The 142,581-nt window shown below is 35.0% G+C and overlaps 13 protein-coding genes, 4 long non-coding RNA genes, 1 other non-coding gene and 5 pseudogenes across 27 annotated transcripts in view; 14 read left to right on the plus strand and 9 right to left on the minus strand.

Moving 5' to 3' along the window:
• The first annotated feature begins 1,701 nt into the window (after positions 1–1,701).
• LOC147945856 (small nucleolar RNA R71) lies at positions 1,702–1,808 on the plus strand. Its single transcript, XR_015597819.1, has one exon. It is a non-coding gene; the product is annotated as a small nucleolar RNA R71 (small nucleolar RNA).
• A 1,597-nt stretch (positions 1,809–3,405) lies between these two features.
• LOC104783783 (cytosolic sulfotransferase 6 pseudogene) lies at positions 3,406–4,998 on the minus strand (annotated as a pseudogene). The gene has a single exon (XR_015596151.1). The product of XR_015596151.1 is annotated as a cytosolic sulfotransferase 6 pseudogene (transcript).
• Positions 4,999–5,594: 596 nt separating this feature from the next.
• On the plus strand, positions 5,595–9,058 carry LOC104783784 (phenylalanine--tRNA ligase alpha subunit, cytoplasmic-like). Its single transcript, XM_087510244.1, has 17 exons — positions 5,595–5,856; positions 6,004–6,129; positions 6,222–6,311; positions 6,498–6,554; positions 6,635–6,693; positions 6,780–6,875; positions 6,964–7,077; positions 7,262–7,300; positions 7,395–7,471; positions 7,567–7,651; positions 7,736–7,832; positions 7,920–8,016; positions 8,104–8,175; positions 8,257–8,323; positions 8,424–8,549; positions 8,655–8,709; positions 8,814–9,058. Exons 1-17 carry the CDS (start codon positions 5,704–5,706, stop codon positions 8,862–8,864), a joined length of 1,461 nt encoding a protein of 486 aa, XP_087366370.1. The 5' UTR covers positions 5,595–5,703; the 3' UTR covers positions 8,865–9,058.
• A 187-nt stretch (positions 9,059–9,245) lies between these two features.
• LOC104790762 (P-loop NTPase domain-containing protein LPA1 homolog 2) lies at positions 9,246–13,428 on the minus strand. Its single transcript, XM_087510243.1, is given in 9 exon segments — positions 9,246–9,462; positions 9,464–9,823; positions 9,906–10,025; positions 10,106–10,825; positions 10,923–11,315; positions 11,472–11,553; positions 12,040–12,341; positions 12,857–13,011; positions 13,108–13,428. Coding segments are annotated over 8 exon segments (2,154 nt in total). The 5' UTR covers positions 13,010–13,011; positions 13,108–13,428; the 3' UTR covers positions 9,246–9,438.
• A 6,099-nt stretch (positions 13,429–19,527) lies between these two features.
• LOC104777955 (uncharacterized) lies at positions 19,528–27,137 on the plus strand. 2 transcript variants are annotated; one of them, XR_015596152.1, is made up of 4 exons: positions 19,528–19,663; positions 19,789–19,831; positions 25,519–25,645; positions 26,581–27,137. It is a non-coding gene; the product is annotated as an uncharacterized LOC104777955 (long non-coding RNA). The 2 variants fall into 2 exon arrangements; XR_766731.3 differs by lacking the exon at positions 19,528–19,663 and having other exon boundaries at positions 19,696–19,831; positions 26,581–26,748.
• On the minus strand, positions 20,925–21,955 carry LOC147945857 (uncharacterized). The gene is made up of 2 exons (XM_087511325.1): positions 21,088–21,955; positions 20,925–21,007 (listed from the first exon to the last, which is right to left on the minus strand). Exons 1-2 carry the CDS (start codon positions 21,953–21,955, stop codon positions 20,925–20,927), a joined length of 951 nt encoding a protein of 316 aa, XP_087367451.1.
• LOC147945858 (uncharacterized) lies at positions 22,565–24,968 on the minus strand. Its single transcript, XM_087511326.1, has 4 exons — positions 24,766–24,968; positions 23,701–24,662; positions 23,219–23,609; positions 22,565–22,763 (listed from the first exon to the last, which is right to left on the minus strand). The coding sequence occupies exons 1-4, from the start codon at positions 24,966–24,968 to the stop codon at positions 22,565–22,567; spliced, it is 1,755 nt and encodes a 584-aa protein (XP_087367452.1).
• A 12,149-nt stretch (positions 27,138–39,286) lies between the features above and the next one.
• Positions 39,287–42,199, plus strand: LOC104780360 (phosphatidylinositol N-acetylglucosaminyltransferase subunit A). 5 transcript variants are annotated; one of them, XR_015596783.1, is made up of 9 exons: positions 39,287–39,441; positions 39,568–39,719; positions 40,196–40,768; positions 40,863–41,017; positions 41,125–41,206; positions 41,291–41,407; positions 41,500–41,603; positions 41,692–41,782; positions 41,858–42,199. XR_015596783.1 is itself a non-coding variant. In XM_010504858.3 (9 exons), exons 2-9 carry the CDS (start codon positions 39,600–39,602, stop codon positions 41,960–41,962), a joined length of 1,356 nt encoding a protein of 451 aa, XP_010503160.2. In that variant the 5' UTR covers positions 39,287–39,441; positions 39,568–39,599; the 3' UTR covers positions 41,963–42,199. The 5 variants fall into 5 exon arrangements, 3 of the variants coding, with proteins under 3 accessions (XP_010503160.2, XP_087366371.1, XP_010503161.2); XM_010504858.3 differs by having other exon boundaries at positions 41,114–41,204; XR_015596784.1 differs by having other exon boundaries at positions 39,376–39,445.
• A 2,224-nt stretch (positions 42,200–44,423) lies between these two features.
• On the plus strand, positions 44,424–45,209 carry LOC104780362 (transcription factor TCP16-like). The gene has a single exon (XM_010504860.3). The coding sequence runs from the start codon at positions 44,471–44,473 to the stop codon at positions 45,044–45,046; it is 576 nt and encodes a 191-aa protein (XP_010503162.2). The 5' UTR covers positions 44,424–44,470; the 3' UTR covers positions 45,047–45,209.
• A 17,348-nt stretch (positions 45,210–62,557) lies between these two features.
• Positions 62,558–64,555, minus strand: LOC147945859 (uncharacterized). Its single transcript, XM_087509390.1, has 3 exons — positions 64,145–64,555; positions 62,778–63,731; positions 62,558–62,572 (listed from the first exon to the last, which is right to left on the minus strand). Exons 1-3 carry the CDS (start codon positions 64,553–64,555, stop codon positions 62,558–62,560), a joined length of 1,380 nt encoding a protein of 459 aa, XP_087365516.1.
• A 3,513-nt stretch (positions 64,556–68,068) lies between these two features.
• On the plus strand, positions 68,069–68,833 carry LOC147945860 (uncharacterized). The gene is made up of 3 exons (XR_015596220.1): positions 68,069–68,140; positions 68,313–68,538; positions 68,649–68,833. It is a non-coding gene; the product is annotated as an uncharacterized LOC147945860 (long non-coding RNA).
• A 1,316-nt stretch (positions 68,834–70,149) lies between these two features.
• On the plus strand, positions 70,150–76,282 carry LOC104780364 (lipoxygenase 2, chloroplastic). The gene is made up of 7 exons (XM_010504862.3): positions 70,150–70,801; positions 71,156–71,974; positions 72,067–72,152; positions 74,393–74,503; positions 74,583–74,884; positions 75,008–75,274; positions 75,378–76,282. The coding sequence occupies exons 1-7, from the start codon at positions 70,450–70,452 to the stop codon at positions 76,135–76,137; spliced, it is 2,697 nt and encodes an 898-aa protein (XP_010503164.2). The 5' UTR covers positions 70,150–70,449; the 3' UTR covers positions 76,138–76,282.
• A 6,996-nt stretch (positions 76,283–83,278) lies between these two features.
• LOC147945861 (uncharacterized) lies at positions 83,279–83,770 on the minus strand. The gene has a single exon (XM_087509391.1). It carries the CDS (start codon positions 83,768–83,770, stop codon positions 83,279–83,281), a length of 492 nt encoding a protein of 163 aa, XP_087365517.1.
• A 7,026-nt stretch (positions 83,771–90,796) lies between these two features.
• On the plus strand, positions 90,797–94,922 carry LOC104780363 (lipoxygenase 2, chloroplastic). Its single transcript, XM_010504861.3, has 7 exons — positions 90,797–91,550; positions 91,644–92,471; positions 92,575–92,660; positions 93,063–93,173; positions 93,279–93,580; positions 93,689–93,955; positions 94,056–94,922. The coding sequence occupies exons 1-7, from the start codon at positions 91,211–91,213 to the stop codon at positions 94,813–94,815; spliced, it is 2,694 nt and encodes an 897-aa protein (XP_010503163.2). The 5' UTR covers positions 90,797–91,210; the 3' UTR covers positions 94,816–94,922.
• A 459-nt stretch (positions 94,923–95,381) lies between these two features.
• On the plus strand, positions 95,382–96,109 carry LOC109132482 (uncharacterized; annotated as a pseudogene).
• Positions 96,110–96,526: 417 nt separating this feature from the next.
• Positions 96,527–98,053, plus strand: LOC104780365 (uncharacterized). Of its 2 annotated transcripts, none has more exons than XR_766732.3 (3): positions 96,527–96,901; positions 97,318–97,637; positions 97,719–98,053. It is a non-coding gene; the product is annotated as an uncharacterized LOC104780365 (long non-coding RNA). The 2 variants fall into 2 exon arrangements; XR_015596787.1 differs by having other exon boundaries at positions 96,553–96,901; positions 97,360–97,637.
• A 4,588-nt stretch (positions 98,054–102,641) lies between these two features.
• Positions 102,642–103,577, plus strand: LOC147945862 (uncharacterized). Its single transcript, XR_015596225.1, has 3 exons — positions 102,642–102,793; positions 102,912–103,130; positions 103,219–103,577. It is a non-coding gene; the product is annotated as an uncharacterized LOC147945862 (long non-coding RNA).
• A 3,800-nt stretch (positions 103,578–107,377) lies between these two features.
• LOC104780366 (transcription factor TCP16 pseudogene) lies at positions 107,378–108,254 on the plus strand (annotated as a pseudogene). Its single transcript, XR_015596788.1, has one exon. The product of XR_015596788.1 is annotated as a transcription factor TCP16 pseudogene (transcript).
• Positions 108,255–114,292: 6,038 nt separating this feature from the next.
• On the minus strand, positions 114,293–115,936 carry LOC109132483 (uncharacterized). Its single transcript, XM_087509392.1, has 3 exons — positions 115,742–115,936; positions 114,518–115,691; positions 114,293–114,402 (listed from the first exon to the last, which is right to left on the minus strand). Exons 1-3 carry the CDS (start codon positions 115,934–115,936, stop codon positions 114,293–114,295), a joined length of 1,479 nt encoding a protein of 492 aa, XP_087365518.1.
• Positions 115,747–116,503, minus strand: LOC104780367 (uncharacterized; annotated as a pseudogene). Its single transcript, XR_015596785.1, has 2 exons — positions 116,165–116,503; positions 115,747–116,041 (listed from the first exon to the last, which is right to left on the minus strand). The product of XR_015596785.1 is annotated as an uncharacterized LOC104780367 (transcript).
• Positions 116,504–124,406: 7,903 nt separating this feature from the next.
• Positions 124,407–125,347, plus strand: LOC104780368 (GATA transcription factor 14-like). Its single transcript, XM_010504865.3, has 2 exons — positions 124,407–124,592; positions 124,680–125,347. Exons 1-2 carry the CDS (start codon positions 124,431–124,433, stop codon positions 125,127–125,129), a joined length of 612 nt encoding a protein of 203 aa, XP_010503167.1. The 5' UTR covers positions 124,407–124,430; the 3' UTR covers positions 125,130–125,347.
• Positions 125,348–138,962: 13,615 nt separating this feature from the next.
• Positions 138,963–139,958, plus strand: LOC147945863 (zinc finger BED domain-containing protein DAYSLEEPER-like; annotated as a pseudogene).
• Positions 139,959–140,512: 554 nt separating this feature from the next.
• Positions 140,513–142,581, minus strand: part of LOC104780369 (uncharacterized) — a 6,944-nt gene continuing 4,875 nt past the window's right edge. The window contains exons 15-19 of the mRNA XM_010504866.3: positions 142,197–142,279; positions 141,864–142,002; positions 141,761–141,790; positions 141,612–141,682; positions 140,513–141,522 (exon numbers count right to left, since the gene is read on the minus strand). Of these exons, the coding sequence (XP_010503168.2) occupies positions 140,871–141,522; positions 141,612–141,682; positions 141,761–141,790; positions 141,864–142,002; positions 142,197–142,279 (975 nt within the window). The 3' untranslated portion in view covers positions 140,513–140,870. The remainder of the gene's footprint in view (positions 141,523–141,611; positions 141,683–141,760; positions 141,791–141,863; positions 142,003–142,196; positions 142,280–142,581) is intronic.

Below are 142,581 nucleotides of genomic sequence, written 5' to 3' on the forward strand. Positions count from 1 at the left end.
ATCCCTCCTTATTTGTCAGCGCTGTTTGTAAACAATCCCCGATTGCAATCTCCTCAACTGCCTCCTCACACAGTCTTTCTAACTCCTCTATCCAGAAGGTTTGACCAGCTATTGTAGGTTTTTTCATAATTTCCGGAATGTCAAACTGCATAGTGAGGTATTCCCTGAGCTTCAGATCGATCTTCCCGTTTCTTACATCAATCATTGTCCCTGCGGTTGCTAAGAATGGTCGTCCTAAGATAAGCGGATCCCTTGGCTCGACATCCATTTCCAAAACTACAAAGTCGGTTGGTACGTCTACTGACCCTACCTTGACCGGCAAGTCTTCCAGAACTCCGCTTGGCAATCTCGTAGTTCGATCTGCCAAAACCAGTTGGATGTCGGTAGGCTTGAATTTCTCGAATCCAAGACGTTTGGCTACAGTTAGTGGCATTAGGCTGACAGATGCTCCCAAATCGCAAAGGCATCTTCCAAACTTCAGTGGTCCGATCGAGCAAGGTAAGGTAAACGATCCCGGGTTGCTCAGTTTCTTAGGTGCAACAGTCCTCTGGATTATGGCACTGCATTCATGATTGAGTATGACCATCCCTTGTACTTGCTTGATCCGCTCCATCACTGCATCTTTCAGAAATTTCTGGTAAGGAAGTATCAAGGTGAAAGTGTCCATTAGAGGCATGCGGAGTTCAAGTTCTTGCATCTGTTTCTCGAACAGTCCCTTGTATTTCTCCAGAAGTTCCTTGCGAAATCGTCCAAGGAATGGCAATGGTGGCTTGTAAGGTGGAGGGATGAATCTTCTTTCTTTATGTTTCTCTCCTCCTGGTTTGCCTGTAGGAGGTGGAGTTACCTGATTGTCAAACCCGATCATCTATTCGAGTAGTGTGGTCGGGTGTAGGGTTGGGTTGTTCTGGAGAGTGGGTTGGTGGTTCAGCAGAAATGGCCGGTTCACGGAGATCCTCCCCATCTAAATCATTGCTGTCCTCAGTGATGTTGAGTGGTATCGTTCGAGGTTGTAGTTGTCGTCCACTCTGTAAGGCTATCGCGTGTGCAGACTCCGTAGGACTTGTGGAGGTAGAAGCCGAGTTATCTGTGAGCACCTGAATTCGAGATCCCAAGGCATCAAACTTGCTATGTAATTCTTTGAAGTTGGCAGATAGATGGCAGGCGAGATCATCGAATCTTGTATTAATGTGTATTGTGTCGGTTTTTTGATTGGATAGGACTGTGTGCATCAGGGATAGCAAATCCAGCGATGATGAACTAGATGGGGTCATCGGGTTGTGTATCGGGTTTCGGTAAGACAGATTTGGATTCGGCTTGTAGTTGTTGTACCCTTTGTTTTAACCTCCCTGATTGTTGATGTAGTGAACATCCTCTATCTGTATAGTCTCCCCATCTTGTTGTAGAAACTGCTCTTCCTCTGATATTGAATGAACATGCTTCTACTGGTTGAGGAGCTTGTCGAGCTTGTCATTGAGGGCTTGCATGTCCCTCTTGTACTTTGCATCTTCCTCTCCTGTAGATCGCACATAGCGATCGTATTCCTCATTGTAATTGCCATCAGATTGAGCCAAGTTCTCCACTAGGTTCCAACCTTCATCAACATCCTTGTTGAGGAAGTTACCATTGCTTGTGGTGTCCAGCAACATCCGTATCTTGGGGACCACTCCTCTGTAAAGTGTGCTCAGCAATGAAGCATTGCTGAAACCGTGATGAGGACATCTGGTAGTGTATCCCTTGAAACGTTCCCAAGCTTCACTGAACGTTTCATTGTTCTTCTGTACAAAGCTTGAAATGTCATTTTGCAGCCTTACGGTTCTGGAGTTGGAGAAGAATTTGGCCAGGAATGCCTTCTTGCACGCTTCCCAAGTGGTGATGAACTCCTTGGGAAGTGATTTCTCCCAGATGTGTGCTTTGTCTGCCAAAGAGAATGGGAAAAGCCTGAGTTTGAATCCATCCTCACTAACTCCCTTGATCTTGGTGAGGCTACAGAGCCTATCAAATTCATCTAGATGATCCAATGGGTCCTCCATTGGCAATCCATGAAACTTATTACTGTATATCATCTGGATGAGACTACTCTTGATCTCAAAATTGTTGTTTTGCACAGCAGGTGGCACAATGCCATTCCTTTGAGTATGAGTAGATGGAGCATCGCCTGCTCCTATAGTGGTCCTTGCTTGAAGAGCTGGTGGACCGTTCTGATTACTCATTATCTCCTCAATGATTGCTGGTTCCGGTTGAGCTTGTTGTTGTCTGAGGAGCCTTGGTCTGTCAATGTTGTCGATGAAAGGACTCAGGTTCTGGCTACCTCTGGATCGTGTTTGCATGCACAGGTAGGTGTCCGAGTGTGTACACGAGAGTCTACTCAATCCAGGTGATTGAGTGACGGGTCAGGTGGGTGCTCGGGTTGTTCCTGAGATTCAAAACAAACAAGAGCGAAAGCAAACAAGTCAGATTTCCGAACCAATATAAACAAAAAGAACTTGATCTAGCAAGTGCTGAAATCCTAAACATAGCAAAATGAAATCAACCAAATGGCAACGACGCCAAATTGATAAACATGTTTTCACCTAGGGTATCAATTCCTTATGCAGTTGTAGTGCAAAGGGTTATCAATCCAAATGGTTGTCTATTGCTAGCAGGAAGGATGTGATCAGAACAGTGCAAGTCAAGCCAAGCAAATAGGGTTATGATCTAACAATCCTAAAATGACTAAAAGGAAAGAATATAAACAAGAAACCACACGACCTAAGCACTCGATGCAAGCATTCGAGTACAGGATCGGGTGGGGTGATCGAGTAAGCAAATGGGATATGAACAACTCGAGGTGTTACTCGATGCAGGTTATCGTGTACCTAATCGGGTAAGGGATCGAGTAATGAAAGAAAATGTAAAAAATTAAAATACGAAAGCTTCGAAGGATGAGGTAATCGAATCCTAAGTATTCTTGACTGGTACGGATGCCTTACATGCCTCAAGCAAATATTTCCTAGACAATGAATCTCTAAACCTTGTTACCACACTCTCGCACTAGCAACAATCAACCTTGATCACTCCCCTACCCAACTCTCGTTGGAGAAACATGACCAAGCAGGCATTAAGATCCGATTAATTATTGTCAGTAAACCCCTTACTCATCTAATCTCTTAGGCTAAGTGAGTAAACCTCTAGCATTGGTTGATTCAAGCATCTCATCTACACCTCTCGGTGGTAAAACACCTTAGATCTAATCTCAACCTCTCGGTCTATTGACAGCATTAAGAACACCAACCTATAAGGAAATCTATCAAACGTATACAATCAAGCTAAGGCATCCTAACCGATCAAGAACACAAAATCATCTATCCCATCCCTAGAAACTTTACTACACTACTCGGACATAATAACAAGAAACATAACAACGAATAAGAATGAAAATTGCATTATAACAAACGGTAGAGTAGAGTAGAAATAATACATGATAGAAATCTAAAAAAACGATAAAAAGTATGAAATAAAATGTAAAACAAAAAGGGAAAAATGTTTGAGTCGCTCAGTTCTCTCACAGAAGCTCTCGCTCTCTGGTTTGAGGGTCTGCGGCGTGCTCGTTTGCGAGCTAGGAGAGGAGGGGTTTATATATGGAAACCCCTTTGACCTAGCTTCCCAGACCTGCCCGATGGTCTACTCGATGGGGTACACGAGGATAAAGTCGGGTTACTCCTCGGGTAGATCTTCGGGTTGTTCTTCCGGCTCTTGGATCCTCCTCGATCGTGTTGGGGTTCGGACTTGTTCTTCCAGCTCGATGGCTCCTTCGGGTACATGCTCGGGTTTGTCCTTGTTTTTCCCCATTTTAGGCTCTTAAGCACCTGTTTTCATCCAAAACATGCAAATGCAAAAATGCAACACCCTAAATGGCCTAAAAGTGAATTCCTACAATAAATGACCTAAAAATGCTAAGTTAAGGGTATGAACAATGCAAAAATGGACAAAAAAGGATGCTAAAAACATGCAAATTAGAGAGTTATCAATGTGAAAGTGGAAAATGTTATGGAAATTTTTTTTGTTCTTTTATTTTTAAGATCGTTGATTCTAAAGCTATTTGATTCTAAAATTCCTAAAAATATATGATATCAATATACAATTAGCATATACTACTCAAAACTATAGAAGTCAAATTAATCAGATATATAAGAACTCAGCAAGTCTCTTGATCTGCTCACGAGGTTCTGCTTTCATCTCCTCATACTTCATAAAAAGCACATGATTGGGATCTTCTAAGCTTCCTCTCCAGTAGCTTAAGACTTGATCCCAAAAAGGTCCAAAAAGGTTGTCTCCCCTGCAAAAAGACTCAAACGTATCCTCGAAACTACTTATTACTTCATCGTTCATTTGTTTCTTACAAAAGAAGTGCCAATATGAAACCAAAGTGTCTTTCACGTTCCTGCACATATACACAATTTTACAAGTAGCATCTTTGAGACCTTCTTGCAGGGTATGTGATGGCATGTGTGTCGCGAACAGCCTCGGAGATGACGAGAACTTGGTTAGGTCCGGTTCTTCGCTATAGTAATAGAGATTCATCTCAAGATAGGGTACAAGAACATGCGGGTTATTATAAAGAAGAGGATGATGATGATCATGAAGAGAAGAGTATTTTGATCTATGAAGGAGTGCGAATGTAAGTGCTTTGAGCCAAGTTGTACCACATTTAGGGAACGAAGCAACGATGACATCGCTGTCTTGAGGCTTGAAGTTTTTTTGGAAACTGAGGACAGCTTGTAGAGCATGGTGAGTATACCAACATCCTTGGTACTTACAAACATCTTTTCCACTGGAGTCTTTGTCTGAAGGAAGTGAAGAGATGAGAGTCTTTGTTTCTTCGTTTAACTCTTCGTTTCTCAAGTTCACCGAAATCTTTTGCTCATCCATTACAAACGTGTTTTGATTCTAAAGCGAATATAATAATGAAGCTAGCTAGTAATATTTGGTTTTTTGTTAATCGATCATGGTGGTTGGTAGGATTTGTTGTGGTAGTGAGGATTTTTTTGGCTTGGTTGGTTGTAGTTTTGGAGTCCTTCCACAATCATATTTTGATCTAAATCCACATCAACCATACATATTTTTCAAGTCTACCGCCTATTTCTGTTTCTTCCTTTTTCGGCTGTAGAAACATGAAAACGTACTACCATAACTTTTGGGTTGTGGAAACTAATATTTATTTATTTATAAAAATCTTATTTAAAAACAATTTCACAAGTACCCTAACTTAAAAACTTTATGTTAAACATTAGGAGCCATCAAGCTAAAAATAAGATTGCGTTTAATTGGTTTTAGTTTAAGCCCAACATTGTAGGAACTAAGCTTCTATGCCAATAAATATACATCAACCCTTCAAAAACTATTCAAGATACGACAAATTAGGTTCTGTAGAGCAACATGAACATTAGTTCGTCGACAGTGGAATTTACACTAGTATACTGTGTATACCTTTTAGGTGTAAATGAGTAATAATAATTTGCACCGCCTATTAAAACTCTTCTCATCACGTGTTTAGTGTTTAGAATGTAAACTTTACATACATATACATACATAGTTTTCTTCCCTTTGATCTATTTAACGAAACAGCACCGTTTTGGCTTTGTTGTGTCGCGCAACTCTCAACAAAGAAGAAACCTTTTATAAGTCGATCTTAGGGTTTTCTGCAATATTTCAGGAGACGAGATCATGGCAGAAACAGAGAGAGCGATACTAGGGTTCCTACAAAACAATGCGCAGATCCCTGATTCTGGTCAATTCTCTTCCGACCACAACCTTGACCATGATCAAGTCAAGAACGTCATCAAAAGGCTCCAAGCTTTTCGTTACATCGATGCTCAGGTACGTACTCTCTTTCGGCGTAATCGTAATCTTAGAGCTCTTGTATCCGTTTTTGTTCCAACAAAGGAGAGAACGTACAGGGTTCTCTATCATAATTAAAGAAGGTTAATTAAGTAGATTTTAATCTGAGTTATTTTATATCTACAGGAAATTACGAGGGTGACATGGGTTTTGACTGAAGTAGGAGAGAAGTATGCTGCACAAGGATCACCGGAGGTAAAACTTTTCTTAGCTGTACCAGAAGAAGGTAGCATATCAATGGTTGAGCTCAAGGTATTCACAGTGGGATTTGTAACCTTAGTCATCATCATGCTATTAAGAAAAGAAAAAAAAAAGGTCCTTAAAAATTCTTGCTAATTTTACAGAAAAAGCTAGGGCAATCGGTGGATTTTGCTTGGAAATATGCTAAAGAATACAAGTGGTTGGAAATGGAAAACAAGCAAGTCTCGAGGAAGGTAATTGTTAAAGACTGTTCTGAAGTTGTTAAGTTTAATGTTTCGTTTATTCTCTTTTTATCTCTTTGTTTAGATGTTTGGTTTGGTGTATCTTTGAATCAATTTAAGTCACACGTGTTCACTTTCGGTTTATTGTAGTCTAGTTACATCAATATCTCTCATCTCATGAGCCATATTTTATTGTAGGTTCAACATGTAGAAGATAAAGTGAAAAGAATGCTTCTCGAGATACAACAAGGGAAGGTTTGTATCATGTACATTAATTAAGTAGAGAGAATTCTATATATGTTGCTTTTGGCTTTATCATTGAGTGTCTCTTTCAGGTTATTGACAAAGACGGTATCAATTTTCTCAAAGGCAGAAATAAACTCATCAAAGAAGCGTAATTTGATTCTCTACTTTATCTTTTGTGTTTTGTTTAGACTATTTTTTATTATCAAGTTGTTTATATTCTTTCTAATTTTCCAGGAAGTGGAATGGGTTTTGTTCCATAATGAAAGGTCCTAACTATGCTCCCGAGAGAACGATAGTGTCCACCGATTTGACTCGAGAAAATCTACAAAAGTTTGTCCTATTTCCCTTGCCTCTTTTCAACTGTACTTATGTTAAAATTATTACAATAACATTGGTATGGTACACTGATCTCCTGCAGCTGGAAAGAGTTAGAGTTTAAAGAGTATAACTTCAATGCTAAAGGAGCTCCTGTTGAGGCTGGTCTTCTTCACCCTCTTCTCAAGGTAAAGCTGACAACAACAACAAAACTATTGTATGATCACTTTTGTTGTGTAGGCTTTTTTACTTAATAACAAACTTCTTAAACTCTGTCTCAGGTGAGGAAGCAGTTCAAAGACATATTTGTGAGACTCTTGGAATATAAAATGTAGTTTTTCTTTCAGTTTTCTTTATTGCTGGTCAATGTTAACTTAATGGTGACCCTTCTGTGGTAACAGGTACGAGGAGATGACAACAAATAATTTTGTTGAGAGCAGGTATATATATAAGGCTTAAGGAGATATTATTAGAGACACTTGCTATTGCTATTTTTGTGTACTGATCTGAACCTGTTTCCTTTTAAAATTGTAGCTGCTGGAATTTTGATGCATTGTTCCAGCCTCAGCAGCACCCTGCTCGTGATTCTCACGACACCTTCTTCCTAAAACGTTCAAATCTTTTGAGTACTTAAATGCCTCGGTTTCTTGATGGCAACCCAATAGTATCTATCTAACTCTTATAAATCTTTCTTTGATTAATGTAGCTCCTTGTACGACAAGGAAACTTCCAGAAGATTATGTTGAGAGGGTGAAACGCGTTCATGAGTCTGGTGGATATGGATCAAGAGGGTAAATAATAATGACTTGTATATATATTTCTGGTTGCAACTAATTTTATAATCACTCTGATGATATGACCTTTTTGCATTGAAGGTATGATTGTGATTGGAAGAGAGAAGAAGCAAACAAGAACCTTCTCCGAACTCACACAACAGCTGTTTCTTCTAGGATGCTTTATGCACTAGCACAGGTCTGACTAGACTACTAGCATATAGGCATTTCAATTTTCAATTCCATAACTGTGTTCTGTTTACTAAATTTTTGTATCTGTCTGTAGAAACCTTTTGTCCCGAAGAAGTATTTCTCGATTGATCGTGTTTTCAGAAACGAGGCTGTTGATCGGACCCATCTAGCAGAGTTCCATCAAATGGAAGGTATATATAGTACTACTGATTAACTTCAGTTGGTTCGGTAACTTTTCATGAATTTGTCATATTAATGTTGTCTCATATTTTGATCAGGTTTAATATGTGACCGGGGACTTACATTGGGAGACTTGATTGGTGTATTAAAAGACTTCTTCGCACGCTTAGGTAAACGCTTCCTTAGTTTCGCTGTTTGGTACTCATACACTCGAGAGAGAAACATAAATCTCATGCGTTTATGTTTTTTAGGTATGCCAAAGCTGCTGTTCAAGCCAGCTTACAACCCTTACACTGAGCCAAGTATGGAGATCTTCAGGTAACTACTGATGAAAACTACGATAAATTAATAGCGTCTAGACTAAGATATTTTATTAATTTACCGAGACATAACCCTGTCTGTTGTTAATGGATTTCAGTTACCATGAAAAGTTAGGGAAGTGGGTGGAGATTGGGAACTCCGGAATGTTCAGACCCGAAATGCTTCGACCTATGGGTCTACCTGAAGATGTCCAAGTCATAGCTTGGGGTCTTGGGCTTGAAAGGTAATGATTTTTGAATTTCACCCACAAACAACCAAACAACATCTCATGTGTTCATTGCTGATATATATTTTTTTTCTTTTGATTTGTGTTCATAAAACCAACCAGGCCAACAATGATATTATATGGTATCGACAACATACGAGATTTGTTCGGACACAAGGTAACTACAATATGTTTTTCTTCTTAAAGACATGTTTAAGTTAGCCATTCCCTTTTTTTCCATTGCCATATATACTCAATTCCACATTTCGTTTTCTGTCGCAGGTGGATCTCGGTCTCATTAAACGGAATCCGATCTGCCGAATTGGAATCTGAGGGAGATTTTATTCTTGATTCAAAATCTTTGAGTCTTTTTCCTATCACCTCTTGTGCATACTCGACTTCAATTGCATACAATGCAATCTTACTTTTCCTATGTTTGTTTGGTTATTGATGTATGTATAAAAGATCGTGCTTAATGCCAAATACCTTGCAGAGTAAAATGATACATGAAATAATTTATAGCTCTACCCCTGGGAAGTATCAGTGTCATGTTTTAACCAGACAAAAGTTAACGAATAAGTACCCAAAATCACACATAATAGTTTTCACATAAAACCACATCAAAATTTTAGTGATTAGAAGAAACATTAACTAGGATTCTTTGGTAAGTAGTTTCACAAAAACCAATATAGAATAAGTAAAATGGTGCAGAAATGGATAAGATTAGCAAATTTTATTTAAACACTTCAATCAGTTTTGGAAACCTAAGCTAACTGATAGGTTAAAAGTTGCTTAAAAGTTAAAACACAAAAAAAAAAAAGGAAAGGAAAAAAAAAACCGAAAAAAAAAACCGAAAAAAAAAACCAAAAAAGAAACAACACACACAGGTAAAGAGGTCACGATGCACTCAAGGAAATGGATCGGTCTGATTAAGCCAAAACCTGATCATCTATGGTTGAACAATGTTTCCTGAGAGCCGGAATACTAAGAGAACGTTTCCTCGTCTTTGCTTTATCCGAGGTGGGTACTCCCATTCTGTTCCCGTATTCACTTGTGAGCTCAAGGGATTCAGTTAATGGCTTGTTCGCTGTCCTGAGGAAGAGATCGAGGTTTTGGGAGTATTTGTCATCTTTGCTGGGCTTTGTAGCCTCGTTGTGATTGTTTTCGGACACCATGGAGATTGTGTCTCGAGATTCTTCTTCTTCGTTGTCTGTCCAGTAACTCTTGTCTTCCATTGCCAGATCATCGTACTCTTCATCTGACTTTGTCGATTCCTCATCCACCGATCCAACCTGGTTTAAGATTAATGTAAGAGTCTTACTAAAAACATGATAAATAGAATTAACATCTCCCAAGGAATCAGGATTTGGTTACCTCGTCACGGTTGCGTTCGTCATTGTTATCGTTGAGATCTTCATCAGAATCTGGCTCAGGAAAATCATCGTCGCCTTCTTCATCTTCATCGCTCCCATTTACAGACTGGTCCTCCTTCAGCTGCATGGAGGACATGGTAAACAACCTTCACAAAATGCAAAACAATTACGTCTTTACACATTGATTAGTGTAGGATATACCTCTTTCGAAGGCCCATCAGATATCCGTGGCGAACTGCAGCAAGAAGAGTAATGCCTGCTGCCGGTTTCAATTAAATCTGCTCTTGACTCATCCACACTCCCGGCATGGCTAGTTGCGCCATCACTGGGCCATGCGCTGATCCCAAAGTGACCAAACTGAAGATTCACTGGTTCAACTTTATGTAGCTGATGCTCTGATCTACCCTCTGTCTCAGTATCGACGACGGGCTTCCTGATCTTATCAAGAGAACCAACAGGCCAAGTTTTTGCTACAATACCATCAGTATTGCAAAGAGCCATAAAACGCCTAGAGGAGCCTTGTCTTTGGATCACCTGAAACATTCCCTTTGAACTTAATGAATTGGCTGCACATTGGTTTCTGTGCTCGTCGTCGATAACAGAAACGGTGTTTGTGGTTATATCGTAGAGCTTGTCTCCTGTTTCACGTCTACGCAGGCAACCAAAGACCGTCGCGTGAATTGTAGCCACACTCTTGTCAACATTTGTGTTGTTTATCTTAGGAACGAGATGTTTGTCAGCTCGTTTACATAGATAATCCTGTATTGTTCTGATGTTACGTATATATTTTACATACTTATTCTTCTCTGGGTCCAAGGTCATGTACTTGGCTCGGACTGCAAACCGTTCCAAGTGTTTCTCCTCGTTGGCGATGTATACCATGAAGGGGACAATCGAAGGGTGCTTTTTCATCAGTCCCATCTGCACAAAGGAAAAAAGAAAAGAAAAAGTTAGATTTAAAAGACCTAGTACTAGTAGCCATGATCACATTGTGTACTGAGATACAGATAAGACTTACCACAAAGTTAAGGCTTAAGTGGACCCCTTCAACAACTATCGATTCTTTCCTCTCTTCCCATGTGGTAATGAGCCTATCGAGACTGTCAATCACCATCTCGCTTTGTGCCTTATACCCTTCTACAGCCATCTGCTTATCACTTAACAAATCATTGGTGCTTGAGTTTGATCCAGCATCCGTCTTTAGGGTATTGGAGTTTACACCTCGAGAGCCTTTCAACTTTTTGGCTTTTCTTTTGGCTTTTGACTCAGCAACTGCCACAGGGTCAAGGCACTCTCCAGCATGGTATGTTGAAGCCCACAGCAAAGGATTCTGCTTCTCATCAGCAAAGCTCCGCATCATGTGCCTTATAGAGTCGGTTGATACCACAGTCGTAATCCCCAGCCTGCTACCCTGTAACACATATTTACATATTGCATCTGATTAAGAACACAATGAAACCAGATACACCTTACGACTTTTCACTCTGAAAAAATGTATATCAGAAAAGAAGAAGAGAGCTTCTTAGTGTCGATATAAAGCATACAAACAGAGGGAATGAAGACTTACCAGCAACGCAGACAATGTAGATTTACCACAGCCACTGGTGCCACAAAGTAACACAGTTACAGATTCTTTCCTTTCTCGGATTCTGCAAGAGATAAGAAGAGTTTGTAGAACAATGTGTAAAAAAGATGAAAAACGACAGTGTCAGGACATGATATATGAGTGGGAAATAGCAAATCCAATGCACAGCAAAATTTTATGGATAACAAATAAAATTACAGCCGTCCATGGGAAAGTATGAAGATAAATATGAGCATAGCATGAGAGAACAGTTGATATATAGGAAAAGCATGACCAGCTACGACTTTACAACAATAAAAGAGATCTACGTGCAAGATCACATCTCTTTACTGGTCGTTCAATAGAAACAGTCTGGCTACTATTTCATACTCATAGATACACTAGATAGCCATAAAAAGTCTACAGAATATCTTAGAAAGGCACATAAATATATTTTATGCATTTAAAAGAAGAAATTATGACAAAAACCAAAGACATATGCAGATTCCATATGCCATCACTTTTCCTGACATAGCATATCAAGATATATTCCAAAAGTTAAGAAATTTACCTGCATGCCAGAATCAAATCTGCCCTTTGGTCGCGACCAACGTACTTGTACTCAGCCAGGGCATCACACACAACATCTAAGAATATTTCTCGTGAAACAACAACAGTTGTCCGTCTTTTGTACATCTCAAATGGTTTACTTTTATTCTTGTCAACATCAACATCATCAGCAACCAAACGATTAAGTTTTTCTACACAAGTTGAACCACCATTTTCTTTTGCGAATTTAGGTTCCTTCCCATGCTCTGGTGAGGTACTACAAGATCCCTCACTTCTTATTAACTCAAACACCCTACGGCTGATCTGCCAACAGAGAAAAAAACACATACAGATTATCAGGAATACATCAAGGAATAAAAAACTGGTCACTTATGAATATATATATATATATATATATATGCCCACAAACTCCTTCTCCTGACCATCAACTCCAACACATATTAACTCATTCACATGCACAACAAGTCATGCCAGGGACACCAAAAGAGATTTTACATAAAAAGGTAATCGCTATTCTACAAAATAGAACTGAATCGAGACCACTCTAATCCTGAAACTTACTATGGGTTTAATTCTCGCAGCAGCAAGCTCAATACTAGTATACAAAATTTCGAAATCAGAGATAAACAAACAGACTCAGTCAAGTACATATACAAAATTTAGCATTAGACAAGTAAGAACAAATGTAAAAGAACATTCTAAACTCCTTTCTAGATCTATACACATCAGTGATCCAAACCTCAATTAACAATCGGGACAAGCAAAAATACACATAAGAGGCTCAACATTGATTAAAAAATCGAAATCGAAATAACCACCTTGAAGGCGTGACGAGCTTTACATCCCATAAGCTGAAGAGTACTCTGCAAAACAGGACGCGTATACCGAAACGAATCATCTCCATTATCATCATCATCATCACCTTCTTCGTCACGCACCACTATATACAAAACCTTCCTCGCCTCCGTCATCTCTACAAACCAAAAACAATTCAGAACCAAAACCAAAATCCAGAGAAAAATTCAAACAATGAGAGGATAAAATCGGAGAATGCAGATCAATCGATTACCCCTAGCCGGAGAAAAAAAAAATGGTATCGGAGATCGGAGAAGTTGTTAGAGAGGAAAGAAAACTGTGAGAAAATTAGGGTTTATAATGAGGATCGTGATAAGAAGAAGAAGAAGAAGAAGAAGAAGAGAGGAAAGATATTTTCGCCATTGTTTTGTTTTAAAGGTTGGTTGGTCTCACTCGCCTGCCTTCTTTCTCCCCTTTGTTCAACGCATCGTTCGAGAAGAGAGCCTTCACGACTTCTCTCTTTAAGATACCTTCTTTTCTCTCTCTCTTTCACAGACTCAACCAACAAAAAAAAAAAAAAAAAAAAAACACTTTTTATATCTTTTGGTTTTTGTTTTATGAACTCAATCAACCCCAGTATCTTACTTTTTTGACAAAGACGTACCTAGACTTTGTTTTGATATCAAATTGCCCCTCGTAGTTTATGAAATATCTTTTTTTTTTGTCGGTCACTCAAATGGAATCTGATTTTGAAGAAGTCATTACTCAATAGATTGATAAATCCAATTAGGAAAATTTTAAACTCACTAAAATAAATAAACAAGATACATTATGTTAGAAATTCGAGGATGTAATTTAGAATAGAAAAAGTTAATATGTGAATTTAAGAGATAATAAAAGTAGAGGGGGTTTATTGATAATTATATAGTTTTGGGTTTGTAAGATGGTCTTTGTCAGAATTTAACTACGTACAAGTATGTAACTAGAAAAGTGGATTCGATATCTAACCCTAAAATTAAGATCAATAATTTTTTTCTTTTTTTTTTGATCAATGATAATCGTTCCTTTGAAGAAAAGAGCTATGAATCAATTGAATAGATGACCAAAAAATAAGAAAACACCATGAATTTTTGTTTTGTGTTTTTGTTTTTACGAATATATATATATATATATATGCACTTTGAGGTTTGTATGAATTTCCAAATATATAAAGATATTGAGTTTGATTGCCAAAAAAAAAGAAAAAGATACTGAGTTTACTTCTATCGAGAGAAGAATATGTGCATGTACGTACCTTCACAAGAGTATGCCTTGCACAAGTCTATTATTTTGCAGAGACAGGTGAAGTTTGTGTTAAGTTTTTTTTTTTTTTTTGTGATGATGATTAAAACCATATTTATAGAGTTTGAGATTCTAAAGCATAGATAAGTTTTGGGTTTTTTTATAAAGTACATTAATGGAATGAAAATATTAATTTAAAACCATACGAAATCAATATTCATCATTTGATCACATAAATATATCTCTTATTTTTGTTATATAAGAAATGAAATGTTGAAATTAATTTTTGTTTAAAATAATTAATTTACAGTTTCTCCACTAATTTTTATGTAATTTATTTACGGTATCCCTACTAGTAAAAAATCATAGCAAATTAATTTCAAAAGTGAGAAGAAAAAAAGAATCACGGCAAATTGAAGTTTTGAAACTAAAAAGGTAAAAACAAAACTAAAAACATATTTCTTAGGGGAAAGAAAAAAAAACAAACTCTAAAAGCTAATGTAATGACAAATCACATGATTCAGATTCACCGTGTGGACCATAATAAACAGAATCAATAAGTGGTAAAAGTGTAAATCTGGTGTGGGAACAATGGTAATAAAAAGTTGAACATTTTACTTCTTCTGCGAATGATTTGTACTTTGTCGGGCAAGAATCTTAAAAGGACAAAGGAAGTGGGGTTCCATCGTTAAAGAACAAAACAAAATTCCAAACGTTACATCCATGAAGTTTTTAAGCCATCCATGGATTTAGTCAAAAAAATTCATATTAATTTCTTAGTGGATCAATAAATTATTAGAATCGCCGTTGTGTGCATTTTATATGTTACTACTAAAATTTAAACTAAATAAGACATGAGAAGAAATTTGTCTAATCATTTATATATTGTTATCATAATAATCTAAGAGCGCAATACCTGACAGATGAGAGATGGTAGACTATATGATACCAGCCACATGAGGTAGGGGTGAATGGATTAGTATGTTCGTCTCATACGATTGTGTCTATTCTAAGATCAATTTATACGTTCGTTTGTTCATTTGTTTATGCTCTATTTGTCTATTTATTCCAAATTTTGTTATATCTAAACTATAAAAATGGTGAATTTGAATATGAAACGCCAAGACCTATATTCCATCACGAGTTCGCCCTAGCCGCAAACTTTCTCTGGCACAATTCTCGAAGCTCCCACTTCTGGCGGCGTCGACGTCGGTCGGCATTACTAGGACACCGTTTCTTCCTCTTTGTCGTTTCATTTGTCTTTTAAGTTTGGTCTTTGCGTTTCTTGGTTCTATCGGAGTTCTGAGATCTCAAATCTCCGCTCCAAAATTTCTTCAGCTTCGGTCTCCCTTTCCTCAGCCTGTGGATCTTCTCGGCGAGTTCATCTTCTTGAGGCTCCCAGTGAAGAGGGTCTTTTTGGAGGCTGTTATCCTGTATCTCAGTCTTTCGCACCAAACCACCAACTTCAGATCCGATCTTAACGCTCTGCAACTTCCAGTCCCGATGCTTTGTTTCTCCGACCTAACTAGCCAAAGACTCCAACCTGGTCGGATGGCGACATCGAGACACGGGTTTTGCGTTCATCTCTCTCCTTATCTGATTCACCTCCCAGAACCACCGCCACTTAGCCTGATGAAGAGATCTCCAAATCGAACCAATTGCTAATGGTCGGCTCTCGTTATGGTTTTAACCCATGCGATTACTGACCCCCTCCTTTCAATCCTTCAACCAAACTATCACATTCCCTGCAAACTTAGCTGATTACAGCCCTTCTCCCCAATGGTCCATGTTTGTTCTTCACTCCTTTTCACGAACCCTGGCCAATAGTTTGTTTTTGATAGGTTTGATACATCTCTGATTTGGAAGCTGTTTAGACCCTCTTATGGTTTATTGAACCCAAATCTATTGGAACCTTTTATCCCTATTTTGTCTGGCGGCACACACCATGATAGCAAAGTAGAAGGCTCCTTAGGATGGTTAGATATTATTCCTGCCAAGGTCAGATTGAAAGCTTGCATCAAAACCTTAAAACCCACAACCCCAACCACCACCAATTGCCAAATGTTTCAACCTATGGTCAGTTTTTTTTTGTTTCAGTGTAACTCTGACTAAAAGCTTTGTGTGGAATTCTTTAACCTCTATGGCCAAGAGCTTCATGCGAGGGAGGACCCACCTGCTTTGTTACAGTTTTGCATATATCTTTTCAAGTATGCCCTCTGGACAAGCCGAACTCCCAACCCCCTTCCTCATTCGCCTATTAATGGTAAGCTTGGGTATGTATTACTATTCCAGTGTACAATCGACTACAAGCTTTGTGTGTAATTCCTTAACCTCCATGGCTGATGACTTCAAGTGAGGGAGGATCCACCTGCTCTGTTACGATATCACATATATCACTTGCGTTTCCCGCTTGTAGGTTCACCCACTGCCCTGAGACTTGAGTTTAAAAATATTGCAACTCTTGAACCTTTGTTCTCGATTAGTCTCTTATTGGTGAGCTACCTATCATGTACCTCCCTTGTGGAACACCTTTTTAACAGCCTGTATGCATGTATTGCGCGAGCTGTCTATGATCACTTGTTGGTCGAGGAATTCAAGAAGTCTATCTTCATGTTCGATTCCGCTTTGGTCCCAAAAGATCTTTCAAGCATTGCAAACCTATCAAGGTCAAGCACCCTCCTGGAAAACTCATGAAACCTCTCTCATTATCTGCTTTGTATTTGCTTAGCTTCAATTTGTATGAACTCACCTCTTTTGAGGGTTTAAGTTAATTAAAGCTTTGTTTTTCCAAAAAAAAAAAGAATATGAATCGCGGAAACGGTTGTTCGATTATTTTTACTGTAAAATTAATTGAGAGAACGATCCAAAGCAAACTCGAAAGGTAATGAAGCAAAAAAATTAATCTAAATATGTAGTTTCCAAGTGAGAAATAAAGTGCGAAAACGATTTTAGAGGCGCAAAAGTAAACAATTGGCACATATGAGAAATAAAAACCGTTAAATATTTGCATAAATCATGATCAAAGATCGTAGGGATATGGGAAAACGGAATTGAGAAAAATTCGTGGAGAATCTTAGATAGAAGCAATTGTCAAGTCAACTATTTTTTAAAAAAATTTGTGGAATCATTAGTATGAATGAATATTGATTAGTTAAGCATTAAACTGAAATTTTTTGTTAATATAAAATGCTACTTTAAAATATTTAGTCTGTATCTCATAATATATAGAGCTCTTCATGTTTTGATGCACAATCAAGACGTACAAACATTTTTTACGTTGGAAAAAGAACATTGATTACGTATAAAATAAAATGTGGCTGAGCATGGACATAATGTGTTAGTTTGTCCGCTTTTAACATAATCTATAAAACATCAATATCTTCTAAAACCAGACACCTCCAAGAAGGTCGAGACAATAAGTTGAATTTCTCGAATAACTTCTTCTTGAGCCGAAACTCATGTTCTTCCTTGATTCTCTGTGTAATTAATTTCATTAATTAGATAACTAAAGGTAGCATAAATAATTTTGATATTTATATATTACCAGCATGCTTCACACATGCTTAAAACTTTTATTATTATAATTTGAATGTTTTAGCAATAAAATATTTTAATCCTAATGAATTATACAGATGACTTCTTTCTGCTTCTTGATTAATTGCATTTGGAAAAGAAAGTTTTCTGTTAAATATTTCTATATTTTTTATCATGTACTTTATATCTATTGAACATACTAAATGCAAAGTGAATTTTAGTTTAAATTGAGTTAAAAAATGTTATTAATATATATTGATATATTATTATATCAAAAAAAATTTGCTTTTTTGTGTTATACTTTTCTGTTTATAGATATATATATAGATATGTTGTATAATACTCCAAATGACCAACAAAAAGAATAAAAACATACCATTGTATTATCGAGTTACTTTTTTTAGTGTTAACTGCATAACCTAAGAGAACATAAAATAATTGTTCACCAGATATTTTTTTTTCTTCTATGTTTTTATTTCTAAAAATCATGTAATGGATGGAAAAAGAGATAACTCAAATCTTCCTACTTCTCCAAGACATTGTTTTTCTCTATCGTTTCCTCCGTCTCTCTCTCTAGAATACAACTGGAATTAGCTTAGGTGATCTGTGGATCTTTCGACTTGATAAACATGTGGTTTTGAGTGCATACATGGTCAAATCTCATTGCCTTGCTCTGCTTGTAGGTAAACACTATCATCACATCACAATCGATCATGTCTAAGAAAAATAATGGAACATATGAGAAGAGGAAAAAAGTGCATACATAGTATAACCTAAACAATAATATTGTGAAAAGAAATTAGATGTTAATTATATTTTAAGAAAAAAATTCAGACTAAATTGTGTAAGAAAATAAAAATTGAATTTGGAAGAATCACATGGCTTTGGTACCCATATCATGAGTTATATATCACCTAGATGTCCAAATCTTCCTTGCCCCTAACCCCTAAACCATCACAAAACCTTTCTCATCAGAAGTCATAACCTATAAATAAAATAAAGGATTATGAAAATAGTTATCGGAAACAAAGTTAATAAATACATACAAACACAGTTCTAACATTAAGGAACAAATTAAAAGTAATATTATTTGAAACAGTTAATATTTGTTTAAACTCATTTTCATGGGTAATACATACAAACACACTTGTATAAAATATAGCATAGGTAATAAGTAGCATAAATATTGTGACTAAGATATAATATCTATTAGGATTTATGAATTACTAGATCCGGACCCGCACGTACGTGCGGGTTTGTTTACAAAAGCTAATTTTTCTTTTAATGGTTTTTTTATATAAGTTTTTCAAATATAGTTATTATTGCTTTAGACCTAAGTTGTTTATCTTGCAAAAAAACTGTTATTCATCATAGTTATTTTAGAGCTTATAATTTCTCTATCGAGAATAAGGGGAGAGTAGAAAATGTGTTGTGAATGTAGTATAGAAAAATTGTTGTGAATTTAGCGTACTTTGTTCGTTTAAGGAAAATCCTAACTTTCTCCATCTTCTATACTATTCAAATAGTTGAGTTTTATCAATTTAAATATGTTAGCGAGTGGAACTCGAAATCTACTTGCATGTTGTACTCTTTGTTATTCTCCAACTTAGTGTAAGACTTTATAAAACATATGATTAATATATAGATATATATCTATACTATATAATGGATTAATTACACTAACATTCCAAATTAACTGTATTTGATATAAACTATAACATAAACGTTAGGGCCTAACAGTTATGTTGGACTCGATTTAGTCTTCTACAATATCTATTTGTAATGCCCAATAAATAAAAGGTCCAAACCGAGATTGGATTTTACCTTTATCCCTACAAAACTCACGAAAAAAAAAAAAAAACTTCTCGGTGACTGTACGACTTGAAGAAGCGAAACAGATAACCTTCTTCTTCCACATGCTTCCCTTTCAATAGAAACATCAATCGACAACTAAGTTCATCAATAATATGCCGAATCCAGTGAGATCAACACTATGTGTGTTATTATAGTGCAAGGTAAGCAATTTCAATTTGTTAATTTGTATTTAAGCTGGGTTTTGGATTTCTATCAGGTTTTAATTCTTGTTTTTGAAATCCATTTCTCTTGCAAATAATCAATGGATCCAAATTGAGATGGGTAGTTCAAGATCCACGCCCAAAGAAAGGTTCGGCAATGTTTATCAGGTTCTTTTACTTTCTCAATTATCTGAGTTTTGTTTAAGATGCAAATTAGATTAAGGAAATATCAATATTTGGTTAATCAAATTAATCTCTATATTGTAATTATGATGACAAACCTAAAATCTAAATCACGACCTCCTCTTTTTGATTATATTGCTTTGTCATGTTCTGATTAACCAAAAAAATGATTACAAATTTTGACAATCAGCTCTACTTTTAAACTATTCTTGAATCCACAGACTCGCATATTGAAATTAAAATCTTGAAGCCTCATCAACATTTTTAGGATTAAATTTCTTATTCGAGATTTTTTCCTTAATAAATAAATCTGTGTACAAAACTCAGGAAATAATTGATTTCGACATGATACATAATGTAATGTTTGCCGAGATAATAAAATATTAAAAGCATGTATATAAACTTTAAAAAATTAGGTTTCATGTAAGAAGCATAATCCACCATTAATCATCACTCACGCCCTCACCAACACCTACCTGTAATTCAGCTAATAGAGAATTAGCTAAAACAATATAAAGTAAACCATGCGTTCTACAATTAGTGTAGTACTTAAAAAAATACATACCTAAGATACGCCGTCTCCAGAAATTGCCTATATGTTTTGAAAAACTTTTTTGAACACCACATTCATGGTTTTCTTTTGTGGTTTCCCATATTTATCAACGATTAGCACCTTAAGCCATTTCTTAGAAGTCACTCTTGACAAAGCAACATAAAGCTGGCCATGTGAAAAACATGGTCGGGGTAAATACAAACCAACGTTGCTCAACGACTGTCCCTGAATTTTATTAATCGTCATTGCAAAGGCAACAACCAATGGCAATTGTCTTCGACGCATCATAAAAGGAAGTTTTGTGTCCGAAGGAGTTAACAATAACCTAGGGATCAATACTTTATCTCCAACTCTATCCCCTGTAATGATAATAGCCTCTAAAACAAACTCTGCCATTTGTGTAATCTGTAAACGTGTACCATTCATTAGCCCTCCTCTTGCATCTATATTCCTTAATAGCATCACTGGACATCCAACCTTCAACCTATGGTTCGGAATCCCATAAACCTTTATGTTGTTCAAGAACTATGGAGTCATCACTGGATTGGTAGCAGAACCCTTATCAGAAGGATCAATAGAGTCTGAACTTAGGTATATACGTTCTTCACCTACAAAAAGATTCAAATAATTATATAAATAGCGGTAACTTGTCCAAAAAAAAAAACAGAATATAAGAATAGGTTCTTACCTTCTAGTTGGTCAAGCATAAAGTCATTGATAATGCCCACATCCTCATTGGTTGGACACAATATTGCTCTTTCTTGGAAAATTTTTGGATCAGTCTTCTCCTTCAATAATTTTGGATCTCCATAAACCTCCCTGGTTATTGCTTCTATAGGATCACTTGCATTGTTGATTAGTAACTCATCGGGAATATCAATCAAAACCTCACCATCCTTAGGCTCTAAGAGTTTACCTTCTCCAACAGCAAGAATCCACTCTGAGAACTCCTTAACCTCCTTTGCCTCAGTCGTACTCAACTTACCAGATATTAGGCACATATTTTTTGTAAGCTTTAGAACTTTACAATTATCCCAAATATAAGAAGCGTTTAGTGTAGCCATACAAATTTCTGCCCTCCTACCACCTTGAATGACTGGCAAAACTTGTCTAAAATCACCTCCAAACACAACGACTTTTCCACCAAAAGGCCTATTGTTTTCACATCTAATAATATCATATAAACTTCTATCTAATGACTCAAAACAATGTTTGCTCATCATTGGAGCTTCATCCCAAATTATTAAAGATGCTTCTTCCACTAAGTTTGCAAGATCACTTCCACGCTTAAGGTGACACACACTAAACTCATGAGGGTTTAAGGGGATACCAAACCTTGAGTGAGCTGTCCTCCCACCTGCTAACGGTAGTGAAGCAATCCCACTGGATGCCACGTTGAGTACAATAGACCCTCTACTTCTAAATGCAGCAGATAGAGTATTATAAACAAATGTTTTTCCAGTACCTCCAAAATCATAGACGAAGAATACACCATCAGTGTCGTTATCAACGGCGTTTACAATCTCTGTATAAATATGCTTCTGCTCTTCAGTCATCTGAAGCAACCATTGATCATGTTTTCTTTTCTGCTCTTCACGATCATAATTTTTTTCATCAATGATCTACACATTAGTGTTATCAACTATTTCTTCATCCAACTGCAGCATCGTTGTAAAAATTTTCAGAGCTGTTCCGTTCCTTCTCAATATGCTATCAATATCTTGGAGTGCATACCTTTGTTTATCTTCATCGGACAACAGTAAGTCTAAAAAAAAGAGTAAATATTATTTTTATGGAAATGTATGTATAGTAAATAAAAAGTTTACATTTGTGATTGAAATAATTTATTATTACCTGGCCGGTTAAAGTATAATCGCTTCTCCCTTTGAATATCATCACAAAGAAGTTCCCAAGTTTTTTCCCAAACCAATTCTGGCTGGGATAAACTGCTTGATTGTAGCATGACAACAAACATACAACGGAGGTATTGCCCAAAACCCCAAAGACTTGTCCTCAATATATCATCAATATATTCTTGATCATTATCTAGTAATCCTAGAGCAATAACATGCCTCTTTATAAGTTTTGTAAACAAACCCCTTGACCGTTTTCAGATCATCATAACTCTGTGGTCCTAATTGCACATTAAGAAGAACTCTTAGATACTAACCATCTTCAAACCCAATTGGGACATAATTTATCCTCCCTATAGCTTTCCCTGGTCGTTTGCGCAAATGAAATTGTCTCTCTTTCCCATCCCATGTGAAATATTCAGGAATTTGAACATAGGTTAAACCCCTTGCTATATCACTGACCTTGTTTAGTTCAAACCAAGCCAAAAACATAGAATCCAGTAATTCAGCTCTATGCAAAACATATTCAACCTCATCATCAGCTTTGAAGTATATCAGTTGCTGGCCCTCTAGGTGAAATGATAGCCTCTGAACAGAAACTCATCTATGATGTATTGGATTTTTTAAAAGCCTCCACCCTGCTTCGCAAGCAGATACATACCTGGGACACAAAAGACTTATTAATATATACCTTTCTTAATGTGAAATTTTATCTAGTATATTATCTTTATTAAAAATAGTATAGATAAGATCAACCTGCAATCAAAGAAATCTTGTATATCATTCCTCGGCTTCTCGACAGAAACATGATTTTTTGAACTTGCTTTAGTGTCACCTGTATATGTAGTTTTCTCTGAATGTTCAACAACAACAACTACCCGATCCTGACCTTTGGTTATATACTTGAATAAGTATTTTATAGAGCTTGATTGGTTGCACCACTCTACATTAATGTGAGCTCTGTACCTTAGCAACAAAGTTTTGTTGTAAGGTATAACATAGCGATTATCACACTTAAACCCATTTTTCTCAACAAAATTATTGGCCCCTCTTCTTCTGTAAACCGGAAATCCTTCTTTGTCAACAGTTGTATGCTCCACGTATTTCTTTGGATAAAACTTTGTACACTTCCCTTCCTCCATACATGGTGAATTTGGGTTAACAGCTCCACAAGGGCCATGAATCATTGTTTCCTTTACAATATCGAAAAGTATTGGATCTTTATTCTTGTTGGGGATTTCAGCGGATATCAACTTGTCAATGTCCTCAGCTTTTGGCAATTTTGAATCTGGGTGCATCCATAGCAAGATATGAGCATGTGGTAGACCTCTTTTCTGAAACTCAATGGTATACATGGCTACAATAATTGACTTACTTGTTTACAACACCTTCTTGAATAGTACTAAACAATAAAAATATTAAATAATAAGTAAGGCATGTAAACTTACAACAAACTGTCTTCCCTAGGATATGTTTTCTGGTAAAGTCGTCCATGAGAGAATTTAGTTTCATCTTGAAAACTCTACTTATAATATCTGGCCTGTCATCAGAATTAAGATTTCGAGCACCACAATATCTGACCAGCTCAGGCCATTTAGGGTTACACGTAAATGTGATGAATAAGTCTGGAAATCCATAGTGCTGACATATAGCCATTGCATCCAGATACATATTTCTCATATATCGCGGACCCCCAACAAAAGTAGCTGGCAAATAAAATTTGGAACCTTGTTCATTCAAATCTTTCTTTCCGGAGTTAAATGCATTCTTCACAGCCTCATAATTGTCAGCTCTAATCTTCGACTGATTTAGCTTGAAATAAGTAAGCCTGTTTACTTCAACTGTAGTGTAAGCATCAACCAAGAACTGTTGAAAAAGTCTTTTTGAACGTAGTAAATTCTGTGACTCATTCTTCCTCTCTTGTATTCTAAATGCAAACCACTGTCGTAAACTTATACAATCATTTTCCTTTGTTGTCGCCGCTTTCTTTTTTTTAATCCCCTTTTTCGGACCTTTTAGTATTCCTGGCCTAAAACCCTCTTCACCCTTTGGGAATAACAATGGATATTGTAAAGCAAGATAAGATGGATGAATTTCACTAATCCGTTTTAAACCACCAGATTTTTCTTCAACAACAATGTCATGGGTAGGCATATCAACACTAAAATCATAAGGAATTAATGCAGCTACCTGAGAAGCAGTTGGAATATCATATTTTCTTCCATCTTTTAAACGGTCACTGACGATTCGCATGTGAAAACTTTTTTTTGGATTAGTATCTAGCCTATCCCTAGCAGACCTAAAACTCTCAGCATATGGATTCACCTCATTCAACAGCTTAATGATTGCTGCTATGACATCTTCCCTCAAATTCCCTTTCTTTTTGTATTTCCCAGCTTTCTTTCCTTTACTGCAAAATAGATTGATACCGTAAATTAACGAAGACCACAAAATAGAATAAATTGAAAATTAAGAACATATACGGACAAAAAAAAGTTTATGGTGGTCCAAACCTTAATATACCAGTTCTGTTCTGAATCTCATTCTCAGTATCAACTATATATAGCTGTGAAAATTTAGGAACATCACCATCTTCTGGTTTTAGACTTCCCATAAGATGATAATTTTCACCTTGTATAGCAAATATATTTGGGCCACGACCTTTGGCAACCGAATTTTCACAACAACCACCAAGTAAAGTAAAGGAGAATATCATGTTATAGGCTCGAATATTTTCTCTGAAATGCCTACTCAGATCATCGTCGTTTGTCAACAATGCGTACAACAATTCGGGTTGATTATGTAACAGTGGCAATGTGACTGAACCTTGCAATCAACACTGAGAGAATATTGGTTGGCGTACTTTTCTGTGACGATTTATGCATTCATCGTACCACATAATAGCACCACAATATTGACATGAATATTCAGCGTCACCATGGTCCAAATATTCTGTATTTTCCAGAAAAGTTTCAATCAGTAAGAGCGACTTTAGTAAATTGCATTATGGATGAAAATAATTTGATACCTGTTTCTTTCTTTTCCCGTTTGCTCTTTGGTTTAGTCGGTTCTGTTTGAAGGTAAATTTTGTTGAAACTGACGTAGAAAAATTCAATTCAACATTGAATTAAAGACCAAAATATTTAGTTACCTGATACAATTTAACCTTTGATCAGACAAATCATCCATAATTGAAATAATTATATTGAATTCAACTTCGTGAAAGTTGTTTACCTGTTTCTTTCTTTTTTCGTTTGCCCTTGCAGGTTGCGGGTTTAGGTGTTGGGAAAGCTTCGTTCAAACTTTCATCGAGAATCCTTATGATTTGATATCCTTTTCTTACGTCGTTCGAAACATTGTCAAGTTCTTCCGCAGTGAAAACTTTTTCTGCAGGTGAGTCATCTTCTCTGCTGGAATAATAGACTTGTTCTTCCCGAGCATGGTAGACTTGTTCTTCCCGAGCATGGTTTTCAACTGTATTTTAAAAATGTGTAGAATTTAGGTTTCATAATTAGATGGTTATTAGTTTGGACCAAAAAATGCTTGCATATATATATACCTGAGCTTGGATTTAGTGTATTTTCTCCAGACGGTTGTGTGTCTTCTTCCATAGGAATTCTAGAGAATGTGTTGTTCCCGTTAGTACTACAATCATTGTCAGTGAGCTTCCCCCGTCTAGCAAGAGACTTTATAAACCTCAAAGATGTCCTTTGTCTGAACTGGATTGGTAATCTTGTAGCTGCATCCAATATTTTAAAACATAGGATAATCTTATTATCATACATAGCTTTAGTAGACAATTTTGTAATCCTTTTTTGCTCTCGATAATTACTTAAGAATTTTAAACAACATACCTTGTTTGCTGTTTACCGAGGGAGGAGTTATTTGACAACAGTCTTTAAGGACTTTTTAAATCTTGCATGATGGTGTTTCAGAACTCTCTGAGATGTGTGTGAAATCTACTAAATTTGATATAATTTTCTCACAATATGTCAGTAATATATTCCAATAGCACTATTTACGACAAAAATATTATATGAAGTGTATAAAGCACCTTTTGTGTTGCATGAAGATGTAAAGTCTTGATTTTTGCTCAATCCTTTGGTCAGCTTTTGATCGGTTTGAGTTGATCTGAGTATTTTCCTTCTTGTGTTCATCGCTAGATGTGTACCATCGTTCAATTCATGTAGCGAAGTCATCCCTGATTTTGTATGTGATCCTGCATTTGTTTAAAGTTTTGTTGTAATATAGCGATGTCAACCACATACATACTTCATATACACAAATACTTTCGGATTATTTATCAACTATTACCTTGTGTTGTGCAGGAAGTGTTAACATCTTCAATGCTGGTGATAGTTTTCCCTTTCATTGTAGATGTTTGCGGTGTTCTGGCAGCACATCTTCTTTCATTGAGCGGTAAATTTGTAACATCTCTCAAAACATCCATCTCGATTATTTTGGCCCTAAAATTTGATTCTGTTGAAAATAATAAGGAGAGCTAAGTATTAAAAGACAGTTTTATCAATAAACTCTTTGCGAATATATACTTACGTATAGACATTTACATGGCAAAGAGGACTCTAGCATTTACAAACCTTTGGAGCAAATCTTTTCTGGGGGTGTTGTATTCGCACTTTTGAAGATTTCGGAATCATTCTCTATTGTTTCTTTTGTCAAATCATCAAACACACGTTTGAAAATTGATTTGAGGTTCACAACTTTGCCGTTTTTTGGTTGTAAAGGATCACAGTTCTCATCATCAATTCTTGATATTGCACGCTTTTGTAATCCACACTCTGAACCTTTAGTTAGTTCACACCTAATGTCTGATTTTCTCTTCTTCATTTTGATCTATATGAAATAATATAATAGAAATTTACAATACGTTAGATATGTTTTCTTTTTTGGCTCTTAACATGTATATGAACACTCACCTTGCTCGCTAGTGGTTGTGTTTATCCCTCAGGAAAGGTTATCGTCCACAGGTAAATGCTCAATATGTAGAACAATAATAATAGATTAATATTTACTTTCCCATTTCACTACATGTAGATTAGCTGGATCGATTTAAATTTGGAAAAATAATGAATCATGTGGTACGTGATTCTAGCGTCAAATGCTTTTAATGTGACGATTAATTTGTAACTAATTTCCAATTAATCAATCATAATTTTGTTATGTTCTGGCACAACTAACATCATATATTGGTAATAACTATAGAATAATTTAATTGAGTTTTCCCTTTTAATAGTATTGATTCGTGACAATCGGATCACACAATTATCAAGAACATTAAAACTTTCCTTTTTACAAATAATTTTGGATCTAACGTATTACGTTTTATAATTTTTTTGTAAGAGTTATGTCATCAAGTTTCTAATCATATAATACCACAAATAGGCATGTCAATTAGGGCTGGTCCGGCCCGGCCCTGAAAAATACCGGGCTCGGGATTAAATATATATGTCCAGAAAAAATCAGGCCTTTCGGATTCAGTCCGTTTGGGCAATAGGGTTTTTCGGGCTTAGCCCGACCGGGCTCGGGCCAGCCCGAAAAACCCTTTAACAAATCTATTTGTACCTTTTTGTTAACATTTTTGTTTGATTGCAATATTTGATTAATAATTTGTTGTAAATAAAGTTGTAAACTCTAATCCTAGTTTTTATATTTACTTAATTACCATACTTAATACTTTTAAATTTTTTATCTATGATGTTTTATATGAATTATATATTGGTTTATTTGGTTAAAGTATCGAAATTTTATTTAGTTTTAAATTTTTTCTATTAAATTAAGTTGGTTGTAGTGAATATGGATGAGTTATTAAATTTTTGATTGATTTGTTTTATTGTACACCTTCAAACACTACTTTTTAAGGTTTATAAGTTTAAATTTTTTATCGTTAAGATAAGCCCGAAAAAGGCCGAAAAGCCCTATAGCCCTGTTAGGGCCTGGTTCGAGCTTTGAAATATAGGCTCAGAAATATTTCGGACCGGGCCGGACCAGGCTCAAACATATGCGGGCTTTACGGGTTTCGGGCCGGCCAGCCCAATTGACACCCCTAACCACAAATTTGGTCATGGAGGTGTTTTTATTTTTACGGTCGTTCATCGTCTAAAGTTTGTACTGTCAAGACCCATGTTTCAATTTCTATAGTTATTTATGAAATATGAGCTCATATTGATAAAATGAATAAAGGCTTAGTGCATAGACTAATCTAAACAAATGTAGTGTACGTCGACCCAAACCAAAAATACACATATTCTTAATAAGGGAAATGACACTTTTTTTCCATAATTGAAATTTAAATCCAAATTAAGAAAATAAGAATTCAATAACTAAGTACTTAAAAGGGAAGAACATTGCAATTATTAAGAATATGAAATGGCAAGCATAATGGTCGACTTCAATAGACTCCAACACACGCATCAAGAGAGAACTTCTCGAGTCGGTAGACACTATTCTGGATGTTTGACTCCTTCAGTCTCAATGTCCGACATGTTAAGAGAAACACATTTTTTCTTGGAGGAGGAAGATTGATCAGCAAATCAACAATTGCATCTTCCTTTCTCTTCGAAGAAGGAGTAGTGGGAGATGTCTCTAAACCATCTTCAATTTCAGTGCTGTATGTTCCAACAGTATGACCCTATAAGGGAAAGTATAAAATTTAATATTTACATTAAGGCAACCTAAACATAATATTATAATATTCATGTTTTCAAACCTGATCAGTAGACACAATTGTAGAGGGATCAATCATCTGCTCAGAATCCTCTATGTTGTCCACATGGTCTGAATTGCTACCAACTTCAACCAAGGACACTTTGTAAGTATCTTTCCCATCATTAATGTTACCCTTGTCAATGGTGGCAAGAAACTGGTAGGTTTTACCAACCAAGGACTTCAAAGCTTCAGGAATATTGGTTGGGTCTTCAATCTACAAATATTTAATAGACATAAGTGCCGATATTTTATATTTACACGATATTGTAAATATATGAAAAAAGTATATCAAAAACTTTATATGCTTTGTAACATACCTCATCAAAATTGCCATCCAATATCTCGGAGGCAGTTTTATTCACAAGTTTTTGAGCATTATTATCCCACAACATAACCTTAGTCTTAGCAGTGCTATCCATAACATCAAGAATCAACTTGTACCTTTATTGTTTAAGTAAAACGATGACATTAAGACATGAGCTAATTATTCGTTAACCAAACCATCACAAAACCATCACAAAAGTAAAAATAAATTTCATATAGTCAAAGAATATGTACCTTGGTTGAACTTTCGTTGTGTTGTCATAACATTGATTACAATGGAACAAACGCTTCTTCACCTTGCTTGGAGGATCATTTTCTTTCTTGGGAACCAAGTATACAGGTTTGTCACACTTGATACAGGTGAAGTAATACCAACCGAAATCCATGTCTATGTTGAAAATACTTCCCATGATCTTAAACTTACCCTCCTACATGCAAAATCTATGTAAAAAATATCTATTTTGATTTTTGAAAACTATTTAAAAATAACTCACCATAGTAGATTCCAGCAGCTCGGAAATGGTTCTCCTCTCAAACCGATTGAAATAATCAATCTTCTTATCCGCTTTTGGTTCAGCAGCCTTCGGTTGTATAAAGGAAATAGATATTCCATCCTTTGGCAAACTAAAGTATTATTATGAATCAATATGTTGATAGTTGCTGAAAAAGTACTCCGATTATTACGAATCAATATGTTAATAGCCACAAAAATAACTTACTTTCCCACAAAATCAAGGACACTCGGATAGTCGGAGTTGATCAGCAAAAAAGACATATCATACACATTTGATATGGATCTTTCACCTATAAAATCAATAATCCACAATTTTGATACCAATAGTTTTTATAGGGTTAAATACATAGCAACAGAATTTTATTACCATTAAATTGATTTATCTTCGCTAGTCGAAGTAAACAGGTAAGGATGTTGTTGCCTGCGTTCTCACCAGCAGCCCACATTTTATCAGCAAAGCTATCCCATAATGTACAGGTCACACGATTATCACTGCGGAATTAAACCAAAATATAGTAATATACTTCTTCATATATCAATATATATATAATGTTATAAATAATTTACCCTTACCTTATGTCCCGTAGCTCCTCCTCCAATCTCTTAGAAACCTTCCCATTATTATCACTTGTTTTCATTGTACCAATGTTAACGACTTGGCCAACCACATCTACAGGGTTTAAATAATTAAAATGATATAGTGATATTTTTTCTTTAGAATTATTTACAAAGGGGTGAGAAACACACATACCGATTAATATGTGTTCATTGAGACCATCTTCAGCAGTTATGCTTTCAAAACTCTGCAGGTCCAAACACCAATTAGTAGAGAGGGAAGGAGATCAGCTTATGACTGAGGTGTTAGTAAAGGACATCTTGAAAGGATGTTTTGTTGCCCTATACTTTCCCATAGATTTAGTCAGCTGAAAATTCTCCACAAACCTCCACTCTCCAGCAATTATCATTCTGTGGAACTTGTTAACATAATTTTTTTTAACAGTGGCATGGATTAGAGTTCCCTATAGTCAGAAATCATTTATTATTAGTCACGTAATAATTTATGGGTTTAACAAAATAAGTAGATAGAGATAATAAAAACTCACCTCAACATTTGCTAAGATCATTTCTAAGGTCTCTCCAGTGTAAATCGTATATTATCTCCACGAATGAACGATCCGCACTTGCATCTTCCAACTCTTCTTGAAAGGTTTGATGTTAGCAAAACTCGTGATTCCATTACTTGTAGCCATTTTCTATATGAAGTGGTGATTGTTGATATTGTTTAACGATGCATTGTATTCGCCGAGTCTTATATTTATAGTTGAACACGTACCACTTAATTTGCGAGTAAATGAGTCAAAAGTAATGGTAAGTAGGAGTTGTTTGGTGTAATATTTTATTGTTTGTTTAGGAAACATTGCAACCGATAATTTTGCAAAATTATTAAGTTTACATATTTATAATTGCCTTAATTTGTGTGAGTGGGAGACAATTATAGTTTCCCTTTTCTATCAATATTGATATACATAATTTTGCTAAGTTGTTTATTTTATGTATTTACATATTAATTTTCTGCTTAATTTTCGTGATATGGAAACATCAGTATAAATTTGTTTTCCATTATTATTGTTATTCATTTTTTTTTACGGAATACAATATCTTAGCAATAATAGTAGTGTAGTTAATATTTCTTATTTAGAGTTTTTTTAAGGAATACAATATCTTAGCAATTATATTAATAGTAAATATTTCTTATTTATAGAATTATGTTGTATTTGGAAAGAATTCGATAATGGCTACTGTATTTATTAGGCCTCGAGTTAATGACTTATTGGATATTATTCGTTTGGGCCAGACGTGTAAACCACTAATTGAAATGCCGAGCTTGTATTATAAAAAGACTTTGTTTGTTTATATTATTAATTAATCTGAATCGGAATACATTATACATAACCCGAATTAATTAAGCCCGGGGTGACAGAAGGATCCGCGAGTTTTGACGTTGAAAATTACTTCAATGTCTTTCTTATCTTGTATGCTTTATTATTTATACAGGGGCAAAATATGTCTTATATTTCTAATGTTTCATTTTTGCCTTGAAAAAGTGCTTCCCTTTTAATAGTATAGATGATCAAAACCTAAAATTTTTATATTAAAAATTTATCAAATGGATCAAAAGAAAAACAAATTACAATATTAATATACAAAATAGGCAGTCGAAACAACATTTACCAACATTTACAAGTGAGAATATGTTATGTACCTAAGACATTCTTCATCTAACTCTTTCTAATAAATAACTATATTTCATATGTTCACTCCTATATATGCTCCAAAATTTCGACTCAACTTATTTATTTCAAAACCTACAAATGTCACATAAAGAAAAAAGTTAAATATTACAAAATTTAGAAAATTATGTGAGAGGTAAAGTATAATGTTTGATGAAGAATTTGTTTGTAGTAGATAAATTTGGTCAAACATCATGGGAGCTATTTATAGATAAATTTGTAGTAGTATGAGAGGTTTTTCAGTTTTTTTTTGGTCAAACATCATTGGAGTTATGGTTACATTTCAAAGAATAAATATACCATAGGTTTTGTCTGTGTTTTTTTTTTTCTTTTTGTAAACCACTAATTGTATTACAATTAATACATTAAAGTGTATTCATATGATGAAAGATTTGTTTTTATTTTTTTTCAAACATCATGGGAGTTACATTTTAAAGAATTAATATGCAATAAATTGTGTTAATGATTACTATTAAAGAAATATAAAATATCATATTGTTTTATATCTTGAAATTATTTTAGAATAAATTGATTTGATCTTTTGGCACAAAAACTGTGAAACAAATATTATACTTTTTTGTCAACATTAGTAAATAATTTAATAATCATCACATTATATTTTTCCAAAATTATGATATGAATATTTAAATATTTCATTATCAAAAATTTATTTTGTCCAAATTTATGATATTAATATTTAATTATTTCTTATTTGCAAAAATAAAATGTTATAGTAATTATATAAAATATTGATAAATGATACGTATGCAAAATTATAATGTTATGTTAATTATATAATATATTGATAAATGATATTTATATATAATTACTAAAAGGATATTGCATAAATGTCAATATATTTTTTAGTACAGAAATATCATTTAAATTTTATGAATATGAAAATAATGTATGTACTTTTGAAAAAAATAAATTTAAAAAATTTAATAATTGAGAAGTGAGGACAAGTGTCGAAAATATACGCTGCTAAATGTCGTCATGTTATGCAAAGTTAAGTGGAAACCTTTTCATATTATATAAGATAATATATATACGTTTATTTACTAAATACCAATATCGATCTTAATATCCTCAATCATGGGATACTATTATAACTGATGTAGCACGTTAATCTTATATTTTACAGCTCCTGGAACAGAAAATGCCAAAAAAAAACAGAAAAGATAAAAAGGTGGAAGTTCATAACCATGATGTTTAGGGAGCCCGAGGTATTGTTGTTGATAAGGTTGATGTCAAAACAAGTAAGATGAATGAGCATGAGGAAAATCTTGCTAGATGCTCATGTGAAGGTCAAATACCCGAAAGTTGATTGTGTTTGATCTAAATGGAATGCTTGCTGATATCGTTCATAAAATGGAATTTAACTGTAATTATGACGCACAATATGCAAATTTGTGAAGTAACTAACAGAAAAGGTAAGAAAATATCAATTTATATGTGGCAACTTATATGTTCTCTAAAGTAATTTATTTGTTTTTCTATAGTTGTCAGCAGACCTTTTCTTGATAGTTTTCTCGAGTTTTGCTTTGAGAGATTTATTGTTGGGATTTGGTCATCCAGGGAATATTAAGTTTCAATACTCAATTTCATTGCTTTTCTTCTCATGTCGTTTGTGAATGATCTATTAAGTTTAATCCATGATTTTATCAAAAACATTTGTTTTAATCCATCTTTTACTTTTTCTTTTACCAAATTATTAGTCGAGGAGATGGCCGAACAACTCATATGATATCATAAGTCTATGACCAGACTGTTCTGTTTTATAAGTACCTCTATAACTTCTATGACAATGTTCTTGATAATATGAGATATGCGGTTTACTTTGATATTATAGAAATATACAAGTTACAATATGTATGAGCTATGGAAATTGTATATCTTCATATACACAGGATAAGGCAAAATGCACTACAACGAAAGAGCACACTCTCGAGGATAAAGATAGAAACCTCTCATCCTTAAGAATTTAAGAAAAGTTACGAAATGTCTTAGTTGTGACAAACAAAACTAGTACGATGAGAAAAACACTTTGCTAGCTAATGATTCACCCTACATGGGACTTCTATTCAAAAGTGGTCGAGGCACATCATTACCGAGTCCGTTTCACTCTTTAATTTCTCCTTGTCGAAATTTATTTTGTCACTACCAATTTCATTTGATTCGTGACTATGGTTGATGTTACATGACAAAGAGTTTGGTCTTTAGGTGTTTTGGTTTTATTTAATTAGTATTGGGAGTTTTCCTTTAATTATTAGGTTTGGTTGTTTGCTTTTCATGTTTAGGTTTTCAGTATAAATAAAGGTCTTTATGCTAATGAGATTTTTCTGTACAAATATAGGTCTTTATGCTAATGAGATCAAGCCCCAAGAATTAACCTTAATCTCTAAGAGAGAATTAGGGTTAAAAGGGAGTTAAAACTTTTCATATCTCTTAATCTCAAGCAAAGAAAGTCCATAACAGTTTGGTATTACACTACAAGAAAACATGGAATTACCGACTACAAAAACAGTCACTATACAGTCCGCAAGCTACTTAGTAACGACTGATTGGCGACTGACATACGTAGTCGCTAAACAGAGCGTCGCTAAATAGTCGACACGGAGATACTAATTGGCGACTGATAATTTTGGTCGTTCTTCCCTCGCCAAACAGTCACTAAAGTTACGACTGAATTGCAACGCTTTAGCGACTGATCTGGTTACTCATTTGCGACTGTTTTGGTTACTGATTTGTGTACGTTTCGGTGACTGTTTTACGACTGTTTAATTATCATGTTTTTAAAACAATCTGGTAAAACTGAATTATTTGATTTTGTAATACCAAAACTGATTATGAAAACTATAACTAAAACATAACAAACATGAAATTAAACAAAGACATAAGTTTCAACATACATCCAACATAAGTTCCAGAAAACATCCAAACAACCATTCCAAGAGTACAAGTACAACCATTACAAAACTTTTTATGGTCATGAGGGAAGGAGGGATAGGGAAGGAACCTAACTTTGAACATCAGCAGGGTCGGGGTCATTGGTTTAAGACTCGAGGAAGGCGACATTGTTTGGGTTAGTCTTGAGGAAGCTCACCAAGCGTGTGATCTCTGCTTGTTGCTCAGAAGCAACCCGTAAAGCTTCAGCTACAACCCGTGAAGCCTCTGCGTCACGCTCTGCTTGTAGAGCTGCTTGTTGCTCTATTTTGCGGTTAGCTTCTTTAAGCTGTTGTTGCAGGCTTGTGAAAGAAGAAGAGCTTCCAGGGAACTTCCGCTTCCCATTGATGTAACTCCCTAGGCTTCCAACTCCAAAATATGTTCCTCTATCGCTTATGAAAGTAGACTGCATAAACAAAACAGAGAGAAAAAGTTAACATAATTACTTAACAATGAAAAACTTAATAGCTTATTAGAAAGAGGCAAATTACCTGAAGAATGAGCTCATCATCCTCCTCGTGAGATAGCTCTGATCGACGTGAAGTACCATGAGAAGACTCGTCATTATCCAGAGTAGCCAACTTAGCTTCCCTTTTTTTCTTGTATGCCTCATGAATTGCTTGCGCTTTCTTATCCACAAAAGTACCATCTTTTTTGGTATGAGTCCTGAGGAAAACTTCAGGAATAGTTGGCGGTCTTCCTAATTCCACTTCCTGAAATGTTAGAAAATGAAAAGGTTAGGAACCATCTGATGTAACTTATTAAATAATGAAATGGTTAAGAACCATCTGATGTAACTTATTAAACAATGAAAAGGTTATGATGTAACTCACCATCTCTTGTTCGATTTGTAAGTAAGACTTTGGCCCTGATACATGCTTGTGAGGGCCAAGACCATTACGGTCAGACATTCGAGCTGCTGAAGTGGTTGCACTCTTTGCCATGGCTTCTTCTGTGTTCCAATAGTCACACATTTCTTTCCAAATAGTTTTCTCAATCCAAGTCGGTTTCACTTGATCTCGCTGAGCTGCTGCCTTGGAAACCATGTCTTTCATACGGTTTTGACAAATGGTGTAGAAATTTTCTTGAACCACACTGGTTAGTGAGAGATCCCAAGTGTGTGTTTTCTACAAAAGAAGACTACTGTTAGTGATAAAAAAACCAAAAAAAAAAACTATAAATACATAAATCAAATTGAAAGGAGTAGAAGGTTACTGTGAATTCCAAGAAGTATCTTTCTCTTCTTTCATTAGAAACACAACCCCAACTGTAATATGGCCCATCAAACTTGTTTGTAAACACTTTTGTAATCTTTCGGGTAAGTTTTGACTTGTCCTTACCAAACCTTCAAACACAAACAAATCGAAAGTAAAATTCTAATCAAACACAAACAAACCTTCAAACATAAACAAATCGAAAGTACAAAGTTCTTAAAATTCTAATCAAATACAAACACAAGTGTTCCAAACACAAACAAACCTAAAAATTCTAATCAATCCAATAAAAATTTTAATCAATCTAATCAACTAAAAATTATAATCCTACCAAGTGGTTCCACGCTCTAATGTGGGAGAGAGGATAGTGGTATACAACTCATGGCATGGCTGGACAAGCATATCATGTAAAGAAGCGAGTACATCAGCTGGGAGATTTGATTGCCTTAAACCGTCATCCTCAGAATCAGCTTCGTCTTCTTCTTCCTCATGTGAGTCTTGCGCTTGAGAACTGTGATGTGATGCAGAGGCTGCTCGAGGTTAAGAAGAGGGTGGACGATGATTTGAGACGTGAGGAGAATGTTGAGGTAGAGGAGACTTTCGAGGATGATTCGTGACTGAAGGTTGAGGAGACTCTCGAAGTTGACTCGAGAATTCTGGTGGATTCGTCGCAGAGACGTGAGGTTGAGGAAAAGGACGCCTAATTGGAGCTTCGCTGGAAGGGGATGCTCCAGGAAAGCTCCTCGAGTTCTGGAACAGATTTGTCGGAGGTGGATAGTCTTTGTAAGTAGGTGTAGGTCTCGCTGGAGGCTGGAGGATTGGAACAGGAAATCCCTGAGAATCAGTGTCTTGGTCTCGCTGGTTCGCTGGCGTGAAGGCATACTGGCTGGAAAGATTGGCGGGTCTTCGATTCGCCGTTTGTGAGGTTCCAAAGGTTCGATTTGAGGGGTTTCTTCTTCCTCCTCCTCTTTTCTTTACTCCAGCCATCAAAATCGAGAGATACAAGGCGGTTTCTCGATTGAGAGGAATTTAGATCTAGGGTTTTGAGGCTTCGTCTGAAATAATTCGCCGTTTCGTCTCAAAGAAGAAACAACAATTGAGAAAAGAAATGAGGGATTAGGGTTTGTTCGGGGAAGAAAACGACTATGAATTGGGCTTTCGCTGTTTTGTTACTGTCCAAATTTTGTGAAGGCCGAAATTAAATAAAGCAGTCGCTAAATAGTAGCTCTTCAGTCGCAATTTTTAGCGATTATCAAATTGGTCTCCAAATTAGTCGCAAATTGGCGACTACACTGCGACATTATGCATCAGTCTCGAATTAGCGTCTACTAGGCGACTGTTTTATTGTAGTAGCCATTTAGTAGCAAAACAATTGCAATTCAGTCGCTAAATTTAGCGATTGTGTTTTAAGTCGCAACTTGTAGTCGACAATTCCATGTTTTCTTGTATAATTAGAACCGTTAGGTTTTGATAAGATGATAGCATGAGTGTAAAGAACTACAAACCCTTGATTTTTGATTTGTTTCTCACTCATAAACTCTCTAAAAGAGTAAGATACATATTTCTCTTCCATGTCTACATTATAAATGTTTTGATGGATCTCTAATTAGATATACTTTAGATTGAATCACAACATAGGTAAGTTAGATATCAAATCTTAGTTTTTTTAATATATGTTTTTGACAACAAATCTTAGTTAGATATCAAATCTTAGTTTTTTTAAATCTTGATTGGTAAATAATTTTTAAATATTGATTTTGAATTTTAGTCCATAATTATTTAGAGAACAAGTGAGTTGTTTCTTTTACAAACTAATAATATTAATTTAAATATACTAGTTTTTTTAATTACAATTATATTTAATAAGAAACTAACTAGGTACGGACCCGCACGTATGTGCGTGATTGATTTCAAAAACTATGTTTACTATAAGGTTTGTAATATATTATGTACACATAGAGTTACATTTGTAGATATAATTATTTTTTAAATCATTTACAGTTCAAACTTATATTAGTTTGGTTTCATTTAGTTTGTGATTTTTGAAATAATAAAGGTTTCAACATAAAATTAAGATTAACAAAACAACATACCCGAAAATCTAACGTTTACCGAATTAGTGATTAATCAGAATTGTATAAAACTTGTAAATTATGAAACGGATAAAACCATCAAAAAGATTAAAATTTCTCGAAACGAATGACCTAAATTGTTAAGCGGATCAAACCCGTCCCGGTAGCCATACTCCATAAGGGGTATAATATTTTTTTTTATCTATAAAAACCCATCCTTCGAAATCTTTAAGAAATAATATTAAAATATATATCAGATTTTATATTTTTTTAATATGTTAATTTTGAAATTAAGGAATCTTTAATATACTTTAGTCTTATATATCAAAAAATTTCTATATGAAAGACTGAAAATTAGGATTTACATGAGTTTAAATATTTTATAGTTTAAAATAAATTTAAGATGCCATCAAATTGTCTTTTAAAGATTTTCTAATATCTATTGTTCAAAATTAATTTCAATTTTTTTTTGGTCAAAATATTTTAAACAATAAGAAGTAATATTATATATATTTTTGAAAATATGATTTAAATAATTATTTTTTAAATCCCCTCTTATAATTTTTTATTATATTATAATACATAGGTTTTGAAAATAATTTCGAAAACATGTAGGGGATAATATTTATTAATATTTGAATAATATTTACCAATTTTAGCATTTATAGGAACAAAATTTTTTGTATATAAATAAATTGAATAGCAATGATAGTTTTATGTAATATTATAGAATATTAAGGGCAAATAATAAATTGAGCACAAAGCTCTCTGGCGACGACACATTAGCATTCTTCAAAAATGCTTCTCTTTTAATATATATGGGATATGTTCATCTTTCTAATGCTATTTTGTTGTAGTTTTTATTAGATTAAATTTAAAAATTTAATTCCAGATTAATATTATCCACTTAGACTTTTATATCTTCATGGGCCTCAGCTTCTTCTCTTAGGCTTTTCCAAAACACGAAGCCCACCTTCCCTCTCCAAATGATTCTAAGCGAACCAAGATTAGGAATAAACCCAAGATCAACATCACTGGTGGTCCGATCAGTTTCGATCGCTTTGTGTTCGTCAGCCACTTTGCTCCGCCGCGATTCTTTCCCGTGGGTCGTCTCTCTCTCTCTCCCTCTTCTTTTTCATTTTCACTCCTCCATTTTTGAGATGTAATAATGTGTGACGTTCTCCGTTAAGAGTATCTAATTTTCTAATTTTGGTTGCTTTGTTGTTAGAACTAATCCGGCGGTTTGAGTTTTTTTAATCTATGGCGGAACCACCAAAGCTTAGGGTTTTAATGGTCTCTGATTTCTTCTTCCCAAACTTTGGTGGTGTCGAGAATCATATCTATTATCTCTCTCAATGCTTGTTAAAGCTCGGTCACAAGGTCAGTGTCTTCTTAATCAATCAAAGTTCATACCTTTTTTACGTTTTTTAGCTATAGGGAAATCGAATTCTCATAAACCTGTATGCTGGTTTAGGATGTGATTAAAATTCAAGTTTCAGGCTTTATCATAATATCATCACTAGCTGTAATCAAGTAATGTAGCATATAATGTGATAGAGCTTCCAAATTTGCATTCTTCTCTTGTTTGGTGCTTTTAGTTTCTTTTATAGCGTCTGCCACAAGGTCAGTGTGAGATCATTAAGTTCAGGTCTTTTTGCGTTTTAAGTTATGGCAGAATCAAATTCTCGAAGCCCTTCTATGCTAGTTTAGGGTGTGACTAGAATTCAAGTTTCAGGCTTTATAATCAGTATCTGTAACCAAGTAATGTAGAATAGTGTGATAGGAGCTTGGGCCAAAGTTTCGTTATTCTCTCTTCTTTGGGGAATTGGTTTGAGGTATTGGTGCCTTTGTTGCAGGTGGTGGTTATGACACATGCTTATGGGAACCGTACTGGAGTTCGATATATGACTGGTGGACTCAAAGTATATTATGTACCTTGGAGACCTTTTGTTATGCAGACCACATTTCCAACAGTTTACGGAACACTTCCCATTGTAAGAACCATACTTAGACGCGAGAAAATCACGGTAGTTCATGGACATCAAGCTTTCTCTACGCTTTGTCATGAAGCTTTAATGCATGCCAGGACGATGGGCTATAAAGTTGTGTTTACAGATCATTCCTTGTATGGGTTTTCTGATGTTGGGAGTATCCACATGAACAAGGTTTTACAGTTCAGTTTAGCAGATATAGACCAGGCGATTTGTGTTTCACACACGAGCAAGGAGAATACGGTTCTAAGGTCTGGATTGTCCCCAGCAAAGGTTTTTATGATACCAAATGCTGTTGATACTGCTATGTTCAAGCCTGCTTCTGTTCGTCCCAGTACTGATATCATCACTATAGTTGTCATAAGTAGATTAGTTTATCGTAAAGGTGCGGATTTGCTTGTTGAAGTTATTCCAGAAGTATGCCGTTTATACCCCAATGTGAGTTTGAACCCCTAGCTCACATAAGTAACCAATCATACCGCCATAGCTCTTTTAGTATCCGCATTTACTTATTTTATTTTGTTTTTGAAAGGTTCGTTTTGTAGTTGGAGGGGACGGACCAAAACATGTGCGTTTAGAGGAAATGAGAGAGAAGCATTCTCTCCAAGATAGAGTTGAAATGCTGGGTGCAGTGCCACATTCTCGTGTGCGCTCTGTTTTGGTAACCGGTCATATTTTCCTGAACAGGTGTGCTGATTCTTACACTTTTTAATGTTTAAAATTCACAAAACTCGACATTAGTTTTTTTCAGTTACTGCTACTACAGTCTTGATCCTCTGACAGTTCTTTAACAGAAGCCTTCTGCATAGCTATATTGGAGGCAGCTAGTTGCGGATTATTAACTGTCAGCACTCGTGTTGGAGGTGTCCCAGAGGCGTGTAACATTTCCTAGAATACCTTCGTTGCCTTTTGGATTCATCCTCATTGTTGATAAAATCAAGTTTTCTTCACAATTTGCAGGTCCTACCAGATGACATGGTTGTACTTGCTGAACCAGATCCGGATGATATGGTACGAGCAATTGAGAAGGCAATATCAATCCTCCCAAGTATTAACCCCGAGGAGATGCACAATCGAGTGAGTTCTGCTTCAGATCAAAGACTCAGTCTATTTATTAAAGTTTAGAGTCTCTTCTAAGCCTAATTTTTATTTTTGCTTGTTGCTACTAGATGAAGAAGCTCTACAGTTGGCAAGATGTTGCCAAAAGAACCGAGATTGTGTATGACCGTGCCTTGAAATGTTCAAATAGGAATCTTCTGGAACGTCTATCTCGGTACAATATATTCTTACTCATATAGATTAATGTAAACCCCATCTCCCTCCATTTTCTTTGTTATTGATGAATATGTGATCTTTTGTAGGTTCCTCTCGTGTGGAGCTTGGGCAGGGAAGCTATTTTGTATGGTTATGATCCTCGATTACTTGCTTTGGCGGTTACTTCAGTTACTGCAGGTGATCCCTCGATTATTCATATTCTCTAGTCTTGTGTTTACAAAATGTAATTGATGTCTCCAAATTTTGCCTCAGCCTGATGAAGATATTGAGGAGTCTCCCGATATCCGTCTTTGCCATCACCGAGGCATCGAAGTATCTGATGGTCTCAAGGAAGAAGATCAAGTGAGAAATGAGTGAGTCGAGTTTCATCTCCGTCAATTTTGGCATTTTGTTGCCTGAAATTAGAAGTGAGCCCTAGATTCATTGTTTCTTAGGACATAAGTAACTCCGTAAACCAATTTATACAGTGTTCATATTTTCAGTACAAGTTCTGTCTTTTGCCAAACCGAAAATAACCATGGAAAAGGTAAATACGATGATGTAGCAGTGAGTCCATCCATATACTCGTCAGGAAAGAAAATTGATTTTGGATTACTTTGAGCATTCTAACATTACTATATATGATAAAATAACCATCATAATTTCATTATTTATAAATCATAATATTTTGTTATATGCTATACTATGCATATATAATGCATATTCTCAAATCAGATGTAGAAGAATATGGGGTATGCTTTCATTCACCAAGGCAATACAATCATATTTATACATATAAAGAAAGACGGAAAAACCTATGTCTATAACGACATGATACATACGACCCCATTAATATAAGATATGGTCTAATACTCTCCTTCTAGTTAGAGAATGAAGATTAATGAGCTCAACTTGGAAACTAAGCGATCAAAGTGTGATCACGAGTCACCTTGGTTAACAAATCTCCTAGTTGATCCACAGTTCATTCACCAAAACAATACACATATAAGAGACACGGCTGAACCTACTTTTATGACGCATGATATACATGAAGATTTACTAGATGTACTCCAAATTAGGTAATATTACCAGAATTGATAAATATTTTATTTTATTATTAGAATATTTCAGATATTTTCAAAATACTTAGTGTGCCCTTGTTTTATATTACAGAAAAAAACGTAATTACAAAAATGTTATTGTCATTTCAAACGTCACGTCAGAAATCGCTGACGTGTATTAAATAACTCAGCTATATCGCGTCACACAGGTAATGACGGCTGAGTTACAATATGTTGTGGCTGATTTATGGAAAAACATTTGAGTAAGAGCGGACGGCTGACTTAGAGCATAACTCAGCCAAGCGTTACGGCTGACTTAAAGAAATCTGGCTGAATTATGCTATAACTCAGCCGTCCTTACGGCTGAGTTTTCACCTGATGGTTGAGTTGTTAAAATTTTGGCTGAGTTATCACTACGACATGGCTAAAATAACATTTTCCGGCTGGCTGAGTTATGAACAACGTCTGACTTATGAGATGTTGTTACGGCTGAGTTATGGTTAAACACTATAACTCAGCCGTCATAAGCTGACTTATTGGATAACTCGACCATTTTACGGCTGACATAGTAGCGAAAGATTAATTACTAGAATATTATTCAGTTACGACTGACTTATTAAACGACACAGCTGAGTTATGACATTAAGTGGCTGAATTTGACAGCCATTTTTTTTTTTGCTTTTTAATTACTGTAATAGTATTCATGTTTTGGCTGAGTTATACTTTGTTTGATGGCTGATTTAATTAGGCTGATTTACATGTTCGTTTGGTGGCTGACTTGCCACTTCAGACGCATCATCCATGCCATCATTCCATGTCATCATCTTCTCCGGAAATACGAAACGTCGTTCCTTCGATTCTTGTTCTTCAACTGGTTCAAAAGTGAAAGATTTACATGTTTTCTAGCTTCTTTTTCACCTTGTTCTTTCCCTTCCTTCGATTTTTGATTTTCAACTGGTTCAAAAGTGAAAGATTTACATGTTTTCTACCTTATTTTTCATTATAACTCAGCCGTCATATGAATCTACGAACCTTTCGTTTTCCTTTAAGTATTATAACTCAGCCGTGAAGTAATATAAATCAGACGTTCAATGTCAATAATGACGTGGAATCGTTTGCTGACGTATATTTTTTTATTATTTTTAATCAAAAAAACCAAAGGATAAATTGTAATTACACCCAAATCACTAAACATATGAGCAATTTTTAAAAAAAATTTAGATATAAAAAATAAACCAAGTTTTGGACTTTGGAGTATATCTGAGTACTTTTATGCGCCCACTAATATAAGAAATAACCCAATATCAAACGTTATTTGTTCTTCTTTTCTGCCCTTTGTTCATTATTTTTTTATATTTGATCAATTTATATTTCCTATATAACAACAAATAACTGCAAATGGTAATACAGACTATATAGAGAAGTAAATTTGGAGATATCATCCATTTATATAAAAAGTCATAAAATAATTAAGATTTAGTATGTAAACAAAATAAAAAAAGATAAGATGCATGAATATTGTGTGATACATACATGTATTATATTAGCTGTCTTTGGTCTGTAACAATATTAGATAATAATTTCCTCAAAATTGACATTAGTAAGTGGACCTATATTTAAATTTTCCTATATAAGTTTAAAGCTATAAAACTATTTTTTTATTTAATACCATATACAGTTTAATATATATTATTTTATTTTTATGAGTCAGTTACACCTTTATATTGTATTGGTCTTATGTAAATCATCAATATAAAACAATGTACAAGAAATGTAGTTTACCACTTACACTTACACTTAAAAAAGGAAAAAACTGAGCCAAAAAATGGTTTTGAGAAACAACAAAAATAACACTGGGGGAAAGGCGAGGAAGACTCCAACTTCATCCAGGGGTCGTAACCGTCGCATCCGGCTTCCGGTGAGCTGTGCTTCTCAAGTTTTTAAGCTGACACAAGAGCTAGGCTTCAAGACTGACGGCGAAACTGTAGGTTGGCTCCTCCGTATTGCCGAGCCAACAATCGTGGCTGCCACGGGTCATGGTGTCAACACCACCTCGGATGACACCTCGAGTGATTGTATCCACCCATATATCAATATTCATAATACAAGTAATATGAATCAATTAAGTTTTGGTAACAATTGTACTATCGATAACTCTGTCCATTATGCGGACACAAGTGCTGTTGTAAGCCAAGCCCATCAACGAGAGAATATTACTGGTCATCATGGACTAGTATCTCCAGCCGCTACGATGAGTACTGATTATGGTTCAACTAGTTTTCCGGAGAACTCAATGCCTCAGCAGCAGCCGCAACCACTGGATGATGAGTTTGATGAGGAGGAGGAGATGGGGACGGCTGCACAAACTTATGTCAACCCCGAGAATACTATTTGGCGTTAGAGATTGTGTCTATGTCTATGTTCAACTTGATTTGGTTTTACTTTGGTTGCTATTTGCGTATGGTTTTCTTCATGTTTCTCAAGTTTAAGATGAATAATTGTTAACTAAATGTAATTTCTTTTGGGTTTAGTTCAGTTTCAAAATTTCATCTCTAGTCCATTTATTTGGAAGAGGAAACGGTAAGAGTTAATTAAGCTGAAATTTAACCAAGTAAGAGTACAAGAAAACATGGATTTGCCGACTACAAAAACAGTCACTAAACAGTCGCAAACTACTTAGTTACGACTGATTGGCGACTGAAATACGTAGTCGCTAAACAGTGCGTCGCTAAAATAATCAGTCGCCAAACAGTCGAGACGGAGCTACTAATTAGCGACTGATAATTGTGGTCGTTCTTCCCTCGCCAAACAGTCGCTAAAGTTGCGACTGAATTTGCAACGCTTTAGCGACTGATCTGGTTACTCATTTGCGACATTTTTGGTTGATGTTTTGTAGCCCTGGGCATTCGGTTATTTCGGGTTATTCGGTTTTTCAAAATTTCGGTTTTCTATAAATTCTGCCGAATTGAACCGAATAAAAATTCGGTTCGGGTTATTCGATAATCGGATTATTCGGGTCGGTTATTAAATTTAAAATCAATTCTGAAATAAACCGAATTCTTTTCTAATTCGGTTTATTCGAACCGAATTAGAACAATTTATGATAATGGACCTTCGAAAATTACATTTACAACCCAATAAATCATGGGCCCTATACAATACACGAGCCCAAATTAGATAACAAAAAAAAACAAGTCTATCAATAATTAGGGTTCATGGACTCCACGCTGCTGCTCTCTTCCAAAGCCGCCGGATCTGCGACGGTAGCATTGATGATGGCATCCGATAGTAAGATCTCCCAGTGAAGAAATATGCCCTGTCGAGATCACCTACAATTATCAAAACAAACAACATGCAATCCTTCATCTAAAACTTGAAAAATAGGAATTCAACAACAAACAAAAAATGAAAATCGAGTAGATCTGAGGACTTACCAACCGTGAGTTTGGTGATGAGGAAACTACTAACAGAGAATCCAGCGATAAACGATCAAGAAACTTCGAATCTTAACCACAGATTCGTAGTCGGAGGGAATGGATTTTTTATGACTATGGATTAGGGTGACAAGGCCAACAACGTTTCAACCCTCTCTTGAGGATGAGTGAAAAATAATATCGCGACGGAGGAAAAGAAGATACATAAAAAAGGTGGGGAAGATGAAGCTAAGAACATAGGAGAATGAGAAAAGGGAACATAGAAGGAGGAGAAAAAAAAAGAGATTAGAAAAGCTTAGAACTAGGGTTTTTTCATTTTATATGGTGCGCCTATTAACGAAGAAGAAATGGGTTTTCGTGTTTTGTTACGGCCCAAATTTTGTTAAGGCCCAAATTAATTAAAGCAGCTGCTAAATAGTAGTTTTTTAGTCGCAATTTTTAGCGACTGTCAAATTGGTCTCCAAATTAATCGCAAATTGGCGACTACACTGCGACATTATGCATCAGTCTCGAATTAGCGTCTACTAGGCGACTGTTTTATTTTAGTAGCCATTCAGTAGCAAAACAATCGTAATTCAGTCGCTTAATTTAGCGACTGTGTTTTTAGTCGCAACTTGCAGTCGACAATTCCATAATTTTTTGTAGTGTAAAGAATGTGTTTTAATTACATTGGAAAAAAATATCCAAACCAGCATGTAACAAATATTGTCCAGCACTCCGTGTATGCCTTAGAGTTTAAAGAGTGTAAAAAATAAGAAACGAGACCCAAAGAGAAGAGATCTTTAATCCTTACGAACAAATTTGAAGGTGTTGACTGTTGAGAAAGCAGACCAATTTGTCGGAGTTGCTGACATCTTCATCAATTCGGTTCAGATTAATGTGTTCTATTTTTTTTTACAACAAAAAATGAGTTCATATGAGTCATTTTTAAGTGGAAAAGTTTTTACAAACAGAACATGGTGCAGAGATGTACGCGTTTGACGTGCCAAATAATCCGCATTTACATTTGCATCTTGAAAAGTTAGATCAAAAAAAAAAAAAAAACTCATTCTTATCAATTTTGATGTCGTCTAAATATATCGAAAACGCCAGCCAGTCTAAAAGAGAAGATACCGTCATCACCAAGAGATCAGTGTGTTCTAAATATCTTTTTTAAACTAAACTTTGATGCTATGATATTAAAAATGTTAAAAAAACGTAGCATCTCGTATATATTAAAATTCTACTTTTGATATTACAAAAAATTTGAAAACGATTAGTGAAAAACCATTGTTGAAACTTGAAATAGCTATAAGATAAAAGTTTTAAAAATTCATCGCTAAGTTTTAAAAATTCATCGCTAACACATCCCAAGAAATCTAAAACCCATACCCAAAAATTTGTGATATACAATGGAATTTTTTGGCTCATTCGAATAGGACCCGGAATGCAATATATTATATTTTAGAAAGAGTTACTCAGATGTTATAGAAAAGTTGGTTTATTCTTGATATGTATACATTTTTAAAAAATTGCTCAGATATTTAGTGATGTGGGTGTAATTACAATTAACAGCCTGAGTTTATTTTTTATTTTCAATTCCAAAAATATTATAAAAAGTACACATCAGCAAACGTTCCACGTCATTATTGACAATGAATGTCTGATTTATGTTATTTCACGGCTGAGTTATAATACTTAAAGGAAAACAAAAGGTCTCGTAAATTCATATGACGGCTGAGTTATAATACTTAAAGGAAAACAAAAGGTCTCGTAAATTCATATGACGGCTGAGTTATAATACTTAAGGAAAACCGAAGTGTTTCATAGGTTTATATGACGGCTGAGTTAAAATGTTTCGTGGCTGACTTATAACAAGTAATAAAAGTAAACAGCTCAATTTTACTACTTGACGGCTGAGTTATAATACTTAAGGAAAAGCGAAATATCTCTTAGATTCATATGACGGCTGAGTTATAATGTTTCCGCATCTATCTGCAAAAATCTACACCCTCTATCATCAGTGTTATATACATATTTGTGTTTCTTTACCCCTGTGACAACCCGTCCCGCGGACCCCACTAGCCCTCCGCTAGCTGCCTCAACGGACCGTCCGTGGACCCTGCTAGCCCCCCGCTAGCCGCCCTAACGAACTCCAAGCTGGCCCTGCAAATCAATTGGTGGCAGCTTGTCCTGTGGGAAGGTTGTTAAAGGGTGAGGACCAGGGTTCGAGGAACGCATGGCGCACCAATAACCTTCTGGTGGATTAGGATATCCACAGTGATGGGCCAGCTTGGGATCCGTTGGGGCATCTAGCGGGGGGCTAGCAGGGTCCACGGACGGTCTGTTGGGGCAGCTAGCAGGGGCTAGTGGGATCCGCGGGACGGGTTGTCACAACCCCATTACCGGAAACAACAATTACCAGAACTGGATCCATGAAATAAATGGAAGAAGAATGAGGAAAATTAATAAGAATGAGTGTAATTAAGAAGTGAAAAACAAGGAGAAAAACAAGGTGAAGAGGAAGGTAGAACATATGTAAATCCTTCACTATTGAACCAGTTGAAGAGCAAGAGTCGAAGGAACGACATTTCGTATTTTCGGAGAACTTGATCACATGGAATGATGACCTGGATGACGCGTCCGAAGTGGCAAGTCAGCCACCAAACGAACATGTAAATCAGCCATCAAACAAAATTATAATTCAGCCGCAACATGAATACTATCACAGTAATTAAAAAACAAAAAAATTGCTGCCAAATTCAGCTGCTCAATGTCATAACTCAACTGAAAATTTGTAACTCAGTTGTATCGTTTAATAAGTCCGTAGCCGTAACTGAATGATATTCTAGTAATTAATGTTTTTTACCAAGTCAGCCGTAAATTGGCCAAGTTTTCCGATAAGTCAGCTCAAGGTGGTTGACTTATAAAACTTCACCATAACCACACCTCATAAGTCAGCCATTGTTCTTAACTCAGCCAGATTCAGAATGTTAATTCCGCCGTGTTATAGTGATAACTCAGTCAAAATTTTGACAATTCAACCATCAGATCATAACTCAGCCGTAAGGGCGGCTGAGATATGGGATAACTCAGCCAGATTTCATTTAGTCAGCCGTAATGCTTGAATTGGTTATGCTCTAAGTCAGCTGTCCGCTCATAACTCAAATTTGTTTCCATAAATCAGCCGCAACATACTGTAACTGAGCTGCAACATACTGTAACTCAGCCGTCATTACCTCTGTAATGCATTATGGCTGAGTTATTTAATAATTTCTGACGTGGTAATGACATTTTTGTAATTACGTTTTTTCCTGTAACATAAAACAAGGACACGTTAGGTATATTGAAAATACCCAAAATATCCTAGTAATAATTTTTTTTTATATGGTTCTGGTAATATTACCTAAAATGTATGACACCTGAATATATCTCTATATTTTAAGTCATCTTGCAAATAACAAAAAAAACAAAAAATTCAAGTTGACTCTTATTTAAATTATCAATGAATGCACACAATTTTTTTTTTCCAATTATACACGCTAAAGTAAGAAAATGAGTTGTTTGAGAGTTCTCACGTACCCACACCAGTTTTTCAAACTTCTCTCTTAAATTGTCATATAATCTTAATGTTTAAACAAACCTTACTTGCTAAGAGAGAGGATTTAATGGCGGTAGCTGTTGTGGCGAAGGATAGGCTGTCATGGGGAGGACTACAGATGATGTATTTACAGTGAGGTCTGAGATGATCATTCACAATTATACTCCACGACCACACATGGCCGCGTTCTTAATTTACTTGAGTTTGGAGAATTTCTGTTCCAGAACGAGTACGAGTTTTTCTATGGCTCGTAGGGCATAGATGTCACTTATTTGACTCTAATGGTGAATGCTGAAAGACATAGATGTGTTAATGGTGAATGCTGAAAGACATAGATGTCACTTATTTGACTCTAATGTATGTATGGTATGCAATGGTGGAGTGAAGAAAATTCTACATGATATGCGAGATTGTCCTTCCATGTCCGGATTTTGGTTGCGCTTTGTTCCGATCAGAAGAGGAGTGAGTTCTTTGATCAAACCTTGTTGAAATGGTTGTATGCGAATTTGAATGGGGAGGCGACTAGGGATCGTCAATATTGGTCGATAATGTTTGTTATGGGTGTTTGGTGGGGTTGGAAGTGGTGATGTATAAATGTTTTTGGCGAAATAGGTAAATGCAGAGATAGAGATAAATTCCTGAGAGACCTGGCTCATGAGGTGGTGAATGCTACTCGGTCCTGTGAAGAAGGAAGGTTGAGGATGGGTAGAGTGGAGCGAATGATTTTTTGGAGATTCCCGAACCCCGGTTGGTTGAGGATGGGTAGAGTGGAGCCGAATACCTCCCAATAATAAGCGCAAAACCACCCCTCTCATGGTAATCCTTGACCCGCTACTGCAGGGGGTGTCTTGCATGATGAGAATGGTGATTAGAGGGGTGGTTTTGCGCTTATTATTGGGAGGTATTCGGCTCCACTAGCAGAATTGTGGAGAGTGTACTATGGTTTATGCCTGGCTTGGGAGCAGCGAGCAGCTCAAGTAGACTTGAAGATTGACTCAGAAACGGTGGGTGGGTTTCTTAAGACAATGATTAGCGAGTATCATCCGCTGTCTTTAATGGTACGGTTGTGCTATGGCTTTATCTCAGAAGACTGGAATATCCGGATTTCTCACGTATATAGGAAAGCTAATTGTCATGCCGATGGATTAGCGAACTATGTCTTTTTATTACCTTTAGGTCTTCATACTTTTGTTTCAGCTCCAGCTTTTATGATTCCTCTGTTAGGCAATGATATTCAAGGTCTCTCACGGCCTCGAAGAGTATGTTTGTAATTTTTTGAGTTTTGAATAAATCACAGGGGGGTTTCGCCGTCTGGTTCTTTACCAAAAAAACCAAACCTTACTTGGTCACAAGAAAAAAAAAAACATATTAATTCTCATGAGACAAATGACATCATAATACCAAATACTTTCGATATTTCTTTATTTATGAAACAACTAATAAACTATAAATGGTGATAAAAATATATATACATAAGTAAATTTGGATTTATCATCCGTTTCTATAAAACCTCATTAAACAATTAAGATTCAAATATGAAAACCTAAAATAAGATAAAATGCATGAACATTGTGTGATACAATGTATATCATATATTAGAGCATTATTAGCTGAGAACGGTTCACCGTTACTCAAAGAAAAAGAAAAAATAATATTTTAATATGTAACTAATAACATATTGACATGTGGAGAAATAGAGTGAGAAATGTTACTTCCCCTAGTAACTTCAGAAACGTTTCTCTCTCTTTCTCTCTTATTTTTATATTTTTTTTATTATTTTTTAATAAAAGAATTTGTGGAAGCAACCACCGGTAATGATGGTTTTAGCTGTCTTTGGTCTGTATAAGTGGACCTATTATTTTAATTTTCCTATATTAATTTAAAGCTGTAAAACTCTTTTTACATCTAATTCCAAAAAAAAATTGATTACTTATAATTATATATTTATGAGTTACTTGCACCATTATTGCTTTCCAACGTAACAGAAATTATGCACTTTTGTATTTATCTGATGTAAATCTTCTATATAATCCATGTACAAGACATCAGTTTACCACTTAGCGAAATGGATTCGAGAAACAAACAAAACAACACTGAGCGAAAGGCAAGGAGTACTCCAAAATCATCCAAGGATCGTAACCGTCGCATCCCGCTTCCCCTGAGCTATGCTTCCCAAGTTTTTCAGCTGACACAAGAGCTAGGCTTCAAGAGTGACGATGAAACCGTAGGTTGGCTCCTTCGTAATGTCGAGCCAGCCATCTTAGCCGCTAGGGGCCAGGGTGTGAACACCACCTCGATTGGTTTCATCCACTCATATCTGAATATTCGTAATCCAAGTAATATTTTTTATCGTAACGTTCGCAATATAACTGTCGATAACTCTGTCCATTGTGCGGACACAAGTGGTGTTGTTTGCCATCGCCGGATTACTAATCATGGACAAGTATTTCCTGTAAATGCAGATAGTGGAACAATTCGCTGTGAGGAACAAGTCGTTGTGCTGAACAGAGCGTTGTGCTAATCATGAAGCTGCATCAGATCACAGACGCCCGAGTTGCTGACATGGATGGGTGTGCTGACATGACAAAGCATGAGTGGATGTGATGATGTGTCAAGAAATGTTGCTGACTTGACATTAAAGATAGAGACAATCTTATACTTGGAGATATGAAGAATATTCTCTACACCAAATAAGAAAAAGATAAGCTTGAGATCAAACAGTTTCCTTATCCCTTGATACTTCGAGATTTGCCTTCTAGGGTTTCTCAAGTCGTGTATATATATTCTAGGAGTAGGCCACAATCCAATTTGAGCACTCTAGAATATTGATACGTTTGTAAACTTCGAAGCCACAAAAATAAGGCTTAGAAGGTGTGTTCTCAGTTTTCTGTGAAGTTAATCAAGGAGGTGATTAAGTGCGTAGAGAATTTTTTTTCTTTTTATTAGATCTACATTGGTGAGAGTTTAGATAGAAAAGATAGAAGATTAGTTTTCTTCTTTTATATCTACACATGTGTGTGTTTAGATAGAAAAGAGAGAGGCGTAGATTCATTCTTAGTCGGGATCAATCCTATTGGGAGGAATAAGTTGAGTAAGGGCCGAGACAAAATTGCATCATTGTTAGAGATAAATTTTGTTAATAAGATTGAATAGAAAAGCGTTGACTTGGCGCATTCCAAGTGTTAATCAATGTGTTGTGCTTCTCTATACCTTAACATTTCCGGGCGCTACAATGACTCAGTACGGTCCTTCAACTAGTTTTCCGGCGAACTTGGTACGTCCCTCAATGCCTCAGTCGCAACCATACCCGCAACCGCACCCTCGAGATTGATGATGGGCCTTTAGAGATGTTTATGAGTTCAACTTGATTTGTTTTTATTTTGGTTGTTATTTGCATTTTTGTTTCATGTTTTTCGAGTTTAAGATGAATAGTTATAACTACATTTAATTTGTTCTGGTTCAGTTCAGAGAAAGATTAATAATTATAACTACAGTTTCATCTCGAGTCCATCAATAATTCAATATTAACATTTTAAAGTACATTTTAAAACTAAAAAAAAAATAAACCAATAAATTAAGTAAGTAAAATTTCTAAACGTCGTTAACCCGTTGACGTTTATGTCTCTCTCTTGTGATCATATTTGATAATCCGAAAAAACTTGGATCTGGTTTTTATTTGGTAGGCCTGGTTTGTTCTCTTTAAAATCTGATTATATCAGTGATTGAATCAGTTTTTGTTTTCCCCATTAAAAGAATTTTCGATTATGAGTTACTCATGATCTCCTATAGGCTATAGTCAAATTGCGTTACTAGGTCTTTCGCTGGCTTATGTGGACACACAATCTTCTCTCTTTTCAACTTGTGTTGAATAATTTGTTGGATGATTTGACTTTGATCAGTATTGTATAACATATATGTAAATGATCTGGTGTGTGTTGGTAGTATCATTGATCAATATGTTGAAGCTAATTGCTTGTTTTTTTTGTTTCTTGTTCATGTTTTAGTTGAAGCCTGCAGAGACGTTCGAGAAGACGCTTTTCATGTTATTGATTGAGAAATGATCAGCAAGTTAAGTTCATGGTTACTTCTTCTTGCAGAGACCTGGTAGTTCATTATCAAGTAGAGTACTCAATCTCTAGTCTTTGGCATCTATGATGAACTGATGACTGTGAGGCCAATGCTACTTGGTGGTGGAGAGGCTCGAATCATCTCTGGTATCAATTTTAAGGTTCTTCTTCACTACAGAAGCACACTTCTGCCATGTATATTAATTTGATTGTTGTTGTGCATTAATAAACAAAGTTTATACTATTAGAAGAACAAAGAAACAATCATATTTTTTTTTCTTTCCTTCTAATAACAGCTTTGATGTTTTTCTCTCTTCCTTGTACTGTATTTCATAATGTTTATCTTTGGTTTGGTTTTCGATTTGAGTAATGAAATAATTACAGTTTGGTATAAAATTTGAGTTTCTAAAGTGGTCTTGATCACTTGTTTTCGATTAGCTCATAAAATTTATGCACGGTTCAGGTTGGAATTAAATTGCATTTTGAACCATACAAGTACATCACCAAGCTCGACATTTATGTTAATTAATACGTGGAAGAAATTACCAGTTCAACAACAGTTGGGCTAAATTCTAGTTAAGTTCACTGCTCAAAACTTTAGACAAAAGAAGGCAACAGTGCATCGATGTACAAAACCTGTCACCAAATACTCTTACAAACTACAAAACAGAGTCTGCAACGGAAATCACCATTTGTTTGAATGCTTCATTGGTTGATGAAGGCGAAGCCAAGGACGACTCAATGGCCGTTAGATTTCATGTGATAATACCGGCCAATGTTCTATTAATTAACAACAACAACATCATCAAATAAGATTCGTTTCTTGGTTGCATAGTCGCAAGATTGAGTAAACCGAGAGAGAACTTATCCGTTGTAACCGGAAAATCATGTACAAACAGTTACCATAACCTCAAGTCACCGGCTAATAAGATTGAAGATGATTTGAGGTTTCGCACTGATAATCTAGGTTCTGAACCCCTTTAATCACATCCTCTTAATTCTTACCTTGCAACATACGTCATCCCTCGTGCCTTCTTCTCTGGATCTTTCACTTGTGCATACGGCATCCCTCGTCCAAAACGGAGACGGCGAGGTCAAATTGGTCAACATATGAAGTTAAGATGTTACACAAACAATATTTTTCAACATAAAAAATGACACTGGAAGATTAATCATCCTGCAACGGCACCACATTTCGGCCTGAGTGAAACGTAAGAGTATAAGGAAGGAGCCATAGTTTTGGGGCTTAAGGATTGTTTCCAGTCCATTCATAAGCTCTCCAAGAACCTGTATATCATTTTGTGATTCGACGCAAAACTAATGCAAGATAGTGTTGTTATTAACGTACGGAGAGCCAGAATTTGCCCCAAGAGAGAATAAGGTGGCACCACCACTGTGGTGAATCCAACGTCTAGCTGATACCATGGTTCCATCTCCTCCATACATTTCCTTCCCTATTAGTTTCAGTGCCACGTATGAGAAAGCTGTACAAAACAGGGTTCTACTCCCATCTATATGTAGTCCCCATCCTCCATCCTTGTTATACATGTTATTTCTTGTGCAAGTTGGGTCTTTTTCGGCGTAAGATTTTTTTACAAACAAGATTCAATATGTTTTCTTGGTATGAAACTATGAACGATGTGAAACCTGATGGTTGTGCATTTAGTTGGGAAGCGTTCACTGGAAGCCGGATGGTTCACGGCCACTTTGATATGATGGTCTTTGGATGAAGTTATCTTTTTGATGAATAAGGATGCTTGTCGTTGATTTTATTTTCCCCAATCCATTTTTCTTTATTGTTTCTTTTGTAAATAGATGTGAATTTTTTTTTCTTAGACCTGGTTTATAAGAAGATTTACATAAAAACTACAAAGCACTCCATTTCTCTTCACTTACTAATGCTAATTTTGAGGAACTTATTGATAAACGTCACTCACTACTACTTCTTTCATTTTTCAAAACTAATTTTATTATCGAATGTTTTTTTTTTAATCGATAGCAAATTACGAGAACAATTACATATGATTCTACCATGGGCAATTCTTTCCGACCCTAATAGATTCACTACTCTCCTGTGTTCCATGCTTTTGATGGTCACCTCCCTTCTCTATGCTCACCTTCATGTGTATGTAGAATCACGGCGAACGGCGATAATTACGCATCGCTAGAGATCGTCTGTAAATTTGCTTCCATTAATCTGCACAATTAATAAATCGTATTATCCGGGGCTCGAACCCTAGACCTCCTGGTGTAGAAGCATTAATGAACCTTAGACCAACCACTGTGCCAAGGGGGCTTCCACATTATCAAATGTTTCTTTGTAAATATTAATGAGTTAATTATGAGATAAACATTTATTTTGAAAAGTATTGTTTAATTAGGACTTTTTGTCCATAATTACAGATTTAGACATTTATTTTGATGCTAAAAAGACAATTTTGTCCTTAATTTTTTTCTTTTAATTTAGCAAACGACTAAACGATGTTAGTGTGATGATGATGAGATTCAGTGGAGAGTGGTGTCGATGATGAAATCCGGTGATCGTGGTGGTGGTTACGATGATCAGATTTGGTGAATGGAGATAGTGAAGTCGGTGAGATTTGTTGAACGTGATAATGGTGGTGATGATGAAATCTGATGAAAGTGATGGTGGTAAAGATGATGGGATCTGGTGAACGAGATGGTGGTGATGACGATCAGATCCGGTGAACGAGATGTTGGTGGCGAAGATGAGATCCGGTGGTCTGGTTGTGGTGGAGGAGAAGTTTTGCGTTTTGGTCGGAGAAAGGAATATTAGAAATTTTAATTTGATAATTGTTTGTGATTTGATCCCTTGGGTTCACAAGATACTATCCCTTTAGGGTTAGATTCCTTTATCAAAACCGAGATATATTGCATCCATTGAGGCCATGGTTGCCACTGGAGAAGAAGCGAGGGTTTCATCATCAAAGGGGGAGGAAGAAGAAGATATAGAAGAGGGCTAAAATTGTATTTTTGGTTTATCCAAAGATTCATAAAACCGATAGCATGGAATAAAATGCCCAATTTCAATGTTTTAGAAGAATAAAGGCCCATTTAAACAATAACCCCAATATTAATAGATGTGGAAAATATTTTTTTCTTGTACTTGATTTATAGAAGAAGATTTACTTAATGAAAATACAAAGTACAAACATTTATAAACTCCATCGACCACAAACATCTACATTACTAACTTGTGTATAAATTCTCCGAGTTGTTGAAATTTTTTTTCGTCACAAGCCCTTTAACAAATTTAAAATTCGGAAAAGTATTTTGTTTTACCCACACGTACAATTCAACGATATACAGTAAAACCTCGATAAATTAATAAGTCGAAGAAGATATTGTGGTATCTTTAGAACTAACTACACATACGAAAGCAACTATCGCGTCTAGTGTAACACCCACGAACCAAAAAGTGGATTTTTGGTAGGGGTGTCGATCAACACAGCTTGTGATGTCGATCGACACCAATTGCGGATGGGTTAATCGGTTTGATTTTAATCATCCGGTTTGCGTGGTAGATTTTGGAGAACCCTAGATTCGAGTATTAAAAAGAAAATTTGACGTCTTCCACTTCTTTTAGCCGCTTTTTCACATCTCATAGAGAAAGAAGAGAGAACAAAGTCTCTGTGAGAGTTCTTGAGGTTTTGGTGGGTTCTTTGTCTCTGTGGGGTGAGTTTCTTTCTGGAGAGTGTGGATCCAAGGCTAGGAACGTGGTGGAAAGGTTGTTGTGGTGCTAGTTCGTCGTTTAGGTACAGATCTCATTGTTTTGGCAAAAGTGAGTGCATGACCATGACTTATCTAAGCTGAGATCTTTGTTTATGTGATTTGTGTGATGTGTCGTCGTTTTCTTGTGAGTTCTTTGTGTTTTTCGTGACTCCTGAGGCTTAGATCTACTCTTGGGATCGTGTGGGATGGAAAGGAGAAGCTTGGAGGCGAGATTCAGAGGTTTTGTTGGAAGGGATTCGATGCTCGGCATCGGTGTCGGTCGACACCAATGCGAGGACGACTCGAGGACTTGGCGAGTGTCGGTCGACGCCATGTGGAGGTGTCGGTTGACACTGTTAGGGATTTGGGAATGTCGAGCAGGTGTCGGTCGACACAAGTTATGGTGTCGGTCGACATCTTCTGATGTCGGTCGACACCCTTCTGCAGCAACCGTTTATGTCATGTTGCTTTAAGCCTTTCCTGGTTTTTTTATTGTTTGTTGATTGTGTCATGAGAGATCTTATTGCTTGTGTGTATAGCCCAGTATATGGAAGGATTACCTTACTAAGTATTTATGGTAATACTTACGCCTCTCTTTTGTGTTGTGGCGCCGATAAAGGCAAAGTGTGATCGTGGAATCAAGGTTATGAAAAGGAGGACGTTCTAGAGGCTCGGTTGTTTGGTCAGTGTCATTTTTAGGATGCTAGACTGGAACTTAGTCGTCTAGAACAGATGCTAGGGTTCCTGGTTTTATGATTGGTTATGTTCTGGATTGTTGTTGGAATTGATATAATGTTACTTCTTTACTTGTCATTGATTATTGGAGTTGCTTATTTTTTATCCGTTGTTGTTTTTGATCGGAGGTAGATTGCTAGTGAGTATTTGGATATAAAAAAAAATACTGGTATTCGGAGGTTCGGAGGTTCTGTTCCAAGGAATTCGATGCTCGACATCTTGAGAAAACAACACAAAAGATATTTGATGCAATGAGAAAGTTTATAGGTAAGCTCCAACAAGAATGCAAATTCAAGAATAGTGAAACAACAATAGAGTCATATTTCACTAAATTTTATTATATATATTTATATAGTTTATATCATTACTAATTTATGATATTTATATAACCATATTTTTACATAGGTTGTAAAAAATATTATTTTATTATTTTATTAAATTGTGTCATATCATGTACAATAGAATTTTTATAAATTAATATTCGCTATAAAAAAAATACTGGTATTCAGAGGTTCGGAGGTTTTATTATAGCAAATATTAATTTATAAAAATTCTACTGTACATGATAATGAGGTTACAGTTCTGTAGGCCTTTACATTCTTCATGGCCTATCTAAATCATATAATTTAACTTTCGTTTTGGAAGTTTATTTTAGTTTTTAGAATAAGAAATAACTCAAATAAAACCAAACAGAGAGAGCGGCGATGGCATTGGCGAGACTAGGGTTTTGATTCTCGGATGATTCTTGTGGTTTCTCTGGGGGAAAGATGGGGATTTTATTTGGTTTCTTCGGCTCTATTGGAAAGGGGGAGTGCTGGTTATGGGGTTTTTTCCTTTGGTGGATCTGTCCAGATCTGGCTTCGGGATATCAGGTATCTTTGGGATGGTGATCTCTCAAGGATAACATTTAGGCGAATCTCTGATTTTTGTACCTGGTTAGGAGATCTTCAGTGTATCTGGGTTTCCATGTATTTTGGCTATTCGGACAGGGGAATGAGGTTGGGTTTTAATAGATGTGATTCTGATCCAGAGATTTTCTGGCAAGTAGAATATCGTTTGGATGTCATCGCACCAAATCGGGGGAGGTTTCTTGAAGGAAATTTTTCTTTGGTTAGGATCGGATCATCACTAATTGATTTTGATTTCCTATTTCGATTTTCTCTCTCGCATCGACTGGGTTATAAGTTGGTTTTGACAGGATTGCGAGGAATACATCATTTTCTCTGTGCTTTGTGCAGTAGTTACTTTGGTGTTCATTGTTTTCTTTCGCTTGGTTTTGCTATGTCTCAGAGTGGCCTTTTTGGGAAGGGTGTGGCTGAGTTGTCCGGGGATGGTTCACGGACACGAAGGAAGATCAAGATCTCCTACTTTGATAACTCTGCTCTCATCGTGGGATACTCTAAGACGGTTATTGGGCGGTGTTTTAACCCTCAAGTCCAAGACATGAAGTCTCTGCTGATCATGATGTCGCGAATTTGGCAGGTGGAGGGTAGAGTGGCGGGTGCTGACTTGGGTTCAGGGAAGTTCCAATTTGATTTTGATGAGGAAGGTGATACTGTGGAGGTTATGAAGATGGATCCACTTCATTTTGATTCATGGATGGTTTCTTAGGTCCGATGGACTCCTGTGGTGGATCCGGCTTATCCATCTTCTTTAAAGTTTTGGATTAGAGTATCGGATGTGCCAGTTCAGTTCTGGGCGGAACTCACATTCAGGGATATTGGTTCGGCATTGAGGGTGGTAGAAGCTGTGGATATTGATCGAGGGAGAGTGCGGGTGACCATTGATGGTCTTAAACCTCTTTGTTTTGAAACAGACATCGAGTTTTTCAATGGAGAGGTGACCATTGTCAAGCTTCATTACGAGCATTTGTATGGTTGGTGTAAGCTTTGCTTCAGCTTATGCCATGATGAAAACAACTGTCCGAGTACTAAGTTTTCATCAACTGGTGGAGCCCGTGTGGGGTCTATGGTTAGTAGCGGACAGGGGCATCTGATGAGTTACAAAGGGGCGGTTTTAGCGGATTCAAGAGGTGGAGCTGGTCCTAAAAAGGGACGACATCAGTCTTCTTTTAATGGTCCTCCAAAAGCTAGGGCTGATCAGGTGGCGGTTCCATCTTATCGGGTTAAAGGGAATTCCCATGGGGTGTCTTCGCAGGATTCTCATGGGCTACAAGAGGTGGCTAGGGAACAGTCCCGTCAGCATGCAGAACGGGTCAGGGGACCGGTGGTGAAGGAGGTGAGGTCGCAGGGGATGCTGTCCCAACCACAGAAGGTTGTCAGAAAATCTTTGTTCCGGGATGAGGGTGTTGTTGAGCGTACATTGGTGTCTCCTGCTTCGGAAGTTGCAGTGGCAGAGGAGGGCCAGATTATGGATGTTTCCGCAGGGATGGTTGGCGATGATCGTGTGTTGTCAGGGTCCGGTGACCAGGCTATCGTTTTTGAGATTGTTGCGGGTGGTTCACAGGCGGTTTCTCAGGTTGTAACCAAGTCTCAAGAGGAGGCACCTTTGGACAATCCGATGATCCCCACAGGGAATCCCATTGTTGTTGGAGGATCTGCTGATATTGGTGGTGATTCCTTTCCTGATCAGGGGTTGGATTCACAGGTTTTGTCTGTTGATGCGGGGACTCAGGGTGGTGATGGGGAGTCTGCAGAGGTTGAGCGAGATCTTGTCGAGGTTGCTGGTGTGGAGGGTAATATGGAAGAGACTGGTGGGGTGATGGAGGAGGACCCGGATACTTTTGATGACCTAGAGGAGGATATCGGTGGTGACGATGGTGATACAAGGGAGGTTGTAATGGGGGACTCCAATTCGCAGGATATCAGGTCGAGAGTGAGGAAGGGGCGAGGTACGGTGCTCCGAGGAGTAAGTACGAAGAAGCGCAATGCACAGTTGCTGCTCTCTCCAAGGCGGAGACCTCCACATGGGCCGGCTGTAGGTGAAAATGGACCTGTTCCAAAGGCCCAGGATGGGGTGAAGGGCGGGTTTGGTGGTGTCAAACCACCCAAACCAAAAACTTTTAAATGAATGTTCTAAGTTAGAATTGTAAAGGGCTGGGTAATAAGGCCTCTATAGGGAATCTTAGGGATCTCTGGAATAAACGTAAGCCAGATTTTTTATTTTTAATGGAAACCAAACAGTTTTTTTTTTTTTTGGAAAATCTGTAGGCCATTTCGGCTATAGTAATTTGAAAACAGTGGAACATGTTGGTTGTAGTGGTGGTTTGGCTTTATTTTATAATAAAGATGCTTTTAATGTTTCAATTCTAATGGAGACAAATAGATTAATTGATGTTGAAGCATGCTTTAAGGGGCATGTTATTCATTTGACTTTTCTCTATGGTGATCTTGTTCCCAAGAACCGACCCTTGGTCTGGGAAAGGTTGACAAGGATAAGTACTAGTCGGTCTACATCTTGGTTTATAATTGGGGATTTTAATGAATTAACTGGTAATTATGAAAAACGCGGGGGAGGTTACGCCCCGCTTATTCCTTTCTTGATTTTAACGACATAATTCGGGATTGTGGTTTTCTGGAATTTATAAGATCCTCCCAAGGAATCGGCACCTTCGAGTTGGTAGATAGATACACCTTGATTCTAAAGACAACGTACCCTCAAAAATAAGGATGGTGGAATGAATGGTCGCACAAGAGTTGCGGAAAGACTCTTGATATACCGGTTTGATCTTTCAGCCTCACACCAAATAGATCTGATCTCTCAACCTCGCACCAAGGAGATCGGGGTTTTGACTATTGGAATTACACCAAGTAGTCGGTTTTGATTGTTGGAATCACACCAAGCAATCGGTTTTGTTCACAACGAACATAAAAAAATCACTCTCAAAGAAATGAAAAGGTTTTATAAAAAGTTGGATGATTATTTCAATGATCTTACATGAGTTTATATAGGAAAGAAAACTTGGTAACAAAGCCAAGTATTATTCTTGAAACTAAAAACAATAAAGATAGATGGTTGAATGAAGATTCAACTCTTGAATTTTGTGTTCCCAAGGTGTCCTTCCCAAGGTGAGTTGAACTTCAATTTTCTTCACTTCTCTTTGACCACAAAATAGAGTGATTATTTTGGGCTTTCTTGAACTTGAATTATGTTCAAAGTGGGCTGGACTTGATAGGTATCATCCCCAATAGATTTTCCAATGCTCTCTTTGGCCATAAACTCTTGAATAAGCTCATTTAGTGCATTCCTTAGCTGCTTACCTTTTGCTCTAGTCATTGGTCCTTCAGGTACAAGCAATGGTTCCTCAGCTACAAGCTTCTCTGGTTCAAGCTCAGCTACAATATCCTCCTCATTAGCTCCATCCATGATCACATCATCCCCCTCCTCTTGAAAAGGATTTGACCTCAAATCTGGATTATCTGCCACAAAAGAAACTAAATTAGAAACATTAAAGCTTGACCTCACATTGTACTTACCTTGATGATCAAGTTGGTAGGCATTGTCATTGATCTTTTTTTTTATCTCAAAGGATCCATCAATTCTAGGCATGAGTTTTGACTTCCTTTCAGGTGGAAACCGTTTTTTCCTTAAGTGAACCCACACTTGGTTTCCGGGTTTAAATACCATCTGGCGCCTTCCTTTGTTAGCTTGTTTTTCATACTGCTTTGTCTTCTCCTCAATGTTTATTCTAGCTTTCTCATGGATCTGTTTGACAAGGTCAGCTTTCTTTTTCCCATCCAAGCTAGTTCTTTCACTCAAAGGTAGAGGGGTTAGATCCAATGGAGATAAAGGATTAAAGCCATAAACAATTTGGAATGGAGAAAACTTAGTTGAATAATGAACTGATTGATTGTATGCAAACTCAACATGTGGTAAACATTCTTCCCAAGTTTTAATGTTCTTTTTGATCAAAGCTCGCAAGAGAGTTGACAAAGTTCTATTAACTACTTCAGTTTGACCATCAGTCTGTGGATGACAAGTAGTGGAGAATAGTAACTTAGTCCCTAGTTTAGACCAAAGCGTTTTCCAGAAGTAACTCAAAAACTTTGTATCCCTATTAGAAACAATTGACTTAGGCACTCCATGCAAACGAACAATTTCTTTGAAGAACAACTCAGCAACATGCAAAGCATTATCAGTTTTATGACAAGGTATGAAGTGCGCCATTTTTGAGAACGGATCAATAACCACAAAAACTGAATCTTTACCAGTTCTAGTTCTAGGCAAACCAAGCACAGAATCCATAAAAATATCATGAAAAGGCTGAGTAGGAATAGGATGTCGATACTTTACCGTGATGTTGTTGATAGCTCTACAATCAACACACATGCGCCAACTTCCATCCTTTTTGGGCACAATTAGGAATGGGACTGCACATGGGATCATGCTCTCTCTGATATGTCCCTTCTCCATAAGCTCATTAACTTGCCTTTGCAGCTCCAATGTCTCCACATGATTAGTCCTATAAGCTGGTCGGTTTGGAAGTGATGCACTAGGAACAAAGTCTATTTGGTTTTCAATACCACGGATAGGTGGTAAGCCTTTCAGATTGTCCTCCGGAAATACGTCCTCAAAATCCTGCAAAAGAAAGGTTATCTCACTCGGTAACACCGGTGCAAGGTCAGAAAAACTCATGAGAATTTCTTTGTAAACAAACATAATCGAACGTTGTTTTGAAAATAATGCTCTCTAACCTCTCATTTTCTCACAAAGAAATTTGAATGCCTCACGGGTTTTCTCTCACAGGTCTTTGACTTGATTTTTCTCAAACTCTCGCTCTCTTTTTGGTGAATTGTGTTTGTGGGGTCGCTCATGGTGTTTGTTTCTTTCCTATGCATGAGAATCAACTGATCTTGATAAACTTCATGAGGTGTCAACAGAACTAAGATGATCTTCTTGCCTTTGAACTTATAAGAATATCAATTGGTGAAACCATCATGGCTTGTTTTCCGGTCAGATTTCCATGGTCTTCCCAAAAGAATATGACTTGCCTCCATAGGTAGAACATCGCACAAAACCTCATCCTCATATTTTCCAATGACAATAGGAACCTTTACTTGGATACTAACCTTCATCTCACCATCATCATTAAGCCATTGCAGCTTATATGGCTTTGGGTGCTTCTTCATAGTCAGCCCAATCTTCTTAACCATTGTTTCACTCGCCACATTAGTACAACTCCCGCCATCAATTATGAGACAACACACCTTATCTCGGACATGGCACCTTGTATGAAATAGATTTTCCCTTTGCTCATGTTCCACAATCGCAGTTTGAACACTAAGTGACCTCCTTGCCACCAATATCTCGCCTTTTGCTGGATTTTCTTCAAGTTCTTCTAATGAATCATAAACCACCTCTTCATTTTCTGATTCGATCTCTCCATTCTCCAAGAGAATCATGGTTCTTCTGTTGGAACATTCATACGCATAGTGTCCTCTTCCATGACACTTATAACACGTCACATCACCTTGGGAAGACAAACTTCAAGACTTAGATCTTCATTCTACAATATATCTTTATTATGTTTTAGTTTCAATACTCGGCTTTATTACCAAGTTTCTTATCCCTATATAAACACATGTAATCTCATTTGAGAATAATCAATCAATTTTTCTTTTTCATTTTAAGAGTCTATCTCTTTGTTCTTTGTCTAGAACATTTCTTTGTTTCTTGGTGTGTAATATCCAAGCAACAACCTCCTCTTGCTGGACTAGTGTGTCATATCTAGCAGCGATTGGAGTTGGGAATATCAGCAGTCTTCCGCAACTGTTGTGCGACTCCTCAATCCATCAAATTTCCTTTGTTGCACCTTGCACCTTGACGAGTTTCTATCATTTCTAATCCGGCTGAGTGATCCTCGAATTTTGGGTTATCAATTCTGATTCTGATGAAAACATTCTATATAGATTTCCATATAATTAATCTTTTTTTTTTATTTTAAACCAAAATTTTATAGAGCAAAACTTCAAGTGTGATGATGATTGCATGTCTGGTCCGTGAACTAGGCAATTAATACGGTATTACATATTGATAATTAGCATATATGCAGACAAAAACAAGAATGGTCAACTAATCAGATCAATCATGCATCAGCTGGACCACTACAATAAATGAGTGTTAACTGCCCCAACCCCCAAGGGTAATCATGCAGCAACAACAACAAAAACGTGTCCTTTCCATACACTCCCTAGAAGACAACAAATATAATAACTATAATTTTTTTGTCCTTTTCAAAACTAGATTTTTGTATTCGTCAAAATACATCATCATCTTGCAAGTCTCTCATCTCAACGGTTTAAATTTACTACTGAAACAACCAGTTCCAGATTTTTTTTAATAATAATATAACTAAGCACTCTATAATAATATAATTAAACCAACCAACTCATAAAGTATTATTAAACCAACAACAATTAATATGCAGAATAAATATTAAAAAAAAGTATTATCATATCACATCTCATTACTCAAATTCCATATATTAACTCTAATATACATTAAATATATTATTCTATGTAATTCTTTTAATTATATCATTTAATTATAGTTTATGTTTATATATAAATTGTATAATTCCATTTGTTAATATAACAACAATAATAATACTTTATTCAAATGGTATCAGAGCTATCACACAACTTTAAAGTCTTGATAGGTGATGGAGATGGATAGTCTTCACTCATATTTCTCAAAATCTTCAATGGTTATCATCTTTCTTAGCACTATTAGATGGAATTAAAGAAACTCCACGAAGTTGAGCTAACTTAGCTTTTGAATTCTGCAAACTCTTCTCTGCTTCAATAAGCTTGGTTTGGTAATTAGATATGTGATGGTAGATACGCTCGATTTCATTTGAACAATGCTCTACTCAAGCGACAAGGACTTTTTTTTTGCTCTTCTCTGCAAGAAACAACAGCCTCTTCTTCTCATATCACATATGATTACCCAAATCCCATATATTACTCTGATATATATATATATTATTCTATATAATCTTTTTAATTACGTCTTTTGATTATAGTTTGTACTTATATATAAGTTGTATCATTCCATTTGATAATATACCAACAATAATAATACAATCCTATTATCTCTATTTACACAGTATTAGAGCCATAATGATCTAACGATCGGCTTCGTTCATATTTCTAAGCTATATGCTTCTTTTGTTTATTTTTGTTTTAAGCCAAGTGCTTCCACATTCAAGTTCATCATGAACCTCTGAATCTAAGCCATCGAGCTTTTTTTTTATTCAAGTCTACCATCTTAGACCTTTGAATCTAAGATAACTGCTTCTTCTTTTATAATTTATTTTTTAAGCCAAAAGTGCTTCTATCATTCAAGCGTATATATTATAAGCCTTTGAATCTAAGTCGAATTTCGTTTGAATATATATATATTTTTTTAAAAGAAAAAAAATCAGATCTCCTTCTCAACTCTTGGACTTGTCCGTCTCAAGCCGTTATTTCTACTTCGCTACATCACCCTTGAGATTGAGGGAGCGTATTAAGGAAAAAGTATCATCATATCACATATGATCACTCAAATCCCATATATTACTCTAATATACATTAATTATATTGTTCTATGTAATTCTTTTAATTATGTCATTTGATTATGGTTTGTGCTTATATATAAGTTGTATTATTCCATTTGATAATATAACAACAACAACAATAATACAATCCTATTATCTCTATTCACAGTGGAAACATACCAACAACATAACCATCTCCATCATATTATCAATAACAAAAATATTCCTAACCATTTTATCCAACAACTTAGCATATTTCTATTTAAGGTTCCAACAACATACAAGACATAACCATCAACACACAATCAAGACCCTAAATAATCATTCTTCTCATCGACATGATTCCACGTTACATACCTGCTCCACAAAATAATTGAGATACGTAAGTATTATCACAAATACTTAGTGAGGTGATCCTCCCATCTACTGCGCTATACACACAAATGAAAAGACAAACACAAAAAATACACAAAAGCAAGCAAACTAGACAACTCTAAGACACATATCAAACGACACTCCTCGTCCTCACGATCGACATTGCGTCGACCGACACACTTCTTGCATAAATCGAGGCATCGCCTTTGAGTCGACCGACATACTCCTTGCGTCGATCAACGCAACCACGCGTCTCCACCAAATCCCTTACCGCATCGACCAATACACTTTGTGCGTCGATCGATGCAGTCACGCGAGTAATCGCCGAACACGATCTCTCTCGCCATCTCTCGGCTCTAATCGTCCTCATAGCGTCCATGACTCCAAACCCAACCTCAACAGGCCACAACCACCACGACAACCAAGCACAAACAAGCACACAAGCAATCAATCACCCAAAATCACAAAAAACACACATCAAATCGCTTAGATAAGTCATGGTCCCGCACTCACCTTGATTTAGAAAGAAAAAGATGAAGAACACCAAGATCCAAGCCTTCTAGAAACCTCAAGCGTCACTCCACGTTCAGATCTCCCTTCCAACGCTCAGAACACACCAAAACAGGGATTGTCTTTCTCTCTTCTCTCTAGGACAAAAACAGCTAACTAAAACTTCTAGGCATCGAGTTCTCCCTTTTATACACGAGTGCTAGGGTTCTTTCCTTAAAACTTACTAAACCGGAGAAATCAGAACTAACATGAACACTAACCGATCAGTGGTGTCGATCAATGCCCTTCCTTGGCATTGATCGATGCTCGAACCGAAAATCCAGTTCACGGGTGTTACAACTAGTCTTCTAACTTCTAAGTCAAGCTTTTTCTTTTGTGAAAACAATAGTTCAACTACCTATTAACCTATGAACAGTTAAAAGATTCTAAATTTATAAAATTAACTATATGAACAAATAAAAATTGCATTGATCAGATTATGTGTACCTCTATCACATTGCGAAGAAGATCATTGAGAAGCAACCTCTGCCCCACGCATCTAACCAGCTCGCGTGGTTCACCGGTAATCTCTACCCTCTGTGAATGCTCAAAACTTTTCATCTCTTCTTGCATACTATTATGGTTGAAACTTAACCCATTGTTTAATTTGAGCTATATATATATATATATATATCTTGTCTATGGTTTCATTACATAGGAGTTGGTTTCATTAGTTTTTTTTTGTTATTAAAAAGAAACTCATGACAACATTTTATCACATTCTCGGTGGCCGGAGGCTGGAAGTAGTGTGGCGGTAGTCTGGCAGCGGTAATCCGATGTTGATGGTCGGAAGTGGCGGTGGTCGGAAGTGGTGGTGGTCGCATGTGGCAATGGTCCGGCAGCGGTGGTACGACAGCTGGAGGTAGTGGTGGTGGTTGATATATAAGAGGCAGAAGGGATGGTGCTGATATTAAATAAAAGGTAAAATAGTATATACTGTATATAATATTTATATGGTTAAAATTGTTAGATAGTGAATTATTGTTCTTTTCTTAGTTAATTTTGCCAATTTTCCTTTTTTTTATATGCAGAACCAAAATCTAAATTAAATGGTTCCTCCGAAGATAGTAAGGTTTCTTATAATTTTCACGTGGTCGCCCTCCTTTTTGTGTATAGTGTAATGTCGGAAAACATTAAAGTATAGGAAATAATTGAACACATAAGAAGTTGAGATGTAAACATTAACGTACTACAGTACCATTCTCTTGGAAAATCATCCGAAATCGTATGTGGATATATACATTATTAGTTTGAATTGAGCAACGACAGCAAAAACGTGCTTCATTTAATAGATTTTATCATATCGACACAAGAAGCTTATACCCCATCGTCAGATATCTTTATGGCTTTTATACCCAGCTATTAGGTCATCAACATCATTTATATCGGGTCGTAGAGTCATCAACGACATATCTATCAAAATTGGAACCTTTCGGTAAGTTGATATCCACAACACCGTTTGTTTTTTGGATTGTCGAATCGCACTTAAAAGAACCTTAAATCTTCAAGTCGATTCAAACTTACTCTTAAGTCGTATTTCGAACCAGTTGTTCCAGAAAAAAACATATCTTAAGTTTTGTGGTCCTCGTCAGCTCCGGATCAATATATATATATCCGTTGGAGTCATCATTCCAGACATGATCTTCATGGCCTTTGCCTTATTCCTTGTTAAACTAAAGCCACCTGAAGATTTTATCAATGGTAAGCGAGAGAGGGACCTCAAAATATAATAAAATAAACTTTTTTGTAAGTTAACACTTTGACAAGAAGAAATTAATCGTAGCACCTTCAAGATTCTTCTTCTCCAACGAACAAAGATGTTTGCTGGTCATTAATCAAATCAACAATTAACCAACGTTGGTTATCCTCAAATGACTGTTCAAGAAAATTGTATTTGTGAAAGAAGATCATTGTAATCTCATAAACTTATAAATATGCATAAGTGTAATCAACTTTGTTTTGGGCACCCATAAATGTTATCTTGCGCACCCATACATGTTATCTTGCGCACCCATACATGAATTAATATGCATAATTTTGCACTCCCATACATGAATTATTTTCCGTACCCATACATGAATTAATATGCACAAGTGTAACCATTTATTAGTTATCGTCGATTCTCTATAAACATTATGCAGATTGGAGATAATTGTCAACATTTATATGTAAACATATATGCTGTTAATATATACTTAATCTTCTCAAAGTAAATCTGCCACTTTACTTGATTAAGAAGATTATTGATAATCTTTGGCTCTACCCTCTGCGACTGTACCTACACTTTTTTTTTTTTATAGCAGACCCGAAACCTAAATTGTTCCTCAAAAAAAAAGATAGGTTTCTTCTTGTAATTGCAAATTCATAAAGATGGTAAAGAGCTGCATTCTTGGCAATGAGTAATGTTTTTTTTTTTTGTCTGTATATGAATGTAAAATTATATTCACAAAAAAAAAAACTGTTTTACAACAAGCTTAACAGCATAAGTTTTAGAGATATTTGTTGATCTTGTTTTAGATACTGTTTAAAATTGCAATAGAAGTCCATAATTTTCACCCGGTGGACCTCTGTGTCACATGCGTGTATTGTCATGAACATTAATGTAGTACAGTACCATTCTCTTTGGAGATTTTGAAACGTTTGTCTATTCATTTATCAAAATATATACTCGAGTCTGTTCTATCAAATACAGCTGTATTCATTTATCAAAAAAATTATCAAAAAATTTATAAGTATATATTTTTTAGAAAATATAATATTCAAAGTTGTATAAATAGATGCAGTGTAGAGACAACGGTATGTAAGCAATATAGAAGAGATAAAAAAAAAAAGATGTTTTGTAGAGAGTCGTCCTCGAGTCTTCTGCCCTTGAACATAGCAAAGAGTCTCAGTCCTCTTTTCCCTAAACCACCAGCACTCATTAACCCCATCTCCCCAGGACGTCGAGACAAGCTGCCTCGTCCGAACCTCAGAGGACGATGTAAGGTCACTGCCTCACGGTTTAATATTGAAAAGATAGGTGATATAATGAAAAAGTCCGTTAAGAAAATCAAAGTAAAGGGATTTATAACGGCCAAAGAATCGTTGCTGGATGGCGTAACTTTGCCGAGACTTGACGATCATTTAGCTGATCTCGGTGGCAGATCACTTCTTGTCGAGCTTATTAGCACCGAGATGGACCCGCGTGAGTACATAGTTTTTTTTTCCTTTCGTTAACTGGTTTATTTTAAGTTTAAATTTAAAGTAAATGGGATATAAGCATTTGTGACAGAACTAGAGGCCTAAAGAAAAAAACTTGGACTATGCATGTGCTTCTCAACCAGTACTAGAGACATGAAATTTTTTTTTAGTAACATTACAAGATGCGTTACTACATGATTTATCATACGTTAATTTTTGAAAATAAGTACCTAGCTAGCACATCTAGAGAATATACATGAAGTGAACTAAGAGTAGGTTAATTAATATATATATATATATATATATATATATATATATATATATAATCAATAATGTCATCCATGTATACATATGTCAGTGACAGGGATGGAGAAGGATCCGGTAAAAGACTACGCACAACGTATATGGTCCGAAGTCCCTCATGAGAAGTACGAGTGCGTGTTTGAGGTGCCTGAAGACTTTGGAACCGTGGGGGCTATCAGAGTTCAAAACCGATACCATAAAGAGATATTCCTCAAGGAGATGGAGCTTGAGTTACCTAACGGGTCCGTTACGTTTACATGTGACTCATGGATCGCCCCGAAGTCCGTTGACCCAGCCATGCGGATATTCTTCTCCAACAAGTCCTACTTGCCTTCCCAAACCCCGGAGCCTCTTAAACAGTTTCGGAAGGAGGAGCTAGAGAACTTACAAGGCAAGAATCGCGAGCAAGTTGGTGAATTTACCATGCATGAGCGTGTTTATGACTATGACATGTACAACGATTTGGGAAACCCTGAAACTGATCCTCGTCCGGTAATTGGAGGCCCCTCACATCCATATCCAAGGCGTTGCAAAACTGGTCGCGAACCTTGTGATTCTGACCCCTCCTCAGAGCAACGCTACGGGCTTAATTTCTATGTCCCGAGGGACGAGGAGTTCTCTTCAGCTAAGGGCACTTCATTCACCGCCAAGGCCATCTTGGCTGCTCTTCCCTCCGTGATCCCACAGCTAGAGTCTATTCTGATGGATCCCCATTTGCCTTTTCCACACTTCAAGGCCATTGAAAATCTCTTTGAAGAAGGCATCGATCTTCCTAAAGATGCTGGCCTTTTACCTTTGCTCCCGAGACTCGTCAGAGCTGGTGTTGAAGCTAGCGATGATATTCTCCAGTTTGAAGCCCCAGTTCTCATTAACAGTATACCTACCCTTTTTAGTCATCCATTATATTATTCCAACTATATATACTCACTAGCCTACAACGCAACTTACTTTCTAATATTGATTCAGATGATAGGTTTTCATGGTTACGAGACGATGAGTTTGCTCGCCAGACACTTGCAGGCCTTAATCCCTATAGCATTCAGCTAGTTCAAGTAAGCTACATACGCCTTTAAATGATTAGTTTTGTTCCGCTTGTTCCAATAAAGCAATATCCATATCTAAAATAATGTGAAATAGCACTATTAATTCATTTTTTTCTATTTTTAGAGTATAACATTTAATAAATTTTCATTTTCCACTTTTATAAAATGATATGATTAAATTTTTTACAGAAATAAAGGACAAAATTGATCATTTAATCATTTGTGGGATAATAGTTACCTTAAAGAAATCATTTGTGGGATAACATATTAATGATGATGATTACAAAAAGTACTGGTAATTCACATTTCTATTCATATGATTTTATTGAATCATAAAAAGAATAGTAATATTGATTCAGTATAGTAATTTTATTGAATAATTCTAAATTGAGAACAAAAAAACATAAAAAGAAATGAACATTTTTTGTTTTTTTTTTTTTTAATTTTTAAAGTACACGTTTATTTAAAAATTAATGCTATATATATATCTATATATATAAAGTTAAATTTGCTCACTTCTTCTTCCTCCACATCAGCATCCATCTAATCAATTTTCTTTTGCATAAAAAATACTATTTTTAATATTCATTCATTGCATATTTATTACTTGTAATTAATAATAGTAAAAATAAATAAAAAACGAATAAACTAAAATTAATTAAATTTTAAAATAGTATAAACAATAATATATTTTTTTTGTAAATAATAAAATAATAACTATCTAAAAATGAATTAAGTAAAATAAATAAAAATTTTAAAATAATAAAAATAATACTATAAATTTATTTTAGTAATAATATTATTATTATAATTATAACCAAAAATGATTATATTTCAAAATTTAGAATGGGTTAATGAGTTTTAGAATGTAAGTAAGATTTTAATGCATGGTAGAGTAAAAAACAAGTTATGTAGTTGTATTTATAAAAATCTAAACATGAAAATAAAATTGAAGTGAAACATTAGTTGATAAGAAACATATACCATAAAGATTTATTGTTAACATTTACTTATAAGAAAGAGAAGATTAATTACTTAACTTAACTTAACTTAAAAGTTTTGATCTAAAACATAGACATTGTAAGGGGCACATTTTTTTTTGGGAAAACTATGAGAAAGAATTTAAAAAAAAATAATCTAACAAAAAAAACAAAATCAATGGTCAGGAAATATAGAAAAAATGATATGTAAGCCGTTACGAAAGTGGCATATGATTTGTGTAGCATATCTCATAAGGTATATTATCAACTGGAGCTACAATTTTAAAACATGATATAAAACATATATAACAAGTATAACATATACATAGATATATATTATCAAATGCTTTTAACCCAAAACATTGGCAAAAACAACATATTTAAAGTACACTATGTTTTTTTTTTAGACGACGAAGCTGGGGTTTCATCACAAAATTAAAATCTGCAAATAACATATGAGATTTTATAAAAATATGTAACTTGGATTAGTGAATATATATTCATTGTGGGGTTTAAACGTTTCATCATTTAAGCATTATTGACTTAGCCAGAAATTCTATTAAGACAGATGATGCATTTGGACAACCTCATTGTAGCGACATATCACTAAAACTGCTTATGAAACTTTGTATATTCGCATTTAATGTAGGAAATCGATTTATTTAAATAGTCTATATAATTAGGTCAATGATCGACATTGACGTTGAAGCTTTAAAAATATGTTTCCATGGGATATGAATATGGTATGAACTCTTTTAAAGATAAAAGGTGAGAAGATTGTCGACAATATTATTGCGACACTAGACAATATATGTTATATATAAATTAGTAAAATAAGTACGACATTTATATAGATTTATTTTTTAATCTTCAAATTCTATTCATATTCAATGATTTTTATTGATAAATGTTTTAAGTAAAATCTCACGTAAAATCGCAAATATATATAACAAACAAATATTATCTTCAAAAATATATATGTTGTATATCACTGAATAAAGTAAGTTTAGTATTTATATAGATTTATACTCAAAAGTTGGAATGATTATATTTGAGCTCGACAATTTCTATTGATAAGAAATATTTTAAATTAAAAAGCCCGTGCGCGGGTACAAATTATAGTATATATATATATATATATATATATATATATATATATGACTAAATAAATTTGGAATGAAAAAATAGAAAAGTTCATTAGCGCAATTGCAATCTATTTAGAGTAATAGAATAAATCTAACCATTAGAGATGATCTTTGTTAATTCCAGGAGTGGCCGTTGAAAAGCAAACTAGACCCAGTCATTTATGGTGATCCCACCTCACTCATTACTTGGGATATTGTGGAAAGAGAAGTTAAAGGAAACATGTCAGTTGATGAGGTAAGATTACTGACATTGTTACTGTGTATATGGAAAATTTCCTGAATGAATGATCAAATGTATCATGTTATGCATACAGGCTCTAAAGAATAAGAGATTGTTTGTACTTGATTATCACGATTTGCTTCTACCGTATGTGAACAAAGTGAGAGAGTTGGATAATACCACCTTATATGCTTCTCGAACACTATTCTTCCTCAGTGATGACAGCACATTGAGGCCTGTTGCCATTGAGTTGACATGTCCCCCAAATATCAACAAGCCTCAATGGAAGCAAGTCTTCACCCCAGGCTATGATGCTACCTCATGCTGGCTATGGAGTCTTGCTAAGACTCATGTTATTGCTCATGACGCTGGTTATCATCAGCTTATTTCCCATTGGTATTGAAAACACTGTTTATTTCAAAATAAATGATCCTCTCATATATTTTTTATATATTTAATTTTATTACATTACATGCATGTGATATTTAGTAACTAGTAAAGATATGGTTAAACATACAGGTTGAGGACTCACTGCTGTATGGAGCCGTACATAATAGCTGCAAACAGACAGCTAAGTGCCATGCATCCCATCTATAGGCTTTTGCATCCTCACTTCCGCTACACCATGGAGATCAACGCTCGTGCACGCCAAAGTCTTATCAATGCAGGTGGAATCATTGAGACTTGTTTTTGGCCCGGGAAGTATTCAATAGAGCTAAGTTCAGACGTCTATGATAAACTATGGAGGTTTGACATGGAAGGCTTACCTGCCGATCTCATCAGAAGGTTTGTTCAAAAATATTTTAAAATTTTTAAATATCACCACGCCAAAAAAAATAATTTACAACGCTACTTAAAATCTTTTTACATAAAATATTTGTGGTATAAGGGGGCTGGCTGAGGAAGATGAGACCGCAAAACATGGACTACGCCTGACGATACCAGACTACCCATTTGCGAATGACGGTCTAATATTGTGGGATTCAATTAAGGAATGGGTGGCAGACTATGTGAAACACTATTATCCCGATGCAGAACTGATCAAGTCGGACGAGGAACTCCAAGGATGGTGGAGTGAAGTGCGGAACATAGGGCACGGTGACAAGAAAGACGAACCTTGGTGGCCTGTACTCGAAACACAAGATGACTTGATAAATGTGGTAACGACGATTGCGTGGGTCGCCTCAGGTCACCATGCAGCTGTGAATTTTGGACAGTATGGATATGGAGGATACTTTCCCAACCGACCAACCACAACAAGGATAAGAATGCCAGTGGAAGAACCGACAGATGAAGAGCTAAAGGAGTTCTATGAGACGCCAGAAAAAGTGATGCTTAATACATACCCATCTCAGAAACAAGCGACGTTAGTGATGGTCACTTTGGATCTTTTATCAACTCATTCACCTGATGAAGAGTACATTGGAGAATACCCAGAAGCATCTTGGACCAACGAACCTATCATCTATGCTGCTTATGAACGTCTCAAAGGCAGACTCCAATACCTAGAAGGAGTGATAGATGAGAGAAACGTGACCCTTTCTCTAAAGAATAGAGCGGGAGCTGGTGTAGTTAAGTATGAGCTTTTGAAGCCCACCTCTAAGCATGGTGTTACCGGAATGGGGGTTCCCTACAGTATTTCTATTTAATCTATGCATTTTCTTTCTCTCAATTGCCTTCCTTTTCTACCAATGTGGTCAAGAATAAATTGTCTTTCTAGATAAATAAATTGTCTTTCTGGAATAAATAAATTGTCTTTCTAGATAAATAAATTGTCTTTCTGGAATAAATAAATTGTCTTTCAAGATAAATAAATTGTCTTTCTGGAATAAACCAATGCGTTTTCACTTGGGTTTTATTAGAATACAAAGAAATACAAGCATACAATAGTACAAGATTTAATCTTATTAATTTTAGTTTTTAGTTATATATATATATATATATATATAAATATTTTCTATTTGAATAATCCAAAATATCAAAATTTTAGTTCAAAGAGTTTTCCCATCTTATCGGCGAACTAACAAGTTAATTTAAAATAATCAACAGGTAATTAAACAAAAATGTTTCTAAAATCCTGGAAAAAATATTAGAACCTAAAGAGTTTAAGCAGTTAGAGGAGTCTTTTTTGGATTCAATTATAAAATTTGTTCAACGGGAAACATTGAATCAAGCATCATGAGATAGACAAAAATGAGATGAACAATTTTATATAAGAAATCCAATGCAAAAACTCAATAAAATCAAAACTATCTGATTCCAAAGTCTCAAAACGTTTTAGGTGCTAGATAAACCTTAAGGAAAAATGAGATAAAAGATTTCTTGGGCAAAAACTTAATAAAATGTATATATAGTCAAACATGGAAAGCCCTAAAACTTAAATGAACAAGGTAAAGCGTCGGTTTGGGAATCGGGTTGTTCAAGTCACGTGTCATCAGTCCTGGGAGTGCGTCGGTCGAGCTGGGTCGAGTGGAGTGGTGTTGGCTCGACCCAGAGTGGTGTTGGCTCGAGCTAGATGTACACGCATCCCCTAAAACGATGATAACTCTTGAACCACACTCTGATTGGCTTGAAATAAACGGCATTGGAAAGATGACTCAATTTCCTAAAACTTTTATGAATACGTCGAAATCTGAATCCCAAGACAAAATCTTCACTCGACTCGATCAAAGAGGTGGAAGAAGTATGATGACTGGCGTTGTCGGTCGAGCGGGTTGACATCCATTCCAGGCATGATGGATCGAGTGGGATGTTGGTGCTTCTTCCTGAGAGCGCGTCCAAGTCGCATGTCGGTCGAGTCACATTGCTTCTCTCTCGGGAGCGTCGCTCGAGTCGTATGACGTCTACTCCAGGCATGCTTGGTCGAGCCGCATGTCTCAACCTCCATTCGGTTCCAATAGTCTGGACATCTCCTAAACACCTGAAATAACTCTGATACGTATATATATTTTACCTTGTTTAACCACTGTTTATTCACATCTTTTACATGTTTTATTAGCTTATTTTGTTACTTTCATATAGTTTAAGGGCTGTTTGTGCATTAGAGTAGGATTTGCATTGCATTTGCATTGTTTCTTGTTTAAACAGGTGAATTAGACTCAAGAAGCATGGAAATAGCATCTGGGATGAGAGGAGTGCAACCATTGAAGCAGATGGGAGTTAAATCAAGGAGAAGACCAACAAAGCATGAAGCACTCAACCACCACTACTCGTGCACTCGACCGTGTGCTACTGAAGCACTCGACCGTGTGCAACTCATGGACTCGAACGTGTGCTACTCACGGACTTAACCAGTGGGGAGCAGAAGAATGGACCACTCGACCGCTTGTGGTCAAGTACATCGAGCCGGTTTCTATTTTGTAAGCTAGCCAAATCAGGGCTTCCTTCCCTCACTATATATACCCCTTGTACCCTATGGCCGCAAAAAATACTCTCTTTAGGCAGAAAAGTATCTGTAGCCACCAAAAAACCTTAGTTCTTACCCCTTAAGGGTTTTTAGCTTTTTAATATCATTTGCTTCTTTTATTTACTGTTTTTCTCAGATTTTAATATCTTGTAAGTCTCATAACTTTCTGGGTATTGAGAATCTGAGTTTGCTTCTTTATATTAAGTTGTTGTTCATCACCTCATCTATCATATCATGCTAGTTTCATCATTTTCTGGGTTTATGTTCATCATCATCATGTTTTGTTCATCTGAGTAGTGAGTTAGGATTCTGGAGATGGATTAGGCTGGTTTAGGGATGTGTTTGTTTAGATTGGTTAAGCTTGATTGTTTACATATCTCTTGTGGGTTAGATGTGCTCTAAGTTGTTCTTATATCTGAGAGGGTAAGAACGGATCTTAAGCTTCCTTGCATCATACCAATGTTTAGGTTGTTAGATAAAACTAATGCTGGAGATTATCATGCTTATCCCAAGAGATTGGTTGTATAAGGTGATTTTTGACAAGTAATGGTCTGGTCCTTAATGCTTGTTTAGTATGGTTTCACCAATGAGAGTTGGGTTAGGATGTTACTTAAGCTTGAACACTTTTGTCATGAGAGTGGATTAGTGAGTCATTAAGATCATTGTCTAGAGATAGCTCATGTTTGATTGAGATTTGTTAACCAGTTTAGATAGCCACAGCTTGAACACCAGCCCATGAATCCATCTCTGGAAGCCTTCTTTGTCATTTGATTGTTTATTATCGCATATTATCCTGTTTCATTGCATTTGTTTCTGTTTTAAGTTGTCAAGATTGCATCTGTTCTTTGTATTTACCCACTCGACCTAGCCACTCGACCATACACACGGTCGAGTGCTTGATCGAGCACCTTCGGGTTGTTCATTTACTTTCTGTTTCATTGTAGCTTTTAATCTTGTTTCTTTACTGCTTTGATTATTTGCTTTTGTTTAAGTTACTGCTCTTGTTTATCTTACTTTCTGCACTGTTTACATTTGTTTACCTTGCATTTAATTTCTGTTCTAAGCACTTTACATTTTGCAGTTTACTTTATTGTCTTAGGGTTGTTAGAAATCAATCATCATCATAATTGGCTTAACTTGAATCACTGTTCACATCCCGATTGCATACACATCACACATTTTATGGATTGACATCTCTTATGCTACAACTACATAAAGGTATTGAAACACCTTGCACCTGATCATCACTGCTTATGTTTGTTTGATTTTGCATCATTCATTCATAGATCTATCCATACAAAAAGACATGTTTCAAACTCCAATATGCAAGATGTATGCAAGATGAATGCAAAGACTACCTAGATATGCATATTATGCAAAAGAGACTAAAAACAATGCAAAACAATGAGTTAAGAGAACAAAATGAATAACAAATGCATGATGAAAGAGTGTAAAATATATACATATCAGTATCCTTGGGGTGAAATTGCTTATGAAAAATTAGTGGTAGGCGTGAATCTGATGACTGTTGGAATGTTGTCAAGGAAACAATATGGTATGGTTGGCTTTCCGTTTTCAATCCAAATCTGGGCATTGTCTTCAGTTCGCCAGTTAGGGAAAAAATTTGGTGTTAGAGAAAAGATTACAAGCCAAAATCAAAATCTCCCACTTATCTTGCAATGGAAAATGAAAAAATCTCCAACTCAAGCTGAAATAAAATTTGTTCTTGAGGCTGGCAAGGTACTATTACTTCACTAAAACTTTTTTTTTGTTTCCCAATAGTTTTAAATGGTGTTATTAACGTAATTGATATTTTAAAAGGAATTTACAGGGGTTTTAAAAGAAGTTAAAAGGTTTTAAAAGGGTTTTAAAATGTTTTACAATGTGTTTTCAAAAGTTTTACAATATGTTTAAACTGGTTTACAAGGGTAACCTAAATGGTGTTATTAACGTAATTTTTTTTATACGGGATTTACAAGATTTTTAAAAGGGTTTTAAAAGGTGTTACAATGTATTTCGAAAGTTTTACAATAGATTATAATGACTTTACAAGACTTTACAAGGGATTTACAAGTTATTTACAAGTGATTTACAAGAGTTTATAAAGAGCTTTAAAAGGTTTTACAATATGGCTTGTAAACGGTTTATTTTAAAAGGTATAAGACTTTTGTGATTTGATATGGCTTCAATGGTTTATTTTAAACGGGTTTACAAGGGAGTAAAATTCAAAAAGGTTTACAAATCTCTATCTTCATTAATATGAATCGATCTATCTCTGCAGGTTGATGTGAAAACTATTGTTGGTGACTCCGATGAATATAGCTATTTGGTTATGCCACCGAATTATGAGGACAAAGATTTTCATGAAGTTGTTAAACTTGTAATCCAAGGCTATAGGATGACTAAGGAAGAATGGATTCAAGGATGGATTAAAGTTGTAGAAGGAGAACAAAGTCAAAGCAAGCGTGTGAGAGAACCCGCAGGTCCAAAAATTGGAAATCAAAATTAATATATATATATATATATATATATATATATATATATATATATCTTGTAGTGAAAAAATTGACATGATTTTTAAATCATGAAAATTTATTCACAACAGATTAGTGAAACTAGAGAATCATGTGGGGATCACTACTGCTGCTGCAATACCACAATGGGAATCAAAGGCATTTGAAGAAAAGGAATAACCTGCCTCTGCTACTGATTTTCAAGAAAAGAAAGTACATGTCTCTACCACTACTTTTCAAGAAAATGAAATACCAGCCTCTGTTTTTCAAGAAGAGGAAGTACCAGAATCTGCTACTGCAATTGAAGAATAGAAAGTACCAGCCTCTGACACTGCTTTTAAAGAAAAGGAAGTACCATCATCTACTACTACTTTTGAAGAAGAGGAAGTACCAGACTCTGCCACCGATTTTAAAGACAAGAAAATTCCAGCTTCTCTAAGTGAATTTGTAAGTAAAAAAGAAAGCTTCTCCTAGTGAATTAAGCTTCAAGCATTTTTCAAAGTATTGTAAAACTATTGAAAACACATTGTAAAACCTTTTAAAACCCTTGTGAAAAAACTTGGAGAACTTTTAAAAGGGATTTAAAAGGTTTTACAACACATTGTAATTCCTTTTAAAACCATGAAACAAAAATCATTAAATAGTTTTAAAAGTGTTTTAGAGTTTTTAAACAAGTCATATTATCGTTTTCAAAGGTTTTGCTAGTGTTTTAAATAGAATTAAACAAATTTTAAAAGGTTTAACAGTTAATTTAAAAGAACATTGAAGATCTACATGTAAATTATATATTTATGATATTTATAGGTAGCTGAAGAAGAGAAACAATATTATCAACTTGAGAAACAAACTGATTTGAGAAGTGAACCAAGTGTTTTTCGTGAGGAAAAAACCCAGGATACAAATGAAAATGATCCACAAGAGGAGGATATGAATAATGATAAGGTATTTGTTACTTGAATATGATTGACTGTTTTTAAAAACCTTGTAAAAACATATTTGAAAATAATTTACATATGGTTAATGAAAATATAATCATTTATGCAGGATGATAAGTATAACAATGCTATTATATCGGATGACGAATAGTATATTAATCTTTCAGATACTGATGTAGACCAAAGCCAACAAGCTGCTCCCACTCAGCAAGAAGACACAAGCCAACAAGAAGCTCCCAGTCAACAAAAAACACCAGCCCGGAAATGAGCAGTTGTAAGTTTTTGAATTCTTTATTAAAGATGATTTGCCCCTTTGAAAATGACATATTTTTTTCTCTTATGTTTGTATTAGTGCAAACACGTTCTACGCAGGAGAGCAAACTAAGTGACCAAGAAATGAAACAAATCGATATAAATGTATGACGTTGGCCTTAACTTGGAGACATCAAATATATGCTTTCGTCAATGGAAAAAGTAAGTTTGAAAAAATCATATATTTGTTACCATAGGCATTAAATACTAACAAATTTTGGATGTTCTATATTGTAGATGCTTTGGCCAGGGAATAAGTGGAAAAAAGTATATTACTTCGATTTAGTAACTAGAGAAGATGTAAGAAAAGTAGCAAGGAAGGCAATGTTAATTCTTCACCCTAACAAAATTCCTAAAGAAGTTTTTCCACAAAAGAGATACCTCGGTACCAGAATGTTTTCAACATTAAAGGTTACTGAACTTCGACTTTTGTTAGATTTAATGCACATTTTACTGTTATTTAATTTAAACTTTAATTTTTCTTTTCTTTTGCAGGTGATGAAGGACAAATACTTCGAGAAAAATCCATAATTTGTTTCCTTCAACAACATTTCATTTACGTAAACAAATAAAGGTTACATGACAAAGTTTGCAAGGTTCACAACTGATATTCAGGATTTTTTTAAAAAGAATTTTACAAGGTTTTTACAATTTTTTAAAGGTTTTTAAAAGGTTTTACAAGTTGGTTATAATGTTTTATAATAGTATAGTTATGTGGTCATACATGCTTTATACAAGGTATACAAATGATTTTCAGTATTGTTTTTTAAAGAATTTTACAAGGTTTTTACAATGTTTTTAAACGGTTTTGCAAAAGTATATATGAATTTTTAAAAGAAATTTAAAAGGTTTTAAAATGTTTTTAAAAGGTTTTACAACGTTTTAAAAGGGTTTTTAACGGTTTTACAAGAGTATATATGATTTTTTAAAGAATATTACAAGGTTTAAAAAGATTTTAAAAAGGTTTTAAAAGATGTTTATAAATTATAATGTTTTATAATATTGTATTTACGTGGTTATACAAGGTTTTTATATGGTCTTACAAGTTGTTTATAATGTTTTAAAACAGTAAAATCTGAAAAAAAAAAATCTTTATAAATGGAGTTTACAATACTGCAGACTGAAATATTTTTTTATGAAGAACAAATTCAAGTTGAATTAAAGAGAGAGATAATTATATAACAGCTACACAACTAGATTTGTTGTGTCCACACATACCACAGCTACATCATTTGTATTTTTTTTAATTTATCGTAGCCTTTCCATGCTTTCATGAACTAGCTATTCTCTTTTTCTTTCGCCTGCCATTAGGTATACAAGTAGAAGGTGACCGAAGAGAAGTACTAACACTCTCTGGAATCCCCCAATACTCTATATCACCTACTATGTGAATGCTCTATGAATATGCTAAACACCATCTGTAAAAAAAAGGAAGATAACCATTATATAACTTTGTGAAACCTTTGAAAAACCTTGTAAAATATTATAAAACCTTTTCGAATCCTTTTTAAAAACTATTTATAAACATTATAAAGAACTCGTAAAATCTTTTAAAAACCTTTTAAAACATTGTAAAAACTTGTTGGATCTTTTTAAAAATCTTTTAAAAACGTTGTAAATCCGTTTATCCTTGTGCAACCTTTTCAAAACCCCAATAAAGAATAGAGTTATAACCTGACAGTGAAATGAAAATCCTCAACAAACATGTTTCATTGAAATTGACATGTTTGGCAGCAGCAATTCCATGTGCACAAGGGAATTTGTCAATATCAAGCATACAACATTTGCATTTTCTTGTGTCCAAATTCACCACATAATTCGTTAGATATCCTTTGACCTCAAACACATTTTCCTTTACTTGACAAACTTCAACCCAACATGTAGAAACATTATAAGATTCATTCGTCTTCTTCCCCACATTTGGAGTAACAGCATACAGATGTCGACAGCTCTCCTCACGTCGCTCATTAAACCATCTAGTCAAACTTGACCTGATTGTCTCAAACAGACAGACAATTGGATACTCGCTATTCTCTTTAAACAAGGATTTAATGGACTCGGCTAAATTAGATGTCATGATATTATATTGGTTAGAAGGAGAATACGCACGAGACATTTCCTAATATCTGCTTCCCAAAGATATTCTCCAAGTTTTGGGTCACCATTGGAGATTTGACTGAACAGATAATCAAATTCATATATATATATATATATATATATATATAGTGTAAGCTCTTGAAGCATTATAAACAACTGAAATAAGAGAAGAACCTCTAAATCGTGTTTCTAGGTTCTTTTGCAAGTGGAAAGTGCAGATCCCATAATGAGATTGCTCATAATTTACTGAAAGCGCAGTTGCAATTGAAGAAGCACGATCAGACACGAAAAACTAGATCCTTTTCATCGGGAATAATAGTCTTCAAACACCGCAAAAACCAATCCCATGATGCATCATTCTCAGAATCAACAACGACAAAAGCAATAGGATACAACTGAAAATTACCATTCCGAGCTGATGCAGCAAGCAAAGTCCCTTTAAATTTTGATTTAAAATGGGCGCTATCAATAGAAATAACTTTTCTCATCAACTTAAAACCTCTAATTGATGCACCAAAAACCAGAAAAGCATATTTAAACTTATTAGCAGAATCAACTTCGACGTAAGTGATAGAATCTGGATTCTTCTTTTCTACAATGTAGAACCAACTCGGTAAAACCTCATAACTATCAGCAGGTAAATCCCTAGCAAGTTCTGATGCATGTTCTTGAGCTCTCCATGCTTTTGAGTACGAGACACCAACTCCATGGTCATTCCTAAAAAAATTCATGAGCTGTTTAGGTCTGAGAGGAAGCTTTCCTCCTACAAAATGGTTACTAACCATACTAGTCAAAGTCTTTGCAGATGCTTGGCGATGATTAACATTCCTTAAAGAAGAGTCATAGCTGTGATGACTTATATACTTCTGAATAACAAAGCTATCTGATGTTTTAACCTTAGTTGCACATAGCTTCCAACTAAATTTTTCATCAATACAATGAAGAACATACCTCTTGTTGTCTGATTTATTAGTACGAAATTCAAAAAGTATGCTTGATTGCATAAATCCGCATCTGACTTCTCATTTCTGTTTTGTCTTTCAAGAACTTCCCACAAAAAAAGTGAATCAACATCAATCAGACCAGTTGAGTGTGAAGAACCAGATGGACACCCAACAGAGGTTGTTATGTTACGTCTAATCCGCTGATTATGCATACTAGATGTTTCATATCCACAATCATTAGTGGCAGAATATTGACTTAAAGAAGCAATAGGAGAACAATTAAAACGAGGAACACTCTCGACATATAGATTCGGTATTGTTTTACCCTGAAAGTACAAATCAATGACATAAAAAAAAAGATTTGTAAAGTATTTAAAACGTTTTACAAGTGTTTTCAAAAGATTTTATAAGGTTTACAACTGTTTTCAAAAGTTATTTAAAAGTGTTTAAATGGATTTACCAAAGGTTTTAAAAGGATTTAAAAAGGTAACTAAAAGATTTATGCCATTGTAAGTTACCTGAGTATGAGTAGCAGTAGTAGTAAAATCATCATCAGTGGCAGGATATTGACTTGAAGATGCAATAGGAGAACAATAAAAACAAGGAACACTCTCGACATATAGATTTGGTATTGTTTGACCCTGAAAGTACAAATCAATGACTTTAAAAAAAGATTTGTAAAGTATTTAAAACGTTTTACAAGTATTTTCAAAAGATTTTATAAGGTTTACAACTGTTTTCAAAAGCTTTTTAAAAATGTTTAAATGTATTTACCAAAGGTTTTAAAAGGGTTTAAAAAGGTAATTAAAAGATTTATGGCATTGTAAGTTACCTGAGTATTAGTAGCAGTAGAAACATCAATAACATTCCCAACAAACAGAGTTGAGATAGTTTGATCCTGAAAGGATTTATAAAGTATTTAAAACATTTTACAAGTGTTTTTCATAGAATTTATAAGGTTTAAACTGTTTTCAAAGGTTTTTTAAAATTCTAAAGTAGAAAGTTACCTGAGTACGAGGGAGAGAAGTAATAGCAGTAGCACTCTCAATAAAAGGACTAGAGCTAGGTTGCCCCTGATAAAGAAACATTCCTCAAGAACAATCAGTTATTTTTCTAAAACAATATTAGAAAGAATAAGAGAATGAGTTTACTAAAAAGAAAAATTTATCAGATCTGCCATGTACAGTACTATTCTTCAACGTAAATGCCATTTTCAATTAAACCTTTTCTGGAATACCATAGGGCCCACTTTGATCTATTGAAAATGACAACAATCCCCTTCTCCTAATTCTTTCTGATTTCTCTCTTCTCTATTCTCATTTTTCTCGATCTCTCATCTCCCACTCTCTCTCTCTCTCCTACTCTCCTTCTCTCCTTATCTCCTCTTTCTTTCTTGAAAACAAAGAAATCCTTTCAAAATCACAACTTCAATTTAATCTGCTTGCCTCTGTCGTGGATGAACAGCGTGTTTTATTCGTTCTAGGGATACTCCCCCCAAGGTTGAGTATAAAATTTTTCAATTTGAGTTTCTTTTATTTGTTTCCTTCTCCATAAAACTTTAATGGACCAGATCTGATATCTAACCCAATGTTATTTCCGATAGACCAGATCCGGTGGACTAAATATGCTTAGATCAAGGCTGAGTATGATATTTCTCAATAAAATGCGTCAGCAAGCATGCAGGTGGAGAAAATTGTTTCATGTTATTGATGGACAAATATCGTCATTCAAGCGAATATGGTCCACTAAGAGAGCGAAAGACATCACTATGGTGGACAAGTTTTGTAAACTTGTCCACCCAAGCGGATCTGGTCTACTAAGACCAAAGGACATTAATGTGGTGGACAAAAAACCTGTTCGAGCTTTAAATCTGGTCTACTAGAGGCACAATAAGATCAGTTCATGCATCAGTAGACCTGCAGGTGGACTAGTAGAGTCCAATCAAGCTGATCTTGTCCACTTCAGAGGAAGAAAAACAAATTTGGGATGGACTAAACCTAATTAGACGTTGGATCCGGTCCACTAGAAGTTCAGCACGTGTGTGTTTTTTGCCACAAAATTGTCCCTGTTTCAAAACACACGTCACTCATCCCAACTTTTTTTTAATCCTCCCTTTCTTTAATTCAAGGATAGAAATGTTTTTTTCTCTTATGCCATTAACTTAGAAAATGGCATTTCTGACAAAGAAAAACTAAAATGACATTTCTCACAACTGTCATTTTAAAAGTGGCATCTATACTAGTATTTTTGCAGCAGTTTTTGCTCAAAAATGTTATTTGGAAAGTTTTTACATTGAATGCTATTTAATGCTTATACTCATATCCAAACAAATTTAGTTACCTTTCTCTACTATCCTTATAACCAAACATAATTAAAATATTTTAAATACTCATATATATATAAATTTCTATAATTAATATAGATATTTAGAAGATTTATTCCAGATTAAAAAAAAAATATTCTCCTATCATCTCTTTTTGATTTTAAAATTTAAATGTAGTGAATCATCATATAATACATAAATTTAATGGAAAAGGTGTATTTTCTGCATATATTGTGATTTGAATTTTTTAAAACAAACATATATTACTCAATTAATATAAAAAGTGTGTGTACAACAAACATATATAGTAAGTTTATTGTATATAGTAAATTATAAAAATTTAAGAAGTTTATAATTTATAACTAATATATCTAAACTTAATAACAAGTTTAAAATTATAAATATTTAAATATATTAAATTTTCAAAATTACACAAACGAGTTATATTATATGACAGGTTATATGACATTACAAAATTGAATTAATAATACTAAAAAATAAACTATCAGTAGTAATATGATATTTCAATATGGGTTAAATCCTCATTTTAATGTTTTAACAACACCAATATAAAATATGTTGAATCAAACTGATTTAATTAAGATTGTAGTAAATAAAATTATTGTGCGGTATACCACATTTTATATTAAATCACTAAAATTAACAAAAGAGTATATTAGCAAAATTAGTATTAAAATAGTACATTAACAAAAAAAAAAAAAAATTTTAAACTTATTCCGCGGTGTACCGCGGGTCATAATCTAGTTTCTCACTAAATTCCCTACTAAAAATACATGCTCAACTGTCACACAAATATCCTCAACAGTAACACATAGATGAATAACTCCTCCACTTTGTGCTTATTTAAGCATAAAAGCTTCAAGTTGCTTATCATTTCTAATAAAGATCGGAATACTATCTATGGTAGCAGCAATAGCAAATAATGTATAACTAAGCTTTAAACATTGTGCCTGAATATCAATGGCAAAATCTTCTAAAAGGACCTTTACCAACTCACTAAATCTAGTTTCTCATCAATGTTAATCAAAGAAGCTCTCCTTTCATTATCCATCTTAAATTCCCAATGAATATTGTTGTTCAACTTCCATAATCCACATACTGAATACAATTCAATCATTTGTACACCCAAAACAAGTCTTGAGAAAACAAAGCAATATCACAAATTACAAAACTACATTACTCGAACAACAATTAAAAAAATACTTCATATTCCCAAACATATCCCAACAATTATATCAAAGCCAACTGTAGGTTTCGAAAGATCTATTAAAGGACTTTATAGTCACAAACATATCACAACAAGTGCTTTAGACCTAACAAACTGTGATCAAATTTGAAATCGAAACAACAATCTAATAGCTAAAACAAAATTGAAATTGAAATTGAAATTGAAATCAAAAATAAAATTCAGAAACAAGCTTACACGATGGAGAAGAAGAGACGACTAAGAGGATAAACAACGGAGAAGCAGTGAAAACGGCGAAGGAGAGATGGGTGGAGAAGAAGAGATCAAAGATGAAGAGATGACACTAGAGAAGGAGAGATGACACCGGAGAAGGAGAGATGACGAGAGAGAAGGAGAGATGACGACGGAGAAGGTTGGCGACAGAGAAGGTCGATGACGAAGATGAAGGAAGGGCAGAATTTTCTTTACAAATTAAAAGAATGATACTTTTAAATGGCCACCAGGGATATTTTGAAAAAGGGGTATAAAATAAGGGGTATTAGTAAAAAATTCTCTAAAAATATATAAAAAAAAAATGAGATTTATAAAATTGAGATTTATAAACACAACTGCTTCAATACAAGTTTTGTTTTATTTTCTGGATTTTACCATATTTATATAATTCACGAATTTGAACATTGTACTATGTACCGAAGATCAGTTGAAATGAGAGTATAAAACTAAGTAAATTAAATGTAAAAGATAATAAAATGTATAAAATAAATCAAATAAAATATTATCTATGATTTTATAACTAATAAATTTTATCTGTTATTTTATAACTAATAAATTACAATAAAATTTAAGTAAACATTTTTCCCTGCTGTACAACAAGGATAACTATCTAGTTAGCAATTACAAGACATGAATAGTCAATTATGATCAGATCAAACAGGCATATTCAACTGATCATATCAATTAGGCATATGTAAACTGGACCACTACCAAAAACGAGTGAGATAGACATATAAACGTATGGTGTGAATTGCTGGATGGGTCCATTATTAGTTTGAATTTGGCAACAACAACAAAAACGTGCGTCCTTTCATACACTCACTGGATTTTTGCATCAACCCCTTTTTTTTTGTTTTTTCTTCCGTCCATCAACCCTTTAAAATTTGATTCTCTTGTAAATCAGGTTTTGGATTTTTATGTTATTGCAAGAAATAAAATATGAAACTTTTTCATACTTTTAGGCTTAAATCTGTTTTATAATATACAGTATGTTGTTTAACTTATTTAATCTACAAGTGTATTATAGAAAAAAAATTATGTGAAGTTTCTTACTATTTGGCCGATGTGGGATTAAGAAAAAAAATTGATTACAAGCCAAACCTCGAATATTCGTTACAAATTGAGTTTCTTATATGAAGATAAAAACTGAGTTTCTTATTATTCGTTACAAAATCTATGATATTTCCATTTATAATTTCTATTCGGTTCAGAAATATCAATCGATCTCAACCCGGTTCGAGTCAATCTCATCAATTTTCCAATACCTCCGACAATCTCATTCATACGGGATTAAAACGTATGTAATTAGACATATTTTCAAAATAGCGATATAATATCAGGCCTGTGGATCATCTTTGTGGCGATTATACCAAATTGTGGGGTTACGATAACGTTTATACCCGGTCATAGGTTCACTCTCATACCAAAATCAGGATCTTTTGGTAAGTTGATATCCACAACGTTGTATTTCGTTTAGATTTTCGAACCGCACTTTAGTGAAGTTAAAATCATCAAGTCGTGTTGAACGTATGTTACAATTCTTCGTACTTTCGTTGTTCACGGAAAAAATTGTATCTTAAGCTTGGTGGTCGTCATTGCCTTCAGATAACTATATATCCAAATTATCCATCGGAATCATCAATAAGACAGTATGTTTATGTCCCTCATCTTTTTCCTAGTTAAACGAAAACCATATGAAGATTGGATCTCTTACAAACGAGATGCGAATATCATCAGGAAAAAAAAATTATAGGTTAGTGCTCTCCCAAGAAGAAATCAACAGCACCTTAAACATTCTTCTTCTCCAAAGAAATAGCAAGTTTACTAATCATTATGAAACCGTGCATTCGTGGTTTGGCTTGTAATCAATTTTAATTTGCGCACCCATACATTAGTTATCTTAGATTCTCATGTTGTTATGATCACAAGTAGCAAATTGGGGATATTAATATATATATATAAACCATGCAAATAAGTGGTAGCATCTATGTTATTTTGGCGTGAAAGGAATGAACGAATCTTCTCCAAGTATCTTCACGTACTTTTCAAAGTAATCATCCCACAGTCCCACTTTGCTCAAGAATATAATTAATATATCTATCTATGCGATGTCTTGAATACTATTTTAGTTGCATAAAAAGGAAGAGTATTTTTTGTATCACTTTTAGTATTATTTCTGTGATTGGTTATAATTAAAACAGTTTTATTTTCTGGTTTAATTATAAGCAGAACCAACAATTAAATGGTTCCCTACAATTGCAAATTCATAAAGATGGAAAAGAACTGCATTTTAAGACTATGGCGTCTGCTATCCACCTTGTTAGCGATATCATTTTAGATACTATTTGCGGTTGCTATACATGTCCATAATTTTCACATGGTGGTCCTCTTATGCGTTACATAGTAGCAATTGTTGAATTGTCCACATACACACACTAAAAGATAAGATGTCACTCGTGAACATTTTCGTGGAGGTTATGGACTTATAGATAAAACAAAGTTAATATTTGTCACTCTTTCAGACTTTAAAACGTTGTATATTCCTTTCTTACAATATACACTAGTCGTTAACCAATCAACACATCTGTATGCAACAATAAAATTTATATTTTTCGAAATTAAATAAAATTTGAATAAAAATTTAAACTTGTATAAATAGATGAAGGTTGGAGAAGCAGAGGATTGTAAGTCAGAGAAAAAATAAATAAAAAGATGTTTTGTAGAGAGTCATCGTCGAGTCTCCAGACCGTGAACATAGCAAAGAGTCTCAGCTCTTTGTTCCCTAAGCCATCAGCGTTCATCAACCCCATCTTTGTAGGACGTAGAGACAAGCTGCCTCGTCGAGGACGATGTAAGGTCACCGCCTCACGGGCTAATACTGAACATGGAGGTAATGTAGTGAAAAAAAACGCTCCGAAAATTAAAGTAAAGGGATTTATAACAGCCCAAGAAGAGTCTCGGGGGATAGCCTTTTCTAGACCTCTCGATCAAATAGCTGATATCCGCGGCAAATCACTGCTTGTAGAGCTTATCAGCGCCGAGACTGACCCACGTGAGTTTTTTTTTTTTTTTTGGTTAGATTTTTTATTTTTGTTTGATAAATATAAAATAATGTTAAATGTTAACCAAAGTACACATATGTCAGGGACGGGGACAGAGAAGGATCCCGTAGAAGACTACGCACAACGTATATGGTGTGAAGCCCCTGATGAGAAATATGAGTGCGAGTTTGAGATGCCTGAAGATTTTGGAACTATTGGGGCCATCAGGGTTCAAAACCAGTACCATAGAGAGTTGTTCCTCAAGAAGATGGAGATTGAGTTACCTGACGGGACCGTTACATTTACATGTGACTCATGGATCGCCCCTAAGTCCGTTGACCCAGCCATGCGGATATTCTTCTCTAGCAACTCCTACTTGCCTTCCCAAACACCGGAGCCTCTTAAACAGCTTCGAAAGAAGGAGCTAGAGACCTTAAAAGGCAATAACCGCGAAAAACTTGGTGAATTTACCAAGTACGAGCGTGTTTACGACTATGATGTGTACAACGATCTGGGTGACCCTGACAATGATCCTGAACTTGCTCGTCCAGTAATTGGAGGCCTTTCACATCCTTATCCAAGGCGTTGCAAGACTGGTCGCAAACCTTGTGAGTCTGACCCCTCCTCAGAGCAACGCTACGGTGGCGAATTCTATGTCCCTAGAGACGAGGAGTTCTCTACAGCCAAGGGAACTTCATTCACAGGCAAGACTATCTTGGCAGCTATTCCTGCGGTGTTCCCTCAGATTGAGTCTGTTCTGTTGGATCCCCATTTGCCTTTTCCACACTTCAAGGCCATACAAAATCTCTTTGAAGAAGGCATTGAGCTTCCTAAGGATGCTGGCCTCTTACCTTTGCTCCCAAGACTCATCAAAGCTGCTACTGAAGCTCGCGATGATATTCTCCAGTTTGAAGCTCCAGTCCTCATTAACAGTACTTACCTCTCTCCTTTTGAATCTTCCATTACATTATTCCAATTCTGTACTGTCTAGGTTGTCAGTAAACTCACTTTCTAATATCATTCACGTTGATTCAGGGGATGGATTTTCATGGTTACGAGACCACGAGTTTGCTCGCCAGACACTTGCGGGCCTTAATCCTTATTGCATTGAACTAGTTAAAGTAAGCTACACATAATACATGCCTTTGACTCTAAACCATGGTGCTAGAAAAAATTAATCAGTAAATCATTCGTACTCAAACTCTATATTTAGATTCATCTCCAATGATAAATTATTTGTTTAACCCTTTTAGAGTAGGACTTCCATTTTATTTGCATAGTAAACACTAAATTTTAATAATTTTTTTTATTTTCTACCTTGAAAATTTATTTTCTCCCATTTACCAAAGATAAATGTAATGTTTCTTTTGGTCCATATATAATAAATTGTTTCTTTGGAATAACTTTAATAATAACAGAGGATATTTCCATTCAAAAGAAGAAAAAAAAACAGAGAAAACTATAAATAAAATAACATATACATATAGGATGTTGATATAAATTTCTCGTGTTGGTGATTCCAGGAGTGGCCGTTGAAAAGCAAACTAGACCCAGCCATTTATGGTGATCCCACCTCACTCATTACTTGGGATATTGTGGAAAAAGAAGTTAAAGGAAACATGTCAGTTGATGAGGTAAGACTATTGACATGTTTTAGATAGAAAATGCATGTTTGTGTATAAAGAGGATTATTTTCATAATGAATGATCAATCATCAATGTATCATGTAATGCATACAGGCTCTAAAGAGTAAGAGATTGTTCGTGCTGGACTATCACGATTTGCTTCTACCGTATGTGAACAAAGTGAGAGAGTTGGATAATACCACCTTATATGCGTCTCGAACACTGTTCTTCCTCAGCGATGATAGCACATTGAGGCCTGTTGCCATTGAGTTGACATGTCCCCCAAATATCAACAAGCCTCAATGGAAGCAAGTTTTCACCCCAGGTTATGATGCTACCTCATGCTGGCTGTGGAGCCTTGCTAAGACTCATGCTATATGTCATGACGCCGGTTATCACCAGCTTATTTCTCATTGGTATTGAAAACACTCTTTAATTCAAAATAGATATGATCATCTCATATATATATTACATTACATGCATGTGACATATAATTAACTAGTAAGAGATGGATAAATTTACAGGTTGAGGACTCACTGTTGTATGGAGCCATACATAATAGCGGCAAACAGACAACTAAGTGCCATGCATCCAATCTACAGGCTTTTGCATCCTCACTTCCGCTACACCATGGAGATCAACGCTCGTGCACGCCAAAGTCTTATCAATGCAGGTGGAATCATTGAGACTTGTTTTTGGCCCGGGAAGTATTCAGTAGAGCTAAGTTCAGACGTCTATGATAAATTATGGAGGTTTGACATGGAAGGCTTACCTGCCGATCTCATCAGAAGGTGTGTTTTGCTTATTCTAAGAAAAGATATTAATTACCACCATAATTTAGTTACAAAGCGAAATAAATATTTTATTACATATAAAAATTTGCAATACAAGGGGGCTGGCTGAGGAAGATGAGACCGCAAAACATGGACTACGCCTAACGATACCAGACTACCCATTTGCGAATGACGGTCTAATATTGTGGGATTCAATTAAGGAGTGGGTGACAGACTATGTGAAACATTATTATCCCGACGCAGAACTGATCAAATTGGACGAGGAACTCCAAGGATGGTGGACTGAAGTGCGGAACATAGGGCACGGTGACAAGAAAGACGAACCCTGGTGGCCTGTCCTCGAAACACAAGATGACTTGATTGGTGTGGTAACAACGATTGCGTGGGTTGCCTCCGGTCACCATGCAGCTGTGAATTTTGGACAGTATGGATATGGAGGATACTTTCCCAACCGACCAACTACAACAAGGATAAGAATGCCAGTGGAAGAACCGACAGATGAAGAGCTAAAGGAGTTTTTTGAGACGCCAGAAAAAGTGATGCTTAAGACATACCCATCTCAAAAGCAGGCGACCCTAGTGATGGTCACTTTGGATCTTTTATCAACTCATTCACCTGACGAAGAGTACATCGGAGAATACCCAGAAGCATCTTGGGCCAACGACCCTATTATATTTGCTGCTTATGAACGTTTTAAAGGCAGACTCCAATATCTAGAAGGAGTGATAGATGAGAGAAATGTAACCCTTTCTCTAAAGAATAGAGCGGGAGCTGGTGTAGTTAAGTATGAGCTTTTGAAGCCTATATCTGAGGCTGGTGTTACCGGAATGGGTGTTCCCTACAGTATTTCTATTTGATCTATACATTTGCTTTCTCATAATTTCTTTCTTCTTCTGTATGTCTTTTCAATATAAATATCTCAAGTCTCAATTGCTAGAGAATAATAATACCAGATGTTTTTAGACTTGATTGGCTTTTTCTTAGGTACGAAAAATATAAGCTGTTTAAAAATATAAGATGTTTTGAGTGAAAGCATGCATATTAAAAAAAGACCACTTTAAAAAAGTTCAATCAATCATAAACAATACTGAATAATAAAAATATTAAACAAATCTAATAGTAGCATAGAAACTTGAAAACATCTTATATTATGAAACAAAAATTCTTCTCTAAAACATCTTATATTATGAAACGGAGGGAGTATATAACAAAAGCATACAAAAAACATTCTATTTTTTTTTGGGATTTGGCTTCTGAAATTTCTATCTCTCCTATATAAATATACTTCGAAGAAGAAGAAGACAGATTGGAGAAAAAGGAGAAGAAGAAGCGAATGAAGTTACAGATTTGCCCCAAGTAAAAAGGTTAAAGAGGGTGTAATCGGAGTATCCTACGGTCCAGATTTCGCGGCGAATAAATTTCCTTTTGTCCTAAACTCCTCCACTTTAATCGGATTAATAGTCCTGCTTTGAGACACTCTAGTCCTCAAGGCCTGGTTTCCCATGATTGCCTTGACATAAAACTCAAGATATCTCCCTTTGTCCCCAGGTATCAAATCTTGAGCTTCAATAACATTAACCCTTAGGTACCAAAGCTTAGGAGAGAGATAAATCTTGGAGCGGATGTTGGCAAGAGCATCAGATCCACTAACAGTTGCAGCATCAGAGTGCCAAGCTTCAAGGAAAGCTTCATCAGCTTGAGTACCAAACCAAACAGCAAGCATAAGCTCTCCCCTAACTTTATCACTTTTCCTATCCTCAAGCCTATACCATTGTGGCGCGAGGGGACTATCACGAGGAACTCTCTTAGGTACTTTGTTCAAATCAAAGACAACACGACCAATCAAATCATCTTTGACAACATCCTTATCCTTGACAGTAGCTTCAAGGAAAGAAGCTTGAATCCTATCTTTAGAAAATGCGAAAACTTGATTCCACTCAGGGTTAGACTTCTTCTCGAAATGGCGTGAACCTCAACATAAGGGTCACAACTACCAGTGAGGGTGAGGTCTTTACCAGGTAACTCCTTTACCGATTAACCTTTGTAGTTGAATACATGTTGTCTCATGTCGTCGGAATCGAAGTTCATTCCCATGTAAACCCTCCCAGAAGAACCACAACCGATTAATTCCCCATTCCTACACCGAATCGACGACAATTCTTCCTTTCTAGGAGCAGGAAGTCCAGGAGGCGACTTTTTCGAGAGACCGATATGAGAGTTACGGATACTTGAGTTAATCTTCCCGACGAATCCGCTAAGACCTCCGCCGCTACTACCATCTTCTCCGGCTAAAGAAGAAATCAGTACTCAAATTGGGCGATAGAAAGAAGAAAAAGAAATGGATCGATAGAAAGAAGAAGAAATTATTGTGTCCCTAGTGGCAAAAAAAAATGAGTTGTATTAATTGTTATAATTTATAGATTTTTTATGATGTGCCAGTCTTTGTTTCAATACAAAAGCTGATGTGTCAGCGCTGGGGAGAAACCAAAAATTTTTATTGTATTGATTACTCTTAATCCTTCGTTTTATGACGTCACTCTTAAATACCAACACCACCACAAGCTTCAAAATTAACTCCTGAAAGGGTTTACTGTGCGAGAGAACTAACGTCTTAACTCTCCTCTTTCGATCTCCATTCTCACCGCCTCCACACTTTCTCACATCGCCTTTCTTCATCTACTTACTTCTAAAGCATGGTAAAAACCAAGAATATGCGCCGACAGACTACGCCTGTACCGATCCTGCTACCGACAGAGGAACCGAATCTATCAATTCCGCCCACATTTAAACCAAATCCGCCCTCTTCATACCGGCGCCGTTCGTTTAGGATAAAATAAATTCGAATTGAACCATCCCCGTCTCCTACTTCTGAGTCTGGGGAACGTCCACTTGTGAGTCAGACCTCCCGCCTACGTCATCGGGGAAAACGTTTGGCAAAGCCTGGTAAGGAAAACGGAATTCTGATAACGTGTCTTTTATTTAACGTAATTTGATGCGTGCAAAGATATGCCCTACTTCTCCTTGCTTAGATTCCCTTCTACGACCACCTTAATATCTCAGTTCTTGTCATTCATATTGTTTTACCCGTCCCTTTGACCTTTTCCATCAAGTCGTCCCGATTGTAAAGTAATATATGCCCCAGTGCCTGTGAACTATAGTAGTACATTGGTTTATGTTGATTTCTTTACACCGTCCAATCTTGTATGTTCTGACAACACTAGAGATCTGTTCCAATTTTCCTCGTATGTCATAAACTTGGCACCTCGTCGATGACACACAGCTGTCAGAGACTGTTATTTTGTCCAACAGTTTGGATAGCTCTGCAAATGGTACTAACTCAATAGATGTTCAAAGTTTAGATGATGGACAGAGCTTACATGGTGGACATACCTCGGATGCAGGCCAAAGATCAGACCATGGGCAAACCTCAGAAGGTGTTGCAGCCTCTGTTGACGGCCATAGCTCAGAAGGTGTTGAAGCCTCTGTTGATGGCTATAGCTGAGACGATGTTGCAGACTCTGTTGATAGCCGTAGCTCAGACGATGTTGCAGACTCCATTGACGGCCATAGCTTAGACGATGTTGCAGACTCTGTTGACGGCCATAGCTCAAGTCAGAGGATGTTGCAGCGTCAGATGATGGGGCTACCATTTCTAGTGCATCTGTCTCTTCTTCCAAAGGTGGATCCTCTATATTTCTACTGCGGCGATTTTTTGTCGATTGTTTACCGTTAACTAACATGTTTCCCTTACACTTATCAGATTCTTTATCTACTCAGCAGTTCTTGCCAAGTTGACTTTTTGCAACAGACCGGTATCCAACGGAAGGAAGAGTGAACTCATACTCGAAACTACAATATCTAATCGATATTTTATTTATTTTGGATGGCACACCAGACAGACCAGAGCTACATATCCTGCTACGCTCTCGATTGTAGTAGGATATGTTGCCTAGTTGCTACAAAGAAAAGCAACGTTTAATTCACTTCTTTGATTGTATTTTCTTTTTCTTAACTTTAATTATCTCTTAGTTAGATGTGTATGTCCTAAAATGACTATGTAATCTTTGTTGATGAAGAAAATCTTTACGGATTCAACAAGTCGACCACTTATAACGTTTATTTTGTTTTTTTTTTTGACAAAACGTTTAGTTTTTTTTTTTTGTGCAAAGGCAAAACGTTTAGTTTTTTTTTTTAACACTAGAACTTCATTTATTGGTGGAAAATGTTGGTACAAGATTGATAAGTGAACAGATACATACAGGAATGAAAAAATCTTGGGTTCACCCTTAGGGTGAACCACTCTTATTCACCTCCTCTTAATTAACCAATCAAAATACAACAAACTGCCATGTCATATCATATTTATAAAATAAATCAAAATTAAAATAAAAAGACAAAACAAGTTAAAGAAAACAATTCTGTAGATTTTTTATTAAGGAAATTATGTTGGTTTAGGTTTATAAAATAATGATTAGAGTTTAGATTTTATAATTAAACGAAATCATATGTCGGTTTGGGTTTACAAAAAAGTGTTTAGGGTTTAGTTTTTACAACTAAACAAAATTATATGTCGGTTTGAGTTTACAAAAGAGTGGTTAGAGTTTAGGGTTTAGATTTTACAATTGAATGTCGGTTTGGGTTTACAAAAGAGTGGTTAGAGTTTAGGGTTTAGATTTTACAATTAAACGAAATTATATGTCGGTTTGGGTTTACAAAAGAGTGGTTAGGGTTTAGATTTTAAAATTAAACAAAATTATATGTCGGTTTGGGTTTATAAAATAGTGGTTAGGGTTTAGATTTTACAATTAAAGAAAATTATATTTTAATTTGGGTTTATAAAAAGAGTGATTTGGGTTTCGATGTTATAATTTAAACTATAATATAATATTTAAAATTAATTGATATACAGAATTTGTTTCTTTAATCAATAATTTGTTTCCTTAACTAAGAGGGGGTGAACCCAAGATTAGTTATTTGATTTATTTTATTAATATGATATGACATGGCAGTTTGTTATAATTAATTTAGAATTTTATTTAGAATGTTTTTTCTTCTTCTTACATTTTATACAGTTTATAACCTAATTAAATTAAAAAAATTATTAGATAGGATATAAAATTTTAACACACTTAATTTTGTTTTCTATAATTAAACAGAGGTGTATATGCCTACTATATAAGGGTCCGCACAATGTGTGGATTTTAAAATTGTTGAAAAAATAAATCCTAAACCCTAACTAATTTTTTAAAAATAGAAACAAAAAATATTTCTTGAAGTAAATATTTTAATAATTTTAGTTAGAGAAAAAAAAATCATATTTGTATTTACCTTCATACACTTATTTATATTTTCAATTTTAAATATATTATAACAATTATTACAATAATCTAAAGCTAATCTATATCCCACCAAAACTTTTGCCAAATACTCATCATTACAAATATTATTATTGTCAAATTTCAAGAACATTTCACAACTTATTACAAAATATTTTACATGCAAAGAATTCATCAAAACAACATATAATTAATAACTATGTACAATTTTACTGTATGTTTTACCATTAAAAATATGCTCTTACACCCAAAATTATTTTATTGTTAAAGTATGCTCTTTATCACCACCTAAAATGTCTTTTAAACTAATTAAACAAATTTTATGTTGCTTTACTTTCATTTTGGCATAATTATAGTTCTTATAATTACTAAAATTATTTTGTGACATAATTTTTTTAACCATAAATTTTTTTACTCCAAAGATATTTTGGATGAACAACTAGTGAAAATTATCTACTCGAGTACAATGATTTATGACTAATCCAATAAAAGTTTTTATTGAGAAATTGAAAAAAAGTTAATATAACATAATAAAATTAAAAATTTGAAAATTATAAACAATTCAAAATAAAAACTTTATACACAATCAAAAACATGATATATGTCATAATCACGTGAAATGATCGATGACCTGTTTACTCCTCAGAAGTATCGCATTGTACCAAAATTACTTAGAACTTAACCTCGACTCAAATATTCTTGAATCATAAGTTCTCAACTTATTTCTACTCAATCAAAAGTTCTCATATATTTCTCTATATACCTGGGTTTAAACGGTTTACGAACCAAATCCGATAAAAAACCACATAAATCCGGTTTGAAACCAATTTTAAAACGGTTTACAGTTCTAACTTCCCAAATTTCAAAATGGCTTCTCAATTACTCAATCAAGTAGCTTTTGTTTCAGTACCAGAATCATTGACATTATCTAGCAGAGAAAACTCTAGATTTTGACCAGAAACATCAACCATCGATTAATCTTCGAAACTTATAATGCTACTAACTGTAGAATCACTTTTGGAACATCCATCAGTATCTCCATCCTCGATTAATTAGCGGGCTTTATATACTTTGATTTCATTTCATTGCTTATGATAGCTTCTATTGAACAACCTGCACGAATAAAAGACCCACAATAGATAAACAAAATTATATCAGGAAAAAATCAAAGATCAAAGCTTTCTAAACATTTAAATTTTTGTAGATATAATGTTATTTTCTTAATTAGCTGTCCTATTACGTTTCAAAAATAACAATTCTTTTGACATAACTTATGTTATTCTTTTTAGATTTGTTATTTCCTATTTATAGATTAATAATAATATACATGTTTAATGAATTAATTTTTTTTATACATGTCAAAATCTAATTAAGAAAACACGTATAATATAATTAGCGTACAATGAAAGATATATTAGTTTGTTAATTTTCTTTTTTGATTTAGGAAATATCTTTTTAGATATAAACATGTAAATTTTATGTAGATTTAATGCTATTATCTTAATTAGCTGTTCTGAAAAAATAATAATTTTTGACACATGTCAACATCTCATCAGTATACTTGACACATGTCATGATCCTGTTAATGGCTAATTTTGAAAACCCAACTTTTTATAATAATATACATGTTTAATGAATTATTTTTTTGTTTATACATGTCAAAATCTAATTAAGAAAACACGTATAATATAATTAGCGTACAATGAACGATATATTAGTTTGTTAATTTTCTTTTTTGATTTAGGATATTTCTTTTTAGATATAAACATGTAAATTTTATGTAGATTTAATGCTATTATCTTAATTAGCTGTTTTGAAAAAATAATAATTTTTGACACATGTCAACATCTCATCAGTATACTTGACACATATCATGATCCTGTTAATGGCTAATTTTGAAAACCCAACTTTTTGTAATAAGATTTTATGATTAGTAATTTTTTTATTTCTTGATTTTTTTAAAATATTTTTTCTTTTAAAATTAGTAATTTGTCTAAAATTGACACCTGTCACGATCTGGTGAGTTAGTAACTTTTGAAATTAACACGTGACACGATCTGGTGAGTTAGTAAGATTTTCTTCTTTTAAAATTAAAAATTTGTGTAAAACTGACATTTGTCACGATCTGATGAGTTAGTAATTTTTGAAATTGACATGTGTCATGATCTGGTGGGTTAGTAACTTTTGAAATCATACTTTATATAATAAGATATGGTATGTTAGTGTATATTTTTACAATTTTATTTTATTTTAGAATATTAAGAATATGTTGTAGTATGTGTAATATTTTGTAATTCATATACTAAATAATTTATAAGTTAATTTTCCAAACTATGACTACAAATCTATAGTATATGAAATAAACTAATAGTTTTAGTGTTGGTTCTATAGTCCAAACCCGCCATGCTAGGCGGATCACGCAACATGTTCAAAATTCATTTTTTATCAAATCAGTTTTTCAAATTTTCAAAAAACAATACCTCTTCACTCACCTCCTTATAAAATAAAGAAATAAAATCTGTATACATTTATAATTATGTTTGTTACCTTTTAAAACAATTAATATCTATAAAAAAAATATATAAGTAGAGTTAATTTCTTTATTAAATTAATTATTTAATGTTAATGGCATGTTTTTAAATAAATGCCAACTTGAGGATTTATTTTATAAATGTCTCAAAAAATGTATATATAGATATAATGGATACACTCTGTGGTGGTTTATGTGGGTCGGTACGCTTGGCCCATTGGGTACGTGTCCAAGATCAAATCCGTTTTTTTAAGAGGAAATTTGGAAAATACTCGGTCTTATCTTAAGGTTTCAAGAAATATCCTCTTCTTATATTTTAGAAAACTATTTTCATAATATCTACGAAAATACTTGGTCTTATGTTTACAGTTTTGAGATATCCTCATCTTAACATTTAGAAAACTATTTTCATAATATTCCTATATAAGTAAAAGAGAAGTACAAAAGTGCTTCCGGATCGGGTCAATTTCGCAAAAATAACCCAAAATTAAAGGAGTCGAATTCAGGTAAAAAATACCGCGGCATTATAAATGGGTTATCGGATTTTCCGAAAATAAATCATATAATAAATTCCCCCAGAAATATACCATAATAGTTACTATAATATATATTTTTCCTACAATTTAGGAAACTAACAAAACAATATAATTGATTGCACAAATCAGTAAGATCTCAAACTTTAGTAAATATATATATTATCAAGATCTCAATCTTTTATATATGTAAACTAATTTAATTTTGATTATATGTTAATATATACTTCCGGAATTAGAATCCATTTTAATATAATTCATAAATAATGATGATATAATTAAATAATTTTAAAAATCCGAAAAATAAATTTTAAATTATATAACTATACAAAAACGAAAATACTAATGAGAATTAATGAGATACTGAAAAACGTCTCTACCGACGTCCTGAAAGAGCTCTATTCCTCCGGGGTCTCTCTTTCTAACCTCGAAACCAGTAAGTTAATAATCCTTATGTCTTTCTACATTACTGGATTGGTTTTAAACATTCAATTGGCTGCATGTATTTTCCTTTTGCATGGAGTCTCAATCCTTTTTTTTTTGGTGAAACAAAGCAAGCTTTGGTCTTCAAATTCAAGTTTCCTGTTGGATAAATGGTATTCCACCTTCGGAAAATTTAATGCTCATATCCGGAGAGAGGAACTTCATTCCATATCTTGGCATGCTAGAGTTGAACCGGGTCAAAGTTATTCGTGAATTACCATTTGATGATAATCCAAATACTGCCTCCAATCCTATTGACTACCCCGTCTGGGAAATTTTTTTATTGGCAGGTATTTTTGTCTTCCTTCTCTCATATATATAGTCCAGCAAATTAATTAAGCTGTTGTTGTTTCTCAAACTATGTCGTTTTTTCCACAGATAGTGTGGGTTCTGTTTGGTCGTGCGCAGTATGCCGTAAAACTGGCCGAGGCTTTGAAAGTTTCTGCATGTGCACCCAAACTCAAACTTAGATGAAGATAACTTAGATGAAGATGAAGAAGAGGAAGAGGAAGAAGAAGAGGAAGAGGAAGAGGAAGAGGAAGAGGAAGAGGAAGAGGAAGAGTAAATCCCACATGTTCTTATGGTTTGTGACTAATTTAGACATAACATTCAGTATAAGCTATTCATATTTATCTATCTCAAATTGATTCATGATCTTGCAAATTTATCTAATTCATAATAACCTCGGACACTTTTGAAATTTGAACTAAATAAAAAAACACAACTTTTTACATCGCTATCTTCAGAGTATATTTTACTTCAGTCAATAAATAATATTAACCAACTCAAGCTCTTTATAAAGCCCCATTGCTGACTCACGCAGATTCGTTGCAGCAATTGTTTCAATCCCCACAATTTGGCAAACAAAGGATACTAAAATATATAAACATCAGCATATTCATCAAGAAAAAGGCTCAAATTACTACTAAATAACATATCAACTCTCAATATCAGCATATTCATCAAGAATCGGTTGAATCTTCCATGCCTTGTATGCCTTGCATATTTTAAATTCAATTATATTAAAGTCTCTCATCCAATACTCCCCAAATAATTCTACAAGGTTTTTGTCCCTCATTTTGTTGGACAATTGAATTTCTTTCTACAATGTTACAGTTAAATTTGTCACGATTGTCCTTTTCAATCTAGTGAAATTTTGCCATATATTTTATGTTGGATTGAGAGTCTTTTCGGTCTTAGAGTTGTTCAGACTATGATCCTCTATCACGAGTTTTTTCCTTTTTTCCCTTCGATTAGACTTATGTGTTAAAAACTCTTCTTTGTGTATATCTCTCTCTTCATCATCAAAATTTGGAGATGATGAATCCATCTGCAAATCATAAGTAATACTTTGAAAATCAGTTAGAACTAGAACAAAAATTAGATGTAAACAAACTAAAAGATAAATTAGAACCAGTTCCAACTATAACAAAATAGAGAGCTAAACAAACTTAAGCAACATTCAAAACCAAAACTCAAAAAATATTGAAGGTACAAGTTACTTATACCACCAATGCATCATCATTAACAGTCAAAAATCAAGCAAAGCTTGGCCACATCAAGGAAAATATTTTCTGTATCCTTAGAATAAGGCAAACTGTAATCAAATCAAAACCAAATTACTTCACACCAAAAAAGAAACACTTCACCATCAAAATCTCCAACCATTAAAATCTTCTAAGAATCACTTAAAACAATAGCAAAGAACAAGAACATTCTTCTTTACTTGTACTTTACCGAATATCCATCGAGTAGGGACTTTGGTGATCTCCCGCGGATATCAATGATGTCATCAAGAGGTTTCGACCAAGCTATGCCCTCCAGCAACTCTTCTTGGTCCCTTATGAATTCCTTTACTTTAATTTTCTTACAAGTTTTTTCCACTATATTACCGGTTCAATATTAGATCGTGAAGCGGTAACCTTACATCGTCCTATGAGTTTTTGACGAGGCAGCTTGTCTCGACTTTTTCTGGAGATGGGGTTGATGAGTGCTGATGGTTTAGATGACAGAGAGCTGAGACTCTTTGCTATGTTCAAGGTCAAGAGACCTGACGACGACTCTCTACAAAACATCTTTTTTATCTCTTCTATTTTCCTTACATTCATTTCCGCTTCGTCTATTTATACAAAGTCTAATCAATCAATATTATGCATATTTCTGTAATTTCTGAAAGTATAAAAATTTATTGTTCATATACTAGCTGTGATGATTGGAAAGACACCAGTATAGGAGTACACGACATTTAAAAATCTCAAAGAGTGACAAATAACAGTGATCTATTAATCCAAGCGAATGGTACATTAGCGTACTAGTTAATGTCAATATTCACGAGTAACATCTCAAATTCGTATGTCTTTATGTTGAGTAATACAATATCTTTCTGACCTTACGCTCTCGTTACATGACCACCGTGTGATAATTATGGACTTTTATTGCAAGCTCAAGTATAATGATACAACGACCAGTTCGATCAAAGAATTACACAATGGTATACATAGAAGTAAAAGTAAGGTTTCACTATCTCTTTATTGGTCTATTTGGCAGTGACTTTAATAAAATAAAAAAAATTATTAAACCACAAATTAAAAAAACATTAGTTTATCTTTATTGTCTTTTAGATTTGCATTTTATAAATCTTTATTTTTCATACTCCTTTACGATATTCACCACACAATAAAGTTATGAAGTTGAAAAGATTCATCTCTAATTCTCTATTATGTACTCTGGTTATCTCACATATTCAATGTATCATTTTTAATAATTTATAATGATCAATATAATTATCCATTTATAAAATCTATTTTGTTTTATAAAGTCTATAAATTCTATTCATAAAGTCTATTTTGTTTTGTAATCCAATAGATAATATGTAAAGATCAATATAATGTTTCTATTATTTAAGATTTGAGGTTTTTGAAAACAAAAAGAACTTAATTAAAAAAAATTGGTCTTTTTGATTTAAGCAAAATGAAAAAATGATTCCAAAAAGATATCATGTTTAACTGGAAGTGAAATATAGAAAAATAATATAATTTTAAAAATACCATTTAACTAAATTCTCTAAAGATGAAACCTTTAATAGTATGAAATCTAGCACTATAAATTAAATTGATGGTAAAGTGACCTTAGTGCAGTAGCAGGAGATAAGTCCATTTGTAGAAGGCACCATCACACCAGATATCGAGTCATGCTTCCTACGAATGTAGGAATTTGGCTAATGGGCCAGCCAGTTGTGGCCCAATGGTTGACAAAAAAAAAAAAAAATTAAATTGATGAGTGAAAAAACAGAAAACAAAAACCAAAAGGATAGAAGGTATCATTGGGGTTTTAAAAATTGTATAGATTGAAGTTCATATAATTTTATAAGAAAATTAATGTATTTTGTCAAAAAATAATATTTTCAATTTTTAATATTATGTGTGAGTGTTGAGTTTATACCAACAAAACAATCAAATCATGTGTAAATTTAAATTTTGATTGAGCCACTTAGTATTCCTTTTATTTTAAGTCAAAAATAAATTAAAATATTTATTTATAATTAACTCACTTTAAAGGCATGTAACTCCATTTAACTCTACATTTAACCCAAATGTAACTCCTATCCAATAATTTTACATTCATTCCTCCAACTAATATATTTATCTTTCAAGAGAAAATGTTTTTGGTTAATTTTTATATTTTTTAATTATTTTGGTTAGCTAAACTTATAGTCATATATATATATATATATATTGCTTTAAACTTTGAAATGAGGAATAATTTATACACAATAATTTTATACGTAGTTACTAAAAATTTTGATAATTTTATTTGATTCAATTTTACTATACTACAGTCTTATGTTTACAATTTCATTAAGAAAAACTCTTTAAATCAATGATTAACCTCTATAAAACATGATAAACATAGATTTACTCATATTAGGAAAATGTTTAAATTTCTATATTATTATTATTATTAATATAGCTTATCAATTTGTAATAATTTTTTGTATTATTTGTTAATTTGTGTTCTATAGAAAATTTTGTATAATAAATAACCATACCAAAAAAATATTGACAAAAGTGTTATTTTGAAAAATTGCTATTAGAAATTTTGAGATTCATATTTTATTAAAAATATATATATTTCTTCAATTATGTTATTGTTAATAGAAAAAAACAACATTTTAGTTTAAGAAAATTTCTAAAATATAATAAAAACTTTTATGCATGCAACCACGTGTTGGTTGAACTAATTACCTAATCTTATATACAACCAGGATTAAACCGGAGTCTACAAAACCTTCATTTTAAAGTAAATAAAAATGGAACAATATTACACTTGTACAACTGTATCATTAGTTTCTCAAAACTGACAGCAGAAAATCTTATTTTCCCTTTTTTAAGTGGACCCATCATTTAGGTTTTCCTATATAACATTTAGATATCTTTCTATATACAACTTTAATATAATTATTATTTATTTTGTAAGTTTGTTGCACCATTATTGTTTCCCATACATACATATCAGAAATATTTGACTACTTTGTATTTTCTTCTGTAAATCTTCTATATAAACCAATAAAACGGAACATATTTTTTTCATTTACACATTCACAAAAGAGAAAACATATAAAAAATGGACAACATGGAGAAGGCAACAAGGACTCCAAAAGACCGCCATCTGAAAGTTGGAGGCCGTGATCGTCGCATCCGTCTTCCACCGAGTATTGCTCCCAAACTATTCAGTTTGACAGAAGAACTCGGCTTCCAAAGCGATGGCGAAACCGTCGGTTGGCTCCTTAGAAATGCCGAGCCAGCTATTTTTGCCGCCACGGGCCACGGCGTCAGCACCACCACAAATGATGTTATCCACTCATCTGATAAGATTTTTCATAATTATTATTCTAACTGTGGTAACTTCAGCAACATCATTAATGGTAACTGCAGCTACACCATTGATGGTGATAATTGGACGGGAATAAATACTTTTCATCATGAGATGGTCTTTCCGGAGACTACAATGAAAGAACATGCGGCTTCATCTACTTTTCCGGTGAAAGATAAAGAAGATGTGTCAGATATGTCGAGTCAGACGCAGCCGGCTATGCTACCGCCATTGATGCACCATCAACAGCAGCAGGAACAAGAGCCACAACCACAGTTTGAACTTGGGAAGGTGGAGATGGCGGCGGATGAGAAAAGATATGTTTGGAGTGAGTAATGATTGGAGACTTAGTTCGATGATGGTTGGTTTTAGTTTGGTTGCTGTCTGCATTTTTTTCCTTTTCCTTTATGTTTTTCAGTTTGGAGTGACGAACTAAGGTTTGGCTTAGTCCGGTTTTAGTTTACCTTTTTCCGTTGGTTGTATTCTCATATTTTTTCCAGTAAGATGAATCAGAATAATAAGTAAAATTAAACTGTTTCATATACAACATTTCAACTCTTGTAAATGAAACTTGGAATATTGAACCAACTCTCCAGTGCTATTCGAACTAACGACATCTAGGTTTAGAATGACAGTCTTTACCAATTTAGCTACTGACCTTTGATAACAATTGTTTGTACATTTAGCTTCATATTTGGTTAATTTACTAGATCAAAACCTATAAAAATACACTTCAACTTCTTAAAAATCTCAAAAGTCAAAACTGTAAACTAAGTCTTCAAATTCATATTTACTACAACAAAAAATTTAATTTTGTCAAAATTTTGGTGGTCTTACGACTTTCCAAGGGTTGTAAAAATCACTCAATTAAATACGGTATACTGAAACAAAATCTCTCTCTCTCTCTCTCTCTCTATATATATATATACTAATATATTAATAAAAAAGGAAAACATAATAAGAAAAATATCTAAAATTCTTAAACAAAATTCCAGCTCATATTTAGCTGCACAGTAAATCTTCTAAATATTTTTTTCTTTATTTAGCTTCATACATTTGTTCTAATATTTCTTGACCTATTAATATTAAATAAATAATGCAATAAAAAAGAGAAAAAGAAAAAAGAGAATTTCAAAAATATCCGTTTTCTAATAAGACTTTGCAAAAATGCTCTATTTCTATATATTTATTAAAAATACCACTAAATCTTATATTTATCCCAATATGTGTGTAAACTTATAAGAATATATATTTTATAATATCGTATAAAAACCTTTTAAAATCTTTTACCGTAGGAATTGTGGCTGTTGTGTCAAATATGTGAGAAGTGTAACATATATATAGGTTGGAACGAACATAGGCGTACAGTTCATATTTGCAGTTCATATTTGCAAAAAGAGAATTATTTAGTGGTAATTCTTCGTAAAGCTCCTTAGTTTATGAATAGTCAGAATGTCAAATCCTGAGAAAATGAAGGTTTCTAACCTTATCCAAAATTTATGACCAGAAGTTCTTTCAGTATTTAGAATCATGGGCATACCATTACGGCATTACAACTGTAAGAAACACAAGTAGTCAAGATTAAAGATGAAGCTTCGGATAGGGTAGGGAGAGTAAATAGATATGTATATGCAAGCTAAACAAATAGATATAAATTTATAGTATGTTCGATTTCGGACTTGCCTTCATGTGGAGGAACTGTGATGTGATGTACAAGAAGGCGAATACATTTTAGAGAGATAATAACAGTTGAGTTGGAATACGAAAAGTTTCTTAAATGATGGTTGCATAGACCTACTAGGTGACCAAGAATTATTGCCCTTTCTGAATTAATTCTAAATGGCTGGTGAAGATGGTCCTAGAGTTTGTAGGGTAGACATATATGCAACATTCAATCCATCTTAAGCAACGTAACATGCACTGATGCACATTTTACTACCAGATATCACTCCCCAAAATGAAATAGAGAAACATCATCGTGTAATCTTTATGAGAGTAGTCCTGAAAAAAAAAAAAAAAACTCCGTTAGAAGCAAGAAAATAAAAAATGAAGGCCTCATAAAAATAAAATTGGAAGACTACCAAAGATTTGAACTATCTCAACAACACCAACACAAAAACAGTGGTTGTTACCACTAGACTACCAAAGATTTAATTAAATTATAAATTATTATAAAACAATATGAAGGCTAGTCTTTGCCGGTCTTGGCCGGCTCTGGTTAGCAACATCTCTATTCTCCGATAATGTTTTCATCATGGCTGGCATTATTAACTTTTAGATCACGGCGGGCTGGTCTCCTTGTACGGTGGGCAAAAGAGTTGTGTCCAAACCCACCCCATTAAGCCCAACAGTTAAAATGGCCTGAGTGAGTTTACAAGTTTTAATTTGGATTTAAATGTTATAAGAGCAACTCCAATGAGGGATTTAACAAGAGTTCTTATTGCAAAATTGATTAAAAATATATTCTATGAAAAAAAATAAGATCCAACTCTTATTTAGCAAGTTTAAGAGACAACTCTTATTCTGTAAGTGTCAATAGATGGTTGGTGTACTATTTTTTTTTTCCATTTACGATTTGTACTTTTATTTTTAATATGTTTTATGTTTTGTTTGTTTAAAATTTTTAAAATGGAATAATTTCTATTTTTATAAAATCTGAAATGTTTAAATTAACATTTAAAGTAATTATGTTCTACTTAAAATATTTTATTTTGAAAATAAATATTTTTCAAAAATAAGAATCTCAGTTAAAGTTTTACCATTGGAAGGAGATAATTTTAATTAACCTTTTAAAGGTTTTTATTTTTAAAAAGTACACAAATTAATGTTAAAAATTATAATAGTCTAAAAATAATAACCTCCCATTGGAGATGGTTTAAAACGTAATATTTATTTAAAATTTTAGTATTTTGATTTGCAGCTAAAAATGATATATTTGTAAATCATTACAAAACATCATATGCATTGATATAATTATAAATATTTCTACAACTATAGGCATCACATTATACTCATAGCATTCATCATCATTCACTCACAACAGTCAATATATAGTAAAACCTCTATAAATTAATACTCTATAAATTAATAAACACTATAAATTAATAATTTTTGCTGGTCTCGAGTCGGGACAGCGTAAAAAATAACAAAATTCGATAAGATAATATTTTTTTGAAATCCTCATATAAAATATGGTCCCAATAATATCATAAATTAATAATCATGTAAATTTACTTATACATATATAGATATATATATATATATATATATATGTTGATCTAATAATGTATGCTTTGAAATTTTTAATTTTTTCCTAGAACTCATATCTATAAAAAAATTGTTATTTTGTATTTTAAAATTATAATGAAAACTACTCTTTAATGTCATAAAAATAGCTAAAATTTTTTAAAGTTTTCAATTTGTAGATATGCATCATTTTCATTTTGATACTTTTATAGGCTACCAAAATATGACAATTGATATTATTATTCATAAATTTGAGTTTATGTATGTCATGTGTATAAAACAACTTGTTTATAATATTTGTAATTTATTGTCAATAATGTTTCTAAATATTACAAATTCGATTCCAAAACCATAAAATTTATAACATTTGAAAGTCTAATCTTATTTTGCTAAAATTGTCTCAATCCATATTTTTTTAAGAATTTAAACAATTAAAAATCTATCTATAAATTAATAATTATTAATTTACACTATAAAATAATAAATATTAAATTAGATAAATTAATATCACTATAAATTAATAAAATGTCATGGTCCCAACATTATTAATTTATAGAGGTTTACTGTAATATCAAATATTATATCTTTGTGATATAAAGATATTTACATAGTATGTATCTGTATAATTTAGGAATTCCCTTTCATTTAAAGATACGTAACCCTAATAATTATAATTATATTTATGAAAGAAATACACAATTCTTCCAACCTCGATCTCTCATGAATCTCAACAAAACACACGACAAAATTCATTCACGTCTCATTCTGGTATTCATAGCTTCCGGTACTTGAGAAGATGCTGTATGATTTCGAGTTCTCTTGGTTATACAAAGCCAATTTTATTTCTTATTTCAGAAATTACCAAAACAACTGAAGAAACCCGGTGTCGGATTCAAGTTATAAAGCAAGTGGTTCTGATAGTCCGACCATCGTAGATAGCAATAAAATGATAAAAGATTTGTTTTCTTATATTTGATTATTTTTTTCTTCTTTTTTTTTCGTCAAAAAGGAATTTATATAGATGATAAATGGTAATCTTTACAAAGAATTTCTGTTAACCATACATGGAATGGAAACATGCTGAATAAAAAGGTTATATAGTACATCCGAATTTTGCTAAGACATGAGCTGTATTATTATAATTTCTTCGAGTGTAAACAAATTGTATTAGATCAAAGGATTGTGACCAGTGTAATATATCCTGATAAACACCTTCAATCGAAGCAATGTAAGTCGACTTGTTCAGCATCTTGATTAATATCTCGCAATCTCCTTCAAAGACTACCTTTCTTATTCCCCGTATCCACGTTTGTTGCATCGCATTTAACAGATCTTTACCTTCAGCTTCCAATAGTGATGAAGCATACCCCATATTCGATGAACCCCAACCATTGGAAATGCCACAGTTATCGCGCAAAATCCACCCGCCCTGTACCACTTGAGAAAGAGGATCATAGCTTGCATCATAATTGTACTTGAGCATAGATTGAGGTGGTCTGGTCGAATGAGTTGGTTTTGGCTTTAAAGACGATGGGGCGACTGGGTTTGAAACAATCTGACACCATTCTCGTACATCCGCTTTAGCACGCCATACTATGTGTGTTGGATCTTCTGAGTTTTTTTCAAAGATAGATTTATTTCTTGTCTTCCATATATGCCAAAGTACCCAAAATGGTAATAGTTTTGTTTCTAATGGAATTTCGTTATCATTTTGAAGTGCAAAAACAGATTCCAAAAAATTTTCACAAGTGATAGAGGACAAATACAGGGCAAGGATAGGGATATTTGCTAATTCCCAAATGGATTCAGCATAGGGACATAAAATTAGAAGGTGATCAATTGTCTCATCATTTCGTAAACATCTTGAATAGACAGGGTCTAAATTCATTCCCCTAGATATGAGGCGAGTAACTGTGGGTAAAGATCTAGAGAGCAACCGCCATAGAAAGAGTTTTACCTTTGGTAAAATGTTTAGTTTCCATATTTGTCTTTTTAGCTGAACTGATCCATGAGGTTTTGGTTGCAAGTCACATGGATTGTCCGGGTTGTTCATTGAGAACTAGTAGCCAGATCGAACTGTGTATTCTCCTGATTTAGTGTAATGCCAGATAAGCCTATCCAAACTTTGTTTCTGAGGGAGATACATTTTTAAAATCTTGTTGTGATTTGCGGGTGTGATATGTTGTGTAATCTTGTTGTTGTCCCAATACTAATATGCCGGGTTTGAGGAAATGAGGTTCGATACTGTGATAGGCTCATCTGTTAAAACACTTCGAACTGGTTTTGGAGGGTGAGTTGCTGTGATGTTATCTAAATTGACTCGGACTGACTCACCATTTCCAATAATGTATCGCGAACCATTTCTGATTAAATCAAGACCTGCTAAAATTGATGACCAACCATATGATTGATTTTCTCTCTGTTTAGCATCTAAAACACAGTCATCCTTGTAGTATCGAGCCTTAAAAACTCTAGCAAATAAAGTATTCGGGTAATGGATCAATCTCCAAGCTTGTTTTGCAAGTAGAGCATCATTAAAACGCTCTAGATTTTTAAATCCCAAACCTCCATCAGCCTTAGAATATTGCAAACGTTTCCATGCTATCCAAGATATGCCTCTGTCATGATTACTCTTATCCCACCAGAATTTTTGAATGACTGACTCTATTTCAGAAATGACTCCAAGTGGGATTTTAAAACAAGACATTGAGTACACTGGCATGGCTAGAGCAACTGACTTGATAAGAATTTCTTTTCCTGCAGGTGAGAGATAATGTCCCCTCCATGAAGCAGTTCGTTGTTTAACATTGTCGATTATGTAATGGAACATTTCACTCTTTTTTTTACCGAACTGCTCTGGTAAACCAAGATATTTTCCACCACCACCATTGTTTGGTATTGCAAGAATCTTTTTCAATCTATTCTGAAGCTGTCCATTAACACGAGAACCAAAAGTGATTAGAGATTTGCTTGTGTTGATCTGTTGTCCTGAGTAATACTCATACACTTCAAACGCTTCCTTGATTGCTTTGCAGTTTCGAGCATTCGCTTGACAGAAAAAAAGGGAGTCATCTGAAAATTGTAAATGAGTGATTGGAGGTACCCCATTTCCTATACGTATACCTCTGATATCTCCCGAGCAAACTCTTTTCTTGATTAGGTGGCTCATAATGTCAGCACAAAGTATGAAAAGATATGGTGATAGGGGATCACCATATGGTGTACCATTAATCAAGACTGAGTAACTTACAGACCGCACTGATGCCATTACCCAATCTATCCATTTTTTTTGAAAAACCAAAGAGATGCATTGTAACTTCCAAAAAATTCCATTCTACCCTGTCATATGCTTTAGTGACGTCAGTTTTGATTGCCATATAGTTTGTTGATACACGTTTCCGAGATTTGAGAGAGTGATCACTTCATGGGCAATCATAACATTGTCTGTAATTTTTTTTCCGGGGATAAAAGCAGCCTGGGAGTCCGAAACTATATGATCCAAATGTTTTTTTCAGCCTAGTAACCATGCATTTTGAGATGATTTTGTATAAGACATTACATAAAGCTATAGGCCTATAATCGGATAGCGTCTGAGGTTTCTCTATCTTAGGGATCATACAAATGTTAGTGTGATTGATACCCGAATTCATGTGCGAGGTGTCAAAGAACTCTCGAACCTCTGCAATTATATCACTGTCTATGATGTGCCAGTAATGTTTATAAAAATGTGCAGTTAGGCCATCTGGGAGAGGAGCTCTATCATCCCCAATGGAAGAGATTGCCTCGAAGATTTCTTCATCAGTGAACTCCCTCACAAGGTCTTCATTTATAGAGGTTGATATAGTAGGAGGGAAATCTCTAAAATCAATAGGTGAGACAGGGACTCTGCTTGATGTATATATTTTAGAAAAATATTCTTGAGCATGAACTCCAATCTGATGATCTCCAGAGTGACAGATATTACTTGAGTCTCGTATACTAGAAATGTGATTTCTAGCATATCTAGTCTTAGTACTAGCATGGTAGAAACTTGTGTTATGGTCACCAAGAGTTAGCCATCGATTTCTACTCTTATTTTTCCAGTAGTACTCTTCATCCCTATACGCTTTACTGAGTTCTCTTTGCAAATATGGAATATGGCTTCGGTTATTCCTGTTTGTGCTCTCCATTGCTCTGTTTAGAAGAAGTTGAAAGTGATCAATGCGTTTTGCTGAGTTTAAATTAGTTTTGTGCTTTCCTTTTGCCATTTCTCTGCGACAGTTGCTGATTTGATCACAAATCGAGTAATGATTCTGTTTTTTACAGGAGTTCCATCCGTTTGCAACTATTGTATCGAAATTCTCTATTTCAATAAGTCTTTTGTCAAAACGAAAGGCCTTTGTTGTATAAGAATGTCGAGGTTGAATTGTTGTTAGGATTGGTTTATGATCAGAACCATCAAATTCCAAAAATTCAGCCTCTGCAGTTGGAAACAGGGATTCCCATTCTGAGTTTATCATCACTCGATCAAGGCAACATTTGACTGTGTAGTCCCTTCTCTCCCCCACCCACGAGAAATGATCACCTTTGGACTTCAAATCAGATAGATCACAAACAGATAACATATGCCTGAAATCCCTGAATGTGCATTCATCCCTTGCAGGTCCTCCAATCTTCTCAGTATTATCAATAATCTCGTTGAAATCTCCGGCAAGTATCCATGGTCCATTAGGAGTTGAGTTTATAGTTTCCAGCTGGTTCCAAAATAAATGTCTCAAACTCGAGTTTGGATTACCATACACACCAGAAAATAGAAACCATTATTATTAAACACAATATGAACATCGATCATACATTCATCCTGATACAGCTTGGATAAGGTGACATCGTTTGTCCACAACAAAGCCAAATCCCCTCTCCGACCAAGAGGAGGTTCTGTTATTACATTATTGAATCCTAGAACAGAAGCAAAATCAAATACAGTAGAGCAAACATTCATAGTTTCACAGAAGAAAAGAACATTAGGTTTAATTATACGACATAAACGTTTTAAACGACTTTGTGTTTGAGGCGAGCAGAGCCCTTGGCAGTTCCAGGATATGATCTTCATGGAGGCATAGGAAACAAAACAAAAAAGACATCACTTTAGAGGATGATAATTTGACATGATGCTTAGTAAAACATAAACGGATTCATATTAATATAAGTATTGCATCATATACCATACGTTTTATTTTTATAATATATATTTATCTGTAACATATCATATCGATATCGTTTTCTTTGAGTTATCCACCACCTCCATTGTTATCACCTCCAGGTCCATAGTTGTTGAAATCTTGTCTTGGGATGTAATGGTGATTCTCCACGCTGTTTCTTGGGTGCTCTATTTTCTCAGCTGAATCTTCTTCTTTCCCTAACATCTCTCGGGATATTCTTTCGTTTCCTTGATTTTTTTCCAGGGGAAGTAAATTCCTTGCGGCCAAACATGAGCTATCATGAGCATGATCGCTATGATAACAACCACAATATGCTTAGGTTTTATCCCCATCTTGATTTTATATTATGAGCTGCAAATAAAAGAAAGAAAGACTAATCTTTACATATATTTATTGATTTTATATTATGAACGTGCAAGAAATTTTAGTATTGACATGAAATGTGAACAACTTACCTTTGCAACTAATTAAGACAAGAGTTGATGGGTTTATTTAAATACCCATAAGAGAAAGAAGATGGAGAGTTTAAGACATTGAAATATATACATGCATGAGAGAATAGGGTTTTTGTTGTAGTGGGTTGACTATTTTAGATATATTTTAAAATCATAATCTTTGGGTGTGATGTGATAGTGTTGGTGGTGAGGCAATCACAAGTGGAGACTGGAAAGAATTTTGATGACAAAAATGATGAAGTTGGTTGGAAAATGGTTGTCTAGTATTAGCAGTTTAGCACTACGAATAGGGAAAACCCACGTTACTATTATAGATTAGCAATATACCAAGTGGTGCTTTTCAAAAAGTAAATAATTTTTTTTCTAAAACACCGGAGTAATTAAAGTTTGTGCATACGATACTCTTCGGATTTAACTTTTGAGATCCGTCTCATGGTTGGGATAGTGGTTGTGGTCGTCGTCCAAAATGTCAAACTTTTAAGGATCTTAGTTATTATGATAGATAACCGATTTAATTAACTGGTTTAGCACATTGTATATGTTATATAGTTTATGTAGGATTAAACCTCATTTCACTTAATCCTACTCTTATATATAAACTGTTGTAATCACACATTTACAATTTAATGAGAATTCAGTTTGTTCAGTTAGTATCTTCTTCTCTAAAACAAGCAAATTCCCACAAAAATGGTTTCCCAAAGCCCATAGTTAGGCCTAACAAGCAAATTCCCGCAAAAATGGTTTCCCACCTATGTGGTCCATATAAGTGGCATGTCTTGTTGTGGATTAAAATTTCTCTCGATTGTGGGTTCACCCGTGGATGTCCAGTCCCACAAACTTCACGCTACAGATGTCCAATCCTGAGCGTGAGGGGGAGTGTATTAGACAATATCCCACATCGAGAGAAATAAGATTTGTGGGGCAATATAAATAGTACATGGAACCCTCCATTCATTGCCAATTAGTTTTGAGTTGGATATTCATGTTTACTAATATGGTATCAGAGCATGGTAACTAAGCATGGTGTTATGGCTGCGACATCTTCTTCTGGTAATGTTACAATTGAGTTTCCTTCTTCTAGTCTTCGCTTTGAAAACCAAATCTTTACTTTTGAACATCAGTGTCTCTCTTCCCTTTACTCAGTTTTGCCTAGTGGCAGTTGGATAATTGACACAGGAGCTACTAGCCATGTGTGTTCTGATCTTTCCTTGTTTAGTGAAACTTTTCCAGTGACAGGTGTAACAGTCTCACTCCCTAATGGCACTAGAGTTGCCATTACTCATACTGGCACTGTGCATATAACTCAAACATTGATTTTGCATGATGTTCTTTATGTTCCTACTTTTAAATTCAATTTGATAAGTGTGATTTATTTGGTTCAACATGATAATTGTTCTGCACATTTCTATACTGATTCTTGTTATATTCAGGACCATACTCGGGACTTGATGATTGGTAGGGGTGTGCTAATTCACTGTCTATACATTTTGGAGCATCATGACATTTCAGCATCTGCGAATTCAGTTTCCGCATCTTTCTCTGGATCCTTGCAAGTCGATGGTCGTGTCTGCATCAACGCTTAGGTCACCCATCTTCTGTCAAGTTACAATATATGCCTGGTATTTTACCTATATCAATCTCTAGTTCATCTCATGACCACTGTGAAATATGCCCATTAGCTAAACAAAGGAAGTTGCCATTTGTTTCTCGTAGTAATCTTTCGCAATTACCATTTGATCTCATTCATTTAGATACTTGGGGGCCCTTTTTAGTAGAATCTGTAGAAGGATATCGCTTTTTTTCTCACCATTGTAGACGACTGTACTCGCATCACCTGGATTTATATGATGAGGAATAAAAATGATGTTCGCTCTATATTTCCATCTTTTATTAAACATGTTCATACATAGTATAATTCTGTTATAAAAGCCATATGTAGTGATAATGCTCCTGAGCTTGGTTGTACTCAACTAGTTAAGGATCATGGTATGATACATCATTTTTCTTGTCCTTATACTCCCCAACAAAACTCTGTTGTAGAACGTAAACATCAGCATCTTCTTAATGTTGCTCGTGCTCTCTTGTTTCAGTCCAATGTTCCTTTGTGTTACTGGTCTGATTGCATTCACACTGCTTTTTTCTAATCAACCGAACACCTTCTTTAGTTTTCGACAAAATTTCACCTTATGAAAAGTTTTTTAAACATAAACCAGACTATAGTTTCTTAAGATCTTTTGGATGCTTAAGCTATGCTTCTACTTTGGCTAAAGATAGAAATAAATTCACACCTAGAGCTGAGCCATGTGTGTTCTTAGGTTATCCATATGGTTATAAAGGGTATAAGGTCCTTAATCTTGAGAGTAATATGATTCATATCACTCGTAACATCGTTTTTCATGAGCATATCTTTCCTTTCAAAAATGTTACATTATCTCTACCTACTACTGATTTGTTTAGTAAATCGATTTTACCATTACCAGTTTCTACTGAGATTGAACTAATTGATGATACAAAATTGTCCTCATCTGCATCACTTCCTGTCTCTGCATCATCAGCATTGACATCCTCTAGTGCTGTTGCTACACCGGATGAGACTGCTACATCTGCCACAGGACAGGTTGCACAACACAATGATAGACCACGACGGCAAGCCAAGGCTCCAGGTTACTTATCTGACTATCATTGCAATCTCACAAAAACTTCTTTTTCTCATCTTACTTCTCTCGATCTTTCTATTCCTGATTCTTGTTCTATTGTTGCTCATTGCAATCTCACACAAATTTCTGACAACTTTCCTGATCCAGATCCTCTTGTTGTTTATCCTCTTTCTTATGTTCTTACATATTCCAAATTGAGTCCTTCGTATTAGTCTTTTGTTCTTTCATGCTCAATTGAATCATAACCACATAATTTTAAGCAAGCCATGGCTCATCATCATTTTCCCAAGGCTATGGATGTGGAGATTGTTGCCCTTGAATTGCTTGGTACTTGGAGTGTTGTATCTTTACCCCTGGTAAGACAGTGATAGGGTGTAAATGGGTTTATACTATCAAATATAACCTAGATGGATCTATTTACCGTTATAAGGCTCGACTCGTCCCCAAAGGGTATACTCAGATGGAGGGGATCGATTATATTGATACCTTCTCTCCTTATATTGATAACTCGGAACCTTGCCTTAATGATTTTTCTGATGTGGATTGGGGTACTTGTCCTGAGACTAGACGGTCGATATCTGGTTTTTGTGTTTATCTGGGCAAGAGCTTGATTAGGTTGAAGTCTAAGAAGCAACAAGTGACTAGTCTTAGCAGTACAGAGTCTGAATATCGAAGTATGGTTCTCGCCACTTGTGAGCTTTTGTGGTTGAATCAGCTACTTAAAGACTTGCAGGTCACTGTTACGTCCCCTGCAAAGTTGTTCTGCGATAATAAGTCGACCATACATATCGCAACTAATCCCGTGTTTCATGAGAGGATGAAACACATTGAAATAGATTGTCACACCATCAGAGATCAGATGAAGAATGGTTTCTTGAAGCTGTTCAGTGTTTCCAGTGCGAATCAACATGTTGACATCTTGACAAAGGCTCTTCAGCCTGGACCGTTTTACTCTCTCCTTGGTCGTATGTCTATATCAAGCCTCTTCCATCCTTCACACTGCTTTGTTTCAGCGGCTTGAGGGAGGTGTATTAGGATAGATAACCAGTATAATTAACTGGTTTAGCATATTGTATATGTTATATAGTTTATGTAGGATTAAGCCTCCTTTCACTTAATCCTACTCTTGTATATAAACTGTTATAATCACACATTTACAGTTTAATGAGAATTCAGCTTGTTCAGTTAGTATCTTCTTCTCTAAAACTTAATATTAGTGAACCAAATAGAGTAGAGAACAAACGGGAATGTTATCGTCTGATAATTGGAAACATATCTCTTAAGGCAATCTGTTCTTGGGAGGTGGCATATGGGAAGTGCCGACTAGAAACGAGGTGAGCAAAGGTTCTTAAACAATAACAGTGTCAAGATGCTTTCCAAGCCAACAATTGTGGGTTATTCTCCAAAGATCTCTTATGAAAATTAATAAAATTCAAAAGGTTCGAGATGAATCTAAGTTAGTTTTTTATTACTTTTGTTTTTCATAAGTAAAATAAGAATGAAAAATAGTCTTTCCAAAGACGGATTACGCGTTTTTAGGCACAAGCGAGCTGGAGTTCAACCAGAGGTTTTGGTTTAAAGATATAAAAATTAAGGTAGGGAATTCCCCAATTTGATAACTAACGTTTGAACATATTTGTTTGGGTATATTTTTGCTGGGTATATTCACCCTTATAGTTACAAGAAAGTAAGTTGATAAAGTCGTTATCGATTCATTGATATAATAACATAGGACTTAGAAATTCTTATTGATTTTAAATTCAGAAATATGGATTTAAATAACATGATTTACCAACAAATTTGAAATAACATGTAAATTTTGAAATCCAACACTAAACCATTAGACTAATAACACATAATTTTAATTAGTTCTAGGAAATCAAATGAATGAGTAATATATGATTTCAACAAATAATCAGTGGCCCTTATAGTAAGATAAAATTTGAATAAATATTCGTTTGTGGAAGTTTACTTTGTTTTGATGCAAAGGGGAAAATGAAAAGTTCGCACTCTGAACTTTCTTCCACTACTAAAAAAGTTGGAATCCAATTGATTCATTCATTAGTAACCCCTAAGGACTAAACTATAAAGTATAACAAATTACTGAATTAGTTACAGTTTTCTGGCTTTTAGCTATTATCAATGGGTGGCAACTTACATTTAATTAGCTTATATCCCTAGGACAGTAACTAATCCGACCATGCTGTAAAAATGTCACCATTTTTCATCATTTCAGGGTTCTATTTAACATTGGGAATAACAAAGTGGATTCGTTTTTGTAGAATGAATCATCCAACCTCATAATGCTTTTGCCACCATCGGCTAAATTATAAAATACGAAAAAAAACCAAACCACCTGAATTCAAGATATGCATCTAAAAAGAAAAAATTATTCACCCTCCATTTCGCCAAGTATGACGTTTATTGACTTCTAAATGCTTGACAGCGTTTCTAATTAGTTACAGAAATTCATTCAAAATTATTTTTTTTTTTGTTTTTTGTCATTTTTGATCAACCAAGAAGTTTTGGGCCAATGTCCCTAGGGTCCCTGGACCGAAGATTAAAGCAGAAAATAAACATTTCTCAATAATTCAGGCAACTTTGCCTACTAGTAGACAAAAAACCATCTTGTTAACTTTAACAGTTCATGCGTGCAGTCTATCAGTAAGTACTGAACTTGAATTAGTATATAATACAGTGGCTACACATTAGAAAATTTTATGGATTTTGAATGAAAATTTATGGTTTGAATGAAATCTATAGATGTTCTCGGTTTTTTTCTTTTTTTTTGTGGCATCAAGTGCTCTCGGATTTTAAAACCTAGGAACTAGTAGTCTAGTATAAGATGCAAGTTGTGTATTGCAATCACGATTAGGCCTAATTAAGGTTTCTATAGCTCTAGCGAATTATAAAAATAAGCCTCCTCAGTGTAAAACTATAGTTTAGTACAATTTGAGTGTTAAAATACTCTTGATATGAGTTTCTATACGTCGTTTTCATTAAACAAAATACTTTAAAATACGTTGGAAACAAATATAAGATTTTGATTTGTAGTCAACATTTATATATTTTTATATTCAAATGAATGAAACTTGGAAGAAAAAAAATTGTTGCCGAAAGGCAGTAAGAATCAACCGTAAGCTTAAAACAAAAAATAGGTTTTTAATTGGATTAAGGAATCAACTAATGTGAACTTTCTAATTTACTTCACAATTCAGTTATGATGGATATCAAAGAGCCAAAGACGATATCCATAAATCTTGTTTGCCAGAGATTTCAATTCTGATGTAAAAATGTATGAATTCAACATATTATCCTTTACTAACCAAAAAGGAAAAGAAAACCCTTCGACCACAAGAAATCGCAGGCTTCCCTCCATCTCAAGATCCAGACTTTAACCGGGTTCAACCCGGTTTGTAACAAATTGACTCGGTTTGTTTTCTTTTTCCTATAACTATTTTGTTAGCCTACTATTAAGGATCTTATGCTTGTTTAGACTATACTGTCTATGCTTTTCTCATAATCATGATCTCTATTTGGATAGACGTTGGAGACAACCAATAAACGCAAAACATCGACAAATTATTAGGTGTAAATAGGATATTCTTTACAAACATCCACTATTGCAAAATGAAGTTAAGCAAAAGCCACAGTAGTGCAACAAAATCTTATAGTTTATTCTTTAGAAATATAAATTTCAGATCACTAAATTGTATCCGTGGGAAGTTCATCTACCATATACCGGAAAAATGGTAAATTTCAACCCGATCAACTTCTAAAGTGTATTTTCTTACCTAAACAACAAGACAATATATTTTTCAATCTGAACCATTAACATAGTTCAAATAAACTACTTGAACTTTATTAATGATGTCAAAATTAGCATTGACTAATTTAACCATTAGTCAATTGTCAAAAATAATGATGTGACATGACGTTGACGCTGAAGGTGCATGATTAGGACGCTGGCGAGACATATTATAATTATGGAAATTACCCTTCATAAATTTAATATTATCCTTTAAACCAAATAATATTATTTGGGTAAAAAAAATGAAAATATCTTTTAAATCATGAAATCAATAATTTTTTCAATCTATTGCAAAATTAAGTTCAATGAATATTTATAATTACAGCTCTTATAAATTATTTCATCATTGATCTTTGTAAACCAAATAATATTATTTGGATAAAAGAACTACAAAAAAAAAAATTCTTAACACATGAAATCAATGATTTATCAACCTATTGCATAATTAATTTCAAAAATATTTCTTAATCAAAACACATAGTCAATGATTTTTTTTTTGTCAACAACTTTAATTGATCAACTTAAATAAGCCAATGTGAAAGAACATTGTTTACATCCTGCTTTTGTTAATAATTTCTGATAAATTTGATACCATTTATCAACTAATTAAGAAATATTCTTTTATTTTTTTAAAAAAATCATTGATGTATTAACTAATAAGAGTCGTAATTAAGAAATATTCTTTTGAAATTAATCATGCAATAGATTGAAAAAATCAAAAATATTTTGTGAAACTTTTACGCAAATAAAATTATTATTTGGTTTAAAAATATTAATTTTGTTAAGAATAAATTTTGTAATTATAATTTTCATGTTGTGCCTTGTCAACGTCCAAGTCATGCATCATGAACATCCACATCATGTCTCATCAATATTTTTACAGTTTAAATTAGTAAAAGAAATTTAGTCAATGCAGATTTTAACACTACTAATAATAGTTTAGATAGTTTAATGGTTCAAGTTAAAAAATACACTGTATTATTGTATAGGTAAAAGAAATATACTTTCTAAATTGTTTGGATTGAAATATACCCTTTTCCTACCATATACCATATACTAAAATAATATTATGAGAAAACAATATGTACCAATATATTAACTTTTTTACTGAAAAAAAAAATATTATCTCTTTCTTTGCATGTAAGTTTCATTAAATAACATAACAGATAATTCTGTTTATAACATATAGTACATCGAATCAAATTTTAAATTCATATCTGTGAGAATATGCTCTGGAACATTCTAGTCCATCCCTTATAACTTATCCAAAAGATTGTCGCATATATATATATATATATATACACATAATAGAATTATCTATAAGGTTGAATTCCTTATCAAACAACAAATCATGTCTCGAAAAGATGTCGTTGTACACGAAGAAGAGGAAGATCTTGGAACAGCCATGCAGAAAATGACGATCCCTTTGGCCGAACTCAATCAATTACCCAACGATTCTGTTTACAATTTCGTAGATGGGGTACGAAAGATCATAGAAGATCCCAATTTACTAGTGAGTTACTCACAACTCTCCTTAAGACATGTTTAAGTTTTGAATGAAAAAAAAATAAAAATCATCAATGTTCTTTCTACCATGTAGTTCGAAGATTCTCGAGAGTTTGGCAATCTTCACCAAGACGACAAATCTGTTGAGGATTCAAAAGATTCAAAACAGTTTGAAAATTCCACAAAGCCGCCAACGGCGTCAAGAGGTCGTTTTAGTGTACCGCCAAAACGATCTAGAAACAAGCGAGGAAGACCAAAAGGACAATGCTTAAAGAGTTCAGCAACTGTCGTTGATTCTAATTTCGTCGACATTACAGACAAGAGTTGTACACATTGCGGGACGAGAAATACCCCAATGTGGAGGGAAGGACCAAGAGGACCGAGGACGCTTTGTAACGCGTGCGGGGTGCGATACAGAACAGGTCGGCTATATCCTGAGTACCGCCCTGCTTCAAGTCCCGAATTCAAACCTAACGTTCACTCCAACTTTCATCGAAAGGTCATGGAAATCAGAAGGGAGAGGCACTCACCTCCCACCCAATAGCATTGAGCTGTCGCATATCATCTGGATTTTTAATTACGGCCTTGAACGTTTTGTAGATTTTTTGTTTCTCACAAACTCAATTGTCATACTAGATTTTTAGTTACGGCCTTGAACGTTTTTGTAGATTTTTATTGTCATACCAATATTACGAATTGATTTATTTTTGTAATTTTACTTATTTATGATTCATTATTGAACTTATTCTGTTTTTCAATCTTCACCCCTGAATTCATTAATTCCTCTATCATTATCCTTTTTATAGATGTAAAAACCTACAATTTTAGCTATAACAATTCACGTGGAGTTACTTTCATAATAACAAATAATCTTATATAACTCGAAAAAAACATATATGAATTCAGTTTCAAGTTTATAATATCACTATAAAAAATAATAATAATAAAAAATCTTTTATCCTATCCTTTACTTTATAAATCACAGGTCACTTATCCAATAAAAACATGCCACATATGATTTGTCCATGATTAATAAAATAATTAAATCAAACAAAATAAACTCAACTAGATTAGGATCCGTGCTAGAGCACGGGTTAAAATTCGTTTTATTTATATTGTAATTTTTCTATAAAATATAATTTATGTGATTTTTTTTAAAGTTGTTGTGAATAAAACATTATGTAATAAAATCATATGCTAAATATGAGGACTTGAAATTTTTTTGAGATTTATTATGATTGTTCCCTGGATTAGCTAAATTTTTTAAAATTTATCAAATCAATCATAATAAACATTATTTCTGTTATTTTGATATATAGTTGCTAGTATAATCGAAAATCACTCTTAATCCGCGGAAAAGTGATTATTTTTTGAGATTTTGTTGCCTATATATGGATAATTAAATATTCTGTGGAGATTTTATTTTATTATTTTGGAATATCTTTTTTAAGAGGATCTAAAATCGAAATTTAAGTAATGCTTACAACCCATATAACCTATAACCTATCAAATAATCAAATAATTAATCTTATAACCCATATTATATAGTCTACAAAAAAAAGTTGTGTATTTCCGTTTTGTTATATAGGGTATTTCTCCGATCAATTTTCTAATTTTTTTACATATATTAAAAAAATATTATACAATAAAAATAATAATAGAATCCCTAATTTTTTTCACATAGTACATCAGGGAAGTTTGGAACCATCTAAAGATTTCTTAAACGGTTTCATCACAATCCTCCACAAAAATCCAATTCACGTTAGACTCAAATCCATCTTTTGTTCTCTTGCTTTCTCCACATTTCCATTATTTTTTTTCCTAATCTATCTCATATACATCGACTTAAAATTGTATTTAAAAAATAGTTTTAATCGATTCAAGTTTGTTGGCTTTTCTATATTTTAAATTTATTGATCTTTATTTCAGATTCATTGTCTTCTATAAGAGGAGGAGAATGGAGTTCCATCTTCTTCATGTGTGAGGGGAAAGATGGGAGCTTGGTGGTGGATTGGGATAGACAAGAAGGCTCTCTCATAGCTGTTGTCCAGGTAAATTGTGTTATTTAATGTTTAATCAATTAGAGAATAGATGGTTGTGAAGGATTATGGTTTTACGGCGAGAAGGAGCTTGAAGGGAGGCTCCGATCATGATTTCTAGGTTGGTGTCGCTCGACACCAACACCTGCAGATGGCTGCTTCGGAGCAACGTTTGGAGGATGAAATGGAGTCCGATTTGGCTGAAATTTGGTGGTGAACTTCGTGGTGCTATAGGATTCGTATCCACCGGTGGGGTTGTGAAATTAACGGTTGGTTTGTGTGTTAGTCAAGTGTTTGTATTGTGGTCTGGTATAGACGGTTTTGTGGTAAAGTTAGGATGTCGGGCAACACCAAGATGGTGTCGGTCGACACCAGCATGTTGTTTGTGTGTTTGGGTCCTAGGAGGACAACTGGAGTTAGGTTTGGATGAGGGGAGATAGATGGAAGTGATGTTGTGGGCGTTGGTGTCAACCGACACTAGGAGAGTGTCGATCAACACCATGTTGGTTGATTCGCAAGTGGTGCGATGGGTGACGTTTGACACTAGGTGGAGGTGTCGTTCGACACTAGAGGAGTGGATAGTAAATTAGAGTGTTTGTGGGGGAAGTGTTGTCCATGGCTAGACGAAATCAAATATTCCAGCCCACCTCTCTTGTTACTCAGTCTCTAGAGATGGTTGGTGGTGCAACTCAGTAACTAGATGAGGTGGGGTTTGATGTGTTTGTGGGAGTTTTTGTAAGGAGTGATTTCTACACCGGTTGTCTCGTCGGAATTATGGGGTTCTGGTGAGATCGTTTCCTGTGGATCCTGTGTGAGGATAGGGAATCCGGGTGCGGTCGTTTCAGGTGGTCAGGGATCAAACCAAATGTTGATTACTTCAGAGAGTTTGGTTCAGTTTCTCATGTTCACGTTCCGGTTCAAAAAAGAATAAAGCTTGATGATTGATGCCACACAAATTCATTCTTCTTGGAGTTAGTAAAGAATCAAAGGCATACCGCTAATATGATCCAGTAGCCAAGAAAATCATTATAAGCAGGGATGTCATATTTGAAGAAGATAAAAAGTGGGACTAGAATGTGAGTAGACCAGAGGAGGGTGTATTAGCCTGGGGAGATGATGAAATATTCGAAGATAAAGAAACTTATGATGAAGCAGGTGAGGAAGAGGGGATTGCAGAAGAAGAGGTTGGTGCTAAATCGGAGGTAGAGGCTGGTAATGAAGCAGAACCAGCAGAGATTGCAGATTAGATTGAACCATCAAAAAGGCCGAGACAACAACCTAGTTGGATGCGAGACTTTGTAAGTGGTGACGAGGTTAGTGACGAGGGGGATTTGATGAACTTTGTATTTTTCATCTCTAGTAACGATCCGATGAACTTCTACGAGGCTGAGAAGGAAGAGAAATGGAAAGAAGCCATGAAAATAGAGATTCAGTCCATTGAAAGAGAACAAACTGCAACTAGAAATATTTATTCAAACTCCTAACCACTAGCTTGACTTATTCTACTTCAGAATTTATCAACCATCCAACATGATTAACTATGACTGTTGGATCTATAAAAAGCAACTTATAGGTTCAACAATATTTTCAAATTTTGGTTAGGACATAAGGAAAATTTAATTGGTTGATTTTTTTTCCTGTTGATAACATCATTATTTTACCTATTTTAGCTATAGTTTTAGTATCCATTTAGGAAGAGTTTAGTATGATTTCAAGGCTTTAATGTCTATTATCAAGTATTTTAGGTTTCAAGAAAGTTTTACAGGTTTTATAACAAAAAGGACCAAAAGACAAGGAAAATACGTTTTAGGAAAGTTTCAGAGTTTTACAGTACGAGCAATGTTTGAAGAAATTTCAGAACTCACATTTAGACGTACTTGGTGTCTATGGAAAGATGAGAGAGTCATCTTTCTCCTCGAACTGAAATCAAGTCAATCCATTCACCCATCAGGAAGTTATGCCCGATTTACCGAGACGTGTTACAAGCCAACGTAAGGAGAACAATCAAGCCAATGGGCTTTTATTGAAGGCCTGACCAGCAACCACCACGACGGCCCAGTCCAAGTCTTCACCACGTTCTAGAAGCTTCCTACGCCGCCCCTTGCCATGCACTTAAAAATAAAACACGTTTCTACCCTTACAAAACCCTAAACCTAGACAAAACCCTATAAATAATCTTCTAAGCCCTAGGGTTTAGGGTGTGCCGAAAAGTACCAAGTGTGCCTTCAAAGTGCCTCAAAGCATCCCCTAGGAGCCGACGACCAGAGAAGAAGCCACGAACAGAGCCCTCTCTCGTTCCATCTTTTGGAGCTTTGAAGATCCACCAACTCTTTCTATTCTATTTCTTTTGTTCTTTGTTTCAAAAGGAAGAAGATCCTACAACTTTGTTTGACAATCATTGAAGTAATATCGAAATCTCTTTTCTGTATTTATTTTTTTATGTTTATGAATTATTTAAACCTTGCTTTGATGATTCCCTTAAACATGCTAGGGTAGTTTTCTAGTTGGGTTTATAGGGATAATCAAGGGGGAGATGATCTTAGTTTAGGTGGCAATTTTTAGGGTTTGTTAGATTTAAATTCCTTTTTATTCTATGCTTTAATTCAAAGTCTTTGTTTAATGCTTTAAGTTAGCCTAATAAACTAACTATGATCTAAAGTGTGTGTGCTTTGCCAAAAGCTTGCATATGTGCTTGACCTAGCTTAGATGTATGGGGAAACATAGGAAGCACATACCCATTACCTATGGAATTCCATGGATTAGAATCGAACCTGTTTTAAATGCTTTGATCTATGTGTCGTTGTTTGCGACAGTTGAGTAACGGGGTGTAGAGATCTTAGACGGTTAGCTTGAGAACTTTAAGTTAACGGTTCATTAGTGTTTCGTAGTCCGAGTTTTAGCTAAACAAACTAATCCTAAACTTTCCTAGATAGATACATCATTGAACCCCTGCGATTCTCCTTGATGCCCAACACTTGTTTTATTATTTTTATTTGCATTTTATTTACATTTATTTGCTTGCTACAACCGTGACACCCAAAACCTCATTTTTATTGAGTCCTAACCTTACTTACTTCAGTTGGATTTCGTTGAACAACAACTCTCTCTCTGTGGGATCGATCCTTAAATACTACTACCGATTAGTTGTGCACTTGCAGCAGTTGTGTGGTCTTTTAAAGGTAAAATATTGAAGTGAAAAATCACACACATCAAGCTTTTTAGCGCCATTGCCGGGGATTGTTTGTTTACAAGAGTCTAGGAACTAGAGTAACGTCTAGGAAACCTTGCTTTTTAATTTTTCTTTTTGTTTTTCATTGTTTCAAGAGACCTTGAGAATGAACCTCGACGCTCTCCCAGGAGATTTTGAGAATCTCACTATTATTGAACTCATGTCACGCTACCGAGCCACGGACGGAGACTCATCCGGTCCGCAAGCCTACTCGCTGCAAGGTACAAGCATTGGTCCCTCTCGACCAACCATTGTACCATCACTTAGGCGAACTTGTCGCAGTTCTTTCACTCGACCATCTGGAGGCCGAGCACCTATGGGACCAGCTTACTGCCCTGCTGCCCAATCTTACACGCCGTACCAGACGGACGTGCCATGCTTCGCAACGGACCACTACTTTGATCCGCAAGAAGTCATGCAAGTCGATGTCAATGAAAACTTTTTCTATGACAATCGAAAACCAATCACTTCAAGGAGCTCTTACAATGAAGACAAGCTCATGAAGATGATGGATGAAATTATATCAAGTCAAGAGGAGGCTGATAAAGTTCTTAATGCTAAGCTGGATAAGATGTGCATTGAATTTGTAGCTAAACTCGAAGCTATCACCAAGGACGTTACCCACTTGGAGGAACGAATCAATGCCATCAACAACCAACTTTTAGACCATATGGAGTATATTGATGATGATAGGACGAAGATTATCAATATGGGTTACACCATCGACACCATCGAGAGCCGCCTAGAGTGGAAAGTAGAAGCCTTATTCAACAAATCCGGTGAATGCAATAATTGGAGTGAAGACCAATTATATCAACCTACTGATGCTGAAGAAGAACATAGATCCTCACTTGAGTATCCAACCGATCCTAACAAGTCCAAGGAGTGGACTAGAGAAGAGTACTACAATACCGATGAAGGAGAAGCTTATTTTGAAGAAAATGCTAAGGAGAGCCATTATGAAGATTTGCCAAGAGATAATGATGAGTCTTATGATCTATCATCTACTAAAGAAGATGGAGAAGAAGAGCTCAAAGACTTCTACTATTGCATGACATATCAGATCCCTAATGAAGATGTTACCGAAAACCACAATTTTCGACAATATCAACACCAAGAGGAAGCTTTCTACCGACGTAACCCTAGAACTCGACCACCTCCAGCACCTTATGATGTTTATGAAAATTGGGAACCTGTCCCAAGTCACCGGCCAAGTCGTTTTCAAAGGCCTTATCCAAGGAGGTCCGATACCAATTTAAACCGCCCCTATCCACACCAAGAGCCTTATTTAACTCGATTCCCTCACCAAGTCTTTGAAGACAATTTTCGTGAGTCTACACAACAAAGAGCTGGAGAAGAGAAGATGCTACACCTAATAAGTCAATTAGCTGATTTGCAAGATGAGACCATGAAGATGCTGCACGTGAAGCTTGACAAAATCGATTCTAATCTTTCAAGAAAAATCGATGACATTGCTGTTAGAGTTAGAAGCATAGAGGATCAAAGATCTAAAGATGATGCAACCATGGAGGGAAGGTTTCATCAGCTTGAAGAAGAACAAGAGATACATCTCAAGAGTGCCCAAGACAATGCTATCAACATTAGAGACTTGGGCAATGAAGTTTCGAACTTAGCAAAGGACCATGAGTCCAAGTTTGGAGTTTTAATCAACAAGGAATTAGACACAAGGAGGCGTGTGGAGAAGGTTGAGAACCAAACCTACGAAGCTGAGAGGAAGATGTTTGGTCTCGAGTTTGAACAAAAGCGTTTTGGAGAAGCCATGTCCGAAAATATTACATTCACCAAGGAGAACCATAAGCTGCTTAAGCAGATTGAATCGGAAGTAAAGGAAAAGAACCAAGGTCTTGCTGATAAGATTGAGGATCTAACCTCATGTGTTGCTGGGCACAAGAAAGAAGAAGATCAACCCGACAAGGAGGAAGAAGGAGAAGAAAAGGAAATCCTATTCGAAAAAGGAAAACATTTTAATTTCCTTTTAGAAAAAGGAAAATTTACTTTTATTTCAAGACAAGAAGATTTCGTGGGGAACAAGCAACAAGGTTCCATGGAGGTCGAAACCTTCAACCTCAACCCACACGAGACCAATCAACAAGGACAAGCAACCTTAGGAGCCAAAGAACTTGAAGTAGAAGCCGTGGGAGACAAGTTACAAGGTTCCATGAAAATCAAAGGTTTCAGTCCCAACTCACTCAAGCATTCTCGAGAAGCAGAAGGAGAAAACCATACAAAGGTTTGTTTTGCTATATCCATACTCCATGCTCCACCACCACGAGACCTAGAAGGTATAGGTAAGGGAGAACCGGAGCTGCCAACCGCAAACGGTATTCCCGAAACAACTCGGAGGTGTAGAGAAGAAGATTATGCAAGAGAGCCACCTGATACCTACATTGGAGAAAGGTCCAAGAGAGCTTGTCTAAGGACAACCCACTCTCCTCACCCTGCTTGAGAAAGCAAGCCAACATCGAGCCAACGACGTTAAACAAGAGCGCTTTTTGGGAGGCAACCCATGTCTAGTAAGTTTTTATTTTTAGGATTTATTTTCTTTTACTATTGAAATTTTTGCATTTTAGTTTCAGGTTTATAAAAAAAAAAAAAAAACAACACAAAAAAAATAGAAAACAGAAAAGCCAAAGAGAAGGAAGAAGAATTACCATGGATTGTCTACACAACTATGTCTAGTGGCAAGCACCACCTACTGACCGGCCATGATCAACATGACCGAAGCAAGCCGAAGGCGACGGATCGATCACAATCCTCATGTGATCGATGCCGAGAGTCCCCACCATCTGTACGTAGTCGATACCATGTCCCATGTCCCATGTACAACGTCCAACGTTAGCTGCTAATGTTTGTGACCGTACCATTTGCTGCTGTCCACGACCATTCATTTGTGTGCCGCGAGACACTTCCGAACCACCACCATCCTACCACCTACCATCACCATTCTTTTACTTAGGTATGATTTTCTTATTTTTATTCTATCATTATTATTGATGGTTTTAGGTTTTTGTTTCAAAGAGGATGCATTTAGAGATATATCAAACACAATTCGAATGAACTTAGCCTAGTTCATATTCGATGTCAAGCAACCAAAAGAAGTACAAACGGTCAGTCACCACATTTTCATTCCACAGCCGAACTCTAGACAACTTTTTGGGCAACCATAAAATGTCTAAGAGTCGACAAAACATCATTCCATCAAGGTGACATTGTTCATAAACCCTACACTTTTCCTTATGATTTTTACTCTTCAACTCTTTCTTTTTTCCCACCGAGGACGGTGTGATTTAAGTCTGGGGGGAAGGATGTTCCATCCTATACTAATGCTACTTTCTATTTTGTTGACTTGAGACCTTTTTCCACTTTTTACATCAATAATTTTGAAGTTTTTATCGAGTCACATTTTTTTTTTATTAAGTCAAAACTAGTAGGGGATTATGATCTTATTCTAACGGTTTATTTGATTTGGATTAACACTCTTATGACTCTTGATTATGCTTGACAAAAAAACCCAAGTTTGGAAAGACTGTGAGCCGACTCAACAATCCCCCAAGTCCCTATTCGATGGATATTCAGATGATCTAACGTTGTCTCTAACTTTTATAGGACTTAAACCGGACTTAATTTTCATGCCCTGGGAATTGGTATACATTGGACTAGATCTCTACATTCAAGCCACACAAGACATTGCACTTCTTCAAGAGTATGATCCCCTCTCTCTTCCCTTCAATACTATAAAAGAAAAAAAAAAGAAAAAAAAAGAGAATAAAAGATGAGATGATTTTGATCAGTTTAGAGGGGTAGGTAAATTACTTGTGACCTCATTATTCTACTCTTGAGTCAAATGATCACACAAAGCTTGGAAGCGAGGGGTAGGTAAATTAGCGATGACCCCAGTATTCGCCTACACCTTTGATTAAACAAAAAATGAGAAGAAGTGAGAAAAGGGAGAGGAAAGGAATCATATGAAGAAAGTCTTGGCTTGAAGAGAGTCTGCAAGCCATTGATCAATTTTTCCTTGGTAAGATTTCACTTTTTATTATTGCTTAATTTATGTAAAGAGATGACAATGGAGATTCTGGAGACTCTAAAGAATTGTGGGATCAAGGAGCGTTGATGACTCTCATGGTGGATTACAAATGGAAGTTCCTAATGTCAAGGCGAAGAAGAGTACAAAGACAATATCCCCAAAGATAAGTGAATTCCCAGTATTTTCAAAACCTCTTTTCCATGATTTATTCTCATTATTTGCTTGAGGACAAGCAAAATCTAAGTCTGGGGGAGTTGATAACATCATTATTTTACCCATTTTAGCTGTAGTTTTAGTATGCATTTAGGAAGAGTTTAGTATGATTTCAAGGCTTTAATGACTATTATCAAGTATTTTATGTTTCAAGAAGGTTTTACAGGTTTTATAACAAAAAGGACGAAAAGACAAGGAAAATACGTTTTAGGAAAGTTTCAGAGCTTTACAGTACGGGCAACTTTTGAAGAACTTTCAGAACTCACATTTCGACTTACTTGGTGTCTATGGAAAGCTGAGAGAGTCATCTTTCTCTTTGAAGTGGTATCAAGTCAATACATTCACTCATCAGGAAGTTATGCTCCATCAAGCCAATGGGATTTTATTGAAGGCCTGACCAGCAACCACCATGGCGGCCCAGTCCAAGTCTTCACCACGTTCTAGAAGCTTCCTACGTTGCATCTTGCCATGCACTTAAGAAGAAAAGACGTTTTCACCCTTACAAAACCATAAACCTAGACAAAACCCTATAAATACTCTTCTAAGCCCTAGGGTTTAGGGTGTGCTGAAAAGTACCAAGTGTGCCTTCAAAGTGCCTCAAAGCAGCCCCTAGGAGCCGACGACCAGATAAGAAGCCACGAACAGAGCCCTCTCTCGTTCCATCTTTTGAAGCTTTGAAGATCCACCAACTCTTTCTATTCTATTTCTTTTGTTCTTCGTTTCAAAAGGAAGAAGATCCTACAACTTTGTTTGACAATCATTGAAGTAATATGTAAATCCCTTATCTTTATTTATTCTTTTATGTTTATGAATTATTTAAATCTTGCTTTGATGATTCCCTTAAACATGCTAGAGTTGTTTTCTAGTTGGGTTTAAAGGGATAATCAAAGGGGGGAGATGATCTTAGTTTAGGTGGCAATTTTTAGGGTTTGTTAGATTTAAATTCCTGTTTATTCTATGCTTTAATTCTAAGTCTTTGCTTAATGCTTTAAGTTATGCTAATGAACTAACTATGATCTAAAGTGTGTGTGCTTTGCCAAAAGCTTGCATATGTGCTTGACCTAGCTTAGATGTAGGGGGAGACATAGGAAGCACATACCCCTTACCTATGGAGTTCCATGGATTAGAATCGAACCTGTTTTAAATGCTTTGATCTATGCGTCGTTGCCTGTGACAGTTGAGTAACGGGGTGTAGAGATCTTAGACGGTTAGCTTGAGAACTTTAAGTTAACAGTTCATTAGTGTTTCGTAGTCCGAGTTTTAGATAAACAAACTAACCTTAAACTTTCCTAGATAGATAGATCATTGAACCCCTGCGATTCCCCTTGATGCCAACGCTTGTTTTATTATTTTTATTTGCATTTTATTTACGTTTATTTGCTTGCTACAACCGTGACACCCAAAACCTCTTTTTTATTGAGTTCTAGCTTTACTTACTTCTGTTGGATTCCGTCGAACAACAACTCCCTCTCTGTGGGATCGATCCTTAAATACTACTACTGATTAGCTGTGCACTTGCAGCAGTTGTGTGGTCTTTTTAAGGTAAAAGATTGAAGTGAAAAACCACACACATCACTTGTTGTTAGATGTGTAGTGTTTTTAGCTTTTGTGCGGGAAGTGCAGTTCGCTATTGAAAAGTTGTTGGAAAGTGGTGGATCACGCCGGTATCGGGAAATACCGTTGGAGGTGATTTGTGGGAGTAGATGTTTTGCAAAAGGAGTTTGTTTGGATTTTTGACTCGTGTGTCGTGTGGAAAGGAAATAGTTTGGGAGTTCTGGAAATGGAAATTATCCTTATATAGGAAGTTCCAAAAAGGAAAGTTTCCATAAATAGAAAGTTCTAAGAATAGTTAGGACTTGTCTATTTTGGGAAGGGGATGTGAAATGTCGAGTTAGCGGGAATGTTGAGGGAATGACCTGAAGAGTGGTCACTGATGAGATAATCAGCTCTCATGGATTTTTTGGTTGGTGATTTCATGGTGTTACGAGATGTGAGGGTTCTAAAAATGGGAAGTTTTATGAACAGTTAAAGCTTGCCTATTAATGGAAGGTATTGAGGTAGATCTAGTAGGGAGATACTCGATGACATCAGACTTGTTTGCTCAAGGCCGTGTGGGCCCAACTCATGTGATACTGATAGCTCGATGGACTTTGTGGCTAAAAATTGGGAGTGGTATGTTTGCTTCAGATGACGATCCGAGAGTGCGCTTTAGGGTGACGACCCAAGAGCAGGATTTTGAGACTCCCTAGATACCGTAGGTGTGACCCGCGGCTCGGCAGTGAGCCGGTATGTCTCGAGGGTTGCGACCTGAGAGCGGGGGGAGTGTGTGTGAGTGACTTCCTGGATGTCGTAGCTTAAGGTGGTTAGCCTGATAGCGAGCCGGCATGATTTGTTGGTTGCGACCACGGACGAGGGGAGCACTGAGTTGTGAGCAAATAACGTCTTGGATGTGAGTATATTGACTAGAGGGAGACCTCGGGGTTCAGTTGGAGGTGTGCGGGCTGTTGCGATAGCTGCACGAGAAACCTTGGCTGATGGTGTTCAGTCCGGTCGGAGGACGTGCGGGCCATGTTGACGGTGGCACGGGAGTCTTTGGCGGATGGACGGTGCTGCGGAATTCGAGAACGAATCCTTGTTGGTTGGGGAGAATTGTAACATCCGCGAACCAAAAAGTGGAATTTGGAGATGGGTATCGATGGACACCAAAGGTGTGTCGATCGACACCAGCTTTTCTGGTTCAACCAGGTTGTTTTAATTTGTGGATAAGGTTGTTTCACTTAGATTTTGATTTTACAAAAAAAAAAAAAAAAAAAAAAAAAGATTAATAATCACAATACTAGTATCTTATTATACTTAGATAATCTCAAATTCCAAAAGCATCAAGTCCTAGATCTCAAGACACATAAAAGCTCAGAGTTAGTATCCGATTAGGGATATTCAGTTGTAGTAGAACTCGAGACCTTAAAGAGTGATATGATTCTTGTAGATGTTGTACTGTTTTTGGATTTGAATCTTTTCGGGTCGGGTTCTTTGTTTGCGCCGCCACAAGCTTCTTAAAATCTCTGATGGTGTCATCCTCATTACACTTCACTAGCCGATCGTTAAGCACCACCTCAATCATCTTCACGTTTCTTTCATCTACAAACCACCAAAACAAATATTCTCTCTATTTGAACAAGTCCATTGGAATATCTTTACCTAGATTTTTATTATTAAAAATAATAAAAAGAAGAGAGAGAAAAAAAATATGTTTCTCAAACTAAATACGGTGAGAAACGATTTAGAGACTGAAAACACATATCATCTATCCAATGATACAACAATTTGTAAAAATTATATAATCAAAATAGTAATACTTTTTAAAATCTATCAGCATTTTTCTCTAAGTGAAATGTGAAAATATATATATTTTTGGAGAAAATGTCATAAAAATCTTGAATCCTTTTTTTTCATTGAAAAAAAATCTCCAACTTTGGTTGACTTACTTTTAAATCTTAAATTAATATTGATTTTTACAATTAAGACACGTCGTTAAACTGGCATACAGAACAATTAGATTAACTCGTCGTTTATTAGATCCATTATTGTGCTAAATGACGTGGTTTAATAAAAGGCAATAAAACTCCAAAGCGATTCTTCCCAAATTCCCCAAATCAGAAATCCTAGATCTATCTCTCTCTTCTTCGATTACTCTAATTTCTCCCTGACTCTGATTTCTCTCTGATTTAAACGAACACAAACTAATTCTTAGAACCGTTAATCATGACTTGAAACAGCAATAGTACACATCGTCGATCTATCAAAATGGGCGGATTGTCCATGGTCCGTCCATGTCCAACATTATGGACCGGTCATGAACAAAGCCCATAAACAGAAAAAGTTTAAATGGATGTCCAATAACGCCCACAGACAAAACGGGTTGGACAATATGGACAATGGTCGGTCCATTTATCCTAAACATCTAGGTCAAAATCGATTTGGGAGAAATCTTAAAACTCATTTTTCATTTTCTTAAAACTTATTCGGCGATATTCTCTGACGATTTCTCCGGCAATACCATCTGCTTTCCTTCAATCTCCGGCGCCACCATTTGCTTCCCTTCAATCTTCGTCAATTTCATGTAAGAAACTAAGAACTTTGAGAGACCCATCTGCTTCTTTTTCGATTATGAGGAGAGACCCATTTGAGATTTATGTTTCTTCCTTCCTTCTCTTCCATTTTGGGAGAGACCCATTTGAGATTTATGTTTCTTCCTTCCTTCTCTTTTTCTCTCTCGATTTTGGGAGAGATCCATTTGAGATTTATGTTTTGTGCTCTTCTGAATGTTAGTAGTCAATCTCTGGTAACGTTTTTCTAACTCCAAAATTTTGGTTTAGTGTTGAGTTGGTCAAGATATATTGTTGCTGCTGATTGTTTAAAGATCTATGAGAAAGAGAAACAGAAGCTTAGAAAGATGTTGGATGAAGTTTCAGGTAGATTTTGTTTAACAACAGATTTGAGGAGAGCAATAACGATAGAAGGTTACATGTGTTTGATTGCACATTACATTGGTAGTGGATGGAATTTGAAGACAAAAATCTTATTGTTTTGTTCATTTCCTCCTCCACATATTGATGCTGGAATAGCCACAAAGATTTTGGCTTTGCTAAAAGAATGGGGATTAGAGAAGAGAGTATTTACAGTTATTGTTGATAATGCTTCATCAAATGACAACATGCAAGGAATTCTCAAGAGGCAGCTTAGGAAAAATTTGGTGTGCAGTGGAGAGTTCTTTCAACAATGAGAATTGAAGGTAAGGGTGGACTACTTTTAGATGTATCAACTAGGTGGAACTCAACTCACCTTATGCTCTCAAGAGCAATCATCTATAAGGAAGCACTTCGCCATCTTGCAGAGATTGATACAAGTTATTAGACTTTTCCTTCGGATGTAGAGTGGACAAGAGCAGAGTTCATCTCTGGTTCATCCTATCCAACTGCTAATTTGTATTTCAATCAAGTATGGAAAATTGAAACTTGGTTGAAATCTCATGAGTACTCTTATGATGAAGTTATTTGTGATATGGTGAAAGTAATGAAGGAGAAATTTGACAAGTATTGGGAGGAATATAGTGACATACTTGCTCTAATTGGTCTTTGATCCTAGATTGAAGTTTAATTATATAGAGTATTGCTTCAATACCTTAGATGAGTCAACTAGTAAAGAAAGGGTGGATCACTTGCGTAAGAAGTTGAAGAAGCTTTTTGAAGTTTATAAAAAGAACCCAACAAAAACAGCAGCAGGAAATTCAAAGTCAAACACATTGGAGCAAAACATTCTTCTTGGATATGATGTAAGTGTTCTGTTTGAATTGCTTCGGTCATGAATCTGGTTGTCTGATCTATTTTAGTATTGATTGTGATTTCATTACGTGTATATGTGTGTCACGAATACGTTTGTGTGATCTGATTTCATTACGTGTATATGTGTGTCATGAATACGTTTGTGTGATATGATTTGATTACGTGTATGTGTGTGTAATCTGGTTTGCTGTGACACTTATACGGATATTTTGCTTTCATCTCCCAAACAGTTTGTGCTAATGGAAAGTCAGTACTAGACAAGTACTTGGATGAACCAGTTTTAGACAAGAGCATGGATGTTTTGAAATATTATAAGGACAATGCAAACCGTTTTCAAGAACTGTCTTCTATGGCTTGTGACATCCTTAGCATTTCTATTACAATTGTAGCTGCAGAATCTTCGTTTAGCATTGGAAGTCGGGTTTTAAGCAAGTATCAGACTTCACTCCTTCCTTCTAATGTCCAACCTTTAATCTGCGCAAGAAATTGGTTTCAATGACTTGAAGAGATTGTTGACCCATATGAGTTCACCGAAGAAGGCAAAAAAGGAGAAGGAGTTTGAAACCTTTGTATCATTGTGTTTAAAATCTTCTAGATTTGTGTTTAGACATTTGTGTTTATGCTTTTGGATCAGACACCATTATCTTTTGTCTTCAAATGTCTTTGGATATTTGTGTTTAGACTTTAGATATTTGTGTCAAATTTCTTTTTTGGATATTTGTGTTTTTTATTTTATTTTACAAAATATGTTATATATTGTTCAATGAATATGACAGTCTTTAAAAATATAGTCATTAGTGAGTATGTTCATTGGACAGCCCATAGCTCTAAAGCTCGAGTATGTTAAAGAGTATTTTTCGTTGTCCAGCCCATTTTGATAGTTCTAAAGCTCTGGTATGTTAAAAGAGTATTTTTCGTTGGTCTCTATCATCTAATAGGCACGTGATGAATAATCTTTGTGATAATAGACTTTAAGTATCCATACCCCCAACTTGAGAAAAATAGATATTAATCTGGATGAGTAACTTATAGCTTCAATTAAAACCATACCCGTAGACATTAAATTCAGAGTTGTTTTATTATCCAAGAAAGTGCAACCCTCACGAAAGTCTTTACAACAAGAGTCCCAATAATCAAATAGTCAAACGTAATATGAAAAACTGAGTAAAATAAATCCTTGATAGGCATATAACAAAAGCATCCAAATTTGTAAAAACCTAAAAGAGCATATCAGTAACTTGGTAAAATATGCAGAAATAAAAAACAAAAGATGACTTAGACTTAGACTTAGACTTTAGACTTAGTAGTACTGTACATTCACACGTACCTTCCCTTCCCTGTCTGTCTGGGAAATCCTTCAGACAATGATTGTCCCACGTCATCAATCCTTCAAACAACGATTTGTGTCACGTCATTCAACTACAGTCACCTCCTGATCAACCTTCCAGTAGTTAGTATCGTTGTACTCCTGCATACTATCATCGGGGCTCTCCTTTCCTGGGGAGGCTGTTGCGGTGTTCCTCTTCATTGGCCCTGCTTCTCCCACTATGCCTTCCTTGAGAGCTTGATCCATTGCCCTTTCAGTTCCTTCTGGCTCAACTCCCACAAACTCAACGTCCTTTCCGAACAATGAAGGCACAGGAGGTGATCTCGGGCTGATATCACCTTCTGAAGATGAAGAACCGTTTGGGATTCTCACATCAGGCATCTTCACGTCGTCTTCCGGGAACGGATCTACTGTGTCTGGTGCAGTGGATGAAGAGGAATCACCACGTTTAACCCATTCGGGAGACAATTCATCTGAACTCACATCTTCATCAATCTCAATATCGGCGTCTACAGGGACTGCTTCTGAGGTTGAGGCTGTGGCTGCAGCTGAGTCAACAAAAGGGTTCTTACTTTCTGTAATCAAACAGTCTTCGTCTTCTTCATCTCCACCACCGGAAGTTTCATTCAAGCTTACATCTTCCATTATTTCCTCAGAAGATATTGCTCCTGTTCCTGTGTTTTCGCCCAATTCATCTCCTTGGAACGTGAACCAGTTCGAGTTTGTAAATAAATTGCTGCATTAAGAATAAACCATTTCATTGTTTTAGAACCCATTTATTTCTATCTGATACATGGATTGTATAAATCAGATTTGGAAGCTTACTTCGCCTGTTCATCACCAAGCCTTAGAGATGATATAACAACTTCAGCAGATTCGTCATCAAAATAAACATCCTACAGAGAATAATAAAGTCAAGCCTAGTGTAAAACAAGCAATATTTTCTCTGCATGTAGAACATTATAATGAAATACCTCTTCATCTCTGTCATTGGAACCTTGCTCCTGGAACCATTAACATGGATTTCAGATACAGACAAAATTTTAAGAAATACTAATCAGAGAGATAAACAACTACCTCCGCAGCACCATTGTTCTCTTGCATGTTGTATCTGAACTGGTTTAAGTTATTAGCTAAACCAGCAAGATCATAATCCCTGTCGTGAACTTCATCATCGTCACTGTCCCTAGTCCTATCATGTAATGCAGTTGGGCGTCTGCACGCGAAGGAAGTCAAAACAATGGTTATCATGAGACAAATTCAACACTAGCACGATTAAATACAGTGCCATCTTTCCCTAAACCAATTACTAAGACAATGTCGCATGTAAATTCTGGGAAGTATACGCATCACTGATCATTGCATAGATAGTTGTGACAAGAAGCCGTAAAGGTTTGAGAAGAGGCATACCCGCAAACCCAGCGATAGACATTCTCAACTGCATTTCGATCATGCAGCGTATTCGCTTCCCACTCGCCCCATTCGTTATTTTCCTAGCAAAGAAAAACTGTACACATCAAACAGTTGTATCTACCAAACAAAATGCAAATATATGTACACAAGTTTGACGTAAAACAATGCTTAAAAACAAAAATAGTATATATATACGTGGGATAATTCATTATGGACACATCTTGATGGATTTCTGAAGAGGGAATCCAAGTAATTTACATTGGTTGACTCCCACGAGTACGAAATCAGAGTGGTACAGTAGATGCACATAAATAGGTGTTCAGAAACACCAGTTAACGCAATTATTTAACAATTCAAATTGTTATATATATTTTTGTGAAAA

This window comes from Camelina sativa, chromosome 4 (assembly GCF_030686135.1).
Source record: "Camelina sativa cultivar CO46 ecotype springtype chromosome 4, ASM3068613v1".
NCBI lineage: Eukaryota > Viridiplantae > Streptophyta > Magnoliopsida > Brassicales > Brassicaceae > Camelina > Camelina sativa.

What these genes read in the sequence shown, in the direction of transcription:
- LOC104783784 (XM_087510244.1), top strand. Translation starts at nt 5,704, where the DNA reads ATGGCAGAAACAGAGAGAGCGATACTAGGGTTCCTACAAAACAATGCG. An exon ending in GGTGGATATGGATCAAGAGG is followed by an intron (nt 7,652 to 7,735) that starts GTAAATAATAAT and finishes TTTGCATTGAAG; the next exon opens with GTATGATTGTGATTGGAAGA. An exon ending in CCAAGTATGGAGATCTTCAG is followed by an intron (nt 8,324 to 8,423) that starts GTAACTACTGAT and finishes AATGGATTTCAG; the next exon opens with TTACCATGAAAAGTTAGGGA.
- LOC147945857 (XM_087511325.1), bottom strand. Translation starts at nt 21,955, where the DNA reads ATGACTGAAGAGCAGAAGCATATTTATACAGAGATTGTAAACGCCGTT. An exon ending in TATGCTTGACCAACTAGAAG is followed by an intron (nt 21,008 to 21,087) that starts GTAAGAACCTAT and finishes ATCTTTTTGTAG; the next exon opens with GTGAAGAACGTATATACCTA.
- LOC147945858 (XM_087511326.1), bottom strand. Translation starts at nt 24,968, where the DNA reads ATGATATTCTCCTTTACTTTACTTGGTGGTTGTTGTGAAAATTCGGTT. An exon ending in AACAGAACTGGTATATTAAG is followed by an intron (nt 24,663 to 24,765) that starts GTTTGGACCACC and finishes TCTATTTTGCAG; the next exon opens with TAAAGGAAAGAAAGCTGGGA. An exon ending in AACAAAACTTTGTTGCTAAG is followed by an intron (nt 22,764 to 23,218) that starts GTACAGAGCTCA and finishes TGTTTTGCATAG; the next exon opens with AGCTGAATTACTGGATTCTA.
- LOC104780360 (XM_010504858.3), top strand. Translation starts at nt 39,600, where the DNA reads ATGGCGGAACCACCAAAGCTTAGGGTTTTAATGGTCTCTGATTTCTTC. An exon ending in CTTCTGGAACGTCTATCTCG is followed by an intron (nt 41,604 to 41,691) that starts GTACAATATATT and finishes GATCTTTTGTAG; the next exon opens with GTTCCTCTCGTGTGGAGCTT. An exon ending in GGTTACTTCAGTTACTGCAG is followed by an intron (nt 41,783 to 41,857) that starts GTGATCCCTCGA and finishes ATTTTGCCTCAG; the next exon opens with CCTGATGAAGATATTGAGGA.
- LOC104780362 (XM_010504860.3), top strand. Translation starts at nt 44,471, where the DNA reads ATGGTTTTGAGAAACAACAAAAATAACACTGGGGGAAAGGCGAGGAAG.
- LOC147945859 (XM_087509390.1), bottom strand. Translation starts at nt 64,555, where the DNA reads ATGATTCTCTTGGAGAATGGAGAGATCGAATCAGAAAATGAAGAGGTG. An exon ending in GCGATGTTCTACCTATGGAG is followed by an intron (nt 63,732 to 64,144) that starts GCAAGTCATATT and finishes TTTCTTTTGCAG; the next exon opens with GATTTTGAGGACGTATTTCC.
- LOC104780364 (XM_010504862.3), top strand. Translation starts at nt 70,450, where the DNA reads ATGTTTTGTAGAGAGTCGTCCTCGAGTCTTCTGCCCTTGAACATAGCA. An exon ending in AGCCCCAGTTCTCATTAACA is followed by an intron (nt 71,975 to 72,066) that starts GTATACCTACCC and finishes ATATTGATTCAG; the next exon opens with ATGATAGGTTTTCATGGTTA. An exon ending in GAAACATGTCAGTTGATGAG is followed by an intron (nt 74,504 to 74,582) that starts GTAAGATTACTG and finishes TTATGCATACAG; the next exon opens with GCTCTAAAGAATAAGAGATT.
- LOC147945861 (XM_087509391.1), bottom strand. Translation starts at nt 83,770, where the DNA reads ATGTCTCGTGCGTATTCTCCTTCTAACCAATATAATATCATGACATCT.
- LOC104780363 (XM_010504861.3), top strand. Translation starts at nt 91,211, where the DNA reads ATGTTTTGTAGAGAGTCATCGTCGAGTCTCCAGACCGTGAACATAGCA. An exon ending in ATTGCATTGAACTAGTTAAA is followed by an intron (nt 92,661 to 93,062) that starts GTAAGCTACACA and finishes TGGTGATTCCAG; the next exon opens with GAGTGGCCGTTGAAAAGCAA. An exon ending in GAAACATGTCAGTTGATGAG is followed by an intron (nt 93,174 to 93,278) that starts GTAAGACTATTG and finishes TAATGCATACAG; the next exon opens with GCTCTAAAGAGTAAGAGATT.
- LOC109132483 (XM_087509392.1), bottom strand. Translation starts at nt 115,936, where the DNA reads ATGAATGTTTGCTCTACTGTATTTGATTTTGCTTCTGTTCTAGGATTC. An exon ending in ATAATGGTTTCTATTTTCTG is followed by an intron (nt 115,692 to 115,741) that starts GTGTGTATGGTA and finishes TTTTGGAACCAG; the next exon opens with CTGGAAACTATAAACTCAAC. An exon ending in TTATAGGCCTATAGCTTTAT is followed by an intron (nt 114,403 to 114,517) that starts GTAATGTCTTAT and finishes AAAAAATTACAG; the next exon opens with ACAATGTTATGATTGCCCAT.
- LOC104780368 (XM_010504865.3), top strand. Translation starts at nt 124,431, where the DNA reads ATGTCTCGAAAAGATGTCGTTGTACACGAAGAAGAGGAAGATCTTGGA. An exon ending in TAGAAGATCCCAATTTACTA is followed by an intron (nt 124,593 to 124,679) that starts GTGAGTTACTCA and finishes TCTACCATGTAG; the next exon opens with TTCGAAGATTCTCGAGAGTT.